Raw genomic sequence first — 109,435 nt, 5'->3', positions numbered from 1 at the left:
CCTGCTGGCACAGGGCAACTCTGAATAAACACAACATAATAATTTAAATGAAGTTGCAAAAATGTTCTTTATTAATCATTAAAAGCAACACAAATGGTCAAAGAGTGGATATAAACATAGAAGTTAAATAATGAAAATGTAATTGGTGTAGGTTTGCATCCTCGTTGATAACTTTCAGCAAATGTACCTTTAGGTTCTGACTAAGATTTGTACTAACTGAAGAAAAATAAAATTAGTTTTACTTTTTTGCACAGAAACATCTGTGGATTTTTTCTTACTGTATCCATCTGTGTTACTCCTACAGCACAACCAGTTGTGTCATAAGCATTGTGAAATAAAAGTGACAAATGGCAAACAAATCTCACTTACTGTCATGAAATCTTATCTTAGTAACTTTATGCAATGATTGTGTTGATGGTTCATGTGTATTTTTACAATAAATACAAATATATCAACTTGTGTATATGTAGTTCAGACTATAGCAGATTTAAGATACAATGTTTGTATTTAGATAATAATCCACTTATTAACATTAAGAAGTCCTTAAAGTCGTGTCCCTTAACCAAAGTGCAGCAGCTGTAGCCAGTCTTTCCATGGCCCACGTCAACAGGAATCCCTGAGTTGTCTACTGTTGGTAAGAACAGGAAATGTCCAAAGAAAATGGGTATAAATGACAGTTGGGACGAGGACCATTTCAGCTGAGTCAGAATACGAACTGGCTACACTACGTGGAGTCTGAAGCCAGTTAAAAAGCTTTGGTAAAACTAAACTCCTTAGAGCTAAACCCTGTTCAACATCACTCAAGCAAGATTTGAGGCATTATTTAAGGTCTGAAGGCCTTAATTTATGTGGTTGTTAATTACTTTTGGTAACATAAAAAGCAAGTGAACAGAGAAGGGAAAAGTGTCAGAATATGACTTTTGAGTCAAACATACTGATTTGTTCATTTTGGACGGAAAATAGTTTTCACCAGACCACAGATTGTGAATGGTGACAATTTAATACTGACTAGTGCTTAAAAGTATGTGTGCTTCGAAAGTACAACAGTAAAAGCTTGGTTAGGTACATTTTTAAAAAAGTTAAAGCTAAAGTTTCTACACATCTTTGTTTTTTTAGTGGACCATGCTGGACAACACAGAAGAAGAGGCTGCTGCCCATCAATACATCTCCGTGTACCTGTTTACCTAAGTGCACTTGAGACCCCACAACACAGCCAGGAAGATGGTTTGCAGCGTAGTGAAATTAAGGTTAAATTGTTCTAAATATTTCTAATCTGACTGAGGGGGGGTCTCTGAGGCCTTTGTGTTTTGTTACCAATTGCAATCAGTTTTCTAATATGACATCTTCCTGACTGGTGAATAGTTTGAGATGAGTAATGTAATAAGAAAATTTGTGACTGTCACACTAAGTCATTTATTTGTTTGGCAGGATGCAAAACGTCTATAGTCCTGCTGCCACATGCACACAAACATATAGTTTTATTGTCATTGCACAGCTGATGGTGAGATTGAACGCAGCAGCAATCAGAAAACACTTGATGAGGTGAGACTGATTTCAAAAATATTAACAGGATTATTCATACAGTTATGACCAAATATTTTTTTCTAACCCAATCACTACAGTCCGAATGTAGTTTGTTAACTATAGGTCTAAAGAACATAAGACTTTTATATGTAAGTAAGATGTTGAATGTGTCTATAGTTTGAGACTTTTGGGAACGAATAAAACAGCCTGCCCACTGCTGGATGGACCATATGATCCTTCCCTGCACTGACTTGGATGGTTCCTGGGCTGTATGTTATAGGGGAATAACTTGGATGTAGGAGATGCAATAGGTGTCAATGGGAATGTTCTTGTTTTATAAATGTTTTCTAAGACAAAGTGACCTGTTTTCCTGAATTAAGGTTCAGTCCAAACAGAAGTTCAAACGTCTGCAGACACTGTATGGATTCAGCTTGATTTTAACACTGATCCTGTTGTTGTTTGTGCAGTGTGAGCAGGATCCTGGGACCTAATCAATCACCTTAACAACAAATTAATCTCCTCCCTAATAAGTGCTTGGACTTCTTGCATGTCAGAAAGTTTGGTTGTGTGTCTGTTGTCAAGTAGGCAGCAGTTACTACCTTGACAATAGAGTGTCCATTAAATTGCCATAAGGTTGGTTCGCACCCATCTCTGTGCAAAACGTTCAACCCCCAAAATCGCAGTACTCCAGTCACGCAGTGTCCCGTGTCTTGTAAAAATTGGGGAGCGTTGGGTCTGGAAAAGCATTCAGTGAAAAAATGTGTGGTGCAATAATCCGCTATGGTGACTCTGAGATTATGGGATAGTCTGTTAAATATATGATGTACAGAAGAGGTGGTTTTAACTTTTTTGAAGAAGTATTTTACTCCTCATCATTGCTGACTGACTGACCCGTATAGTGCAACCAGAGAAGTAGGAGGTTCAGGCTTTACAGAAATGCCATTTAAAATGTAAATTGTGAGTTAGAACTTCATCCAAGTGTTGCACAGTATCTGACCAGCTTAAGGTGCTATTACCTGTAGGCTCATTGTCTGCATTGGTCCAAAGCAGCTTTTTCATAAACATTGTTTCAACCAATGCTAACATTGCACTAGCAAGAAACAAACCAGAGTCTGATATTACGTGGAGGTCTTACTCACACAAGGCCGTGCCCAGGCACGATGATCCTCTATTGTCTCCCACATAGTCATAGAATTCAAGTTCTGTGCTCAGTCACATTTAGTGATACCTCTGATGTGTACCATCCTGATTCCAACTGACCAGTAGCCGAGCCCACCTCTTTACCCACTCCAGGGCACAGTGCAGATTAACTGGTGTGAGTATGCCCTCAGTTAAAGAGCCAACAAAGGCAAGATGAGAATGATTGATATATTTGATACATGTATTTTTCAGACTCATAACTTTTATTATTATTGTTCTCTCTCTACACCTACTTGTTTACCTCAGCTCCACTCCCTCTGTCATCCTCCTCCATCATCTTCAGACTTTTAGTTCAAACATGTCTGTCAACTCCTCCATCCGTCTATTCATCACTGACTGCCTCGAATCCAGAACGGCGACTTTGATCCTTACATCTGTGCTCATCACCAACATCCTTCTTCTCTTCCCACTATTGTTTTCTATCTTTTACTTGGGCCTTCAGCGATGGACGAAACAGCGCTCGGGTTCGGCTACATCAGTGATGAGCCACTCTGACTTCTTCACCTACAACATGGCTGTCCTGGAGCTGATCACTATTTTTGGGTGTTGCCTTTACTGTTTTGGCTCTTTTGTGGATGGTCTACAGCAATTTGGAAAGTGTTTTTTCTACATCACTTCACCTGCGCAGAGTCTGTTTCACCTCTTCACCTGTGTGGAGCGTTACTTAGCCGTTTTTCACCCCATCACCTACCTTGGTCTGAAGCAGGCGGGTGGGGTCAAGATCAGAAATATAAGCACTGTTTGTGCTTGGATGCTGTGTCTTGTAATTCTGTGTCTAAGCAAATTTCTCAGCTCTACTTACTTAACTCTCACACATTCATGCGTCATGGTTTTCTCACTAATAGCTATTTGCTTCTGCAGCTTTTCTGTTCTCCATGTTCTGAATCACCCAGGGCCAGGGGAGGTTAGCAGGGACAGGGAGCGGGTTGACCAGTCAAAGCAGAGGGCTTTTCACACCATTGTGGCCATAATGGCAGCACAGTTGTTCAGGTTAGCAGGAATCTTGGTTTGCTCTGTGATGTTTGATTCATCTGTCCTGAGTGAAATAAACTGTGTGGTTGGGTTGTCATCAATTTGGCTGACTGTGCCCTGTACTCTAGTGTTACCTCTGCTGTTTCTTCAAAGAGCAGGAAAACTAACAGGCTGCAAACACAAGACATACTCTGGATAAAGAATGGATGAGTTCACCATGTAGCACTTTCATTGAAATTATATTGAATACCTATAATTACATAATACATATAACTACAACATAGTTACATATAATTACAACATAATAATTAAAGCATCTTTTAGTGAAATCTAAGTTTCAAAGAAACATTTAACAAAATTATAAAGAAATGTAAAAAATAATTAGGTGATGACATAATCTGTGAAGGGAATTAATGAAAGTGGAATTTGATTTGTAAAATGTGATTCCTGACATTTCTTTAATGGAAAACCATAAGTACCAAGAGAGTTAGATTACTGTAGGTAAATATATACAGAAATGCACGCTGCAATTTTCCTAGTTTGTTTCTGAATTTAATGTATGTTTTTTTCCCTGTTTTTTGTTTTTGTACATATGTTCAATTACTTTTGACAAATACATTGTGCACCTCTGCCATAGTTACAGAGTACATATAACATCTGTAGAAATCCTGCACAATCCTGTCTATCTATCAGTTTTAGAACAGCATCGTAAAGACCCTGAGAAGCTCAACTGTTACAGAAACAGACTTTTTCAGGACAAACTAAAATCAATGCTAAAGCCTACAGTGAAAATAATACAATAAAATAAATGTACAGTGCACTGCTTCTGTTAATTTTCATTTATTTATTCCTGTTTGTGGACTAATGTATTTATACATTGATTGGTGTGAGGTTCCATACATGTTATTAATATCCAGCAAAATGTGTGTTTTCACAAATGTATATATCTTTAAATATATTCTGAAATTAAATTGAACAATGTATTGTATCTTGTTAATTTAGTTTGAAGTGATTCTTTAAATGAATGTGTGACATAACGAGCTATGTTGCCACAGAGCAGCCCTGACTAAATGTAAATCAAGGTTCCCAGAATTGTCCGCTATTGACTTGTCATTCTTTAGAGCTATTGAGAGTATTAATGCAATACGAAAATTCACCTGATGTGATTGTGACACTAAATCATGTATTTGTTTGGCAGTATGCAAAAATGCAATTATCCTGCTGCCTCCTGTCGCACTGTTTTATTGTCACAGAAACATCAGAGGCTGAAAACACAGTAGGCTAATCAGAAAACACTGTTGACGAGGTGAGAGCTATTTAATATGTTTAATGTTTAATGTGCAAAATTAATTTCGATTTTTATAATGCTAATACTTATAATTATGACCAAATATCTACTCCTGGATCAGTCACTTTGCTCCATATACTTAGCAACTGTAATTATGCAAAAAAGACCAAAGACTTTCTATGAAAAATGTCACTATACATGTATTTATAATATACAACATTTCTATGGACTACTGTGACAATCTTTAAGACATGTATGATCCTCCACAGCATAAACCCTGTCTTGGTGGTAGGGGAGGACATTTATGCCCTAAGAGATGTGACATGCTCTTAAGTCATTGTATAAATGTTTTTAACATGGAGATAAAGGTGCACTGCACCCTAATTTCTTTGAATAGGGTGCAGTGCAAATCAAAGCAGAGGGCTTTTTACACCATCATGGCCATAATGGTAGCACAGTTGTTTAGGCTTGCTGGGGTCCTGATTTGCAATGTGATGTTTGATTCATCAGTCGTGAGTGAAGTCAATTGTTTGGTGGGGTCATCCATAGTTTGTTTGGCTATGCCCTGTGGTCTAGTGCTTCCCCTGTTGTTTCTGCAAAGAGCAGGAAAACTACCTGGTTGCAAACACACGAGTGAATCAAGATAAAGAACATGTCAGAGCAGCGTGTAACGCATTTTACTGTACTTGGGCTACAGATCTCAGCTGTTGTTAGCTCAGGTGTCAGATTTCACTGCAGTACAAGTATCATTAAATGAGTACAGGATATTTTAGTAGCCTTTTGGGTTATTTTAGAAAGTGGCTGTCAACAAGGTTGCAAATTCTGTTTTGCTTTGTTCGTTTTTAATTGTGTCGATCGTGAGCAGGTAGATTGACTCTGGCATTTATGACACTGCTGGTATGGAAAACAATAAGTACTAGGACAGTTGGGCCACTGGACGTAAAGTCCTACATAAGTTCATGTTGCATTTCTATCCTGTTTTCTAGAAGTTTAATGGAGGTTTGTTTCATTTTATCTATTTTCTATACGCTTAATTATGTTTTTGCTGTTAATAAATATTTCAGGCAAACTACTTTTTGCGTCTTCTGTTGACTGGAAATACATTTTAAAAAACAAATAACAATTAAAACAATTACTGATAATATTGTATGCAGAATAATGGACACCCCAGGGGCCACCCCTTGCCTGATTGAGAAGACCTGATTGTGGTACTGTAGGTACATGCTATATAACGTTTAGCACAAGCAGCACTGGCCAAATGATATAATATTCATTTTAAAATGAACACCTGCAAACATATATAGAAAACTATTTACTCTAGATACAATGCAAAAAACATCTTTTTTTTAAGAAAATATCATCATAATCCAACCATACCGGGAGGCATTACCCAGTCAAATAGCGTGTTATGTTTCTTGTTTTCCTTTGGTCTGCTCCCTTTCAGGAGTCACCAGAGGGAATCATGTGCCTCCATCTAACTCTATCCTCTGCATCCTCTTCACTCACACCAACTAACTTCATGTCCTCTCTCACTACATCCATAAATCTCCTCGTTGATCTTCCTCTAGACCTCCTGCCTGGCAGCTCCAACCTCAGCATCCTTCTACCGATATATTCAAAAAAATTTTCTTAACATGTCCAAATCACCTTAATCTGGCCTCTCTGACTTTAATAGCGTGTTATGTTTACACCCTGTTTTTTCCCAGCAGCACTGGAGCTCACGGAATACACAGCTCTGCAGACAGTGCAACTATGCCCTCGTCTGTTCAAAATCTACACCTGCATCAGGACACAGATTGTTTACAGGGTTTATTCAAAAGATATTAAGGTTACAGGTTACACTTTTTTCTACAACAACATAGAAGAACGCTGAAGAGTGCAGCTTTTTCAGAGCAGGGAGAGGGGGGATTTATCAGTGTGATTCAGAGTCTAAGTTAGATTAACTAAGTCTAACTTAAGTTGGACACTGTAGTTTTAAGATAAATCTAAAGTAGCACTGATCAATAAATTGTGAGTTATGACAGATTTAACTCTAAAGTTTTGAGGCTTTCAGGCTCCCACGTTTGCTTTACAGTGCTGCCTCTAACATAATGATGTCAGGACACATGCTGTTTAGTTTTTACACCCAGTGAGCTGAGCTGTCACTTTGTGCAGAATGATCAATGAGGTAAAAAAGAACCTCATGCTTGAAGGATTAATTGGAGCTGATTTACATCCCTGTTCATGAGTCAACCATACTCTAAACATTAAACAGATCTTAATCCATGGAGGAACCCATTGTTTTTCAAAAATAACATTGCAGCGTGTACAAAGTTTATCTTAAGGTCCACCTTGACACTTCCCAGCCCTACTGGCAAAATGTCTGGTGGACTGATGAAACATAGGTGGAAGCACGATGACTGTTTGTGTTTTTCATCTTGGTTGGTTTATTCCACATGGTTTGACTTTAGTGACGATCAAACCAGATTTAATTACCAAATAATGGAGTAAACCAGGAAGTTGCAAGTGCATTACTTGAAAAGAGTTATGTTCTACACTTGTTCGGTCACTATATAAGCACCATCTGTAAGAGTTGTGGCAACATAGAAAAACTCTTTTGGTTGGAGAAGTATCTTAAACTCAGATGGCAAGATACAGTAAGATCACATCAGGAACATCTTTTCACTCAACAACTAATATTTGTGGGACTGAAGTGTGACATGTCAAACAGCTGATGGGATACTTCTCTGTACCTTTAACTCATGATGGTAGTTGATGGAGATTTCATCTCTTTTTGTGAAAAGTGGATCTGTCATTTGCCTTTGCGTTACAGGGTTCAGGTCAGGTTCAGGTCATTAGTGCTTGAGAAAGGCAAAGAGCTCATAGTCTTATCTCTTTTGTGTTTCAAAGAAATGTGCAAAACCCAGTCGAAAGTATATATAAAAACAAATGCATTAACATTAGTTATAATCCTGTATTTAAATTTATGGTATAGTGATATCTTTGTCCCACGTGTGAGCTGTGACTGGGTGTTGGTTGTGGTACACAGCTTCCCATGGGCACGGGTTTATTGTGCTGAAGAATGGTTGAGATAGCACCACCCGTTATACAAGTCTCCATAACACATGTCACCATGTTTAAAGTTCTATCGGCTAAAAAATGCTTCTGTATCTGAATTGATCAGCCCATTAAATTTCATTGCAAGAGTGGATGCCAGCAGCTGTGGTACCGGACTTCAGAAATTACACAATAGGCCCTGACTAAATGTAACCTGAGTTTTCCAAAATTGTCAAAGATAAACATTTTACTTATGGAGAGAAGGTTGGAATGAATAATGCAGTGACAAAATTTGCCTGATGTGACTATTACATTAAATCATTTATTTGTTCGGCATTATGCAAAAAGTCCCCAGTCCAGCTGCCAAGCTGTCACATTAATACAAGAAACAAAGTGCTCACGTACACACATATATTGTTTGATAATCAGAGCAGAACATCAGATGGTGAGGTTGAAAACACAGCAAGACACTCAGAAAAGACAGTTGATAAGGTGAGAATTATTTTAGATATTTAATGTTTTGTCAATTTGGATTTTTAAAAATTACCACTCCTGTAGTTGTGAACAGATATTCTACCATGGGTTAATTATCTAACTAAAAGACTTCTATATAAGTAAGATTTCTTTTGCTACCTATGTATGTATCTTAGCAACTGTAGGTTGGACTCGTGGCAATTTAAAGACGATCTTCCACAGCATCAACTCTGCTTTGGCGACGTGTGCATGGGAAAATAAGTGCAATTACAATGAGTCTTGAGCAGATGCTTTTATCCAAAGCAACTTTAAAGTAAGTAGCAGGCACCAGGGACAACTGTGGGGTCAGAGTCTTGCCCAGGGACACTTGGAGGCAGATGGACTGGGATTTGAATCATTGAGCCAGATGTCTGACTGCTCAACCAACTGAGCTACAGCTCAGCCTAAATGCTAGTTAGGCCTCTGATTCATTTATATATTGTCCTGATTTATCATGATTGTCATTATTATTCTCTCTTTACAGCTACTTCTTTACTTCACCACCCCTTGTTCTGTCATCCTCCTTCAACTCTTCACGCTTTCAGTTCAGACATGTCTGTCAACTCCTCCAACTCGTCCCTCCATCACTTACTGACCAGTTGCTTCAAATACACAACCAGCATTTTCATCTCTACAGCTGTGCTCTTCACCAACATTCTCATCCTCTTCCCACTGTTGTTCTACATCTTCTACTTGGGCTTCAAACGATGGAGGAAACACTGCTTCGGTTCTGCTACGTCAGTGATGAGCCACTCTGACTTCTTCACCTACAACGTGGCTGCTCTGGAGCTGATCAGTATTTTGGGGACTTTTTTTTATTGTTTTGGTATGAATGGCCAAAACCTGCAGTGGTTGGGGAACTCTATCTTCTACATTGCCTCGCCTGGACAGACTCTGTTTCACCTATTCACCTGTGTGGAGCGCTACCTGGCTGTTGTTCACCCGATCGCCTACCTAGGCCTGAAACAGGCAGGTGGAGTCAAGATCAGAAATATCAGTGCTGGCTTTGTTTGGTTGCTGGGTCTTTTAATAACCAGTCTGTCCATGTTTATCAGCAGTATTTTCTTAACCATCACTAATTCTTGCATCATGGTTTTTTCCTTAACTGTTGTCTCCTTCTGCAGCTTTTCTGTCCTCCGTGTTCTGAATCACCCAGGGCCAGGGGAGGTTAGCAGAGACAAAGAGAGGGTTGACCAATCAAAGCAGAGGGCTTTTCACACCATTCTTATCATAATGGCAGCACAGTTGTTCAGGCTTGCTGGGATGCTGGTTTGCAATGTAATGCTTGATTCATCAGTCGTGAGTGAAGTAAATTGTTTAGTGGGGTTGTCATCGGTTTGGTTGGCAGTGCCCTGTGGTCTAGTGCTTCCTCTGCTGTTTCTGCAAAGAGCAGGAAAACTACGATGCTGCAAACACAAGAGTGAATCAGGATAAAGAGCACGTCAGAGCAGCGTGTAACACATTTACTGAAAACAGTGAAGTAAAGCAAGGTTGTCAGGTTTTCATGCACGACAGTAGCATTTAGAAATATTATACATGATTTAGAGCATGGCTGTCGACAGGGTTGCAATTTGTCTGCTTAGTTTTGTCAAACTGTGTCTGCACAAAAGAGAAGACATGTAAAATGATTTTAATTGTAAGCAGGTGGATGGGGATTTTTGACATTTCTGTTATGTAAAACAGAAAGCAATACTTGGATTATATAATATAATTACCTTTAACAAATTAATGCATTTTTAAGTTAGGTCCCAAGCTTCTGTGTTGTGCTTACAAATACATAAGCATTAGTAATGAAGTAGTAGTAAGCAAACTGATTTGATTTATTGTCTTTCCTGTTGATGAAACAACCCCCAAAAATCCCCCCAGGTCAATCATAAGGTTGTAGTAACTTGGCATCTCATATAATAAAACATTGCAATAAAACTTTTACAGATTATTTTCTTTTATTACAAATATGCTTTGAAGCTTATCGCAGTGTAGTCACACAGTTGCAAGCACTGGTGCTTTTCTTTTCTAAATGTTTCTCTATGCGAGGTTTGTCCTTCTAACCAATCACAGAATTCATATTTTTCTTTTTTCTAGCAAATGTATTACTTTACAAGACGTCTACCTGAGGTGCTGGTCAGAGTGTGGCAGGGTGTAGCAGATAGTAGCAGAGCTGTCGAAGTAGAGCTGGCTACTTTTTGCATATGGCAGTAAAATAAATTTCTAAAGGATCCACTGTTCACTCTTTATTAAGTAGGACTGATTATTTTGGTGATGTTGGTTCCTCAGTTCTCTTCATTTTGGCAGGTTCCACTGTTCAGATCTGCCATATGCTTCAACATATATGTTTCAACACTACGCTCACTGTTGGGGGCTATGCCTTTGACATCCCTCAGTAAATATTCTTTTGCAAATTCATGTTTTACCTGCACAGCAGCGGTTTGCACCTGAAAACACAGATGACAAGGTGAGTTGATTTCATTTAATATTTCTTCGATATGAATAAATATTTACTCCTGAATGTCTCCCAAGTTTGCTATTGTAACATGTACCTACCTATTGTATAACTTTCTGTCTGAGGCCATCTTTAGTTTATTTCTTGAAGTCTTTCAATGTAAGTGCAATGTGTGATGTTGGAACATTGTAGCTAAAAAAATTTTCTATGGAAGCCAAAGTTTGCGTGTTAGTCATTATTGTTGTTATAATTCTGTGAAAACGTGTGAAGTTTCAGTGTTCCCCAGAAAACGGGGGCATGTTAGGAAAAGGCCCTAATGATCTCAGAGAATGAAGACAGTGGAATAGGAAAATGATAGAACTTTAGAAGACATGATAGGTGACAAGGGGCAAGTTATTTTAATTTTAATTGTCTATGATTTAACATGAAGTCAGGTCTTAGATATTTAGAAAGCCAGTACAGACTAGATAAGATTGATTGAGTTATACAAACATTTTAAAGACTTATGACCATTGTCTTTCCTATTGTCTCCCGCTTCTTTACGGCAGCCTCTCTCTTTCTCTCATCCCCCTTTACAACCTCCTTTTCAGACTTCTAATTCAAATGGACATGTCGGACAACTCTTCCTCCAACTCCTCCATCCGGTTTTTACTTACCAGTTGTTTAGAATCCAGAACGACCATTTTCATCTTTACATCTATGCTCATCATTGACCTCCTCCTCCTCCCTCTGTTGTTATTTGTCCTCTACTTGGGCCTCCGACAACTGAGGCAACATTGCTCTGGTTCTGCTACATCACAGATGAGCCACTCTGACTTCTTCACCTACAACAAGGCCGCCCTGGATCTGATTATTAGTTTGGGGTCTTGTCTTTTCTGTTTTGGTGCTTACATGGATGTCCAAAGTTTGCAGTGGTTGGGGAGCAACGTCTATTACCTCACCACTCCTGTGCAGACTCTATTTCATGTCCTCACCTGTGTGGAGCGTTACCTGGCTGTTGTTCATCCTACCTGAGTCTGAGAAAGAACGGTGGGGTCAAAATCAGAAATATCAGTTCTGGCTGCATTTGGCTGCTGTGTTTTGGATTGCTGTGTCTGATGTATGTCAATGTAGTCACCACCTTGTTAACCATCACATGTTTCTGCATTATGGTTTTCTCCCTAACTGTCATCGTATTCTGCAGCTTTTCTGTTCTCCGTGTTCTGAATCACCAAGGGCCAGGGGAGGTTAGTGGGGACAGGGAGCGTGTTGACCAATCAAAGAAGAAGGCTTTTCACACCATTGTGTCCATAACAGTAGCATTGTTTTTGAGGTTTGTTGGACTCCTGGTTTGCACTATGACATTTTCTGCATCTTTGCGGACACACACGAAGTGCACAGTGGGGTCAGCTGCTTTGTGCCCTGTGACTGTGCCCTGCACTCTGGTGTTACCTCTGCTGTTCCTGCAAAGAGCAAGAAAATTATCAGTCTGCAAACACAAGACCGACTCTGGATAAACACCAGATCAGAGGAACATGCAAAAACCTGAGCCATCTGATTACACAGTTGTGATGCAACACTATGCGTGTGCATCTATTAAGGCTCTGCTCAATAGAGTTAAACATGTGACCAGTGGTTCCCTTCAACTGGAGTTGTTATTGTTGAACCACATCCGTAAAAAGCACAATGTCCATAAGGTCATGTTATAAAAACCACAAGGTATTTTAAACTTCCAAAACAGTTTGTGTTTGCTATTCCTGATACGAACCTTGCTTCACAACAAACAGTTAGATAGATACTTTATTCATCCCAACGTGAAATTCACAATATACTTAGTAGTGGTGCCTTGACTGTGAAAAGTCAGCTGGGCAGCTAAGTTCTGATTTGGAAAAGTTGTACTAGCTGAATAGGCATTAAATATAATTACTGGTAGTCCTCCAGTTTTTTCTGTTCTTTCTTCTTTTAATTAGAGGCTGGCAACATGGCGTCAAAGTTGTTTTTAAAAAAGGATGCATTTTACATTAGCTTAATTGTAATGAGACATATGCACTCTTGTGAAAATTTCAATTTAAATAATAATTAATTTAAATATTTTGGGATCTGTACACTTTAATTATAAAATAAAATGAGTTAAAGAAACCGTGGTTACTATAGACAAATATATACATTATATAGAGATGCTGTAGATGGTTGCAGAAAGGTAGAAATTTGTTTTTATCCATTTTGTTTAAAATCTTTTTCGCAAATTAATAACAGTTTCACTTATATCCTAGCTGCAATGTAGCATACAAATGTATTCATGGTGGTAACATCTGTAGTCTTCTCATACTCTCTGTAGCTGTATTATTCCACAAGCACAACTAACTGCATCATAATTAATATATTTAAAAAAGAAAACAAAAAATATTTTGTTTATTGTCTCCTGTTGACTGAAAGGAGAAACATGTGTATGGATTTGAATAGTTTTATCATTTACAATAACTTTTATTCAGTTTAACAAATATTTAGCTGAATTTAAATAATACTGTTTTTTTTATATATATATATGTTATATATATGTTGTTTATGTTCTATAGTGGATAAAATATGGGCTGATGAGATTTGCAAATCATTGTATTCTGATTTTATTTATCACATCTTCCCCACTTTTTTGGAATTGGGGTCGTAAATGTCTGATTTTATTTCCCCTCATTGTCCCTAATTGTTTTTGAATTATTATGATTTAAACCCATTTGCACTGCTGGTGATTTTAAAATATTACACCAAATCGCTTTCTCATCTGATCCAAATATCACAACATTTGCACACACAACCTGCATGTCTCTACTTCATTTAAATAAACACCTGTCTTTGTTTGCAGCTCATTTGAATCCTATAATGTGGCTATGAAAATATCTGGAAACCTCTGATGTTTTACTAAAAGTATTAGCTCAATCACACTATTTTGCTCTGTATGAAAACAACTAGAACCAAGGGGAAACTGTCAAAAAGAAGACTGAATATCCATCAATCCGTACACTTATCATGGAGCTTGGTGTCTGTGGCTGTGCTCAAATAAACCTTGACAAACAACAAAACTATTGGAAAAACTTTGTAAAAATGTTATAGCCTGATGAAACTAAGATCAGTATGTGACGGCTATCAGTTTGTGAGAAAGTTGCCTTTTCATTAAATTACAGCAAAAGACATTTTATGCAGAGAGCTAAATATTTTTGTTCCAGGGACACTCAGGCTGCGCTCTCCTGCATATTTATGCATTGAACGTATTGAATGTATGTAACCTGACATTTCCAGACACCTCCTATAATGGAGCTTTATGTCTAAGCAGCGGGTTGAGACGAATATGACTATTTGCCTGCTGTGAGGATTTTTGTCACATAAAATCACCTATGTGTTGTACAGTGGGTTTCTACAGTGCAAAAAACTGCAGAAAGAAAAAATTTGCCTGCTATGATGGTCAGATTAAGTCATTTGTTTGTTTTACGGTATGCAAAACCTCCACAGTCCTTCCAAAAAGGCAAAACACACACACACACATTTATTTTTACCTGCCCAGCAGCAGTTTCTGGGATTGAAGAAACAGCGAGGCCTCTGAAAACACACCTCACCAGGTGAGTTTCTTTTATTTAACATGTATCCTATATGATTAAATATTTTCTCGTGAATGTCTCCCAACTGCTGCTTATTAGTATTGTACCATATACTTAGCTTTATCTATACCTTGGTTTTTTGTTTTTTCTAAGGTTTTAGACTCTCTGCAGTTTATTTCTTGCAGTCTTTTGTTGTAAGTGCAGTGTGTGGTGTTGGGACATAGTAGCTTTTATTGTTTTTCTATGGAAGCCAGGGTTTGAGCATTGGTCATTACTGTAGTTCACACTGAAATATCTTAACAACTATTGGATGTACTGCCATGATCATTTTGTGAAGACGTGTGAGGTTTCCCCAGAAAACAGGGGCATGTTAGAAAAAAGCCCTAATGATCTCAGAGAATGAAGACAGTGGAATAGGAAAATGATAGAACTTTAGAAGACATGATAGGTGACAAGGGGCAAATTCTTATTTTATTTGTCTATGATTTAACATGAAGTCAGGTCTTAGATATTCAGAAAGCCAATAAAGACTAGATAAAATTAATTGAGTTATACAAACATTTTAAAGACCTATCACCATTGTCCTTCTTATTGTCTCTCTACTCTTCTCTCTTTCTCTCTTTTCAGACTTCTAATTCAAATGGACATGTCGGACAACTCTTCCTTCAATTCCTCCATCCGGTTTTCACTTACCAGTTGTTTAGAATCCAGAACGACCATTTTCATCTTTATGTCTTTGCTCATCATTGACCTCCTCCTCCTCCTCCCTCTGTTGTTATTTGTCCTGTACTTAGGCCTCCAACAATGGAGGCATCATTGCTCCGGTTCTGCTACATCACCAATGAGCCACTCTGACTTCTTCACCTACAACATGGCCGCCCTGGATCTGATTACTATTTTGGGGCTTGTCTTTACTGTTTTGCTGGCCAAGGTTTGATGCTGTTGGGGAACTCTATCTTTTACCTCACCATTCCTGGGCAGACTCTGTTTCACGTACTCACCTGTGTGGAGCGTTACCTGGCTGTTGTTCACCCCATCACCTACCTGAGTCTGAGAAAGAACGGTGGGGTCAAATTCAGAAATATCAGTTCTGGCTGCATTTGGTTGCTGTGTTTTGGATTGCTGTGTCTGATCAATGTATTCAGCACCTTGTTAACCATCACATGTTTCTCTCTCATGATTTTCTTCATAATTGTCATCGTATTCTGCAGCATTTCTCTTCTCCGTGTTCTGAATAACCCAGGGCCAGGGGAGGCTAGTGGGAACAGGGAGCGTGTTGACCAATCAAAGAAGAAGGCTTTTCACACCATTGTGGCCATAACAGTAGCATTGTTTTTGAGGTTTGTTGGACTCCTGATTTGCAGTATGACATTTTATTCATCTGAGCTGACCCGCGCGAAGTGCACAGTGGGGTCGGCTGCTTTGTGGTTGACTGTGCCCTGCACTCTGGTGTTACCTCTGCTGTTCCTGCAAAGAGCAGGAAAACTACCAGTTTATAAACACAAGACTGACTCTGGATGAAGACCAGATCAGAGCAACATGAGAAAACCTGAGTCATATGGTTACTTAAATGCATGTAAACACAGTCGTGGTGCGACACGTTGAGTTTGAGAGAGACGACAGAGATACTGACTCGTTCAAAAGGCGAACAAAAGATTTGGGATCTGTGGACATTTTCAATGATTCTTCAATTTTCAAAAGACTTTATATCGTGAACTGGATGTTAAATTTTAACTTAACTAAACTAGCAAGCCTGAGCTTGGCCCAAATCAAAGAGCAGGGACACTGTAATTATAAAACCACTTTACATTTGTGTCCTATATGGTTACAATACCAATTGAACAAAACTTTTGATCTGTCTTAAGTAAAACACCTCAAGTAGAAATTAACTAATTCGTACTTTCAAGTGACCCTTTTTCAATGAGTTAACCCATCTATTTCTGCACATATATTTAGGATTATATTTAAGTTGGAGTTGTATGCAGTGTTACTGTATATGTTTTATAAAATGAAAGTTAAATTACTATGTTTTGGTTGTGTCAACCTTTGCTGGAGTCGTAGTTGTTGGAACACATCCTTACAGAAAATCACATGTCCTTAAGGTTAAGTCATAAAAACCCTGATGGGTGTCATCAACAACGCTCACCTAAGTCTGACATAGAAAACATGGAGCTCAAATAATCAGTGAGTCTAAATTGGAGGAATGGGTTAGAGGTAGAGGTAAACAGTTTGGGTTTGCTATGCACGAGAAGCATGTGCTAAAGGGTTATGCATTGCATTGCAGTGACATGAGGTCAGCTAAGCTGTAAAAGGTCAGCTAGGCTAATCAATTTCTGATTAGGAACATTTGTATTAGTGGAATAGGCATTAAATATAATGTTTAAAACAAAATACATTTGACTTTTTTTGCCACATCATGACACAAGCTGTAGTTAGAGGAAAATAAGATATCAAAATGGTACACTTTTTTTTTTTTTGGAAGCTTTAGAAAATGTAGAAACATTACTATAAACTTTGTGTTTTACAGTGAAAAATTATAAATGATAATTACTGGTAGTCTTCCATTTTTTTATTTTTCAAATTAGAGGGTAACAACATGACATTTCACAGTTTTCAGAGACAAGACGAAAGTTGTGCACTCACTGTAAATTTTGAAAAATTGTATAATTTTTGTCCATTTCTGTAAAATAAAACAAGAAACCTTCGCTACTGTAGGCTAATACATACATTATATATAGATACTGTAGATGGATGCAGATGTTTTTTAAGATGTTTAAAATTTTCTTCGTTTTTTGTCCATTTTGCGTATCCCGTGAGTTCAGGGTCGCCACCGCAGATCATTGTCCACATCTTGATTTGGCACAGTTTTTACACTGGATGCCCTTCCTGCCGCTATGATGCTTGGACCAGCTCTGTGCAGCTGGGGAGGGGAATGGGCTGTTCGGGGTTCAGAGTCTTGATGTAAAGATGTTTTAAGTACTTCTTCTTGATTCTTCTTGTCATCTTTTTGTAGCTATTTTATTATTTTGCATACCGTAATTGTGCTACTTGTTAATGCATTTTGTAAGTCTGTAACTTTATATTGTTCCATATCTTCTGTACTCAAAATGACAAAAATCACCAACACTGAAATAAATGTCTGATTTAACTTCCCCTCATTGTAAAGTTACTTGACCTGCCCCCGATTATGTGTGAATCATTATGACTGAAACGTGTTTCCACTGTCTGCGATTTTAAATATTCAACCAAATCGCTGTCTCATCTGATCCATTTGCACACACAACCTGCATGTCTCTAGTTACTTTGAATAAAGACCTGTCTTTGTTTGCAGCTCATTTGAATTCTATAATGAGGCTATGAAAATATCTGAAAACCTCTGATGTTTTACTAAAAGCAATCAAACCATTTTTCTCTGTATGAAAACAGCTAAAACCAAGGAGAAACTGAAAAGAAAAGGAACCTAAATATCCATGAATCCTTACACTACTCATGGTGATTAAGGATACAACAAGTGTGCAAAAAGCAACAGAAACAAAAGGAAAGTAGAAAACAGCTGTGCGTCCTCCCAAACATAGTTCATTAACTATTGTTGTTACAGGCACAAAACATTAGAAACATGTAACAAAAGCAAAGTTTCCCCTCGAACAGACAACTTGTCATCAAATTGTTACACTCGTTCAGTCACTACGCATTTCTGTGCTTATCTGGAACTTGAGTCATGTCAGCTGGACTTTTTCTTCCTGGTTTTGCTACTCATCTGAATCGATTCTTCAGACCAAAGAAATGTACACACATGTGAATACACATCACAAACAGTTTACTCGGGGAAAATCTTTAACACAAGCATCAATGGATTTGTGCGTTGAAATGTATTGTTCAGTATGGTCGGTTTATTCTATGTTTTTCAAAATAGACAATGTAACATTTCATTTGCAAAGCTGAAGCTGTTCCTGATGTCTAAGGAAAGATGGTATAAACCTAAATATTGTTTGATAAAGAGATCCTTTTTTCTTTTTCAGCGATCCTCCTTCAGGTTCATTACCATTAGCTGTAGAAAAAGGAACAGTTAATGGGCTGTCTGAGGAGAAAAGACTTCACTTGCTAATTTAGTTGAGATTAAAATGTTTTATTTATCTATTTTTTAGATTTGTTGACAGTCTTTACTCGTATATATTCTCTACATCTTCTTTGCAATATTCTCTCTTTTGGCGGTGTTAGAAGAAGATATGGGATGGAAGTTTTAAATAAACTGAACACTGACCATTCAACCACCAACTGGTTTTAATAAACAATTAATTAATAGTAGAATCGATTGGTTATTACATGGTAGATGTTATTCTACTCTAAAGGTTTAAAACTAAGCAGCAGCTCATCATATTTTGACATGATTGCTATCATTAATTTGAATTTACCTCTTAAATTAGATCCCTCTCTCCTTTTTAAAGCTCCTTTCAATGATGTTGCAAATAGTACTATTCAAATATAGTTTGGAATATTAATATTACTTTGATTTAAAATTGTTTGCTGCCTTGTTCATTTTGAAGCACATAAAAGAAAATATTACAGCGACCTGCTGCCTAGCGTGACAAACATACAGTAGAACACCTATGTCAGTATTTGTCTGCTTCATTTGAATAAACACCTGTCTCTGTTTGCAGGTCATTTGACTCTAGTCAAATTTAATGGACTGAAAAAATAAACTGCAGTTACTTGTACGGAAATACTTCAAATGACACTTTGACAATAGCATTCAGTCATCAATTTTTTACTCTTACACTCTTATTCTCTGTCATATGTCAGAAAACAGAACAAAAAGAAAGGGAACTTGTAACGACAATAACACAATTTTCCTGTAAGATTTGTCAAGCAGTGAAGGCAAACTTTCAAAACTATTTTTTTAAAATAATCCACCTTTTTTGCTTTTATTTGGCAGTGAAGTGTATGCAGCATTATTTTTAATGCAGATAAGTTTGTTCAGGAAGTAACACATCATGTATCTTCAACATTATATGTTACACAATGGGTTAATATTATTAGTTAACAGTGGAGAAAATGACTGAACTCAACAGATTCTCCCAAACACGAGCTAAACCCCCTTTATCTATACCACACTTGGTGCATCCCCCCCCCCCAGGGACTTGACCATAAAAGGAGTCCACATGGTCTGCCCTTGGCTTGGCACTTCCTGAGTCCAACAACCATGGCCAAGCAAAGTCCAGAGCGGAGTTGAGAAACACATTTATTAATGGCCCAAACAATGTAGCAGTATAAAAATCTATGGGCGGCTTTTCTAATAAGTGCAGATGAGCTGATGAAACCTAATAGAACTTTGAGACTTCAAACAAGAATAGTACAGCGACCTCTGGTGACTCGTAAAGGTTACAGCACCCCATGAAGCCTGAGGTTTAAGCACCACAACCGATGATTTCGTAGTTTTATCTAATGCCTGTTTCCACCACTGGGGGTAAAAAACCATGATCCTGTATCTCAAAATAATGAGATACTATCTTAATATTATGAGTTATTAAGTGAAAATATTTAGATACGTTCTCAATATTTGGACTTGGTCGGTGCCAGCTTTTGTTATAGGCCATATAGGTGGTAACCTATGGCGCCACCTGCTAAAGGGAGCTCTGCTGCAAGCCCCTATTAATAAATAAGAGTAATAATTTGCAGGCCTAACTGGCTCCCTTTCCTTGTGTTCCGTGTTGAAAATAAAAAATGAACAAATACAGAAAGAATGAACAAGAAAAACCCCCTTTTTGTTGTTGCTCATTATTTGAATGATGGGAATAGGACAAGTTATTGGTGCGTATCTCAGGTAGCGGTTCCTGTTGACAGACCTCAACAACAAGTTACATTGCTGGGGTTCGGGCAGCATTGACCGGTACCAGAAGAGACTGAATAGGCTTGTAAGGAGGGTCAGTTCTGTCCTGGACTGTAGGTGGGTGAGAGGAGGATGTTTGCCAAGGTGACGATACCTGTAGAAGAATGGAAAATACCTTTCACCCGGATCAGACAGTGGAGACTCTGCAGCCCATCAGTGGCAGGCTGATAACCACTCAGTGTAGCAAGGAGCGTTCAGCTGAATATTTCTTATCATGCTTGAATACTGTAAATTCTCTTGGCTGTGTGTTAGTTTATACTTGCTTTTGGATATGCATTATATATTCTACTTGTCAATTTTTGTAAATACTTTTAAAATGCTTTTTGCACTTTATACCGTTCCTGTGAGCTTTTTAAAGAGTGCATTTCCCCGCTGTGGGATCAATAAAGATTGACCTCATCTCTGATATTTGATATCTGATATTTGTCATATTGATATTGTCATCATAAAAAGGCCCTCACGTGCGGTTTTCGTGAGGTTTCAGGTATCATCATGACACCATAGATGCCTTTACAGCAAGTAAGTCCAGACATGTACAATTTTAAATGAATGCTATCACAGACTTTGGATAAAGTTTTAGTGCTACACTAGTTTTATGTTGTCTTATATGCACATTCTGCTTCTATAAGGCCCATTGTTACCAAATACGAGTACAAAGTATTCACTGACCATAGCACCATTTCTATTTATGTTGTTGAAAAAAAAAAAGGAATAAATATTTGCTGTCACTGGGACTGAGTTTGAATTAAACCCGCACTGCAACTTTTGTATTCCGCACCTTTTTAGTGTTCATATTGTGGGAGCTTTCAGGACTTTCTACATAATTGCACAAAACCTGAACAGGAACTCAGGTTTTACTTATGTTTTTTCATTCAAACCATGATCCCGCCTAGTGCACCAAAATGGCTTGAGCCGGGTTTGGACTTGGAAACTCAAAAGAGCAAGAATCATTTTTGAAATTTGGTGTGTTTTCCTCATATGCCACACAAGCAAATGGGTGAGACAAAGCTTAACGGACGTCCATACAAATGGATAACATTATAGAGTCCTACATTAACTGTCCCATAACAGGAAAATGTGCACAGTACTTCCTGGTGGTATCTCATTACTTTGATTTAGTCAATATTTTGAGATACAAGATCATGCTTTTTTTCCCCTAGTGGGGGAAACAGGCTTTCATAAGTATGTGTGTAATAAACATCCATGAAAGTTATGTGTTATAATTTAATCTTTAAAAATTAGGTTAGATATCTTTGTTAATATAGCAGTGTCACTTAATTAATTCATTTAATCTTCACGGTTGATGTACACAGCAATTTGTCATTGACTGGAGAGTGATATTTATTCCCTTAATGCTATAAATTGATCACATTATTATTATTTGATACCTGGTGGAAATATTATATATTTGTGTCTTTCAGGTATACTGTTGTCCTATTAATGTTGCTAATTTAATTTGAAAGTTTTGGATGTCATCAGTCACACATCAGATGATCACATAGTTGACTTTTACACATATTTTGTGACCTTTGTGATGACAAAAGGGCGAGATGCACAGATGTTTTTAACATAAAATTTTACATGATATATTTTGTTACTTGCGTGTAGCAATGAGGGGATGTAAAAGAACAACAACACTGTCCTGTTGCTCTCAGTGTCATCAGGAAAGATGGGAAGAGAATATTTGCCTGCTTGCTAATTTACCGTGAAAGTATCCAAAAATCTGCATCGGTTTTGCAACATGCAAAAGACCCCACAGTCCTATTCCCACCTGTCTCACACACACACAAACACTGGTATAAATTAGAAACCAAATACCACTGAGTGTCAGTCTGGGAATTTGGAGATACAGGACATCAGAAAACAAATTGCTGGCAAGGTGAGTTTCTTTAGTAACAACGTGGCATATTTAGTTACGTTTATTCATGCATTTACACACTAATGTGGATGACGAAAAACACCAAAACAAATATTGCTTCACTTCTCAATAAGTTTTTTCTAAGATTCTAGAATCACTATGAAAACTACATTAATATTAATGTATTGTGATCTTATAATGTTTCTGTCATGGTTATTTGTTTTGCTTTGTTCTGGCAAATTTGGTCGTATGTGAAAAGTTACAGTCACAGAATTTTCTTATACTTACAGTACTTGGATCTACTACAAAATCTGTTACAGGAACTGTAGGTTTTACTGCGTAGAGTTCTGGAAATCCAAGTAGTATCAGAATGGGACTCGGGAGGATATGAACCCAGTCCTCCTGCTACTTCATGTGCCATCCGTCCCACCTTGTAGTGTGGGCTTCTTCTGATTGGTTAGAAGAGTGAGGCTCGCTCAAAGCCTTAAGAAGGGAGCAGCTCTGTCTTGCTCTCAGAGAATCTTTAACAGAGCTGCTCACATTGAGATTCTTGGTGCATGTTTCAACTAAAAAATACACAGATTTCTCACATTTTCACCTACATTCACTTTCCTTCAGGTCTCAAATTGGTTTTTATGTTGTGTCTCTGCAATCACTTTGTCTCCCCTTTTTTAACCCTGTGCGTCTTGTCCTCCTCTTCAGGCCTCCATGGATATAAACATCCCAGTCAACTGTTCTTCCTTTGTCGATCTGCCTTCTTCCTTCGACATGTCCTTCGCCAACTTATCATTTGATATTCTGTTGGACAGATGTTCCAGGTCCACAACAGGTGTCTCCATCTTTACAGCCTTCTCCATCACCAACATCGTTGTCATCTTCCCGATGTCTTTTGTTGTCCTTTACCTGGGATTTCGACAATGGAGACAACAGTGCTCCATACCCACAGCAGTAACAACGAGCAATTCAGACATTTTCACGTACAACATGGTTACCATGCTGCTGATTGAAGTCTTAGCATCTAGTCTTTATTGTGTCGGTGGTTACGCCAATATTGTAGAGATTATCACCTTTTTGTATGACTTTTTCTGCACCATGTGGTCCGTGAAAATGCAGTTTCATATGTTGACCTGTGTGGAGCGCTACCTGGCGGTTGTTCACCCAGTCACCTACCATGGTCTGAAGAACAAGGGTGGTGTCAGGATCAGAAGACTTAGCATTGTGTGTGTTTGGCTACAGCTGTTTTTATGGGTGGGTTTAATTCCTGTAACTAGTGCAAATGTAAATCTGATTGTATTTATCTGTTACTTAGTCACTGCCTTCATTGTCATCTCTTCTTGCAGCCTTTCTGTGCTTTGTGCTCTCAGGCGCCCTGGGCCAGGGGAGGTGGGTGGGGACAAGGAACAGGTGAATCAGTTGAAGCTGAGGGCTTTCCACACCATCACTGCTATAATGGGAACGCTGTTGCTGAGCGTAGCAGGGGTGCTGGTTTGCGCTGCAATTTACGCGTCAGCACTGCTGAAGTACAATGATTCGTGTGTAGTGATGATGTCTTTCGTCTTGTTCTCGGTTCCGAGCAGTTTGGTTTTACCTCTGCTGTATCTACACCGGGCCGGGAAACTGCCAGGTGGCACACACAAAAATGAATCCAACTGAGGACTGGTTTTGATGTTATTAAATAATAATGATATTACCAGAAGACAACTTTCTGTCTATTGTTTCTACTCATTATAAAAGCCAATAAAACATTTTATTGAACTTCTGAAATTGCGTTATTATTGTTGTTGTAGTAGTTGTTGTAGTTGTTGTTTTTTATCAAGGATGGAAAGATTATTTGTTCCTTATCATTGTAGAACTTCCTGGTGGAAATGCACCTGTACAAAATAATCTCAGCTGTTACACAAAGACTATTTGTGGAAAACACACATTGATGGTGACTGTAAATGGCCTGCTTATTTAGCATTTTACTAAGTTGCTTTACATTCACCCATAAGCACATACAATGATAACATGCTTAACTGCTTAACTAGAAACAACTATAGTTTCTTGTAGCCAGGAGTTGAACCATGGACCCTATAGTTGGGGCACAATTGCCCTATCGACTGAGCTACAGCCAGCCTGTGGGTCTATATATAATAGAACTTAGTGTATAATGGACTGTTAATTTTCATTTCTATAGGCCTATATACACTTTTGTGTAGGCTTATAGATGTCGAAAATATACAAATTCAAGTTCCAGTAAACCATGTAGTTTATTTTCATCCATTTCTGGTCAACCCCAAGTCTGCACAAGTTCACTCCTGAAGTATCCTTCATAAAATAGACCATATTTAAACTTTGAATTGGAACAACGAGAACACAGAAATAAATACACATGAATCCACCTATGTCTTATCAGGATGTTATTAGGTGGTTTGCTGTGTTTTGTTGCCATAAGGTTGTATGGTGGTTTCAAGAATGCTGCCAGATACTTTTTCTTTCACTTCCTTAACTAAATAACTGTACAAAGTCGATTAAACTGTTTTTTCCCATTTTTTTATTATATAAATGTCTTGCTGAGCTTTGGGTGGCATTATAAAAGTTACATTACACCAGCAAACAGTGAATACGTAACCAAATTCTGAACATAATACAAGGTTTAAGAAGGATGCTTCTGGCTGAACCTAATTCATTAACCCGAACTCTATTGCACCTCTTTCAAATATGAAGCCAGACATGAGGGAATATACAAAACAGAAGTAATGTTGCATTTCCCACAGATGGGGAAGTCATGTGTAGTAGCCACTGGCCATGCAAATGGAACAATCAATCATCTTTACTTTCTGTAAAATGCATGCACATGTGTCTATGTCTGGGATTTACTGTGCCCTGCAAATGTATTCGTACCCCTTGAACTTTTTTAGGTTTTGTCATGTTACAACCACAAATGTAAATTAATTTTTTTAGGATTTTAAGTGAAAGGAGAATGATAAATGGCTTTAAAAATTGATGACAAATAAATATCTGAAAAGTGTGGCCTGCATTTGTATTCAGCCCCTTTTACGTAAATCCAGTGGAACCAATTGCCTTCAGAAGTCACTTAAATAGTAAATATAATCCACTTGTGTGTAATTTAATCTCATTATAAATGCAGCTCTTCTGTGAAGGTCTCAGGTTTGTTAGAGAACATTAGTGAACAAACAGCATCATGAAGTCCAAAGACAGACAGGTCAGGGATACAGTTGTGGAGAAGTTTAAAGCAGAGTTAGGTTATAAAAAAATATCCCAAGCTTTGAACATATCACGCAGCACTGTACAATCATCTTAAAGTGGAAAGAGTGTGGCACAACTGCAAACCTACCAAGGCAGAGCCGTCCACCTAAACTGACAGGCTGGCCAAGGACAGCATTAATCAGAGAAGCAGCACCATGGTAACTCTGGAGGAGCTGCAGAGAGCCACAGCTCAGGTGGGAGAATCTGTCCACAGGACAACTATTAGTCGTGCACTTCACAAATCTGGTCTTTATGGAAGTGTGGCAAGAAGAAAGCCATGTCCCCAAAGCCATGTGGGGGACACAGCAAACATGTGGAAAAAGGTGCTCTGGTCAGATGAGACCAAAACTGCAAGCCACACTTTTCCGATATTTATTTGTAAAAAACATTTAAAAACATTTATTATTTTCCTTCCACTTCACAATTATGTACCACTTTGTGTTGGTCTCTCAAATCAAATCCCTTTAAAATACACTTACATGTCAGGTTGTAACGAGACAAAATGTAGACAATTTCAAGGGGTATGAATACAGTTTTTTTTTTAAATGTAATTTTTAAAAGGAAGAAGAAAAACCTAAATAAAAAAAGTGAAAACAAAGTAGCAAATGCACAGATTTGATAGCCTTTCAGAGTTAAACTACGTAAAAAAATACAGCTATTCAGAAAATAATGTTATGAATGTGCATTACAGGATCTACTGTATAATCAAGAATTACAAAGAATTACAAAAATTACATTTTTGTGTAATGTTTGTGTCATTTATGGTTCAATCTTCAAACACAAGCCAAACAATCTGAGACTTAAAATAAAGCAAATAACACAAATTTAAATAAATGAGTACAAATTTATATCCAATATTTCAAATACACCCATTTTATTAGGTACACCTGTACAATATAATACAATGCAATGCAGCAGCTTAATAAATTCTACTTTTACAATGTTACAATTTCTCAGTTTTTAAGTTACAACTGTCAGAAAAATAATTGATAATTCTACTCTCTGTCTATTATTGAGGTCACAGTGGGTGGCGGAGTTGTCCTGGAGTGGAATATATCATGAGATGGTTCTAATGATTTGGCCACTCTATTTTAAATGAAGGAGGGGGCCAAAACAGATTGTTAGTATAATAAGATATCTGATCTCATATGGACTCAAGTCAGGGTCAAGGCCTAAATAAATCGACTGACACTTTCCTGGTTGTCATAACATTCACTATCGTTTAACATTTGTGTCCCAATATAACATTCTGTTGTTGCCATTAATGCTACTGTTGCTCCATCTGTTACTATTTCAACACAAGAACATGTCAGGAATATCTGTTCCTGTGAGATTTACAGATTTGTATACGTCCAGTTAACTCCCGGTCCAGACAGACTACTCGTTGCCAGCTATCGACAGACCAAAACTCGTCACTAGACTCTTCTGTTGTCACTTGGTCACTAATGAAGGAAGGTATTTAACACTAATCTCCTCATCCTGACTCAGTACTTCGTCTACAACACGGTAGTTTTCCTGCTTTGTGCAGAAACAGCAGAGGCAGAATTAGGCTGCTAGGGAGACTCAACCAGATTCCAGAATTTATCAGCACACACAGATTTCCAACCACAAATACCAAGTCTGACAAGCCAAAGCAAACAAAAAATCCCACAAACCTCAATAACAGTGCTCCCATTATGGCCAAGATGATGCGAAAGGCTCTGTGCTTTGATTGGTCCGACCCATCCCGGTCTCTGGCCGTGTCACCTGGCCCTGGGCGAATCAGAATGCGAAGAACAGAGAGGCTGCAGTAAAATACCACGATCAACGAAAAGCACAGGAGGCAAAGAAATGGGTCGGTGGGAAAATGTGGGTGGTGCAAACCAGCTTCAACTAGCCCTTCAAAGCAGATCAGCCAAACACAACCAATGCTGATGTTCCTGAGCCTGACTGAACCTTTTTCTCTCTGGCGCAGGTAGATTGTGGGGTGAACAACTGCCACATAGCGCTCCACACATGTCAGGCAGTGAAACAAAGTCTCTCCAGGAAAGAAGAGGCAGAATAAATATATTGACACCGTAATAATCCTTTCACTGTTTGTACAGATGCCATAACTGAGGAAGACTAAGCCCAAAATACCAATACACTCCACTGCGGCCATGTGGCAGGTGAAGAGATCAGAGTGGTTTATTTGTTTCACCCCATGAACAGAGCGTTGATTTCTCCATCTTTGGACACCCATGACCAGAACAAGGATGTGAATGGGGAAGATGAAGAGGATGTTGGTGAAGGCGAACAAAGAAAAGATAATGGCACCTGAAATGGATCGGTGGCAGCTGATGTGGATAGGGTAGAGGGAAGAGTTGGAGACGTTGGAGGACCAGAAGGTGTAAGAGGCAGGGGTAACACTGTGCAAAGACAAGGACATGGCCTATGGAAAAGGACATAAAGCGAGTAAAATAGAATGGGAGAAGTTTTACTTTGGGAAATTATTTAACATTTATTAAAATGGAACATTAAAATTGAATTTTCGCTTTAAAAACAGAAACCATGAAGTCCATGTTCATCATGGAATCATTATGTGCTATTTTGCTGATGATGATGATGGTGTTTTTTCATACTGTTCTCCAAAGTTGTTGTATAGCTGGAATGATTGTAAAATGCCTGGTATTTGTCATTTATTATTTAATCCCGGTGGTGAGTACTTCTCACAGCAGGAAACTGTTATAATTCAGAAGTGTTTCTTATTATATTTCATTATTATTATTATATTTCATAATATATACAATTAAATGTTGGTTTTCACAGTGTTTTATGTAATTTTTCCTGTGGCGTCAAAAGTTGACACTCCTGCAGGGTCCAATACCGATGACAAAGTGCACCTGCACTGTCGCTCTCGAAGTGTCCAATAATTCAATTCAATTCAATTCAACTTTATTTATATAGCGCCAATTCACAACAAAGTCATCTCAAAGCACTTTACAGAATAAAGTCAAAGACTGTAAAGATGTATAGAGAGAAGTCAACAATTCCCCCTTGAACAAGTCATAGGCAACAGTGGAGAGGAAAAACTCCCTTTACCGGAAGAAACCTCCAGCAGAACCAGGCTCAGGGTGGGCGGCCATGTGCTTTGACTGGTTGGGGTGAGTGGAAAGTGGAGAGAGAAAAGAAAAGAGCAACAAAAGCAACAACAAAAACAATAGCATCCGTTAATAAGGATGTACAAAGCAGCACAATTTGAAACCTGAGGAGCATCAATATCTGACGCTGTGGGATGAGAACATGTTGAACATTTTTCTTAGTTTTACTTTTTTTTTTTCTCATTCCACTTATGCCATTTTTGAAGTCTGGATTATTTTAATTTTTATTTTCATTTACATTTTTATTTTTAAGTGTATATATTCTATAAATGTTTGGTAGCATTTTTGTTTTAAAGTGTAAAAATTTGTTCTTAGTTTTTTATTTCTATTCAGCCTTGAAACAAGATACATGTTTATTATTATTTTAGTTTTAATATTGAGTATAGTTTTGATTTTAATTTCATTTTCTAAATGTATATTTAGAAATTTTCTTGTAGTATTATAGTATAATTACAACTTTGCAACATCCAATATAAAACAATCTTTAAAAATGAATCAGTGCCATCAGTTTACAGACTTGCTCTCTTCCTTTTAGCTATGTTCAAAATCTTAATTGCCATTTGATTACATTCAACCGTCATCTAATCACTATCACTGACTGTTACATTTCTACAATATCATCAATACTCGAAATACATGTGTGTTATGAAATACATTTGAGTGCATTAAAGGACACCAACCTTGTCAGTAGTATTTTCTGATCATTTCCTCTGAATTGACTGAGCTGTGTCCTTTGCATGCTTCACCACAGACCGTCATACGCAGGTGTTGCGTCAGAACAAATTGATTGTTGATATAGGTGTGTCCTGTGAATTTGGGTTGTTTGCATGTAACAAACCACTGATGATCATGTGATTAAATTTGCTCTGCTTTATTGGATTGTATTAGATTGTACAAGTGTACCTAATAAAAGTGGCTAGTAAGTATAAGTGTAGTGAGTGTGTTTCTATTTGCTTGCAATGGTGAGCTCAGAAACAGCAAAGTAAATACATGTTGTCAATACATAGGATCCTTCTTGGTTAATAAGCAGAAGGAAACAAAAAACACGATATAACAAAAAAAAGTACAGTATATTGTGGATTATCTCTATTCATTCCCAACCACTCATGCATGTCTGTCATTTGCAACGAGTTGTAGTCTTATCAAATTCTCAATGTGAGAAACAATAATAATTAAATTGTAATCAATCTACATGAAATCAGTTCCTGTCTTCCCCATAGAAAGACACCTAGCCAACATTCAAGTAAAATTGCACTGTTGTGGAGCATGATGATTACCAGTAATGATTTGCTTAGAGGTGATTGCTGTCTAGAGATTTCTTGTGGTTTTGTTGCATGAATATAAACAGCATCACAGAATTTGCTTACCCCATAATGGAAAAAAGACCCTTTTATAATATTGCTTTGATATGCACATTTATAGAAAGATTGACATCTACTGTGGTGCCTTGGTACTAGTATATGTAGTCTCCTTTTTGAATAAAAAAGTTTTGAATAAAAATCAATACCTCTCTGCATTTGTTCAGTGGCCAAGCTTATACTTTGAACATTTCAATATAACATTGTTATCGACGTAGAGAGTAAGAGTGGTAAGAAGCTCAGTTCTTGACTCGCGGAGCATAACTCGCCAAGCTTCATCAGTCATGTATGTTTTGCATCAAATGTCAACTTTTTTTTAGGCATTGAAAACAGCATCCACTGATGCAAATGTAAACAGGCAAAAAAAAAGTCCCATCTATGTCTCTGTATGGGAAACCATGAGTGCCAGCTATGTAAAGTAGTTAGTAAATAGGCATAATTAAAATATGCATGAATGAACATTCTTAAGAAGCCTTTTCTTAATATTTTAAAATGGGTTTTAATCTAACAACACATATGTCTTAAAAAGCTCAAACACTGGCCATCAAACACTGTGTAGACTCTGCTATTTAGAAAGTAGTACAGGTTTTAAATTGTTTTTTACTCTCATGAAGGCACATGGCTGTGTGTTCCCATGTGGAGTTACTGTTTTGGAACGTAAGTGTCCTCAAAATCTTCATTATATCAAATCCAAGGGGGATTTGTGGGTTAATGAGTTTTAACAAAACCAAAGCACAAACAATCGCAGCCATTTTGGGAATCAATGCTTTATTTCAGTGTTGAGTGTAAGTGAATATTGAGGAGACAGTCCATTACAGTGAACAGACACAACAGATAGTAAATACACAGAGAGAAAAAGGCAGGCAAGTGACACTGTTGGAAACATATCTGTACTTGAGCATCGTATTCCAAGACACTAAATCCCCTTTTGATTAAAAAATAAAATGGTACAAACTGATAATCATAAGCATCCAAGCTGCACTGGTAATGATGAATCGAGCATGTTTGTGTTGTATTGATTAATGAACTTCATTTGTTATAGATTTCCAATTAGTACAGAAGGTCCCTCAAATGGATGTCTCATCCACAGAACAACTTTTTGAATGGTTATTAGTGGACTTTTTATTTTTACAATACATATTAAATCAAGAAAGGCATTTTTTTTCCATCCCAACTTTGAAACAACATTCATGTATATTACTGACATTAAGGCTGAATGTCCAGCAAACAAAGCCCAGATTACATAAGGAGATGTGGGCTGATTTTGTTGAAACAATCAATAGTGCCAACAAATCCAAGAGTCATCGCTCATTTCATTGTCGATAATCAAAATGTGAAAGTTAGCAACACTGGACACCTACACAAAGTTACATACTTTCAAACAGACGGACTGGTTTGGCTTAATTATGGAGATGTTTCTAATATGTAATAATTGCTGTATTTCATTTGTGTAAAAAGAAAATTTTGTCTTAGCTCATGTAAAGGCAGAAACTCCGTATCTAAGCCATGGAACATCCATTACGGTGATCTTTAGTAAAGTAACTCGTTAGCTTGGTAGCCACTGGATTCTATCCGAAATGCAATGCTAATAAGCCATTTTTGCTAACTGGCTAGCTTGGTGACCTTTAGCTCCAACTTTCATTTAAAAACAAAAAATTTGTACAGTAACATTATTCACAACAGCCTCTATGAAATATCAACAATCAGAATTAGCATTTAGCGTAACAAGAAGTTTACAAAAAGGAATAAATTTAAATGGGCACTTAAGAACTGTAATGCACGTGGTGGAAATTCATCAAATGGACAGTTAAAATGAATAAAATAGGCAAATAATAACTTACACTAGCTTTCCTAAAAACATTTGATCAGTTGTGAACATTGTTTTCCTCCTGCTTTAATAAAGACCGATAGACATTTTTAAACAACTAACAACCACTTCCACTAGTACAAGCATCTTTTAGCCAACAAGATGTTTTCTGTATACTGATGATGCAGGTTTAAACAGTTCACCTGAATGTCAATGTAAGAAAAGTAAATGTTTTTTTTTTCCTATTCAAGATTTTAATAAATGCTTTATATTGTTGTCATTACTACTATCACCTTGCACTTTCTGAACGTAATTTGTAAATGCTTTGCAATTTTACATTTGCGTTTTGTCCTTTACTATACTTAACATAACTGTAAGTCTGCTTAGGTGCAGTTTAACGATTTGTAAAATGAGAGCTTGCACTTAAAACAAATACGTTTGATACTACCAATCACATAACATAAGCATGCTTGAAGTAACGTTTAATGTGTGACGACAGAACACGTTGGAATGTACAAGTGAGCGACAGGATTTGGGGGAATCCTTCAAGCATTCTAGACTCTATTGCAACGATGAAGAATGAATCAAAACGTCGTAGAATTTCCTCCCCTGGCCATTTTGTTACAGAGGTTGCGAGCAGAAACAAGTGTGGGAAAATGCTGATTCCAAATATGTTGATTACTTTGAACATTTTATATGGCATTATTAAAGGTATTCTCATAAATATATAGGATAGATTTATTGACTTTTTTTTTTTTTTTTTGTCCTTGCAACAGATTTCTCAGGAAAAATATATTAACATCCAAACCAAGATAATGCTGCTTTGTCAAAGCTGTCAATCAACCAAACAAGCAAATCAATCATTCAGACATCATCAGAATCACAGTCAAGCAACTATATTTCTAATGATTAATCTGTTGTCTAAGAGTTGTAAAGAGCATATGCAAAAGAAATTAAACATTCCATATTCAGACAATCTTATTGTACAAATAATGACCAATGCGCTGAAAGTGGCCGGTGTCTTTGTCTAACAACTCCTTCAGGACCATCCCTATGAAATATTTTTACATTTATACATTTACTATGTACTTTGGATTTTATATGGATTTAAGCTTTACCGTCAGGAGTTTCCGTCAACAACTGCATTATTTTACTGTCGGACTAATGTAAAGTTGAAAAGCGTTGATCAAGAGCAGTTTGACGAGCTCTAAGAGATGGTAGCTAATTTAATCTTCCAAATTCTACAGTTGATGTTGCTACAAAATGTGTAAGGGAAATTGTTGGTACCGGCAAGGAATAAAAAGTCATGTCAAACCAAGATACAGATCTCTTTCAGCTTGATGGCCATTATTTTGTCTGCATACACACAACACGAAAAGGCAGAAAATTTGCAAACTTTCAGTCTTCTGATTCATTTGCTCCAGAATCCATCTTCTGTACATAACTTTCATGCATTTGAAGCGTTTGTAGTTCCTCCATCCATCAATCACAAAAGGAAGAAGAGGTTTCCAAAGACGGCTTCATCGTCAAACTTGCACTTCTCCATTTCTGCACCAATGCCAAACTTGGAGAAAGAACAATTTGACATCATGAATTTCTTTCTTTTATATTTCTAGAATGTCCATGGACTTGCATCTTAAACTTTTTTTGTCTTTAGACCCCAACAGGATTTTGTTCCAACACTCAAGACCAAGATCTAAAAATCCAGATCATATTTCCCTATGGCCACTCAAAGGCTTTCATTTTTGCTTCCTCATTTCTGTCCATCCCTCCTTCCATCAGTACAGGCAGCAAAAGAGGTTCGTGCAAGAATTGTTGACTTTGACATTTCATCTCTGCAGCCCAACAACTGCTCACTTCATTTCTCCACCCAAGCCGCCATCATTGTAGGTACCGGTAGACTTTGAAGCAGTGATTGCCAGAGTCAGCCACTACCACATGTCCATCTGAAGTAAGAGCCAGACCTTGAGGTCCGTACAGAGGGTCTGCCGATGTGTTAATGTATGAGAGGAAGGAGCCGCTGCCGTCGAACACCTGAAAATGTTTGGAGAGAAAGAGAGAAAAAGGGTTTTTATAATTACAATCATTTCTCATGAAGGAGCCTCTGGCCATCATAGGTTGAGAAGCACTGCACAGCACTGTACCTGTATTCTACTGTTACCCCAGTCGGCTACAATGATGTTCCCATTGACGTCTACAGCTACACCAGTGGGAGCATTAAACTGGCCATTTCCTTCACCATTGGAGCCGAATTTCAACACCAGCTCCCCCTCAGGGTTGAAAACCTGACCAGGACAGCAAAAGAAAATTTTCACGTGTTCTATTTGTGTATTTGAGCAGCAAATGAAATATCTACCTGTATAACTCTGGACTTTAAGTGTCTTTTCATTCCAGATGGATTAACAAAATAAGCTAATGTTTAGTACCTTGACAGAGTGGTTATGAAAGTCAGTCACGATGATCTCATTGTTCTTATTCACTGCTGCGAAGTGTGGACCTTGGAGACAGGGAGACAAAAAAGCAACAATCCATTTTCTGAGTTTTCAAATACAGCCCACAGTGTAAATGTTCACATATACTGTACATTTTCTTCTAAAGTCTTTGCCTTTTGTCCTTAAGAAATACTTGTGAAGACAGCAGTATTTATCATGATACGTAAGTACAGTGCATTAGTACTTGTCCATCAGACACTAGTGTTGGTGATATGTAGATTTGTAATAATTGAAAGATTACACGATGGTCTATAAAACATCTTGTCTCCTTTTTTATTAATTTGTTCTCTGCTACTACCTGCAAACTGCTTGTCACCATTGCCTCGACTACCAAACTTGGTGATGAGCTTGCCCGTCAGCTGGAAGATGAAGACAGTGCACGCCTTGTTGTCGACCACAATTACATGACCGTTCTGGTCCACAGATACACCTTTGGGGCCCATAAGTCTACCGGAGCCCAGTTTTGCCTGACGCACAGCAAATACAGTCAGAGAGGACAAAGAGTCTTTTAACAAAATCCTCCATTTACTTATATTTACAAATATAATGTGCCACCAGCAGACCCACCTTGAACTTTCCCTCAGACGAGAAGATGCTGACCCATTTATTGTCATAGTCTGCAATGATAACGTCACCACTGGGGTGCACAGCCACACCAGTGGGGCGCTGCAGTTGCCCTGGCGACCGTCCCCGTACCCCAAAACGGCTCTTGAATTCCCCCTCGTTGGAGAAAATCTAAGAAGGGGACACACTTGTGAGGACCATTTGGAGACATATTGCATTTCTTAGCCTATACCCTTTATTCGATTTTAACCTAAACCTTACCACCAAGTCTGAACACGGCTTTGAACACCCCTTTGACACAAGTACATAACAAATGTTTCACCTGGACACACTGATTGTTGCTGTCAGCAATCAGAATCCTGCCACTGGTGGAGGCAGCTACTCCTTGAAGATTGGTGAACTCTCCTTTGTTTCTCCCCTTTGTCCCTGAAGAGAAGGTAATTTGGACTCATGATAAAATCATTGATTTCATCTGCATCTTGGGTAGACCAATAAACAGTTCTTGTTTCTATGGTGTCCGTTGCAATAGAAAGCAATTATAGCTGCAGAAATTGGGATTTGTTAAACGTGGTAGCTAGCTTTAAACCCAAACCCGCATTTAAAAACCCACATTTTTTGGTGCATCCACATTGATGTCTCACCGATCCTGAAGATCAGGTCATCTTCGATGGGGTTTTGTGTTTTGCGTCTTGGGGTGCCCAGGGCGCTGCTGGCCCTCTTGGAGCCCTTCTTCTTCTGGCCAGGGGACTTTCCTCGTCTCTTTGCCCCTTCAGAGGAGCCCGTGGACGGGGTGGCGTTGGCTAATGAGTTGGTGGCTGTAGTGGTGGAGGGAGACACCTGGGGAGATGACAATGGAGGGAATATACTTTGCATACACAACTCATTGGAGTGCTTTACTAAACATAGCAAAAAATATATGCTAAAAGCTCCTGGTATGACAAATTCATAAATAGCTCCAGTGTATTAAGGTGCATGCACACGGGCCACCCACCTCTACTTCAGTCTCTAAGGTCCTGGTCACAGTCAGTTTGAAGGGACTTCCTTTGATATGCTGATCGTAGAGACGGAGAGCCAACGAAAAGTTGCCTTCCTTCGGCACCGTGTAAACAAATTCATACGTTCCGTTCTTGTGGTCCACTATTTCACCGTCCACTATACTGCCATCTGGGGTGAACACCTGGATTTACATGATGATAAGCTTTAGTAAATTTGTGGAAACCCACACAGTAGCACGCCTTTATTTTGATTTGGGAGTAAAACAAACCTCAGCTGACAGGATTGCGTTACCACTTTTACAGGCTCCCCCTGTCTTGTCTCTTGTCACTATTGTGACAGAGGCAGGGTGTCCCACAACGCACTGTTCCAGTCCAGCACCCATAGCCTCGCTCTGGCTTGCCACCGCACTGAGAAGGAGGATGGAGGCGACAATAAAGAGCATTAAATGCAGAAATGTTTTCATGGCACAGTGCTGAATATTTTTGTGTTAGCTGTGTGTCACCTGGTCGTGACGATCGTCCCCAAGTTGTGTATGGACCTCCTCAGCCCGTCGGTCTCCATTATCAGGTCCAATTGGTCGTTTTCCTCTGGCTGACATGGAAATCGGAGTCTGGACAGCTCCACCAGCCTCTCTTCCAGCTCCCTCTCCGCTTGCAGGCTTGCCACACATGCCTCTCCAGCCATAACTTCCTCCACCTGGGTAAAGGTGGCAGTGATGTCCCCTTCCCCCCGGGCGAGGCCGTCGACCTGGGCCTGCAGGACCTGCCGTCAGTGACACACAACATTTGCGAGGTGTTTTCATGTGGCAGTAGAGGTTGTACTTTTACTACCATAAAAATAAGAGCTCTGCAAAGTAATAATTTCTCAATAATGCTTGAACGTTGCCAGCATTTCCTCTAATATCTTGCAGCTGGACATGTGCACCTTCTGTTTGAGTCCAAATGTGACCTCCAGCTCCATCAGCAGAACACTTTTCCGGACATCCAGCTGCTTGTGCAGGTCCTCAAAGCTTGACTGTATGTCCTCTTCAATGGAAGTTTTCTGATTGGTCAGCTGTTGGAGGATCTCCTTAACAAAGGATAGGGCATCTGAGATCTGTGGGAGTCTAGAGAGAAAACATGTAGAGGAAAGGAAGTGAAAGTTAAAACCTTTTTTTTTTTAGAACATACAGTAGTGGTTATTCTCAAACTACACAAACACTACATGGAAGGCTTCGTTTTCAAGTTATTCTCTTTTTATCATTTTAAATACTGTTGTGTTCAACACAGGGCACTTAATTCATCGTCTTTATTGAAAATTAAAAACTAAAACATTCCATCTGTCTACCTGATAAATTGTTCAATGGGTGCACAGGCAAAACCCAGTGTCACAAATCCAAAAACAAATTGCTGATGTGAAAGGTTGCATTATCAGTCCTGCATTTCCCTTCCTGTCCACCAGATGTCCACCTCTCCTCACTCCATGAACTGTGTTTCCTTGATTAACATGTCCATGTATTTTCTGTCTAAGTACAATTTTGAGGCACTTGTCCATCATTTGAATACATTAATTTTATACTACTTTATATTGTATTTACTTAAAGTTAATATTTTACTCCTCACTCCACTGCATTTATTTTACGTAGTGTTACTTTTCAGATTTTAGATTTTTATTAGTTAGTTTACCTGCTGAAAAATGCTGACATTGATGCAAATATAATAATCATGGTTATGTAAATTAAAACCTGTACCACTAGTGACAATAGTAGTTTAACTTTTGATTTAGTACGTTTCTTTTATTTTCCTTAATTAAGGTTTTACAGGAAAATATTACTTGTTTTATTTAAGAATCTGAAACTATACTCTTTTTGTGTCATCTTCACATCAGTTATTATTATTTTTATTTCTAAAGACAAGGCAAACATAAAACCACCTACAACAACAATTTGCACTAGATCAGATGTTAATCTCCATTCAAATGTAAAATCTAACACTTTTAACTTGTTTTTATAGTATATAACACATTTTATGAAATAAAACAAACAATTCTGTTTAATAGTTTAATCTCGTGTATTAGCGTGTATTACAAATGTAGCAGTTGCTAGTGTGATCCTCACCTGTTCTGGACAGTCTCCATTCTCCCCTGCAGGCTGCTGCGATGCTGCTCCAGGGCCTGGCCGAGGGGAACCTTAGGGTGCTCCTCATGGTCCGACACACAGTCCTCACACAGTGCACACTCGCAGGCCGAGCAGTAGAGATCAGCCACCTGCAGGGAAAGAGAAAAAAAAAAGAAATGAAGAGAGGTTTTATTTCTGAAAACGATTCCCTGTGTTTCATTTAGTGTCAGTGTGCTGAAATCTGCCCATTGTGAAACAGTTTGGGACAAATGGTCACGTTTAAAACTGTCTCAAATTCACCTCATATTTGGTTTTATTTTGGTAATTTGTTCTGAAAAACTAAATTACAGACATGCTTGCTTGTAATATGTAGCCACATATGTTCTCTAGATAATGTTCAGTCATAGACAAAACAAAGCTATATTAAATTTTGTGTGATGACTCAATATGGAAAATATGAAGTTTGTAACCATAGACACCACAAAAAAAGTAATGCAAACTTGAACCCAAAATCACTTCTATGTGGCATTCGTACCTTCCCTGCATGCTGTGGGCAGGTGTTTTTGCCGGGCGGTGCCTCCAGGACTGTGCACTCTTCACTGCTGCTATCTGGGGAGTGCTGGTGGGCCTCCATCTGCGAGCGGCAGCCTGGTGGGGGTGAACCTCCGAACACACCCCTTATCCCACACCGCAGCCAGGGGAAGCTGTCTGACAAGGATTCCCACTGCGATTTAATGCTGTTTGTATTTGCCTTGTGTCACACTTTATTCCATTGTGTCTTCAAGAGAGAAAGGTGGAAAACGATCAAACATACTCCTGATAGGTGGATCTAATGAGAAACATGTCAAAGGAGGGGCAACACATTTGGAAACGGCTCTTTCTGACTGACAGCACCCAGAACAGGGTGCTGAGTATTCAGACGTTGGTCTAATTATAGTCTACAATCATCACTTTTGTCAGAGTTATGTTTTGATCTCCGCGCTGCTAAAAGAAGCAGTCACATGTGCACGTTTCTCGAGCCCAAAGTCAATAAAACGTTATTCCGCTACATTCCTGTTGAGTTAGAAAGAGGGTCCAGACACCCAAGAATCGCCAGATTGTCCATTCAAAATATAATCAGATTGAAGTGTAGTAATCCTTTGGGTCTGAGTTGAGGGAAAACAACAAATTTTGCTGTTCAAACGGAGGATAAACTCAGCTGTGTCCTGCAGGAGAAAAGAGAGAGAGATTAGGGAAAAAGCAATTTAAAAAAAAAATACTTCAGCTCTTAACTCTTGGTTACGTACTGAATTTTCATGATTTGTCGTGTGCAATCAATGTTAGGATAATGGTGAGTATTCACTAATAGGATATGTTCAATCAAGTAAGTGGAATTTCTTTTGATATGTAGGCACACGGTTCCTTATAGAGTTCTGTGGATTTAGCCAAACTTTGAATAGTTTGTATGTATGAAACTGTTTGTGAATGTGTTTGTGAGATTACTGTTGTACAATTTGTTGTTTATCGGCTAAATTAAGAAGCAAATACAATAAATGTTCGAAGTTCGTCATACAACAATCTCCGGAGTGAAGTATTTGCTGGACCATCAGATTTAAGTAAGATCGCCTCTACCCTATATCTTTATTTTCGTTAGAGGAAATAAAAGGAAAACTATGGTTGATTTTCAGTGAGTGTCTTTTAGATTTTCTTATAAAATGTTGACTGGATTGAAGTGATTTGGCAAAACCCAAACTTGCCTGAAGGGTATTTTACCTTTTGGTATCGATGCTGAGGTCATATTACATATTTCTGGCACTTAGTCGGCTTGATGAGCCTTACGGGACAGAAGAAGTATGTTGTTCTCATTATAGATTGTTCGGAATTATAAAATAGCAATAGAAATCAAATGATGACATCATTTAATCATTTTAATGGAACCATGTATATCTCTCAATAGTGATGGACCTGTGCAAAAAGTCTATGGACAGTTGGTACGACCCACACGTGGTGGTGGGGAGGGGGGCAAGTACGGTGCAGCATGTGGGAGAAGACACTGTACAGTGCAGAAAAAGAGCTTCCAGGAGCGGTAATGTAGGTCACTGATGTGTCTTCAAAGTGAAAAAGAGAGGGAGAGGAAGCTGAGTGGGTGAGGCTGTGGTTTCCGTGGTAACCAACTGCATAGGGAAGGATGAGGGTGCGATACAACAAAAAGTGAAGCTTCGTGGGCCTTTTAATCCCCGAATCCTAAATTTAGGTGGCCTGTGATTTCACAGAGCAGAAATGATCATGAGTGGCCCAGTTCACTCCTGACTGACTCCGAGATTTATAACCATGATGTTGGACACATATGAAATTAACACTTGTTTTTGCATACTGTATTTCATGATCCAAATATTTTCCCATCACATTTACAAACTTTTTTTGCATTGCAGTAGGTGTAGCTATAGTTTCCAAAAGTGGCCACTTGATGCTGTAGTTTAAATTTTGTGAACTCTTTACTGTTTCTTCCAGCTAGTTACGTGATTTCACTAAAAGACATGGAAAAAGTTGCAAGCATAATAACTAAAAACATGTCCAATCAGTAAAAAAGGGGGAAAACAAGCTTTAATGTTTGCCACATGGATTACTGTGCGAGACAAAAGGGGCCCAAGGGATCGGGGGTCTCATGGACCAAAGTCTCTAAAGTCCCTGGCCATAAGAGCTGCGTAAGAGCACAGTTAAAATACACAAACTAACCACAAAGAGATGCACAACTACAAAAAGATGCAAAATGACAAAAAAAACAACAACATCCAAATATAGGCCTAAAATGACCAAATACGGACACAAAACCTCAATAAACAAACATAACCTACAAATCTTTTACCTGAGACTGCTTGGACTGCTGAAAGTAATCAAAGTAAATAACAAGCAACAAGTTAGAGTAAATGTCTGCACCTTTTCTTTTCTTATTTCAGTTTGACTGCTGTCTCCATTCCTTCACACGGCCTTTGTGTCTGCTTTTGTGGGGTGTTTTTTAAAGTCTTGTCTGTATTTTACTGCCCCATGTCTGTGTGGAAAATATGAAATGAATATTCTTATAAATAATTCATTAAGGGGACGGATTATGTATATGAGTAGCCTGTGATCTTGTACATAATCCTGTTTCTGTACCACCACCTCCCCCAAATATCCTCAGAACACACAACCTCCCTGACATGAAAGTAGTCTTACAAAGACTAGTACACAATTTATGTCAGTCTCACACACCAAAGATAACCTTTTTCTTTCCTGCCAAACACATTTCTCTGCACCCCCACCCTCCTGCAAAACAATGCAGCAAAGGATTATGGGCCAACAGTGAGGCTGTTGTGTGTGTGTTTGTGTGTGTGTGTCTTGTGACACAGTTGTGGCTCTGTAACTGTCACTTACAGAACGAGAGACAAATGAACCCTTTCTTCATTTTTTTCTTTCTGTCTCTGCAGTTTCTCATTGAATAGATTCTCAAACGCTTTAATCTCTTTCCAATAAATCCTTTCATTTCGTTGTGAACGTATGGATTCACAGAGTTATTTGTTGGCAATTTTCTTTGTTGTTGTTTGAGTTTATGTACACTGGACCAAATTGAGTTTACAATTTTAAAGACATCATCCTTTAAATTCTTAGGAAATAAGAACAACTTTTTCAGCAATGTATTTATCTTCTGTCCTCTCTACATTATAGTTTTTATTATTCAATGGCAGGTTGCACCATACCTGCGTTGGATATGAATTGACAGGAAATGGTTCTGCTACTGCTAATTCTAACCCAACTCTTCCTGCTGCTTCCCAATAAAAACACTCAACTGGTGAAATACAGAATTATTCTGAAGCACTCACAGCAAAAAACTATGTATTAGTTGAAGGCTCGACAAAATACACATACTTTGTCCTGGTGTTATGTGTAAAACTAATGATACCATGGGCAGCAGGTTGCTAATGCCAAGATTAAAAAAGCCTGATTAGTGACTTGAGGATTGTAAACACACACACGTTTTTCACAAAGTACAGTTTTTATCAAATTGTCAATTCAAATTCCAATGAATTGAATTCTCTCAAACGTCGATTAATTAGTGGATCACCACTTTGAAATGAATGACTCAAAGCTAAGCTACATATTTTCAGACACTTATGGCCAAGCATACAGTAAATATTTTAATTTCATGGCAGGTTTATTTCCAAACGTTATTATTAAACTTATTTTAAAAATCATAAAATCCAATGTAATTTAAATAGATAAAATGAAATGAACTTTTAATTTGTTGCAACTGAATGTCTTAGTTTACCAGAAAGACAAACAAATACAAACTTTGATGGACATAAACACAAAGAAGCGTACACAAAGTAAACAAACTCATTCATAAATATAACCTATAATATAAATATAACAAATGCACCAGAGTTAGAGCAGAGCTATCTACAGCTCTATCTCCTTAATGTACTTTGTACTTTCTGTTTATACAACTTAAGGCATCACGTAAACTAAAACTTATTTATTTGATGGGAAACTTATTACGTCATCTTTATTCGATAGACTTCATTACATTATTGGGAGATTTAAAAAAAAAGTAAATAGTACAAGTTAATTTCAAACAAGCAGCAGCTGCAGATTGAAAACGAAATAAAACATTGAAACTTGTTTCTAAGAAGCCCCTGTAAATCAGCTATGTGATGTCACACTGGTAGAAAAAAATACAGCTGACATAGACTGTACACACACATGATGGTAATCTGATCCATTTCTCTAAATATTCCCATGGGAAAGTTCATGGTCACTCTCTTTCTCCATTTAATCACTCAGCCTTTCTTCGTGTCTCTCACCGGTGTCTCTTCTTAGTCGCTGGCTGAGCAGTATTTAAAGGTTTTACACTTCTGTTAAAATGTTAGCTTTTTCATATGCAGAACAATTTTTAAAAACTGTACGGTTGGGTTCTATAATTATGGTTAAAATAAATGTACATAATTGCAAAAGCAATAACTCACGGGGGTTGGACGGAGGTGCTGGGGGTAGCACTGTTGCCTCATAGCAAGAAGGTCCTGGGTACTGAGTTTGCATATTCTCCCTGCTCTCTAACTTCCCTGTAGGTGTGAATGCAAGTCTGAATGTCTGTCTCTATGTGTGGCCCTGTGGCAGGCTGGCAACCTGTTCCAGCTGGGAGCTGGGAGTGGCTCAAGCTGTGACACACCGAGCTGATGTCGAAGAGTAAGGAAAGAAATCAGAGTGGTCTCTCTCACAGAAAGGACTGACACTGATTCAACTTCCAGAATTGGGTGAAAACATAGACAGGACACAAAAAAACTATTCTCACTTAAACGGAAGTCAAGGAAGTAAGGTCAAAAAAACCTAAGGTCAGTGTTCCAAAAGCATCCGATAATGTTTGGTGTCCCACAGGAATGTGTGTCAGGTCCTCTGGTGTTATACATTTCAACCGCCTGTTTTTCAGCGGCAATAGGCAGCTGTTTTAAGAAATATTCAACTATGAGACTGACTGAACATTATCGGTTTAGAAAGACAGCATATAAAAAACATATTTGCTGTAGTTTTTTTAAAAGCTAAAGAAAAAGTTACCACTCAGGCCATGTAGCATCTGTTCTCTATCCTATTAGCATGACAAACAATTTCCTTGATAGCAGAGACCTCGACAGATTTCCACCCAAAATATTCATCTTTTACCATAATTTGTTTTTTTTATTTCTGCAAGAAAACCAGAAATTTTGCAGATGAAATGGACCACTTGAATTTTTGGGAGGAATTGCTCCCTTTCTGATGTGGCCTTCTAAAATATCGTATGTTACACATATCGTAAATCCCCTTGCAAATGTAAATGCAAATGTAGCATTTTACAGCAGTCTGTGCAATGTAAATAAAATTTAATTTGAATCAATTGATAATTTTTTTTAATTCTATCATGATTTAGCATCTTGTTTGACACCTCTTCATGTTCATTTAATATTTTTGGGGGGGGATATTTTCCATCTCTTCGAGGTCATTTTGTAATTTTTTTGTGTTTATGCCTCATTGTAGTCTTTTGACTGACTTTTTTGGCCCACTAGCTGCTGGAATTGGGCCTGTGTCTGCTATATAGCTCCAAAAATCAGCTCAGTTTCAGTTCACAGCTGTGACGTACCTCCTCTTACTGCCCACAGAATGCTAGCGTGTAGTACATACAGGCCTGATAGAGTGCACACACATACACACACAAACACACACACTTGTATTTGCTCGGATGCTGAGGTGGATCAGTCTCTGCCTGCGTTCATTAATTCATCCTCCACCCTCTTTGCTGCTGCAATCTGTCCATCCTCATTTCCTCCATCCCTCCTCAGTCTATTTCCTCCCATACCTCCCTCTCCCATCTCTCACACACACACCATGCTGTAGATGCTGCTGTCATCTCTAAACATTCCTCCATCCACCCATCTTTTCATCCTCTTGTTCTTTCATCATGATAAAAATAAAGACAGAACTCACCATGTTTTCCTAAGGCGCAGGCAGTGAGTATGTGTTGCTTCTAAAGCCTGAAGCCCTCGCGTCATATAGCATCTTGTTTGCTCCCTCTTTTCTCCTGTGTGTGTGTTTGTGTGTGTGTGTGTGTGTGTGTGTGGGAAGGAGGGGGGGAGGATATTATCATCGTCACAGCAACACCAGCAGCTTGCAGCAGTAGCAGCAGCACCAGACTGAGGACAGTGTGGATGAGGGGGGAGACGGAGGATGGCGAGAGGGGCACAGCCATTGAGCCTTGCTGCACCATCCACCAATCAGGACCAAGACAGTATAAAAACGAGAGAAATGATTGGTTTATCAGTCTGTCACTTAACCAATAGTGTGGACGTATCATTCTCTCTCTGTCTCTCTCCTTTGATCTTATTTTTATCCAGTCAGAACAATTCCCATTTAAATAAACCAATATTTGTTCAGTCAATGACAAAATTGTTTCTATTCATTGTTCATTTACTACAGCAAATATTTTCTTTAGATAGTGCATTTATTTTCCCCTCTTAACATTTTTACATTTATAAGTCATTGTTTAAAATTTGCCTCTCATTACTATAATGTTTTTTTTAGTTATAGCTTATTTTGTGTGATGCACATTGTGCAGCATTTATGAACTGTAATATATTTAATTCAATTCAACTTTATTTATATGGCGCCAATTCACAACAAAGTCATCTCAAGGAGCTTTACAGAATAAAGTCAAGACTATAAAGATCTATTGAGAAAACCCCATAAAACCCCCTTGAACAATCCCTAGGCAACAGTGGAGAGTTAAATCTCCCTTTAATGGAAGAAACCTCCAGCAGAACCAGGCTCAGGGTGGGCAGCCATCTGCCTCAACTGGTTGGGGTGAGTGGAAAGTGAAGAGAGAAAAGAAAAAGAGCAACAAAAAGCAACAACAAAACATCTGGCAGGTTGGTAGGACCAGTAGCTGCACGCTGGAAGACACACAGCTCCAAAGCCGGGACACCTGCAGAAAGGGACAGCGAGAGGGAGACAGAGAAGGACAAAGGCAACTACGGGAGAAAGAAGACACAAAATTAATGACATACAGTGGTGACAATTGCAGTGTGAGAGGAGAGGAGAGAGGGACAAGAGGAGGAAAGGAGCTCAGTGCATTGGGGGGTGGTTCCCCCAGCAGTCTAAGACTATAGCAGCATGACTATAAATAAGTATAAGCTTTATCAAAGAGGAAGGTTTTAAGTCAACGCTTAAAAGTAGAGAGGGTGTCTGCTTCCCGAATCTGAACTGGGAGCTGGTTCCACTGGAGAGGAGCTTGATAGCTAAAGGCTCTACCTCCCATTCTACCTTTGGAACCACAACTAGGCCTGCATTCTGAGATCGAACTGGTCTAATGATATGGTGCTATGAGATCTTTTATATATGATGGAGCTTGACTGTTTAGAGCTTTATACTATGTAAGAAACAGGGTTTTAAATTCTATTCTAAATTTTGTGGGAAGCCCATAATTGCAGGTTCTTTATGGAGTTACTGGGGCATCCTGAAGGTAGGGAATTACAGTAGTCCAGCCTAGAAGTAACAAATGCATGGACTAGTTTATTATTATATTAAATGCCCTTTGTATATTGTTTATTTTTATAACAAATTAACTATAAACAGCATGTGCAATTATTTACATTTTTATGACTTACAAGTATCCTTTGAAATGTTTATTATATGATATATGATATATAATACACAGTATTTGTCATTATTAACGCTTAGTAGGTATATTAACAAAGTATTTATTCATTATCGCAATAGCATTATACCAGTAACATTTAATGGAACTTTCAATCAACAATTAATATTTCCCATTTTTACTTATAACTTATAATAGATTTACTAACCCCCCCCCCCCAAGCTGATATTATCTGAACTCCTAATGATGTAAAACTCCTCCATATTTTAAAATAGGGAAGTCAGAGAGAAGCTTGAAAGCATTATTGTATATTTACCACCTAAAGCCATGGGGAGTAAGTCTGACATTTCACCCGAAAGTCGAATAATCTTAACGTTTTGTGAATAGTGTATGTAAAAATATGAAGAGAGCCTACGGAGCAGGGCGATCCCGGTTCCCCCTCCGGTCCAGCAGGCGGCGGTAACGCTTCGTAAAGCGCTTCAAAGGGCGACAGGACGGAACAAAAAGAAGCGAGGACGCGAGCTAAGTCATTTGTTCCTGCGGAGAGGCGACGGAAAAGTCTGCTCCTTCTTTAAAGGTGAATATGTTTTTTTTTATCTGCCTATTAATTCTCTAATATAACGTTTTACTTGCTCAATACAGTGTGTGGGATTATTAGCTGCTGATTTCTATCTCGTGTAATACGTTTAATTTAGCGGATGGTCGCAGATTGAACCAGTGTCTGACTCCATTTAACACGTCCGTACGTTTAACTCGACACGCAAATTTGCCTGAAAGCGGGTTCATTTAATATATTTAAGGGTATTTTAAGTTTATGTGTGTTTACTACTGTAACAATTAAACGCAGATTCAGAAAAACTAAGCTCTTGTTAAACAGTAAGAAACTTTTATAAATATGCTGTAATATTGGTAGAAAAGCAGTGTTGAGCTGTGTTGAGGATTTAACGTCAGAAAACTTTATAATAAACTGTTAAATGTGCGGGAAGAAACGAGGGGTTTTTTTTCCCCGTGTTCCGGTAGCAACACGTGGTTTGCAGACGCGGAACTGTGTCCAAGTCACTTCTTCAAACATTGGCACTTTTTTTTAATTATTATTTTTTTTTAATAGACAGTGAGTGTAAATATTACTAAATAAAATAAGGTGCCTTATTATTTTGTTGTTGTGAGGCTGGTTGGATTTTTGTGTAATTTGACTTATCACATGAAGGGTAATATAGTCAGAATACATGAACTTATAGATACTAGGTGATATATAAATGAGTCTGAAATGATGTTACACCAACCAGCGTTTTACTGAATTCATAAACTTTTATTTTTTCCCTCTTCAGATTTCACAGCGTGTTTGAGCGGCTGTGAGCTTGGTCTTTCAACCGTGTCCCCTGGTACATTGTAGGTAAGACATTAGTGTATTGTTTAATATTTACCATTAACAGATTAAATTCACTGCAGCGCTGTGATGACGTCTTTTCCTGCCATTCGTAGTTTCCACCAGAGGTCCAAAGACCAAAGATGGTTCAAACCTTCCTTGGATGTCTGAGCGTTTATTTTGATTTCTTCTTAAACCTTAAAAAAAAAATAGCGATGAGTTACTAGTTGGTGGTGTAAATTCTAAATCTGCCTCTGCGTGACTTCAGTTACAAGGAAAAACTGATTTTTATTTTAAAAGGTTTAAGGATGGAGCCGTGTTTACTGATCAATGTATTTTAATTTTGCTCAGTTGAATGACAAGTTTCTAACGCTGCAACCTTCACAAACAGACTCGAGATGGATGATGCCAGCAGTTCCTCAAGGGAAAGAAGCAGAAAAGCATCAGCTCTACCGACTCTGGCCACAGGTGAGTTGTCAGATGATTTACGTTGAGCTTTTAACGTTAAAGACCAGTATGAAGTGAACGTCCATAGCAGACACACTTATTTAATCTTGAACCAGGAAAACTCTTACCTTTCCTACATTTATCAACTAAAACATTAAAAAAAAAAAAATTGCTTTCTCTGAAATTTTAAAGCATCAGATGAACAATTTGGGTTTTTTTGTACCCATGACACCACAGTGAAGCTTATGTCAATAATTATATAAGGATTATTTTGCTTCATTAGAAAAACAAACATGTATATATTTGATTCATCTTGTTTTAAAGATGCACCATAATAAAGTTACCAAATTATATTTGATACAGAAAACTACATCTAAATATTACTCCTTGTCTCACCAAAGTACATGGGATAAACTAAACAATTGAGTTGGTGTTGATTACTTTTGGAATTGCATTTGTTAAAGTTCTCCTGTCTGTAAGTTATGGTTAATATGGTTGCCATCGTTCGCTGTGATGATGCTTTTTCCTGCCATTCGTAGTTTCCACCAGAGGTCTAAAGACCAAAGACGGTCCAAACCTTCCTTGGATGTCTGAGCGAACAACAGTATTCTGTAACTGTTTTGTAACACCTCTACACATTGAGACTGAACTATCTCCACCTCATTTCAGGGTGAAAGTCTCGGTTGCTGCCTTCGTGTGTCTAACATTGAGTCGCCATCAACCGCACTAATCAAAGCTCATGGCACTGGTATGTAGACTTTACAATAAATGTATTTAAGCCTCTTATTGTGGTGGTGGGGGTGGTTGTCGCTGTGATGATGCTTTTTCCTGCCATTCGTAGTTTCCACCAGAGGTCTAAAGACCAAAGATGGTACAAACCTTCCTTGGATGTCTGAGCGAACAACAGTATTCTGTAAATTGTGTTGTAGATCTCTACACATTGAGACTGAACTATCTCCACCTCATTTCAGGGTGAACGTCTCGGTTGCCGCCTTGGTGTGTCCAACATTGAGTCGCCATCAACAGCACTAATCAAAGCTCATGGCACTGGTATGTAGACTTTACAATAAATGTATTTAGGCCTCTTTTTTGGGGGGGGGGGTTGTCGCTGTGATGATGCTTTTTCCTGCCATTCGTAGTTTCCACCAGAGGTCTAAAGACCAAAGATGGTACAAACCTTCCTTGGATGTCTGAGCGACTGAATGGCAATAAAGATCCTTTTGTATATTTTGTCACTATAATTAAAAAATATCATCTCTCATTTCAGGTTGGCTGTAAAGTCATTGAAGATCTGGTGGAGGAGGTTATGCCATGACAGTCCACAGAAGGTGGGTGTGTTATCTGTTAAATGAAAATTCAGCTTGTCTAAGTGGTACTTAATGTATTTTTCTGTAAGGCCAAGTGTCTCGCCAAGACACGGGCATATTTTAGAAGCAGAATTTAAAACTCAGCTGGCACATATTGGGAAAATTCAGAACATGGAGACAACTCAACTAACATCTGATAGTCTTAGATTAGTCTTAGAGTCCTCATAACACTAATTTTCTGATATGGTAGGATATTGCGCACAATAAATGTGAACATAATTCGCCGTGATGATGCTTTTTCCTGCCATTCGTAGTTTCCACCGGAGGTCTAACGACCGAAGACGGTCCAAACCTTCCTTGGATGTCTGAGCGAATTACAAGAAATGATGATCAGTTTTGTCCTGTTACAATTTAAAGATAACTTGTTTGATGTCACTTTCAGGGTGAAACTCTGCTGGCAGTGATTTCAGAGTGCAGACAAGGGAAACGCCAACAGATATTGCGTGGTATGTATTTGCTTTTTAAAATTCATCCGCTATGTCGGTTCGCTGTGATGATGCTTTCTCCTGCCATTCGTAGTTTCCACCAGAGGTCTAAAGACCAAAGATGGTCCAAACCTTCCTTGGATGTCTGAGCGAAACAAAATAAGATAAAATAGCCTTGTTTCTTTGGGCTTGATAACTAACTTTTGTGTCACTTCCAGGGCGAACATCTGCTGGAACATCTTTCAATGTTTATCCAGTCCAGTGAAGCTTTTGGCAGAAGAATTTTTCCAGGTATGTATTTTAGCTGTAAGATACAGACAGCCTACAGTTCGCTGTGATGATGCTTTTTCCTGCCATTCGTAGTTTCCACCAGAGGTCTAAAGACCAAAGATGGTACAAACCTTCCTTGGATGTCTGAGCGAATTCAGTTCTAGTTGCAAACCTCCATTGTAATAGTTTAATTTGTTAATTCACGTTTGTTTCATCCTACAGGTTGACTGTAAACGAGAAGCTGCACTTTCCCACAGTATCCTGTCATTGTCTCTAAGATTCTTCAAGAAAAAGATCTAACAACTGCCAACTGAAGATGAATTCTGGTTTCTATGGTCATAAATCAAATAATGTAACATGCTACTGTGAAATGATATAAATCAAGTAAACTTTATTGAACCAAACCTTTATTGAAATAAAAACATAAACACAAATTTCGTGTCTGTGATGGTTGTATTAGATCAGTTATGTGCTGTAATTTAATGTGGGTTTTAACTGATGTGGTCAGTAAATTGTAAGAATGTGTCCGGCTGGAATGATCCACACATAATCTAAAGAATAGCTATGGGCGTCTATGCACTGTTTTAGGATTCACCAGTAAATTAATGAACATGTTTTCAAAAGCCTTGACAAAATTTAAAGTTGCAATAAAACTGAATTATAAATTTTTTTTTTTTATTAAAAAAAAAAAAAAAACCTTTCCCATATGTGAATCCAGTGAACGCCGTAGTTATTACACGCGCTCTGTGAAGTTTGGCCCTCTTCACTCCCCGTAACCGCTCCGTGGAGCAGCGGTCTGGGCTAACCTAGCGTTAGCGGTACCGGTTAGCGTACACGGGGACAAAATAAGCCCGACAATGGCAGGCGTGCACCCCCAGGTGAGTAAACTGGTTAATAATTCCACTGTTCAAACACGAAGATTGGATACTTTTGCCGTGTTTATTGGTGAACTAGCGGTTAATGTTGGCTAACGTTACCACGAGCTGTGGACGAGCCGTCAAACCTCAGGCACCTGCTGTTTCTACGTGGCGTTACCAAAAACAAGCAATGCCCTTTTTTTTTTAACTACAACACTACGTTATTGTATTTGTAACCACACAGATCGCATTTCTGCGGTGAAATTTGTATTAACCCACATAAACCTGTCCAGTGAGACCCACTAACCTCCCAGCTGCTATTTCTGCCTCTGACCCTCTTTACTGCAGGATGACCTGCTGAAAATGACACACAGAGAAAACTGGAAGTGAGTCCTGGCCTGGCCCATTACCACCTCTCAGGCCAAATATACAAGTTTTAACTCCTTAACGCATTATATGACGTAATTAGATGCTGAATTTCTCTCCCCCCACCCCTTACTTGATGTATGTGGTCTCTCTCCTTGGCAGGGTGCAGCATGAACGCCTGCATGTGAAGCACAGGGGTCATGAGGCCATGCATGCAGAGATGGTGCTCATTCTCATCGCCACGCTGGTGGTGGCTCAGATAGTCCTGGTGCAGTGGAAGCAGCGGCACCACCGCTCATACAATGTGAGGATGGATGAGGAACATACTGGAACTTATGCCACTCACCCGGACTGGACGTAGATAATTAAGTGTTTAGCTGCTCATCTTGACTGCAGATCATTAGTGAACATAGGCTATAAACATATAGTTTGCAGCGTTTTCTTTCTTTATATACACAACATATATGTATATATATAACATCTATAGAAACAGTTTCTGATGGCATGCGTCTACATCATGTTTCATGCATGGAATGGTGATATATAAAGTATGAATCCTTATAACCACATGTGTTAGTACAGTACATTTGTGTTTATCACCATGTCTTAACTGATAAAGTGTTTCATTAAAAAATATTTGATTTGTATCCAAATGTTTCCTCCTCAGCTGGTGACTCTGGTCCAGATGTGGGTGGTTCCTCTGTACTTCACCATTAAACTGTACTGGTGGAGATTCCTCTCCATGTGGGGAATGTTCTCAGTGGTCACCAGTTACGTCATCTTCAGAGCCACTCGCAAACCGCTGTCCTGCAGGACGCCAAGGTAAGTAGAGGACACAGAGCAATGCTGGAACACCACGATGTGACTGGATTATCTGGACAGTTTATATAGACAGTGTTTTTTTTTTTTTTTATTGAGTTCTAGAAAATGGGACAAATAGACCTTAGCTCAGCCTTGACATAAGCATGTTTTCTTAATTAATATTAATAAACGCATTATAACCTTTATAGGTGAGCTTAATTTGACCATCTCTTAACTTTTAAATGCACATGTCCAATTGTTTGATGTTTCAGTACTTATTTCATAACATGCTGTTCTAACAAGGTGATTAACCACAAGAATCACAAGTGTCTGATCCATGAATCAACCACAGAATGTTCTGGTTCAGTGAATTCAATTTGTATTTAAACAGTCCTCTTCATCATGCTGGTCACATTTTGACATCATGAGACCTTTGACCAACGCTACCTGGCCATTGCAAGGCTTCAAACGGGATGTTCACTGAGCTTAGAGTGTCACAGACTGTCATCAACAGAGACACAGAGAGACTGGAAGCGTCACAGAAAGGCATAGAACTGGACTTCCTTTGGTCACATCCCATGCTGATGACCACTTCCTTGTGGCCAGTGCCCCACGGAACCGGATGATAAATGCCTCTCAACTCCACGGTCTGCCTGCTAGACGAGGGTACTGTGACAAGCTAATACTACCTGAATGACATCATTATTCCAGTTGTCATGCCTCTGCCTGAACAACACACGCCTTATTTCATCCTCGTGGACAACAATGCCCCAGCTCATCGAGGCTGCCTCATAAAGGAACGGCTGCTGGAGGCTGGGGTACCTCAAATGGAGTGGCCTGCACTTTCTCCAGAATCTGAATCCCATTGAAAATCGATGAGATCAGCTGAGTCATCGTGTAGAGGGTCTTAATCCTGCACCCCAGAACCTCGATGACCTGAGGGCAGCCCTTCAAGAACAGTCATGCCACAATCCTTTTTTTTGTTGTTGTTCTTGTATCTTTTCTGTTGTTTATATATTTCATGTTTGTTGTGTGTAACACGTTTGCAATCTAACTTTATATTTTAGATTCTGTGTTTCCACAAATCATCAAGACAAATTCCTAGTACTTATAAGTGTTCTTAACACTTAAGTCAATAAGTTTTTCTTAACAATAAGTCAACTTGTGAACAGCATGAGACGTTGTTGTCAAAATGTAATTGATGCTCAAGGACACATGACCAGTTATTGAGACATTGACATTTTTTGCTGTGGTATACCCACTACTGTTGTTAGCTTTTGTTTCAATAAATAGTTTGAGATAAAGAAATTACCATTGCATGCTTCTACTTAAATGACCTACTTTCGTGATATAATAGCACTGTAGCATGAACTTTTTACATATTCCATAAATTACACCCAAAAGTCAAATATCCCTAACTGCTTTTGTAATTCATAAATATTTCTTGGCAAAAAATCAGTGCAGTCACTTCAGCACCACTGATGTGATTATTTCACCATCATTAGGTTGATAATGTACTTATATTCCTGTTTTGTCAGGATGGTATACAAGTGGTTCCTGCTGATCTACAAGCTCAGTTATGCAGTGGGCGTCCTGGGTTACCTGGCCATCATGCTCACTATGATCGGCTTCAACGTCTTTTTCAGGTGAGTCACTGCTGACCGTAGCATCGGATGCAGTTGTGTCATAGCTGAATATACATTGAAAGTTTACTTCACAGTGTATGTGTATCATAAGTATGAAAGTATGAAGAAAAGCATTTTATGTAATGGAAAGATATTTTAAAAACCATTCAATGTCATAAATCCTATTATAGTTGGCTTTTTTTGCTGTTGATTCTCTTATTCTGATCATAGTGTTTTAGCTGTATTTAATGAGGGAATGCCTGATTTCTGCCTGTTTTGCTTTATTAGTTTGAGTGATTTTAGTTTTCATTTTAAATATAGGGACAGCAAAAATTGATAAATGCAGAGAAAGGGATAGAAGATATCAACCGTACAACAGCATAATTCCAAATAAAATCAAAAACAAAAACAAACTAAACCTCAAAACACAATATGAGAATAGAGAGGGTGCACAAATAAGAGATATTCAAAATGTAGCAAAGAGATCAAAAAGAAAAATGTTTACATACAGACAGATGAACTAGGGGGGCCTGCAGGCTCATTGGGTAGAGCATTGGGGATGGGATTCAGAAGGCAGCGGAATCGAATCCCACCTCACCAGGTGTGGGATTTGCACGGCACTGAGGCGACGCCTGAAGAGACAAGCCAAGACCCATTGATCTTTGACATACTTAAAGATAAACTCAATTATGTATTAGACGTGGAAAACCTGTGTGTGCTCACTAGAGGGCAGCGATGTATCACATTTCTTTGGTTATTGGACTCTTGGCCTCAGCATTTTACCAGCTTTTTGTTTTGCTAAGCTATTAAACAGTAGATATTCTGTAAAGTGCCTTGAGATCATTTTGTTGTGAATTTGCGCTTAATAAATAAAGTTGAATTGAATTGAATCTGTCCTTACTTTGAAATCTAATAGAACATAAAGCCTGGATATATTAATGGCCTTGTCAATAATTATATCTCAGTTCAGTTAGCCACAGTTTATATGAGCTTTATGGGCAACACATTAATTGATTCAGTGGAGCAAGAGACAACTGACCTTTTTTTTCTCTCTGGGTAGGATCAAGGCAGAGGACTCTATGGACGTAGGTGTGATCATGCTGTTTTACGGACTCTACTATGGCGTCATGGGCAGAGACTTTGCCGAAATCTGCTCCGATTATATGGCTTCTACAATTGGGGTAACTTTAAATTTAACTCCCTTATAATGAAAAATGACTTGATTCATCAATACTAGTTAGCAGCCTTTAGTGACTATATGAGTAAAACCCTAGACACTCAATCGTTGCAATTTTGAATGAAAATTTGGACTCAAATCATCTATTGACATAAAACACAAATTTTTAGTTTCACTTTGAATCTGACATCTTGAGGATATTATTTTCAAGATCATTGTAAAGAAACATCTTCAAGTTTGCTTAATAATTACAGGAAAGTAGTGGCTCAGTGTACTGCCATGTTTGTGGTCATCACATCACAGTAATCAGCGTTAGCTGTCTGTCAGCCAATTGAAACAGGAACTGCTAATAGACAGTACTTTTGCTACTTTCACTGGTGCCAATCTGCCGATTGTAAAAATTTAGAGCCAAGAAATGGGCCCAAGTTGTAGCTCAAAGAGAATTGCAGCTTTCAAATTATATGAACTGTGATTCCAAGAGTAAGATTAAGATAATGAATAATATCATTATGCTACAGAAAAACCATTAATAACTGATCCATGTTGGACTTAGCTGTTTTTGACATTATTAATTGCATTAATGATATTTGCTTTGAGTTAGAAATGTATTGTCCATATATGTGTGTTTTCAGTACTACAACAAGGGAGGCATGCCCAGCAGGAGCCTGACCAATGACATCTGTGCAGTATGTGGTCAGAAGATTCTGGTGGATGTAGAGGAGGAAGGATTTATAGAAGACACCTATCAGCTTTCCTGTGGACACATGTATCCCAAATCTCAGTGGTTTGATGTTATTTAGGTGTACTGGTCTTTAGTGTTTTTGTTTCACAACATAACTCCCTCTCAAAACCATGAACTGGCCTTTTGAAATGTAGTTTTGTATGGATCAGAAAAACAGTATACACTTTAAGAAAGGTATGGAGTAGTTTTTAACCTTTGTGTATAACCAGGCTAGCTTCATAGAATGAAAACAGAAACAATTTCCCCAAATGTCGAGTCTTTCCTTTTTCAGAATTTAGGGCTAACTTTGTCTTTGCAGGTAAAAGGATTAAGACAGAGCAGCAGAGGTGTAACATGGAGATAAAAGAGTCAATTCAGGTTGTTGTGCTAAGAGACGATGCTCTAGTTACAGAGATGGAGCCTTGTGTTTATGAGAAGCATTGTTTTTAGAGGACCAGCAACTGGGATTCAATAGTTTAATCATCATTAAACCTGAGATGCTTCTGATTACCGTGTGATGTATTTAATTGTCAAGTTGTTACTGTATTAATATGTTGCAGTGATTTATTACACAATGGCTTTATAAACTATTTTTAATTTCATTTTTTTAATATATATATATTTTAATCAATTTTCAGTTTTTTTCTTAACTTGCCCTGTTTCAGATTCCACGAGTTCTGCATCCGTGGCTGGTGTATTGTGGGTAAGAAGCAGACATGTCCCTACTGCAACGAGAAGGTTGACTTGAAGAGGTTAATGAACAACCCGTATCCTTTTTTGACCCTGTGTGGCTGAGTGATGGGAGACAGAGGCAACACTCTCCATGATGTCGTGGATTTTTTAGACTTTGAAATTCCAAAATCTTCTGGCTGTGTGAAAATATGCATTTATTGCAGAAGAGACATAATTACATTGTTATATGAGCCAATCCACCATGGTTAAGTATCCAGTCCTGATAGGGATGGGTACCTAAGCCAGCACAGTCAGGATCTACCGGAACCGATGCTCTGAAATTGATGCTACAGGCAACAGAAACATCGCAGCATGTCACGTGCTAATGCTAAGCAGCACAAACTTGCTCCGATGGCTGATCGCAGCTGGCTTAAACACAGTTACAATGGCGTAAGCTAAATGGGTGCCTGTATTTCACAGTTGTAACAAGCTTGTGTGTAATATATTGCAATGAAACTGACGACATGTTCAGTTTGTGTCAAAATTTATAGACACGCATCATTTGAGAGCTTTAATTTAAACTTGACAGATAAAATTAAAATTTTGATAAGTATTTTTTTGTTTTTGTTTTTTATCTTAAAATAAACCTTTGAAGTTAACAAATAAGCATATCTATATGTAGTGATTATTGTTGCAAGGTGTATTCTTGTCATGTCATGACCTTGTCAATACTGCATGAAGCTTTCACTAATAACACTGACTCAAATTGGATTTCTAATACAAGTCTGCACAGATTTGTAAACCTGTGAATTCAGTCAACATACTTTACTCCTTTTGCAAATAATGTAAAAATACAACATTTCATTTAACAAACTTTAAATTCTGGCCCTGGTTGTTATCTCACTAAGACCAGAATGTCCAAATTACAGCAACTATTAACAGTAATAACAATTGAACTATTAATGTACCACATATTAATATATAAAGAAGTATTAAAGAGTTTAATCAAAATGTATTTGTTTCTAATATAATTTGTATTTAATATACTCAGTGCCATGAAGTGAATCCTATAATGCCACAGTCCTATAGGATTATACATTACAGTCCAACAAACTTTTACATAGACAACCTCATGTCTGCCTGTGCTTTCTCCTTAATTCTTTCATCTCCTGACAGCTGGGAAAAGACACATGTCCTCTATGGGCAGCTCCTTGACTGGCTCAGATACCTGGTTGCCTGGCAACCCATCATCATCGGTATTGTTCACGGGATTAACTTCTCACTGGGCCTTGAATAGAACCCTGAGCGACATCAATGTACTGTAAGTGCGTCTGGAGTTGTGCCAAGGGCATAAATTAATGGCGACAAACTGCGAATGTCAGTGCAACGAGGAGCTGAATGAGGCTGCTTTTGATGTCTATTGTTTCTTCAGTGTGTCTTTTGACTGAACACTCACACAGCTCCCTGCAGTGATGCCAGGTGATCTGGGTCTCTGTGTGCAGAGGACACTGATCCCAAAACTGTTGCCAACTTGAACAAAAACATAAAAGCACCATCTAGTATTTGATCTTTTTAAAGACAGACCTGTCTAGTTTGAAACATATGGAAACTGTATTTTTATGGTTTATTGTTTACTTTGTCCTGTACACTGTTTTATAGTGTATTTGCACAATCCTCACTGTTGGTTCTGTTTACACCACTAACGTATTTCTGCTTAAACTGACCTGAGCAGCTTTGAAAAGGCTGTAGCTTTTGCACAGTGATTTAAAACAAAACAAAACAAAAAATTGTCTGTTCAAACTGTGGAAGAGTTGTCTTACATGTCACCTGTTTACATTTTATGTAACGTATCACCGAAGTTTGTTTGGAACATCTGTTGTATTATGGTTTGATTTGTCTGGAGCTTAAGTTTCTGATAAATGTATTGTAGCAGTAATAGTCAGTGTGTCACTACTGTTTCTGAACAATAGATCAATTTAAGTATCATGTCAAAGAAAAGCAGTAAAGGACTTGACTTTTTTACTTTCCTTTTCTCCCCTCAGTAAAAGCTATTTAAATGGGGTTAATCAAGTTCTCTACAACTTTTCCATCCATCATGAAAACATTTCTTTTGCCAAATCAAATAGATTCTGCTTTTTCCTCCAGACTGCTGTTCATGTTACCTTTGTATTTAATAAATAAAAACATTTAGATATTTTATTGGCCAAGAGTTACACTAGAATGTTAGACTGCTACCATGTTTTATTACTGCTAGACCTCAGAATCCTCACCCTCGCTGGTCTGGCATTAGTCTTGGAATAGTGATGCTGGGAAACAAACAAGCCAATCAGAGATGTTGTAGGAAAAAAGGGTGGACACCAAAAGTATTTCAGACAGTTAAGGAAACAAGCTCCTTCATGTAAAATACAGTACAGGAATAAATGGTCAGCTACATTCATCTACATCCAAAGTGAAGATAATTGACTTTCTTTTATTCTCCTCGTGCCGCTAACCTGACAGGCCACTAACCACAAAGGATCTTCAATAAACAGGTATAGTTACCCTGAGGTATCAAGATCTTATTTGCACCCTGAAATTGTACCACAATTGTTTCTGAAGATTAATTTGTATATTGCAACTTTGCTGCATCAAAAGTTAGAGATAAAATCAATTATTTCCTCTTGTAAAGTCTAAGAATGCAGAGTGGTTGTTTTTTTTAGCGACTGGGTAGAGAATGTTCCAGCAGAGCCCCACCCAGTTTGCAAGTTACAACTTGAATGGAACAGAATAGATTTGTTTGTTTTTTTACAAAAACTCTTATGAATAAAAAAGACTGACAGTTTTTAACAAATAGTAAAGATAATAGTCCATATGAGAACATGGTTTTGTGGATTATCCTCGTCAACAATGGCAATGTTTCTGCAAAGGCCAGTTGGTTTTTGATGTAGCGTTTTTAATGCTGTAATCTATTGGTGGCAGCAGAAATGTCCAACACATCTCACATAACTTAAAAACTATCAGCACTGGAAGACATCACGACGTTTAGAAAGTTCCACCACACAGTAACCTTCCGTGTGGCTGTTAAGTGCAGGGGAATTCCATAAGTTTCGGTTCTGTACACAAGCTGTAATGAAGCAGTAGAATGAACACAGAATGACACATAGGGAAATTTTGCTGCTGACAAGCACTGTCTACGCAGGAAGCAAAGTGTAGTGCACAGACGTAGTAGTAGTATGCAACTCAATACAAGTAATAAGTAATGGTCAGTGGTGGAAAGCAACAAAGTACTTCCTAACTGTACTTGAGTACATTTTTAACGTGTACTTTATTTAAGTAGATTTCATTAAGGTTACTTAAGGCTATATCTGAGGGCAAATATTATTTAACTATATATATCTATACTTCTTAAACCACTAAATTTCTTCTTAAAGTTGCATTACACATTACAATCACATTATTTTACACATTTCATAATTTCAGTTTTTAATTAAATCATGTCACAAGCGACAATTATTAAACCAGGTGCAGGTATGCTGTTAGTCTCTCCATCCATAGACTTAATTATAATTATTTAGGTGTCAGAGTTCAGCTCAGTTCTGCAATTGGACCCTCTTGGGAAATTTGGAGGTCATGTTGCAGTAAAGTGCTGTGCTTTGAAAAACAAAATCCATTCTGGGCAATTTGATCAATACATCTTTAAGATCTCTTGTATATATTTGACACATCTTGTTTTTTACAGGTGCAAGTCATCTCTAAATCATCCAAATATGGCAGAGGAACGCTATGGGGAATTCAAGGTGAATCCTTGCGTAGACCTTAAAGAATTCATATGCTTGTCGTTTGGGTAGGAGTGTCAAGAAAGATGTATTTGAAATTTATTTGTGATTAGAAAAATAACATTAATCAAGCAGTGAATTATTTTGCAGACAAATTGCCACGAGAAAGTGAGAGTGAAGAAGGAGGAGGATGACAGTTCTTTACAGGTCAGTATTCACAAGACACACAGCATGTGCAAAACAGGTATTTCTGTTACATAAATAATTAAATCTATTTTTTTTTCCTCAATCTGGTTTCCTGCAGGCTGGACATTCACATATGTTCAAAGTGAAATTCGACAACAATAGACAAACGGAGTACACTATTTCATGCAATCAGCCTCGCACAGTACTGGAGGCAGTAAAATCAAAGCGAAAGTACAGTGAGCTAAAGTGGGCAGATGAAAACATTATAATTCAGTTGGGTGAAGGAGATAAGGAATTTATTGTTGCAACACATTTCCCCTGTTCTTGTATTAAGGATGGTGAGACTCTTATTATATCAGCTGAAAAGCTTGGAGTTGAAAACCCCGGAGGCCAGAAACCTGAAATTATACATCCAAGAAACAGATACTCAGTTTTTAACATAGATAGAGAGGGAGGGAAAAACACCAAAAAAAAGGTGCTTTTTAGAAACAGTGCTGTCAAACAGTACAAGTATCTGTGTGTCTATGGAGAGAATGGGATGACAGTGGAAGAAGCTCTGAAAAGAGACGGACGCTTCATTGATGATCTCGGCGACTTCACTTTGAGTCACAACGACAATCCAATTGTCCACACTGACCATACAGACACGGTTGACATCTTAGATCAAAAGAAATTCAAGTTGTGTCTTCCACTGCAAAAGAGAGTAGAAAGAAAAACATCACATAAGAGAAGCCCACAAGCAACAAAGAAGTCACAATGTAAGACAGACCGAGTGCCGAGTTTGGGTGAAGCCCAGCAGAGTGGAGAGAGTGTGATAACAGCAGTGGAAAAAGGAGGCAGTGACAACACTGCAGAGATTTATAAACTACTGCGGGAGCAGTGTCCAGCTCTGAAAAAATGGATGGAGAGTAGATTCCCAGGTGATTCCTTTCAGGAACAAATGAAGCTGAGTAAGGAAAACTTTGGAAAGATCCAAGCTTCATTCAGTGAAGTGCACAGAGTCAGGAAGCTGCTAGAACTGGGTGAATCAGTTTGTACAGTTATTGGTTCAGGTATTTGTCAGGGAACAGGCTTTGTACTGTTTGATAATGTTGTTTTGACAAATGCTCACTTGTTCACACTGTGTGGATTTCCATCAGACATGTGGATGGAACAGTTGAATGATACCGTTACTGCCGTGTTTAACTGTGAAGATCCTGGAGATCATGAAAACTGGAAAAGCTTTAAAGTTGTAAAAATACTCTATTTGACTCATGGTGAACTAGACTACGCCATACTTGAGCTTGACCTCGATCCCACATCCCAAAACAAAAAGATACCACCAGGGATCCTGAACAGATTTGCTCCAATGCCTCAGAATGGGGAAGCCTGTCTCATTGGTCACCCAAATGGAGAAGTGAAAAAAATGGATCCTACATGTATCATTGGGAAACAGAATAGAGAGCAGAATGTCGAGGATCAATTACATCCCTTCATCACCCATAAAATCATTAACACGCTCAAAGAGCAAGACATTGAAGGCATCCTGATCGGTGGAAACAAAGCAGACAAACTTACAACCTACAACACCTTCATGCTTCATGGCTCCTCTGGCTCCCCGGTGTTTGATGGTTATGGCAAAGTTTTTGGTTTGCACACTGGGGGATTTGTTTACGAGTATGAAAAGAGTGTGATTGAGTATGCCCAACCTCTGCTTACCATCTTTAATAACTTTGTGAGCAAGCTGAAGGAAAGAGGACATGAGGATCTGTTGAAGAGAGTTAAGGAGGAAGCAAATGGAAACAAACACCTACAAAACAATCTGTGGACTGGGAGAGGACAGGAGTGTTGAGCCAGCAGACAATGTTGAGCCAATGCAGATTGATGTACTCTCTTAGTTTGTTCATGAGGAAGCACAGCAAAGTACAGACACATTAGTGGAGTTTAGTCAGAAATGCTGAGGCTGTTTGTCTGTGTCAAATCTACATTTTAACAGTACATTTTCTGTGGATCTTTTAAGTGCATCTTTTTTTCATTAACTTTAATTTCACCCATCGTTGTTTTTAAAGCAACATAATTGTATTTTAGGATCTGTTAGAAATATCAACAAACTTTTGAAAATGTCAAATAAACACTCTTAAATGAAACTGTATCCATATGCTGTAATTACAAATGAGTTTAATTTCCCTGCCTTCCCTTTCTCATCATTCATAAATGAATCAAATGATAAATGATCAATTTTCTGAGAAAATCAATAAATTGAAAACAGCTATTTTTTGCAGTTGTACGTAAAACAACTCATTTCAACAAACTGAAACTTTAAATTAGAAAATTCTTAAAAATGTTAAATATCACCTCATCAACCCTAATAACTTGTGCTGGTGCATTCTGTGACTTCTGGAAGTCTTGATGAATCAAAATTTTCTTCTTTAATAGGGCAACAAGTCTGTGGGTGGATGGGCCTTCTCCTTTTAAAATTCAAAAAATGTTATGCAATTAGATATATTTCATTGCATAATTATATATAAGACCGTAGCTTTTAGCTTGTCCCTTCAGGGGTCACCACATTGATTTATGGTTGGGTTCTTTACGCCAGATACCCTTCCTGCATTCTCCCATTTTATCTGGGCTAAGGACTTGTGCCTAGGTGACTCTTGTTGGATGAGCGGAGCGACACCTGGTAGAGTGGGATTCAAACCCTCGGCCTTCTACATCCCAACCCAGTGCTCTACCACTACAACTTGTTCATTCTCTCCTCGATACTGCCCAGTGGTCCCACGAGGGCCCAGCTGCAGACCTCAAATCAGCCCCTTAAAGTCTGTGAGCTAATCACAAAAAACTAGGGTCCCAGTCATGAGGTGTCAATTTTTAATGCTTATTTTACTTACACACACTTATTAAAATGTATTATAAATAAATACAAATGTGACCTTCTGTTTTTGCACAGGTTGGTTCTCCCACATCTGCCTCTTCATTAAATCAATGTATAGGAAACACTTCCTGAATCTGCTTCACAGCTATTGAAAGCTGTCTATCATACAGTTGCTTAAGATCAGAAGTTCAGAAAGAAGCAACTGTCGAATGAAACTTGCACGTAGAAAAAGCCTTACACCGGGTCCACCCCATAATCCTAGAATAAGCAGCAACTGCACCTGCACCTATTCTGGGTGTGTCTCGTGACATCCCTGCATGTTTGAATTACTTTTTAAAATAAAGTGCAGAGCTGTGCCTACAGGAGCATATTGGATAAGAGAAAACTACAGTTCTAAAACATCGGATAAAACAATAGGGTCACCACTGAAATTATGTATAGATATTTTAGTTTGATGTGTTTGACTATGAAAACCTTAAATTAACTTTTAAATGGCACACAGTGCTCTAAAAATACAAAATAATATAATTGTTAGTATATATTTTGGTTAGTCCCGGTGTGTAAGTGTCTGCCTGCAGAAGTAAAACACTTACACAAAGTATCATACACTTTACCTGTTTCTGATGGGTCATAGATTAGGCCTTTGGTCACAGTGTGACTTTAAAGGGTTAATATGTAACAATAGTAATGTATCGTTCACAAACGAGGCGGCTGTAAGAGCTGATTCTTTGTACCGAACGAGAAGAGCCGACTTCCTTCAAGGAGAGTAGATACTTGAGCTACTCTTGCTCAGCTCTGCTGAGAATCCATGCAGACATGGGTGCGACTTTATTTTGATGGGCACATCCTTCCGGCCAAATACATGCAGTGACAGAAACCATTATGTGAAAGAAGGAAAGGGGACAGACTTGTCATAATGTGACGAGGGACTTCGGCCTTTATTTATTTGATTTGTTTGCTGTGGATCTGTGTTCAGTTGTTCATTTAAAGGTTTGATAAAAATGTTAAACAATAGTAACTGTTTTTAAAAATGAAACACTGTATTCATAATTACTAAACTAGGCTAAAATATAAGTCTCCCAGTGATACTAAACTAAAAGTCGTTTTGGAGCCATAAGAGCCAGCTCATTTAAGGGATCTGAAACAAAAGAGCCGAATCTCTGACCAGAGCCGGTCCTCCCATCACTAGAGAACATCAGCTGAGAGGAAACATCTGCCAAGTGCAGAGACACCACCCACGCCAGTCCGACCTAATCGGAGCTGACAGTCGGCAGAGACGATCGTTAACTGTGTGCCGTCTAAAGATTCCAGTCTTTAGTCTTAAGACCCAGTCGCTGCCAGTAGTTCAAATATGTTTAACGTTTAAGACCGGTATCGCCGACCGATGACGTCACAACGGAGGCAGCCCTACGGTAACCGCAGGTTTACCTGAACGTAGCGGAGTTTTCTAAAGTTACTTTACCTTTTTTACTCTCTATAGACTCTGTAGTCCGCGTTGTCGTCGCTTTTACTTCCGTGACTTTGTGGGTTTTTCGTCGTTCCACAAATTAAGTTTAAAAGTTTGGCGGGAATTGGGGTGTAGAACGTCCAGTCGTTCCAGACTAATAATAAGTATGAATTTCATTTTGATTGTAATTATCCAGTTACATTTGCTTGCTGTTAACCCATAAAATGTGTTGACAGTAAGTTTATCACAGATCTAACACAGCTGTGTCCTGAACTTTGATATTTACTGTTCCATGTCTGTTGCAGAATGTCAACATCTGGGTTTTTATAGCGGGCTCGATCTTGTACAGCCTCCAGTCATTTCCTGGAATTCTGAGTAAAGGAAACGGCAAAGCATTTGTGAGTCAGCAAAGTAAGTGCAGCTTCCTCAAAGCAGGCTTTTTTTTTTTTTTTATACTCCAAGAATAAACACATTACAATCCAAATTAACATACTCTTATAGAAATATACTCAAGAATTATTTTAGAAATGTAAATAGTAACTGCAGTAAATACACAATATACTGCATATTTTATAGATTGATTTACAGAGATAATACTTCACTGCATAAAACTGGCATCAATTCTTTGTTTACATATTATTTCATTTTAGGCTTGAGTTGGCCAGATTTTGTTCATTGCCTAAAGATGTCATTTCCTGAAGTTTACATTGTTATTGTGATGATAGGGTGAAAATGCCTCCACCAAAGCGAAGCATTGACGGGATAAAGGACATAAGGGATTTTTTTGAGAAGAAAAGTGTAAGTAAAAACTGGATGCTCGATTATCAATACTTATCTTCTGTGACATTTGTAACTTGTGTAACCCTAAGCCTGATCCCAGTTCTGACTTTTGCCAAATCACTTCACCCTAATCCTTCATTTTGTGTTGTTATATGTAGAAGTAGGGTTGTCCCGATTCTCTTTTGCCACAGAGGGGGAAGACAAATATGTAGACAGAGTGGTGAGAAAATACCAAGAATGACTTAAGAATCATTGGCAGCAAGGAATAGAAACCTATTAATGTCCTTAGTAACTTTGAATTAAAGAGCAAATTGAAAATGAGTGGGCACTCGAAAACAATAAGTGGGATTAAACTCAAAGGTTCTGTTCTGTTCGGGACGAGCTTAAGGTCCAGCAGAAATCCAACAAGGTCAGTTGCCCCTGAATGGTATCTTTGGGTTAATCATGACTGAGGATCTTCACAGATAAGGTAAAACTGTGAACTAGGATTGGGCCCTAACGTTTACTTAACTAAGGGCATCACTATTATAGAGTCATTTCAGTGATTTAGCCACAGCGTGTCAAACTAATTTGTTTGTAAATGTAAACATCTTTTTATCATCAGGACCATCCTGGTAGCAGCAGTGAAACCAAAACAGAGAATTTGCAGCCAGGTGGTGCTGCAGCTTCTAAGGTAAGTTTTTACATCACTGTGAAATGACAGGATGGGCAACACGTGGCCCAGTGGCTGCAATTTGAACACCTGTGATGCAAATGCTTAAGAATAAAGCAAATTGCAGTGGCTTGTAATGTTTAATTCCATTGATAGATGATGTGTGTAATTACAGCTCTCAACAAACAAAATTCCGTCCTTATCAGTTTTGCAGTGGCCCAGAATAACACAGCATTGTTCTTACCCTGTGCAGTGTATCTTAAATCAAGTTATAGTTTATATTTCTGATTTTTCCAACTTCCTTGGCAGATGCCTTCATTCATTAGCACATTAGCACCACCAATAGTTGATTGGAGGAAGTGGCAGGACTACATGTGCACAAATGCATGCAGATACAAACATAAAGCTAATATTACACCTACAGGTCTCTACTTTTCACATTTTCTTAACAAGATTTTGCAAATTGTATTTTGTTCTCATTTTGCAGACTGCAGGCTGTGATGTGAAAGTGAAGAAAGAAGACGACTGTGCTATGGTGAGTAAACACGCACAAAACTGTTGCATTTTTATGACAAAAGTAGCATATAACTCGTATTTTCTCACTCTTGGTTCTTGCAGGAAGGACATTTACATGGTTTCAAAGTGAAATTCAGTCACAATGACCATAATGTGCACAACATTTACTGTGATCACCCTCGCACAGTGCTTAAGGTCATACAATCAACAGATATACCTGTCATTAGGAAGCTGAGTGCAAAGCATTCAGATGAAACCATTGTAATTCAGCTGGGTAAAGGGGACAAGGAAAAGATTGTTCCAACACATTTCCCTTGTTCTTGTATCGAGGATGGTGAGTCTCTGATTGTATTATGTAATTCAGAAAAGGTAGAAGATGCCAAAGACCAAAATTACAATATTGTCCATCCAAGAAACAGATACTCTGTCTTTTACATTGATACAGTGGGAGGGGTCCATTCCAAAACAAAGGAGATTTTTAGAAGCAAAGCATTTAAAAAGTACAAGTATCTGTGTGTCTATGGAGAAAAGGGGATGACAGTGAAAGAAGCTCTGAAAAGAGACGGACGCTTCATTGATGATCTCGGCGACTTCAATCTGACTGACAATGAGGATCCAAAATTTAATACTCACTGTACACAGAGAGTTGACATGCTAGATCATAAAGTGTTCAAGATACGTCTGAATAAGAGAGAAAATTATGAAAAACAGCAGGAAAACACATGTGCATCAAACGAACCAGAGCATAAGTATGACATTGAAGTAATCGCAGCTGCAGCCGAGAAGAGGGGAGTCAGTGTAAAAACTGAAATAGAAAAAAGAGGCAGTGACAACACTGCAGAGATTTATAAACTACTGCAGGACCAGTTTCCAGGTCTGAAAGAATGGATGGAGAGTAGATTCCCAGGTGATTCTTATCAGGAACAACTGAAGCTGAGGAAGGAAAACTTTGGAAAGATCCAACAGTCATTCAGTGAAGTGCACAGAGTCAGGAAGCTGCTGCAACTGGGCAGTTCAGTGTGTAAACTGATTGTTAAAGATGTTTGTCAGGGAACAGGCTTTGTACTGTTTGACAACTTTATCCTGACTAACGCACATTTGTTTAAAAGTTGTCTTGAAGGACTAAACCTGCAGGAGGATATTGATGTGTTTGCTCTGTTTAACTATGACGAGCCAGAGCCAGACACAAACTTCACCACCTTTAGTGCTAAAAAAACCTTCATTGCCTTTGATCTGGAACTAGATTATGCCGTACTTGAACTCAACCCTCAGGGCCAGAAGTGCAAACCAAAAACAAAGACACCAAAAATAACTGTGCCACCAGGGCTGCTGAAAAAATTTGGTCCAATGCCTGAGACTGGTGAAGCCTGTATTATCGGTCACCCAAAAGGGAAAGTGAAAAAAATGGATCCTACATGTATCATTGAGAAAGAGAAGAGGGGGCAGGCTGTGAATGATCATTTACATCAATACAAAGACACCATTTTCACTGTACACTCTATCAGTCAAGTAATTAAATATAAAGGGATTGAAGACATAATGATGGGTGGAAAAAATGCAGAAAAAGTAGGGACTTACAACACTTTCATGTATCATGGCTCTTCTGGATCCCCGGTGTTTGATGCTCATTGCAGGGTTTTTGGTTTGCACACGGCAGGATACACATACGGGTTTCGAAACCATGAGGAGAGCGTGATTGAGTTTGCCCATCCTCTGCTTTCTATATTTGAAAGATTTGTGGGTAAGCTGAAGGAAATGGGAAATGAGGAGCTTTTGAAGAAAGTTAAGGAGGAAGCACAGGGAAACCCACACCTGAAAGAGGTACTCGGTGCTGAGTCAGTTGATTCTGATGAGCTAATGGAGGTAGATGTAGAGAATGATTGATTGTTCAGAGGCTCGCCAGCCAAGTGCCTTAACAGATCTGGCTGCATATCTTCTAGTTCAAAAAAATAATAGAAATGTGGAAGTTAATATAATCTTTGTTATATAAGCTTATATAATCGCAATTTATCATTTTATCCATTTATCATTTTATCCATTTATCATTTATCATTTATCACATTTAATCACATCCATTCTCTTCCTGTAACAGGTCACATTTAGTACAAAATACTGTTTCCTATAAGGCCACTCAAAACCCCACCCCTTTATACCTTGCCGACCTCCATATCACCACACTCAGATCCTCTTCATGTATTTGCCTCACTGTTCCTTCTGCTCGCCTCGGCGGGGGTTACAAATGACTTTGATGGCTGATGCTGGAACAGTTGTAATTCTTTTATCTGTCCTGTGTTCTTTTGGGTTTATTTGACTTCAATCATATTTTATTCCTCTGTTTTGGTTTTATCTGTACGGTGACCCTAAGCGTCATGAAAGGTGCCTATGAAACCGTTATGCAGTTATTATTCTACTGTGGAGCTACTTGGTTTCCTGTTTCACAATTACAACCATCATCTGTTAACTTGTAACAGATGTAAGACTGTGTGACTTCCACTGTTCTGTTGATCTATTCGATTTCTGTTGAAGCTTCTGAATAAAATTCACTTATGTTGAATTATGAATTAGTGTATGAGATTTTTGGCTCCTTGTTGTAGAAAAAATATATAAATCAGGACACTGTAACGAATGTCAGGAATGTTGCTTTACTATTTACTGTTGCCAGAATCAGTCTTTAGACATCCTCTTAATTGTTTAGTGGAAATGATAAAACAACAGTTCCCCGAGGTGGCCATTGTATCACACTACCAGCAAAATACTACCAGCTGTATTACATTTTAATAGTTTAAAGTAAACTTTGATTCAGAGTGATTATGTTAAGTTTTTCTTGTCAGTCAACATGAAAACTGACATGACAGTTTAGATTAAGTAGGACACACTTTCTCTGGACATCAAGTCAAGTTTTATTGTCAGTTCTTCCATATGTACAGTACATACATACAGAGAATTTCAATTGTGTTACTCTCTGACCCATGGTGCATACAGATAACACTAACAGTGGAGCCTAAAAATCTAGATCAAATATAAATATAAAATACAACTATACAATAAGGGCATGTAAAGAGTAATAATAATAAAAATAAAGTAAAGTAAAATAAAGCAGTGCAAGGCAGATGGAGTGCAAACCAGTGAAGTGTACAACAGTGCAGGTAACAAGATTTAGTGCAAGAAAAAAAGCTTATTCAGTCTGATTCAAGAGCAGTTCTATTATATATGAGGTAGTAGGGGGTTATAGTTCTGTGCCTGAGGCAGAAGAGGGAAGGGAGGCAAGTTCGGGAGGGAGTTCAGCTTCCTGACAGCCTGATGAATGAAGCTGTCCTTCAGTCTGCTGGTCCTGCCCTGTAGACTCCGCAGTCTCCTCCCTGATGGCAGCAGGCTGAAGAAGCTGTGTGATGGGTGAGTGGGATCACCTGCAATGCAGAGGGCTTTGCGGGTGAGGCGGGTTCCATAAATGTCCTGGAGGGAGGGGAGAGAGACACCAATGATCTTCTCAGCTGTTCTCACTATTCGATGTAGAGTCTTCCGGCAGGAGGCGTTGCAGCCCCCCATACCACAGTGATGCAGCTCGTTAGAATGCTCTTGATGGTGCCTCTGTAGAAGGTGTACATGATGGGGGGCGGAGCTCTGGCTCTTCTTAATTTGCGGAGGAAGTAGAGACGCTGCTGTGATTTCTTGGCCAGTGCTGCAGCCGTTAGGCTAGCCCGGATACCTCTGCGCTTACCCTAACCCTAACCCTAACCCTTCAAGCCACAGAGTTATTGAAATATGACAATATTTCAATTTAACTCGTCATATTTTTAAAAATCAAACCTTAATCAAACGTTAATTTTAGTTTATTATACTGTAAATGGACACCTGAGTTCTGCTGGAGTGACCCTGGAGGTGTGGAGGAGTCTCTGCAAAGCTTTGAGATAAAAATAAAAGCATAATACAGAGAAAAAAAGACAGTATTAGCAGTAGTGATGAAAAAAAAAGCCAATAGCTAACGGAAATGACTTTGTCCCAAAAAGATGAACTTAATAAAAATAGCCTATGGATACCTGATTCTCCACTATCAATAATACTGTATTCTGCTATGCCTTGTGTACTATATTCACATATTTAGTTTTCAGGATCTTCTCTATGGTGGCCCTGAAACCTCAAAGCATTGCAATTTAAGAAAACACATGCAAATATACAACAACTTCCCCAATTTGACACTAGGTGCAGCATTAAGAAATGAGCTCTAAAAGCCACAACATAACAGAAATGGCTGCAGGAGCAACTAAAAATGCATTTACAAATTAAATGCATTTACAACTGGAGGAACCAGCAGAGCCTGCTTTTGTGGCAAGTCATCGAGTAAGATCAGTGATCAGTGCATGATAAACAACTGTACAGACAGTGAGCGAAGACACAATCAGCCCATCACAACACCTGAATTTACCCCATTTAATGTGACTTGCATGTGACCCCAGATTGAGGACATCTTGACTTTTTAAAAATATCACTGTCAACATGTCAAAATATTCATGTTTTTGTGGAGAGATAGGGGAAATATGTTATTGCCAGTTAAAGGGGATTTGCAATTGTCTGTTTGGAATAAATTGCAACAAATTCTTGGACCGGTCAGTTGTTAAAATTATTGTTCCAAATATTTGTCAGGGGACAGGATTTTTCTTATGGAGCACATATATCCTGACTAATGCACATTTGTTTGACTCCTGCATGCAAGGAAAATATCTAAAACTGGATATATGTTGGTCTGATGGGCCATACACAAATATCACATTTAGTGTTTAACTGTAAATATGATTTTTCTTTACTCAAGCTCATCCCTGATGATCGGATTTCCAATACTTTACCACCAGGTCTCCTTAATACATTTTCTCCTGTGCCTTCAAACAGCAGAAACCATAAAATTCTGGGTTAGGAAAAATATTGGACTCTACTAATATTGTAGCAACCCACGGTTTATGGGAGCTGACTGTGGGAGGCGGTGAAGCTAAAGCTAAGGCTAATCCTAACTGAATTCACTAACCTAATCGGCTAGCTTGGGTGCTAGCAAGCTAACGTCAACAAACAGTTCAAAATGGCAGGCGGAAGGGAGAACACTTGCGCCCCATTCACAGCACGACCCCAAGTGTCTCAAGCTGTTTGACAAAAGCAGTCACAACACAGCTCTTGCCTTTTTACAGTTACCTCTCACAGCAGAGATAGCTGAGCTTTATTTTGAACACACCCACAAGTAGCCGATCACCGTGAGCCCCATTCATACACCCATCACCTTCCCTCACGGTGCCGGCTAACACATACACTTTACATGACAAACCTAAACATGTGAACACACCTAATAACGCTAACTGTAATGTAATCATTTAACAACATTTAACATTTAAGCAATTAAAGCACAGAACTATTCAGAGCACATTTACCCATAATTCCCTCGGGGCAGATTGCATCCGCCCCCACACTAACCCACTTGCTGGGCCGTTACAATATCATTCAGAAACAGGAGAGAGAGCAGGTTAAAAATGATTTAATGACTCAACAAGACATACAAGATTTTAAGGCATGGATAGATAAAATTAACCAAAAGGTGTTAGTCACCTACGAAACTTGCATGGGTCCTGGCTCCTCTGGCTCCCCAGTGTTTAATGATCAAGGAGTGATTGGCTTACATACAGGTGGATATTGGTATCAAACTGGAAACTCAAATGACAAAATGATTGTCTTAGGGTATTGCCATCCTGTCCTTACTATATTTAAAATGCTTGTCATTATGCTAAAGCAAAGCAACATGTGTGACCTGCTGCAAGAAATTCAAGAGGAAGCAAAAGGAAACATCTACTTAGAAGAGATACTCAGGAATGAACTAGCAGATGATTCTGGTGAACCAATGGAGATTGACTTTTAGAATAAAAACTCAAGCTGACTAAATTTTTTAGGTTATATCTCATAGATTACATTTTTCTGTTCTGCAAGTTTTTTTGACTTTAGTAGTAAACCCTGGTAAGATAGGCAGCGAGTGAGCCAGCTGATCTGAATCCTCAGTTCTTCCATCGGCTCACTACTTTGTTATTTTGCCTTTTTTGTTTGGAGGTAATCCTGGGTGGGGGTGTGCTGTACAGTACTGCTGGCCTATAGTGGCTGAAGGTGCTGTGCAGTGCTTTTGCCTCGAGCCCGGCACACCTCACAGAAGACGGTTAGGCACAAGACAAGTTTCTTAGGGACCAGGGATTTACTGTTGATAAAAGCTGTCATCAGACTTCACATGGATAATTGTCTGTCTATCAATAAAACACTTGCTTCTCTATAAAGTCCCTGTGATTATTTTTTATTTTATCATTGCATATTCTGGTTCCCAAAACTTTCATTACAGTCTAAATATGGTGTTGGAATATAGCTTCAGGGTAAGGTTAACTTATGTGACATGTCTGATTGTGGGAGACTTTAAACACTATATCAAAATTAGAGATTATTTACCTGTGGAAGTCTTGGCAGACAACACCTCAGGGTATTTAAATCCCTACTTTTACCACATACATTGAAATGCAATGCACAAAAAAAAAACACAAAGTTACTAAAACCACCTGCAGACATATTTCAGTACAGACAATGAGCAGCAACCAGCCTCACGCACCTGCTGCACATTGCACATCAGTGTGATGTTTCTCCCATTAGCTGCTGCTCCTCTCTTGCCACCATCACTACATGAGTCCTAGTGTCTCCCTGCCACATTACATAAAAACTAAACGCTACATACAGTGACAACGTCACACACCTGCTTCCTTACTACAGTAACCATGTGTGTCACGTGTAATGGTCATCAAAGGTCCTGTTAGTAGAACACAACACAACGGCATCAATCACTTCTAAAATCATCATACAGATGAATTAGCACATTCTCTAAGCTTCATGAAGTGAAGCACTTTATCAGATTCGTGTTGCTGCTCTACAAATGTTTTCAACTCTAAGTCAACTCTAATCTAGTTCAGAATTCATTTAGTTTTCTCAAATTTAATGTTTTGTTATCAATTATTATTTGAAATTATTTATATATTCATCAACGTTAATTCAAGTTGAGCATATTTGTTACTTAATAATAAACTGAATTTTTATGCTGCAAAAAGACAAAGGGGAAAACTTAGCACCATTGTAAATCAGAAATCCATTCAAATCTTAATTTGAAAATGTGATAAACCGCATAAAAGGTAAAGTAAAAAACTAGTGGAAACTTAATTTTAAGCACAGAAAGAATTAAAAACAATGTTATGTTCAAACTGTTACATGAAGTTGCAGAAATAATAACAAAACTTTGATTCCAATCTTCATCATGTGTAGGGAAATAGAGTTTCAGACACTGTTCAAGAATCCAATGATTAGATTGTGATTATGATTTAATCTGAAACATACTGAAGATTCACATATGCAGTAACACTACAGTGTTTGCCTAATTTGTCTTCATCATCTTACAGCATTTATCTGTATGACACTGCTTTGACTTATTAAACCTATTATATTCATCTGTCTCCTCATTGAAGAACAAATTTCACTTGTGAGATGCTTCCTTGTTGTTCGGTTGTTACATAAATGTCAAACCAACAGCGTACTCACGTGTCTGTTTTAGCACACTACCAGAAATAAATAATCTTCCCTTGTAATGCAATTTAAAGTCTGCTATTACTTTGGCTATGTAATAATAATAATTATTATTATTAAGGATTATTACAAGGCAAGTTTTACTTTGTTGTCTTGTTACTTTGGGCTATTTTATTGACGAGATGAACAACTTAAATTGATGTTAATACATGTTATGTTCCCCAGGCACATTCATGTGACAGTTAATTTCTTTCTCCGCATTTAACTCATCCCCCTGGGGGGAGCATTGGGGGGCACCCAGGGAGCTAGCGCTGAGTGTCTCCTCGAGAACACTGAGGATGGGTAGGTGAGTACGCTGGGATTTGATCCCGCAGACCTCTGCATCCCATCTACCCATTGAGCTAGGATCCAGCCCCCTTGCAACTCTGAAAAGAATAAATGGGTAAAATAATAGATGGATGGATTCTCATATTTTCTCTTTCTCTTTCCTTTGAATCTGTTCATTCTTCCCTTGTACTCATTTGTTCATTTCTTGCCCTTTCCTCAAAGTAATATTTCATTACTATTTTCCTAAGCTGTTTTGGCCCTTCAGTCTTGTCTTTCATTTACTTCTGAGCCCACTCTCTGTCTTCATCACTTTGTATTTCCCTCTCAGTCATCATCCTCTCCTCTCAAAGCCTGGCGGAGACACCTCCAGAACTCCCCCCTCCTCTCCTCCTCCTGAGGCCACTCCAGGTAGGTGGTGGAGTTCATGAGTTTGCGCAGTTTGCAGAAGCGTTTGGGGACATCGTCCTTGGACAGTGGCTCCAGCAAGATCAAAATGGCTGCATCTCTGCCAACATTCCCATCAAACATCCAAAAGTGCGAGAAGTCCAGCTCGTAGCGGCACCAGTCGGACTGAACAAAATTCTCTGAGAGGATGAAGACAGTTCTCCGGCTACGCTCCATGGCACTCATGATGTTGTCCACAATCCAGTGTCCAGGAAGGAAGTCTCGCTTGTGGAGGCAAAGATTCAGTGGGCGGGAGCTTCTGGAATCCCCATCAGTCTCTCTGTAGAACAACAAACCAGAAAAGGGGGTGGATCAGTTGGCAAACAGCTGCTTAGGATCAACACAAAGACTTGTGTCCAGTGAAAAACCACCAGGTCAATTTATATTTTATCACCAGATAAATAAGCAGCATCTTCAATAAAACAATGTGGAAAACAGTTACCAGAAAATGGTGTGTAGCACTAGGTTTTGTTCATATCCATAGTCATTAAATCTCAGATATTCTGAACAACCCCAATTCTTTTCTGAACAACCCCCTTGATGTCCACTAGTCAGGCTTTAGGAGTGTCTTTCCAGACTGGAAATGCAGAATACAGTCCTCTAGTCTAATTTTTGTTTGTTTGTTCTGCAGCGTTTGGCATCGTAAACCACCAGTCTGCAGTTTCTGAGCTCTAGACAGACTCGTTCCTACCAGTCAGGGTGTATAATCAAGGTGTTCTGCAGGAACTAATATGCAGTTCTCATTGCCTTTGCAAAGGTGTGCCCCAGGCCTGTATGTACTCATCTTCTACATTATTCTGATAAGTTTCTAAGAAGTTTGTGGCTTGTGTGATTCAGCAATATATACTGACCATGTTTGTTCCAGAAAATTCATTAGTTCTAGTGAATTAAGACATATTTGATCTCATTAGGTATCTGCAAGAATTAAAGGGAAGATTTACAAGATGGTAGAAAGAGGAAGGCCAAGAAGGAGGTTCATGGACATTGAAAGAGGACATGAAAGAAGCTGGTGTGACAGAGGAAGACACAGAAGGTGGAGTGAGATGGAAATGAATGATGTGGCAAAAGGAAAAGAAGAAGTCATTTTATAGTTAGTGTACAATGGGGAGCAAGATTTGGGAAAAATATTCTTAAATATTGTTCAGGAGTTATGAGCTATAATTAGCATTATGGGAATATCACAAAGTGGCACCATCTATGCCAAAATTCTTGAAACCTTGAAACTCCCAGTTGAGTGGCAGACAGATTAATGGTACTGAAAACATGGCTGCACTTACCCTGGCTCCTCTAACTCAGGAACCAAGAAGTTTTCCACCCAGGTAGCGTCTCTGTCACTGTATGAAACAAAGGCGTCAAATGACAGCAGTCCTTCTGAATTGTCTTCAGCTAGGAGTTGCTGTCGTTGTCGTCGTCGCCGGGAGCTTTGCTTGGCCTTGAGCCATGCCCATGTCATTTTGAGGTACCAGAAGGCATGGAGGCGCAACAGCAAGATCCACACTAGGACCCCAACAAGTAGGGTAACCACACAGCACACAGAGACAAATAAAACCTGGTGGCACACAACAACGGAGAGAAAGACCTCAACCACTGGTTGCCCCTGCAGGTCAAAAGGAGAGTCGCAAACATAGTTCTCCTCTCTGTCTGTTAAGTGTACGTCTCCACCTCCTTTAAGGGTCTGTTGGAGGAAGGGAACGAATTCACAGGAACAGACAAACTTGTTTTGACCAGCCTGGAGGTTCTGGAGTCGTTTGTATTCTTGAAGGTCTGAATGTCCAAAGAAGCCCAAGGTGTTGGACTGTTGAAGAATAAAGCGGGGTAAGAATGGAGAATGCAAAGGGGTTTGGAAGCTGAAACATAAAATGTGATTGTTTCATACCTGTATAGTCATTGTTTGTAGATTGGGGAACAAGCTTCCTGAGGGCAGCCTCAGAAACTTATTCCCTGAGAGTTGGAGCTCTTGCAGGGATGGCAGAGCCAGAGTGAAGTCTTTGAGATTGTTGTTGCTCAGATCCAACACCTATATATGATAAAGTATGAAACACAATTGCTTTGTTATGGAGTGTTTTTCTTGTAATGATGGCAGGCCTGTCAGGATTGCTGCCAGATAGTCCATTCTTAGTACCTCCAGAGTGGCTGGGAGACAGGGAGTTATTTTGGTAAGTTTAGCCCCAGAGATGTTGAGGAATCGCAGTGTGGATGGCCACGAGCAATGCTGTGGCATGGAGCTGTAGCCAGTCCTGCTAATGTCCAGGTGGGTCAGTTTGTAGAGCTTCTTTACCAGTTGGCTCATTGTGGACAAAGACTGGACAGAATTGAAACAGAATTGAGGCAGACAAGTCTTCACTAGGGCTTTGTTTTTTGTAAATAGTTTTGGGGTTATACTTGAAAGGGTGATACAGATTTTAACACACAATGGTCAGATAAGCAATAATTAGCTATTGCTGCAAAAATGTTGGTAAAACCAAAATCATGTTACACTGACACTGAAAATCATTACTCATAATAGTACAAGTAATATTGGCACCTTAAGAGCATTTCCACTGATGTTTAAAACTCGAAGGTCCTTCAGCTTCCCGGCTCCATCACACAGTGTTTCCGCAAGAGTCAGGTCAGTCAGCAGGTTGTCGGACAGGTCCAGGTACTGCAGGTTCACTAGCAGTCCAGATGTGGCACAGGGCATCACAAACACCTGAGGATAAAGGTCACGCTTTGCTCATAAAGCTCAGACCTATATAAAGAATAAAATGTAATAAACTACTGTGATTTATTCAGTGATTAATTAACCTCTTTGGATAGAAAAGCACGCTAGCTGATAATATTGCCAGCAACAGTAAACGGCCAAAGTCACAACATTAACATAACTCTTTCTCAAGAAAAGCATGTGTCTAAAGTTTAAGCTGCCAGTACACGCAAAACTACTTATTAGTCGGTGGTCAGTTAGTCAGTTACTTCTTACTCCAGACATGGTTGGTTTTGAGTCATTCAACCATCTACCTGATCCACTCTTGTTGAGGTCTCAGAAACAACTTGAGGATGAACTGATTAGATTTTGGTGATAAAAAGTGAAAGAAAAAATAACGTGGTCTCTTGGATGAACAGATTAGAGACTGGTTTTGGTAATTCTAGTTAAATTTTTTAGATGACTATCTACGGCATGCTGTTATCCCCATATTTAAACAATATTCAAGGCCACCAGTTTTTCATCCAGCCTTGTAACATCCACATTAAACATTTAGGGTTTTAATGTAGTTAAATGATTGCATCCTTAGTACTTACGCCAATAAAGCTCAGTTTCTCCATATCTGTAATATTCATTACTGCTGTCTAAAAACAATTAAAGAGGGCTGGTGGTAGTGGTCTGATGTAATATACTGTATGTACTTCTGTAAAGCTGAGTGTCAATACTAAACAAAGGCAAAGGCCCAAAGTCTGCGGAGAGGTTTGTCTGTCCTACTGGCTTAGATGTCATCTTTTTTTGTACATATGGCAAACAACTATCATGGAAATCTATAAAAAGACCTCAGTTTGGGTTCCCATGCCCACTAAGTGTGCCAATGGTAACACCCAAAGCTGGCCAATCAGAACAGAGTGAGCTTAGTTGGTGGGGGAGGGGTTTGAGGACGCAGGATCTACAAAAAGCTATTACATAAAAGACCATTATAAGATAATAAGCTGTTTTTTGAACTGAAAACTAAACAAAGCTTAATTCAACAGAGCCCGTGAATAAAATTTTGAAAGAAATCTAAGGCCTGTGAGAGTCTTTGTTAAAAGCCGACGAAAGCAGCAACAAATGATGAATAATTCTAGAACAAATACATTTCAGAATATTGCAAAACGTTTCGCAATTTAAAACAGAATGCAACAAAATGCAACGGATGAATCCCAACACTTATGAAGTTTAACTCCCACGGAAAAAGAAAACAAAGACGAAAACATCTGACCAGTGGAGAAAACGTATGCTCCTAAAATTATTAATAGCAACAGGAATCACAGTAGAGCGCCGGACTAAATCAAATGCATGAAGGGAATCAGCTTTTTGACTTAGTTTCTTTGCATTCACCTAACATGTAACCCTTTGTTAGACTAAAGTTTACCTTGGCGTTTATGACTGACACCTTCCTGGGGTACTTCAGCAGGAACGACAGTTGGAGAAACGACACAAACTGAAAAAGAGGCAGCACCTCAATGTTTTTTACCAGGAACTCATCGATGCCTTTATGATCGGTCCAGCTGGCTTTCTCCCACCTACAGTAACACCAACCGAGACAACGAGTATTAGTACCTTTGTCTTGTAGGTTGTTTCTAACAATAAAGACAGTTAAAGACAGTTTATATCGACAGCATTTTAATAATAATATACAATAACACTAGTTCTAATCTTACTTTCCGCGACCCATCAGTGTGACACCTTCCACAGAAATGGAGGTGACTGGGACACCATCTAAAACCACCAGGATGTCCACAATGGCCTCATCAGAGATCCAAACATTACGGAAGGTCAAGTACCTGAAGAGTGACAACCAGAGAGGATTGAACAGCTACTTTGGCTGCAACTTTTTGCCACATGGCTCATTAAATTATTAGGACTCTGCATGACCACAAAAACAAAAGAGAGACAGACCTGACCCTCCTCTTCGCTGCCTCTCTAAGGGGCTGAACAGACTGATTTCCATCTAGCCGGAGGTCTTCCAGGATAAGCGGTGTCTCAGGATACGACACGTCAGCCAGCACAGCCGAGGCTAAGGTCGTGTTTGTTAAAAATGGTTCGTAGAGGCTCAGGCTGACCCGACCTAGAGGCCAGATACTTGCTAGAGCGCCGGATTCATACCTGCAGAGATAGAGAAGGTAAAAAGTAAAAGATTGATACTTGAATCTTTGATTTGATATTATGTGTTTTACATGATTTACTTTAAACAAATGAGGACACTTGTCTCTCGTAACAAACAAACATAATTTCTGTGTCTGACCCTGTCAGGTTGTTAGCATGCACAATGAGCTCCTCCAGCTCAGTGACTCCAGACAGATCTCCTCTCTTTAGCATCTTCAGATGAGGACCTCCAAATGCAAGCCTCCTCAGATTGACCAGCCCCTGAAACACTGGAGGAGAACCCACGCAGCTGGAACAGAGCAGAGAAGGGACAAAGTAGGCGAACACCTAAACATTATATATAATGTCGACATTTGTTTCTTTGGAGTTTGAGTACCTCTGACCACTTTACCTGTATGGGTTAGCAAGCAAGTTGAGCTTTTGCAGAGCTGCTAGCTGACTGAACCATTTGTGGTTGAGAACGTTTAGCTCATTGTCAGACAGGTCAAGCTCCTCCAGATTGAACAAATGGTCAAACGCTGACGGACGGATCACAGCTAATCTGTTACCTGGGGGACAGTCAAATCAACATATAACAATGTTCTTACAAAAATGTATCTGGGGTTCCTCAGTCATCCACCCTTTGGTCCACCAATTAACAGACTACACAATGACGCCTTAGGAAGAATCAGTACCTGACACTGTGGGATGAGAACATGTTGGCCTCTCACACAATTTAAATGAATCAACCCTTGAATTTTCTCTGAATAAAATAGAACTTCCCATTATGGTTTTTAATAATAAAAATAATAATGAATGCAATAAAAATGCCCAGAGCTGTATCATCATTGTTAAAATCATTATGATGGTTAATACTGTTTAATACTATCCTAATATTGTTGTTATTATTTTTCAATTGATTTCGTGTTTAGTGTTTAAGACTAAAAGTTCACGGCACAAAGTCAATGACTTGAGGAACATTTGCTAATTTCCCCTTTTATGTCACCTGCTGATGAAGCACATGTGATATGACTAAAAGCTCCAGTGCAGCCACTAAATGGAGCTTTGAGGAAAAACTGTTTTTACCCAGTCCTCCACAACAATAACACAACCTATAATTGCACCAATAAATTAGTTGCAATATAAGTATACGTTACAATTTGAGTTTTAAACTACTTCCTGTTTTCCTGTGTTATATCTTATCTCTCATGTAATTGCAGTATCCCTACAAAAAGTCCAAATAATCCGATCATAGTTACCTTGGAGACTCAGAACCTTCAGCTGCGTATGACCAGTCAGGTCATCGTCGTTAACCACGTTAATGTTGTTAAAGGAGAGATCAAAAGCCAAGGCACGTTCTGTTACTGTGGGAACAACTGTGAATCCCTCATGGGAGCAGTTGCACAAGAGGTGAAGGTCACACTGATCGCAGGATGGCCTCCCCTTGTCTGGGCGTGATGGCTGAGCCCAGCACAGGATGACGAAGAAGAAGAGGAGGAGGATGGTGGAGGTCTGCTGTCTCATTCTGTATTTGATGGAAACACGAAAGGCAAGAAAAAAAGTGTATGAGTGGACGACTTAGTGAGCTGAGCAGTTAATAAGAATCAAAAAGCAGAAGTGGACAGTCTGAACAAAAGTAAAAAGAACCCAGAGAGGAAGTGTCATCTGATGAAAGAGGAACTTTTCCCAAAACACATTTCTCCCAAATTACACGAATCATCAAGCAGGGGAGGATTTAAATGTCCCTTTATCAACCAAACATTGAATATTATTATCATTCTGCTAAAACAGTCTCCAGGTTTTAGGTTTTCCACACAATGTTGGAATCTGTCTGCAGGCAATTTACTCCCATTAAACCACATCAGAGCCCGGGGCCCTCTCACACCAGAGAGTGGAGCAGTTAAATTTATCGTCAAACCTCAAAATATGCAGTTTAATGAAGCTTTGTTATGCAGTGGCATCTACTGTGGGATTCAAGCTAAAACACGAGACAGAAAAGATCAGCTGCAAACTCAGTTCTCAACCAGCCTGACTCATAAAAAAAAAAAAAAAAAATTCCTACAGGATGCCACTAAACTGCAAACGCAAATCCCAAATTCACTTTGGCTAAGATAAGGAAACTGTTGAACCACAAACTTTCTCTGAGGCTAACCAACTATAACACCCTCCCAGAGGCCTTCTGAGCAGGGCCTCACAGGATTGTTGGACTGACTAAACCAGAACAGTAGCTGACAAAGGACAACACACAGACAGTCTATGCTGCTAACACTTTATTATCTTTAGCATGAAATATTTCAAATGGTTAAGCGTCTGGGGAATTAGGTAATCAAGTACTACGAGAACCACATTAAGCAGAAACAAAGGACTAATCCATGTACTTTGTCACAGTACAAATTCAATCCAAATGTTACAATCGAATACAGTCCAATACAGCAGCTCTGCTGTTAGAACACGGTTCTAATTTGAATTACATCCACTCCACCATAGACAATGTCACAACTCGAAGCAGATCACCACATACCCAAGCCCTGGATGAACAAGGAGGTGCGCCTCCTGTTGAAGGCACGCAATACTGCCTCCAGATCAGCGGATGCACATCCAGAGCTAACCTGAAGAGGGGCATCAAAAAGGCCAAGCACTGCTACAAGCTAAAGATAGAGGAGCTTTTCCAACTGCGACCCTCAACGTATGTGGCAGGGCATCCAGGCCATCATTGACTACAAAACCACCCGCTCCACCCACACAGCCACTGATGTCCTCTTCTTAAACAAGCTTAATGACTTTTATGTGCGCTTTGAGAGAGACAGCACAGTAACCGCTACCAAGCTCAAACCCTCACCTGACCACCCACCAATCCTCCCCACAACAGATGTCTGCAGCACACTGAGCCGGATCAGTGCGCACAAAGCCGCTGGACCAGACAACATCCCTGGTCGTGTACTCAAGGCATGTGCTGAGCAGCTCGCTGGGGTTTTCACAGACATTTTCAACCTGTCTCTTGCCCAAGCAGCTTGCTCGATCCGGCTCCATCTGCTCCACCACCACAATCAACACTGGTGTATCACAGGGATGTGTACTGAGCCCCTTCGTCTACTCCCTCTTCACCTCTGACAGCAAGCCTTTGAACAGATCTAACACCATAATCAAGTTCGCAGATGACAATACGGTGATTGGTCTCATCAGCAACAACGATGAGACTGCCTACAGAGAGGAGATTCAGCACCTGGCCACATGGTGCAATGACAATAACCTGTTCCTTAACACCTCCAAGATGAAGGAGCTCATTGTGGACTTCAGAAAAGAGTCAAGAAATACACATGACACCATCCACATTAATGGAACGGCTGTTGAGCGTGTCTCCAGTTACAAGTTCCAAGGGATCCACATCTCTGAGGACGTGTCTTGGACTATAAACACCTCCAGTCTAGTTAAGAAGGCCCACCAGCACCTCTTCTTCTTGAGGACACTAAAGAATCAGCTGTCCTCAGATATTCTGGTGAACTTCTATCGCTGTGCAATAGAAAGCATCCTGACCAACTGTGTCACAGTCTGGTATGGGAGCTGCTCTGTTGCAGAGTGCAAGGCACTGCAGCGGGTGGTGAAAACCACCCAGCGCATCACAGGGACCACCCTTCCAGCCATGGAGGACGTCCAGAGGAATCGCTGCCTGCGTCGAGCGTGCAGCATCTATAAGGACTCCTCTCCTCCTGCCCATAGACTGCTCTCGCTCTTGCCCTCCGGCAGGCGCTTCAGGCGCCTCAAAACAAGGACGAACAGACTGAAGAACGCTTTATACTGCTCCCCCACCCCCCATTTCACAAACACCCCTTCCCGATGTTATTTGCACTACACATAACTTTTATGTTACTGAACCACAAAACTGTTCATTTACAGTCACTACTGCACCTTACAAAACATGCAATAACTTACACTGCACTACTATCACTTTAAAGCCTCTGTTCATAATTTATTTGCACTATATCCATTGCACTACTGCCCACCATAGCCTTATTTGCCACAGCCTTGTATGTCATTGTATATATCCATTTTTTTTTTAAATTTCTGTTTATGTACATATCCATCTGCAAAATACTGTACAATACTAACTTTTTTATTTATGCAAAACTAGATATCCTGCTTTTGCTGCTATTGCACTTCTGGTTAAACCTAAAGTGCATTTCGTTGCTTTGTACTTGTAAATGTGTAATGACAATACAGTTGAATCTAATCTAATTCCTCAGTTCTCTAATGGTGCTGGTTCTATGTTTTGACTCCACTACCTACTTTGACCTCAATAAGAAACAAATAGTAGAATTATCACCTTTCCGACAAAACATTTTTTAATTCTGGTTGACACTCACAGTGTTATTACCATACCAGAGGTGTAGACCTGTCAATAATATTGTTTTATATAGCAATAAACGCAGAAAAAGAAAGTTTTGTATCTATAACCAGGATCAGACAACATGAATCTACTCTGCTCAGTTCTTCTAGTGCTTTTGCTCAAAACAATCATCATGAGACACAATTCATACTATAGAAGCCACCGCTGTATTCAATCTGTTTTATATGTCTCCTACCGAAGTGTTTCCCTTTTATATTTACAGCACAGACAATAAATATTAAAGCTGTAACTGCTCTTAAAAATGGAAAATAACTGAAACACCCCTGTAACTCATTAGGTCACAATGGTAAAACTAAGGAATTCTCTTAGAAGTTGTTGCCTTACCTGGTGTGAGCGGACTTCTGATGATAAGAGAAAACCTTTACAACGATTCACATAACGAAAAGAAAAGACACTGAGTTAAGAAGGTTTTTATGAGGAAGTGAGAACTCAGGAGTTATAGCTCCAACCAAGTGTGGAAAAAAAGGGTAGTGAGTATGAAAATTAACTTTCGGGTAGAAACAAGGGAGTGGGTGACTTAAAGTGTGCAACTCATTGTCTGTGCATCTTAAGACTCATAAAACTTGTTTCACTCCACTGACAATAACAATTGAACAAGTTTTTAAAAAAAGTTTGTTATTTGAAATAAAAAAGTGATTTGTTGAATTTGATCAACTCCTCTATTCATTATGCATCTTGTCTGTGGTTTGTGTTACATAATACAGTAACCTCTGCATGCACAGGACCGAGACCACAATGACTTCCTCTCAGGCTTCCTGTTTTAAGAGTCCTCTGCTTATAATACCTAGTTACAAATATACAACCCTCTTTCCGAAAGATGACGTTGCTATACAACTAAGCTTTGTTGCACATTGATACCGAACACATCAAAAATATTCCCAGACAACACTTTTCTTTCCACCAAACTGTCCAGATGACTTCAGTCATTTCCTAGACTGATTGTATTGCCCACCAGCTGCATTACAGGGAAATGCTAAAAATTTGCTAAAAATAGAACAGTCACTGTATGTTAAATGGAGGCATCCGTTTTGTGTTTGGCTGATGTGATTTTAATACTTCTTAGACAAAAAGTGAGAAACATACTACAGCAGACAAATCAGTGAATCCACGTCGCTGGATAACAACCCACCAAATGTGAATAGAGAAGAGTAAAAGCTGTCGAAAACAGTCGATCAATTTTGGAAATGACTGAAAGTATTCTTTGATAAATATGTGGCTTCAGTAATTTAAACAAATGTGTTGCATCAGAACATAATTCACTTGTCTACTAAAATGTAATCCTCTTTGCAGTTTTGTTGCAAACAAATGTAATTTCAAAAGACAAGGTTATAAAAATAAAAAAAACAAATAGCTTAATAAAAAAACTTAGCACAGTGATTAAGAGATAAGACCAATAACATCTAAATTGTAAATGCATCTAATTGTCTACATTTTCACAAAATGCTCCTTTAGAAAACAATTCTATAAAATAACATACCAAAAGGTTCTCATATGTCCAAAACCTGTTCTCAGTTTCCTAAAATGTCTTCACTTTTTAAATTGCTCTCCACATAAAGCTGATGAAATAATAAAGCAATATGCCTCAATTTACAGAACAACCTGGTGGAAAGATTTGACTTATTGGGGTTGTAACTGGTTGAGGTGCACATTAAATTTAATGTTTCAAAGTAATCTAATTACAACCAGATTTCATCAATAGCATGAGGATGTGTTGACCTTTGAGGTGCAAATACCTTGATACTAAACATGTCTCTAAAATGTTACCGGACAACGTATTTTTCTCAACCTAAAAATCAAAGTACAGTACGTGATCATGCAGTACAACATCCAGTTGTATGATTACAGGCTTAATCTCGTATTTTATAGTTGCGTTTAGGCCGTTACAGCCGCTGGTTAAGGTCAAAGGAAGCTCAAGAGCTGGTTTAATAAAGCAAAATAGAAATTAAATATTTGAAGTATTTGTTTGGAATATTTGTTTAGGAACATCATTTTTAGCAGATGGGGTTAACTCAATCTATGGACATTCTCCACATTTCCCACTCCACAGAAAGAAATCCATTGTGAATTGGGCTTTAAACTGCATGTGACATTGTCTTGTGGACTTATTTATATTGATTTAATTGCTTTTTAAGATGCAACAAAAAAGCAGGAAACTCTGGTAAAAGGTTGATTAAAATTAGAATCTAATTGTACTGTCACTGTTGAGCACAATGAGTGCTTTTCATTATAACCTGTAAATGTCATCGAGTTAAAGATAAAACTGAACAAACTCTGCAATCAACACAATAAAAGACCTTAAAATAACCTCAGTTGTAATGAGATGGGTTTTTTTAAGTATTCTCTCTCAAACAATTATAACCCATCTAGTTTTGTAGTTGCATTTCATGGCATTGTTCAGTGTTTCTTTGTGTTATGACTTTCCAAATGTCAGAAATATTATCAGGCTGTGCCCTCTGGTTTTCAGGTTACTAGTGGTTCAAAAGGAACATTTATAAACAGAGGGTGTTATTTAAAACTGCTGTAATCTTACAATACTCTATTGTGCAAATCTGGGTTAAAAGTCTATTTTAAGACTGTTTAACACTATAGCTGGACTATGAAGATATATGTTAAGAATGGAAATGAACATTAATAAAATAGTAACCTACATATAATTAGATGTTACAGCAGTAGAAATGCAACGTTATCGTTTGCACGATAACTTTGCACCAAAGATCATGGTTTAAATCTAATATCTGTGACGTATGTGATGATGTTTTGTCCACTTAACCTCTTTCAAAATGTACATTTCCAACGTTTAGAAAAGAGAAGTAAACTATGTGAAATAATAATAACTGCAACATTTTACTTGTATTTACTGTAGCCAGCAGTTACAATTGTAAATCGGGACATAAACTCACAAATGGAATAAGAATGGGTCGGCTGCAAGAGATCAAACAAGCACTACAACAAAATCCGCGATATTAATACATCATATAATAAACGCAACCCAGATTTTCATGATAAAAGGTTGTAAAATAAGCAGCTTTAAGATGAGATAAGAACACATTTTACAAACAGACAAGACAATCTGGGATTCAGTGAGACAGCGAGAAACTTAAATAAAAGGTCAAAATGAACGTGACGTAACTTAAAACTCATCATTACAATAGTCTGAGTAAGTGTATACAGAGCTCATCTGCTGTAGTACAATAAGGTAAAGCACAAATAGTGTCTGCTGATCGGAGTAATTGTTAGAGCAACGTTTGACGTCAAAGCTCCAGTCGTGGGAAATGAAAATGACACAGTCGATCTGCACAATATAAGGTGGAGAAACAACAGTCTCTGTCATTTGTGGCCCAACACATCAGCTGATCCTGAAATAAGTAAGTCAACTTTGAATGTTTTATAAAAATTACAAATATTATATTGATGATGACAATATTTGTCATTCCAAGGTGTGTGATCAGATATGTCAAATTTTTGCAGGCAATGTTTTTATAATCTAGTATATAATAAAAAATATAAATAGTATAAAATATTGTAAATATGAAAAAGCAAAAAAGATTGCTTGACCGACTAATTTCAAGAAGTGGCAATAATTTCTACAATTACAAGAATTATACACTATGTGCATAATTTTACTTTTTGGCTATTATATGCTTTGAATTTAATTAGGTAACAGGGGTTTTCATGCTGCCTTCTTGTACCGATATGTCTTAAAATAGATTTTAATCTTGCTAGAAGTTCTTACCTGCTTAAGGAAATTGAAAAGCACAATAGAATAAAAATGTTAACTTCAGGAGCTGAATATCTGGCTCTGGCATTAAAGACATTAGCACTAATATAACATAGCAATTATAAATGGAGCAATTGAAACAGAAAAAATGAAAAGATTTGCATAATTTCATGTACCCACACTAGATATTTGTAAGGAGGAACAGTCAGAATCAAATAATGCAAAGATACACTTCTTTCTTAAAGCACAACCTATGAAAGCATTTTTTGATATCTTTGTGTTTTGACAGGTCTATATCTCCAGGTTAATCATCATCATCACCATGAAGGTGATCTGTGTGTTCCTCTCACTCTGCACCTTTCTGACATTAAGCCTAGCCGTCCCACTCAACACCACTTACCCGTGGGGCCAGTGTGAGGATGACAGACAGAATTGCTCCAAATTAATTGGAGCCTTCTGCCCACAGTGTGACTCCAAAGGCAATTTCCTCCCGAAGCAGTGCTGGGCATCAACCGGGTACTGCTGGTGTGTTAACATCTTCAGTGGAAATGAGATACCAAACACACGGATACGTCCAGGAACTAAACTTAACTGTGGTGAGTGATAATGTGTGTCCTATTTTATTATGTTTATTCTATTGTGACTGAACTGAAATAGTTGTGTATCTACATAGTAATTGCAGTTATTAAATTACTAGCTGGGCAGAATTACTCGCAGTTCAGTCAAATATGTAAAATTAATTTTTTTACAGAGAAGCGCTGCCCTGATGGCTGGAAAAACTATGGAGACAAGTGTTTCATCTTCATTGACACTCCGAAAAGATGGACGGAAGCTGAGGTGAGGACCAATGGAACGACAAAGAGTAAAGCGTTACCCAGTCATGTTGCAATGAATTCAACTCTTTCTCCTCGTGTTCCCTCCAGGTTTATTGCCGCTTTGATGGGGCCAACCTGGCGTCAATCCACAGTGAAGAGGAGAATTACTTCATCACATCTTTGACAAGAGGAGACACCCACAACTTCCCGCAAAGCTGGCTCGGTGGTTTTGATGTTATAGAAGTATGAGCACTTTGCAATTGAGTTCATATTATTAGTTTTTGTTTTTTGGCAACATTCCCCTAAATTTGGTAAACAAATAAAAAGAGCTAAACAGTAACTTTGACTACTTTATTACTACTAGTAAACATAAGACAACAGAATATTTGAACTCGAAAATATATGTCTACAGTATTAAAAAACATTATAATTGGATGCTACAACAAAAGCTCAGTGCATGTAAAATATAAATATTATTGGCTCTAATCAATAGGTTAATTATTTGCATAAAATCAAATGAAGCTTTACAATGTGTATATGTATATAAATTTTTTTATGAATGTGTGTGTCTGTCTATACACAGCCTGGATTTTGGTTGTGGAGTGATGGTTCTGAGTTCTCCTATAAAAACTGGCATAACAACGAACCATACGATGACAACGATGATGAGGAAGAAGAGGATGACAAAGATGAGAAAAATGAAGATGATGAGAAAGACGATGACAGTAAAGAGGAAGATGATAGTGATGAAAAACATAAGAAACACTACAAACATAAGAAACACAGTGATGAGGATGATGATGAGGATGATGATGACAGTGATGAAAAACAAGAGAAACACTACAAACACAAAAAACACAGTGATGATGATGATGATGATGATGAAGAAGATGATGACAGTGATGAAAAACACAAGAAACACTACAAACACAAGAAACACAGTGATGATGATGATAATGAAGATGATGATGATGATGAAGACAGTGATGAAAAACACAAGAAACACTACAAACACAAGAAACACAATGAGCATGATGATGATGATGATGATGACAGTGATGAAGAACACAAGAAACACAGTGATGATGATGATGATGAAGACAGTGATGAAAAACATAAGAAACACTACAAACACAAGAAACACAATGAGGATGATGATGATGATGATGATGACAGTGACGAAAAACACAAGAAACACAGTGATGATGATGAGGACGATGATGAAGATGATGAGGATGATGATGACAGTGACGAAAAACACAAGAAACACTACAAACATAAGAAACACAGTGATGAGGATGACGATGATGAGGATAGTGACGAAAAACACAAGAAACACAGTGATGATGATGATGAGGAAGATGATGATGATGATGACGACAATGAGGATGAGGATGACAAGAAAAAGAAAGACAAGAATTGTTTGAGGATCAACTATGATTGTAAGAAACGTCTCACACACACACACACACACACACACACACAAGCACACAGTTTATTTTTATCCCGTGAGTTCAGTGTCACCACAGCGGATCATTGTCCACATGTTGATTTGGCACAGTTTTTACACAGGACATCCTTCCTGACACAACCCTCCCCAATTTCTACCGGGCTTTGACCGGCACTGCACAGCTGGGGAGGGGAATGGGCTGTTAGGGGTTCAGTGTCCTGCTCAGAGACAGTTCGACATATAGCAACATATAGACTTCGGACACAGTCGACTAAACGGACCTGTGTTTTTGGGCTTCTGGTGGACTTGAGGTGGATGAGGCCTTAAAGAGACAGGAGCTAAAATAAAACTCTTTCACACAGAACTGAAGATTGAAAATATAAACCCCAAATTACGCATAACAACCTCTGTTTAAATGTCGTTAGCCTAAAACCTGTGGAGCGTATGAGGCAATCAGACTAACGACAGTGGAAATGATCTTTGTTTTTACAGCTTGAAATCCTGAAAGTCAACTTCCTTTGTATGTCTTTTATCTTGTAGATGACTTGAAGTGGTTTTACACCTCCTGCACCGACTCTCTTCCTTTCATTTGTGCCAAAAAGGCAGATGATGACAACTGATGAGTTCCTCCGCCGTCCATGTTGTACCCGATAGCTGGAGTGAAGCTTTCTCACAGAAATATTTCCCGTTTTCCTTGTTTTTCAGATCATTAGAAATTATGCACATAGCTTTTAGATGTTAGTGTCGTATCTACCCAGATACTGTTGAGTTCTCTCTACTGATATCACTGTAAGCCTGTTATTCTGTGCCAAACAGTCTAAAATCATCTGGGTGAGCATACGATCTCCTTTGTCATCAAATGAGCACACTGCATCAATTATAATTATGATTGTACATATCAATAAATGTGTTACAAAAAGAATAAAAAATATTTGCACCTAACTGTGACATACTGAAGGTTTTTTTGTGCATAAGGAAAATCAGAAGATAATCAATATATTACGCTTTGCTCACTAACACACACAAAAAGATCCAGTTTCACTTTTAGCAGTTAGTTTGTGTGATCTCAGAATTTGGGCTCCAGGCTGACGGACAGAAAGGCACCTGCTGTAATTTTCCATAAACCCACCCACTCAGTCGCAGCCACAAAGATCATCACATATGGCAATTAGTCATGTGCTCTTCTGAGTGAAAGCCTGAATCCTCTCTTCAAAGTTAGCAACAAGGCCAACAAATACTCTGAACAAGCTGGATTGGGTCAAAAGTTGAATGGTTTCATACAAAAAAAACTTCTTTGCAAAATGTCGTTTTTAAATGAGACAGCAAGTCTGACTTTTTCAAATGTTGTTTACTGTTATCTGTTCCTAGATACATCAGAGCAGTTATCATGTAATAGAAATTCCGTATAAATATGTTTTTCACATGTTTTCTTAACTTAAAACCCTCTGTGTTTAAATACTGTGCATCGAAAGTATTCACAATACTTTACTTTTTCCACATTTTGTTATGTTACAGCCTTATTCCAAAGTGAATTAAATCCAATATTTTCCTCAATTTTCTACAAACAATACCCCATACTGACAATGTGAAAGAAGTTTGTTTAAAATCTTTTCAAATTTATTAAATTAAAAAAACTATAGTATTAGTATAATAATAGTCTTCCCCTCCTTTGCCATGACAATCAAACTTGAGCTCTGGTGCAACCTGTTTCCACTGATCATCCTTGAGATGTTTCTACAACTTGATTGGAGTCCACTCGTGGGAAATTTGAATGGACATGAAAAAAGAAACGGAAAAGCCTACACCTGTCTATATCAGGTCACAAGGTTAACAATGCATGTCAGAGCACAAACCAAGCCATGAAGTCCAAGTCTCTGGATCAGGAGGAAGGGTACAGAAACATTTCTGCAGAACTGAAGGTCCCAATAAGCACAGTGGTCTCCATCATCTGTAAATGGAAGAAGTTCGGAACCACAAGGACCACGAGGACTTTGGAACCAGAGCGTCCGCCCGGCCAAACTGAGCGATTGAGAGAGGAGAACCTTAGTCATGTAGATGAACAAAAACCAAATGGTCATCCATGGTCTCCAGCATTTCTCTGTGGAGACAGGAGAGCCTTCCAGAAAAACCATAATCTCTGCAGACTAGTCAGGATCAAAGGAAAGACGAATACAGCAATGTACAGACACAATATCCTTGATAAAAACCTGTTCCAGTCCGCTCTGGACCTTAGACCGGGTGACGGTTCATCTTTCAACAGCTACAACGACCCTAAGGACAAACATCTTTCAAGTTGTCAATATGGGGTATTGTTTGTAGAATTTCAAGGAAAATAATGAATTTCAGCCATTTTCGAGTAACATAACAAAATTTGGAAAAGGTTAAGCAATCGGAAAACTTTCAGGATGCACTGTAATTAAAAAACAATCTTGTTTAAATCCCTTGGGAATATTTAACCCTATTTCATTCCACTGCTATGAACCTTCTGCAACCCATCAATAATACACTGTATTGTTGTAGATGTGTCTCTCCCCTCTCACCCTGCACCCCCCCCCCCCTCCCGTCTGTGAGGATTTCAACAGAGGAGGTGGCCGACAACACCACTTAGAAAATGAACAATGCAGTTTTTTTCATCCCTCCTGAGGGGGATCCACAGCTGTTCAAACCATAACTCATGTGACTCTAACAAGACACATGAAAGCCAGGTGGGCTCTTGTACCTTATGCATCATGCCCCATCAGATTTCATATTTTATGTTACGTTAGACACAAACCAGGCCAGACCTTATTTTATAACTATATTCATGAAATCAGCTTTAGTCTGAATTCACAAGAGCAGTTATTTTCACATTTCTGTCTTTGTAAGATGCAGACAGGAAACCTAAGGGAGATAGAGTGTGTATGACGTGCAACAAAGGTCCTAAACCTGATTCAAACCCCCGTGACCTTGTCTTCACCATGAAGACTTGGACTAGGAAAACACACATAGGCAAAACCCAAGCCATTGGTGCATATGGAAGAAAGGAACAACGACAAGCAAGGGGAGAGACAGGGCAGCAAGAAACTACAGAAAGACAAAAGGAATAGTCTGATACAAAGGTCCCGATAAAAATCCATTGGTGCAATAATGAGCAGTATAGGGAACAAGCTACTTTCTGAGGTTTTTAAATACTATGTGCTGAAGGATATAATATCCAGCCAGTCTTTGGTGTTAACTTACAAAACATTAACCCAGATTTGCACAATAAACTATTATCAAATAGGATAAGATGAGATTTGATGTATCGCATCGTGTGTTTTACAGGTTTCCTTTAAACTAAGGTTACAAAGAAGCTGAAAATCAAAAGCTGCAAACAAACAACGGAATCTGGGAAAGTGAGACACAGCAAGACGCTGTGAACCCTCAGACGAAAGACAGATAAAAAAGCAAAGTAACCCAAAACTCACCATCATTATAATAGACTGAGCCACTGTGTATGCAGTGGCTTATCTGGAGTTATGGAGTAGATGAATATGATAAAATAAAATGTACGGTACTGATCAGAGTCATTGTCAGTGTAACATCTGACCTCAAATCCAGGGTGTAGTCGTGGGAAATGAAAGAATGACACAGCAAAAGTCTCGACGATCTGCAGAATAAAAGGCGGAGAAGCAGCAGAGTTTGCCACACGTGGCTCAAGAGACCAACTGATCCTGAAAACAAGTGAGTCCACTTAGATTTTTCTTAATGGAAGTTAATGAGAATGATTTAACTGTTGTACTACAGGACTTATGAATGGAACAATATTTCAGATATTCTGAACACGATTGATATTTGTAAACATCAAACAGATATTTTGAGAATATATATATTTATTCAAGCAAATGTTTAGAGCTTCGTAAACATTATTCACTTTGAGTGTTTGATCATTAGCCCTGTCAGTCTTCATTTATGTGAAAATTATTCGTTATGTGTAAGCAAAATAAAAAACACAAGTGTTAAATTGATCACTCTCACATGAGCATAATAGAGAAGAATCTGCAATTTCATATAACTCTAAGCACAAAGAGGAATTATCGACACAAAGAAATTCATTTTACTTTAGTGTCTTTATGCAGTAGCTCATTTTAATTAGATTAGTTATTTTTGGATAGTTTATTCTACAATATTGTATCACATTTTCCCTGAAGACTCTTTGTGTGCAAAGCTTTAAATCAGCCAAGTAACACTAACAGCTTGTTTGCATAGTTATGTAGAAATCCAATCATGTTCTTACCAAGTTCTAAAAATGTGTGTTCTCATGTTCCCACGTGTTTATGAAATTTCCTGAAAGTAACAAACGTTTGCCGAATGACATACAAATGACAAGCAGTTTAGACGTCCATATTTTCAGGGAATACAAAATGTGTCAAACACTTGTTGTCTTCCTTGGTTTTTTGATCGGCCCAACAGCCTCATCATCATCACCATGAAGACACTGAGTGTGTTACTCACACTCTGCACCATTCTGACCCTGAGCCAAGCTGTCCCACTCAACTCCACCGTCCTCAAGTTTGGGGGACTCTGCCAATACAAGAGGCAGCAATGTTACAGCTTTTATTTAACGTTCTGCCCAGAGTGCGACATCAATGGCAATTTCCTCCCACAGCAGTGCTCGTGGACTGATCTTGATCATCGACATTCCGGGGAATGCTGGTGTGTCGATGTCATCACCGGAGAGAAGATACCAAACACAAACACACCCCCGGGGACCTTGTCTGCTCACTGTGGTGAGTGATGTCACATGTTTACACTTTTTTTTTTTTGTAGCGTTCAAGCATTGTGCTAAATGTGAAATTGAAAATTCCTGTATTTTACTGTCATGTGACATTGGTCTCCACATAGTGCTGACTTTAGTGCATCACATAAATTATCAGCTCATCCATAATTGAATGAATGATTAATCAAATGATGCTTTCTGTTTAATGATAAACTCCACAGCCGTGTTTGGATGTCAGTAAAATATAGAGAATATATTTTTTTGTAGACAACTCATGGCCCTGCCCTAAAGGATGGTTCAACTTTGGAGAAAGGTGTTACACCTTCATCAACACCCCGAAGAAGTGGCTTGAAGCTGAGGTGAGGACAGACACAAGGGCAAGATATTAAATAAGATATTTGATATATTAGCTTTTAAAAGCTGGATTTGATCAAATTTGGGATTATTTATATGTGAAATTTTACACTGAACTCTCTCTTTTACACCTACTTTATTCATTTTCATCCAGATCAAATTTCACGGTCTTCATTCAAAATGCAAAATTTGGTATGTGTCTTTAAATGGCAAACCACTTAAGGTACACTAATAGTAGGTTGGACTTTAAATGCCAGGACTTCACATTGTATGTAAACATACATGTACGACACAGAATACACAGATAAGGAATGAAGAGGGAACAAGTAATAAAAGCATAAATGAATAACAATTATACCAATCAACTGTTTCTCCAGTGCTGAGTTGATTGTATGTTTTTAATCTGTAATCACCTGCATGAACCTTTAGTTACTCTGAATTGACTCACTTGATAATACTGTGCCAAAAAATTTGATTTAGTGTATCCTAAATTACAGAATCATTGACTTCAACACTATGATTCTGTGCTTCATGCCAGTAAATTACTGTGACTATAGCATTTAATTTTACTCTACTCGGGTGTTACTTAATTTTACTATTAATTTTACTGTGACATGGAATACAGTCACTACTGGATAATTGTTGGAAGTAAGTTACCGTAAATTGGACACCAAAGATCTAATGGAGTGCATTATTGTAAAGTGAGTCACAAAATCACCAGCTTAGCTCAGTGCGACTGCTGAAACTCAATGTAAGTCTCAGTTGAAGTTTTGCGTCCATTTTGCATGGTGGCTGTGTATTTCAAGAGAGATTTCAAACAGGGTACTCCTGTTCTTGGTGGTACACGTCACAGCCACCGTATAGAGAAGGGACACATAAAGTGACAAGAACCTAATGGGATGTACTCACAAAGTTTCCACCTTTTGTTTTGAGATGGGCTGTAAAAAAAAAAAAAAGACCCATTCCTTTAAGCCATGTTAAGCCCTGCACAGTGATGACTTGTCTTTTGATACAGTCACACTTAGATCTGATTACAATGCTGCAAAATGGCCAAAAATGGAAAGGGTGACTGTAAATGAATAAATAAATAAAACTTATTCTAACAATTTCTTTTCTTTTTCCCTACAGATTTACTGCCAGTTTGATGACGCCAACTTGGCATCAGTCCACAGCGAAGAGGAGAACCGCTTCATCATGTCTTTGACAAGAGGGGACACCCAAACCTTCCCACAAACCTGGCTGGGTGGCTTCGATGTCATACACGTATGAAAATATTTAGCTACTATTATTTAAGACTTTACATTTCCAGAGTGATTAAACGTCTATATTACTTTCATGTTATTACTTCCCTACACACCTAAATTAATACGTGAAATTTTCATTTATGGATTCATACATGGTTGAAAAAACATTTTCTACAACTGACCTACACACTTGACAATATTAGGTAATATAAAAAAATGAAAAGGGAAAATTTGGCTGGAATTAAAATACATAAATATATATTTCAAATTAAAAACTTCTGTATGCAGTACATTTAACAATGTGTGTGTCTATCTGTTGATAGCCTGGATATTGGATATGGAGTGATGGTACAATATTTAACTATAAAAACTGGTATGACCGCCAACCCTATGGAAAAGACAACAATGACAAGGACCACGAAAGCCACCACGAGGATGACGACCACGACCATCACCACTATGAAAACCACCACGAGGATGACGACCACGACGATCACCACTATGAAAGCCATCATGAGGATGATGATCACCACAACCACGAAAGCCACCACGAGGATGACGAACACGACAATCACCACCATGAAAACCACCACGAGGATGACGACCACCACGATCACCACTATGAAAGCCATCATGAGGATGATGATCACCACAACCACGACAGCCACCACGAGGATGATGACAAGGACGATCACCACGAAAAGCACCATGAAGATGATGACGACCACTACAATCAACACCACAACTACGACAACCACCATGAGGATGATGACAAGGACGATCACCACGAAAAGCACTATGAGGATGATGATGACCACTACAATCAACACCACAACTACGACAACCACCATGAGGATGATGACAAGGACGATCACCACGAAAAGCACAATGAGGATGATGACGACCACTACAATCACCACCACGACAACCAGCATGAGGATGACAATGACCATGATCATAACAGCTACCATGATGATGATGACAACCATAAAGATGAGAAAAAGAACTGTCTGCGGATCAATTATGATTGTAAGAAACAATGCACAATCATGCGCACACACACTCTTCCATAAATACATTTGCTATATAATTTGACCTCTTTTTATGTAATTCTTTTAACCCTAGTGAATCCTATCACCGTGCTGAAAAATATTTTTGGATTGGGTTTTACTAATATTTTCTATAAATGTAGTCTACATTTTTTTTAATTGAAGACATACATATTCTCTGTGGCCGGGACAAGGGCTGGAGAAATCACACCAACCAATGAGGACTCATTGATGTATTTACACTAAAAACATATATATGAATATTCAATTCAATTCAATTCAACTTTATTTATATAGCGCCAATTTACAACAAAGTCATCTCAAGGCACTTTACAGAATAAAGTCCAGACTACACAAGTATGTATAAGCAACCCAACAAATCCCCCTTGAGCAAGCCCTAGGCAACAGTGGAGAGGAAAAACTCCCTTTAATGGGAGAAACCTCCAGCAGAACCAGGCTCAGGGTGGGCGGCCATCTGCCTTGACCGGTTGGGGTGAGTGGAAAGTGGAGAAAGAAAAGAAAAGAGCAACGAAAAGCAACAACGAAAAGCAACAACAAAACAACAAAAAAGCAACAACAAAACAACAAAAAGCAACAACAAAAAGCAACAACAAAACAACAAGAAAAGCAACAACAAAACAACAAAAAAGCAACAACAAAGCATCGTGCAGGTTGTAGGATATAGAATTAATGGTATACAGTAGTGACAAGTAAATGTATAGAGAAAAGCTAGTTCAGGTTGAGTGAGCAGTTTAACTATAAGCTTTATCAAAAAGGAAGGTTTTAAGCCTAGTCTTAAAAGTAGAGAGGGTGTCTGCTCCCCGAATTTGGATTGGAAGCTGGTTCCACAGGAGAGGAGCTTGATAGCTAAAGGCTCTGCCTCCCATTCTACTTTTGCAAACTCTGGGAACCACAAGTAGGCCTGTATTTTGGGATCGAAGTGGTCTAATCGGGCGATACAGAACTATGAGATCTTTTAAATATGATGGAGCTTGACCATTAAGAGCTTTGTATGTAAGGAGGAGGGTTTTGAACTCTATTCTAGATTTTATGGGAAGCCAATGAAGAGAAGCTAGTGAAGGTGAAATATGATCTCTCTTTCCTAATCCAGTCAGCACTCTTGCTGCAGCATTTTGGATTAATTGAAGGCTTTTTAGAGAGTTATTAGGACACCCCAGAAGTAGGGAATTACAGTAGTCCAACCTAGAAGTAACAAATGCATGGACCAGTTTTTCGGCATCACTTTGAGACAGGATGCTTCTAATTTTAGCAATGTTCCGTAGGTGGAAGAAGGCTGTTCTAGAGATTTGTCTTATATGTGACGTAAATGCCAAATCCTGGTCAAAAATAACTCCAAGGTTCCTCACCGCAGTACTGGAGGCCAAAGTTATGTCATCTAAAGTAACTATATTGTTAGACAGCATATTTCTCATGTTTTTAGGCCCAAAGAGGATGATTTCAGTTTTGTCTGAATTTAGAAGTAGGAAATTGTAGGACATCCAGGTCTTTATGTCTTTTAGACATGCTTCAAGTTTGACTAATTGGTTAGTATCTTCTGGTTTCACAGATAAATAGAGCTGGGTATCATCTGCATAGCAGTGGAAGTTTATGGAATGTTTCCTAATAATTTTGCCTAAAGGTGACATGTACAGATTAAAAAGTATTGGTCCTAACACAGAGCCCTGTGGAACTCCATAGCTAACTTTGGTGCATAAAGAAGAGTCATCATTAACATGAACAAGTTGGAATCTGTCTGACAGATAAGATTTAAACCAATGTAATGTGGTTCCTTTAATCCCAAATCTATGTTCTAGTCTCTGTAATAAAATGTTGTGGTCAATGGTGTCAAATGCGGCACTAAGGTCTAGTAAGACGAGTACGGACACAAGTCCATTATCTGAAGCGAGGAGAAGATCATTGGAGACTTTTACTAGTGCTGTTTCTGTACTGTGATGAACTCTAAATCCTGACTGAAAGTCTTCATACAAATTATTCCTGTAAAGGTGATCACATAATTTTTTTGCAACTACTTTTTCCAGGATTTTAGAAATAAACGGGAGATTTGATATTGGTCTATAGTTGGCTAAATCACCTGGATCAAGACAGGGTTTTTTAAGTAATGGTTTGATTACAGCAACTTTATAAGCCTTTGGTACATAGCCAGTTTCTAAAGATAAGTTAATCAAATCTAATATGAATGTGTCTATTAAAGGTAGAACATCTTTAAGCAATTTGGTTGGAACAGGGTCTAAAAGACATGTTGTTAGTTTTGAGGAGGCGATAGTTGAACTTAGCTCAGTGAGATCTATGGGTGAAAAACAGTCTAAGATGGATTGGGGCCTTATTGAGGATTCTAGAGCTGTTGTACATGAAGATCTATCTGTAATATTTGTAGGGAGGATCTGGTGAACCTTTTCCCTAATGGCTGCAATTTTATCAGTAAAGAAAGTCATAAAGTCATTGCTGCTCAAAGTTAAGGGTATACTAGGCTCAACAGAACTATGGCTCTTAGTCAGCCTGGCTACAGTGCTGAACAGAAACCGGGGGTTGTTCTTGTTTTCCTCTATTAGTGCGGAATAATATGCTGTTCTGGCATCACGGAGAGCTTTTTTGTACACTTTTAAACTGTTTTTCCAGGCTAACCGGGATTCTTCTAAATTAGTGGAACGCCACTTCCTCTCTAATTTTCGTGACGCCTGCTTTAAGCTGTGCATTTGTGAATTGTACCATGGAGGTCGCCTCCTCTGATTCACTGCCTTCTTTTTCAGAGGGGCAACTGTATCTAGTATCATACGCAATGAGGCTGCAGAATCGTCAACTAAGTAATCAATTTGTACAGGAGTAAGATGGCTACTCACCATAGCATTGACACATGGTGGTGAAAAAGATGAAGAAATAATTTCTTTAAATGTATTCACAGCATTTTCAGATAAACATCTGCTGTAGTGGAATTTTTTCCTAACTGCTGTATAGTCCGTTATTGTAAATTCAAATGTTATTAGAAAATGGTCAGACAAAAGAGAGTTATGAGGAAATACTATTAAATTATCAGTTTCAATGCCATATGTAAGTACAAGGTCTAATGTGTGACTAAAACAGTGAGTGGGTTTATTTACATTTTGGGAAAAACCAATTGAATCTAGTAATGAATTAAACGCAGTGCTCAGGCAGTTACTGTCAGCATCTACATGAATGTTAAAGTCACCCACTATAATGACTTTATCTGTACTAAGCACTAAATCAGATAGAAAATCAGAAAATTCAATCAAAAACTCTGAATAAGGGACTGGAGGACGGTACACGATAACAAATAATAGTGGTTTTTGAGTTTTCCAGTTTGCGTGTGAAAGGCTAAGAGTAAGACTCTCAAATGAGTTATAACTATGTTTAGGTCTAGGAATTATTGATAAGCTAGAGTGAAATATTGCTGCTACTCCTCCACCTCGGCCTGTGCATCTAGGAACATGATAATTAATATGACTTGGGGGGGTTGACTCATTTAAACTGACATATTCTTCCTGCTGCAACCAGGTTTCAGTGAGACAAAGTAAATCAATTTGATGATCATTTATTAAGTCATTTACTAACAGAGATTTAGAAGAGAGAGATCTAATATTTAATAATCCACATTTAATAGTTTTGGGTTTTGGTTCAGTATGAGCATTAGTCTTAACTTGTATTAGATTTTTATGATTAACTCCCCTTGTGTTCATTTTTGGTTTAAAAAGTTTAATTGGTCGTGGAGCAGACATAGTCTCTATAGGGCAAATAGCAGTGTGGTTAAGATCATAACATTCAGCAAAATAATAATATTCCCTGTGTGAAAAATTAGAGTCCATAACTCTATGGAGTCCATAACAGCTACATATATATGTTTTTTTTTTTTTTTAAGTATTGGTTTCCTTAATTCATTCTTACAACTGAAGGTCATTCTTACAAAAATCAAGTCCACAACAAACACCGTAAAGTACCATAAAGAGGGCACAAGAGGGGTCTCACAGTCTGAATATTAGGCTCGAGTACCTTTTCTAAAACCTGAACAGGACATGATAGAACAAACTACAGTAAACATTTTCTTTTTATTTACAGCTTGAAATCCACAAAGTCATGTTGATGTCTGTGTTTTATTCTTCAGATGACTTGAAGTGGTTCTACACCTCCTGCGATGACTCTCTCCCTTTCGTTTGTTCCAAGAGGGCAGAAGCTAACATCTGACAAGTTCTTTGGTTACACGTTCTGTACCCAACAGCTGGAGTGATGCTGCTGCTTGAAAAGTTTTCCAATGCTATTAGATATTAGACGCTGCTGTTAGTGGATAAAAATACGCCTACCCAGATGTGCTTAAAGTTCTTTCTAACTGCAAAGATGAAGCCATCTGATGAATTTCTGAGGGCTTCTAAATTCGGTGCCAAGCCATCTGGGTCAGCATTTGATCTTGTTTTGTACAACAAGCATGTCACAAGGATGTAATTATATGACTAACATTAACATAACATAACATAACTAACATAAACATCAATAAAAACAAGTGCACCAAACTATAATTTGTAAGGTTTTGTTTCACAAAGTAAGGAATCTTTGGGTTTTCTATATTTGTGAGAAAAGTGACAATTTTCACTCTGTATGTCACCACAACAGATGTTAAACAATCACGATGTGCTTACAGCGTAGAATGTCAGCTTGTATTTAAAGGTTGGGGTAATATAAGCCTCGGATAATCCAACTGACCATCCAATTCCATTACTGAAGGCGACAGCACCAAGAATCCGCCAGAAGTGAAGACAGATTCCAATAAAGGCCTTGCATGAGGGAAGAAACCCAACGTCTGGAAATGACTATAAGTTCCTGCCCCTACGAAGTCTTTGATTGTAGAAAATTAGAGAAAAACAACTTGCAACTATTAAATCTGAGAATTTAAGTTATGTTGCAGTGTTAGTTGTTAAAATATTTTAAGCCCCTAAAACTGGGGGAAATGGTTTTAATTCATGCACAATTCATTCTGTATTTTTGTATGAGGCAGCCATAAAGTATGTGGCACCAATAGAATTAGAATCAGATTTATTGGCCAAGTATGCGAACACATACAAGCAATTTCCTTCGTTCATTGGTTACAGTCATGTAACCAATGTATTAATGGAGTAACAATACAGACAATATGAAAATGGTAAATAACATGAAAGGGGGGAAAAAAGAACTACAGACACATAAGAATGGCCTAAAGAAGGCAGACCCAGGTATGCTGTGTGTGTCAGTTCCAACATAATTACATGTATATTTAAAGTATGAGTACAGCTGTTGATGAGTTTGATGGCCTGAGGAAAGTCTGGTGATTTTAGGAGAAAGAGCTCTGCAGCGCCTGCCAGAGGGGAGAAGCTGAAAGAGGTTGTGTCCAGCATGAGAGGGGTCAATAGTTTCTTTTTCTTTTCTAGTTTCTTTTATTACTCCCTGATTCTTGATGTGTACAATTACTGGAGAGTGACCAGGGGAGCACCAATGATTCTTTCTGCAGGTCTCACACCCTAAGGTTATACTGGTTTTCCGTATCCTCGACATTATTGCTGGATATTATTTTCCCATTCTTACCTGCGGCTCTCCGTTGGTGAGGAAGCTGGTGATCCACGGACAGATGAAGGGGGATACAAAGAGCAGATTCTGATACATTCTAAGATGCAGACAGGAAACATAAGGGAGATAGAGTGTGTATGACATGCAACAAAGGTCCTATACCTGATTCAAACCCCCATGACCTCATTTCCACCATGAAGACTTGGACTACGAGCAAACTAATAGGCAAAACCCAAGCCATTCATGACGGAAGAAAGGGAACAACGACAAACAACGGAAGAGACAGGGCAGCAAGAGAAAGAGATAAGAGATATATGGATAATAGTCTGATACAAAGAATACAAAAATCCATTGGTACAATAATGAGCACTATAGGGAATAAGGTACTTTCTTAGGTTTTTAGATACTATGTGCTGAAGGATATAATATCCAGCCAGTCTTTGGTGTTAACTTCCAAAACATTAACCCAGATTTGCACAATAAACTATTATCAAATAGGATAAAATGAGCTTTGATGTATCGCATCCTGTGTTTTACAAGTTTCTTTTAAACTAAGGTTACAAAGAAGCTGAAAATCAAAAGCTGCAAACAAACAACGGAATCTGGGAAGGTGAGACACAGCAAGACGCTGTGAACCCTCAGACGAAAGGCCGATAAAAAAGCAAAGTAACCCAAAACTCACCATCATTATAATAGACTGAGCCACTGTGTATGCAGTGGCTTATCTGGCGATATGGAGTAGATGAATATGATAAAATAAAATGTACGGTACTGATCAGAGTCATTGTCAGTGTAACATCTGACCTCAAATCCAGGGTGTAGTCGTGGGAAATGAAAGAATGACACAGCAAAAGCCTCAGCGATCTGCAGAATAAAAGGCGGCGAAGCAGCAGAGTTTGCCACACGTGGCTCAAGAGACCAACTGATCCTGAAAACAAGTGAGTCCACTTAGATTTTTCTTAATGGAAGTTAATGAGAATGATTTAACTGTAGTACTACAGGACTTATGAATGGAATAATACTTGTGTCAGTATTGTGAACATTATTCAAAATTATTCATATTTGCATAATTGCAAACAGAAAATATTTTAAAATATATATATAATAATGCAAGCAAATGTGTAGAGTTTTGTAAACTACTGACAGCTTGTTTGCATATATATGTAGAAATCAAATCCAGTTTCTACAGGAGAGTAGGGGTTTTTAATTTATTATGACCCAGGGAGGAACATTCTGATCAAAAACTGTTGTGAGCTGTGAGAAAAGGGGTTGAGATTAGTTTTGTTTTATTTTCTTACCTGTTAGAGCAACAAAAATTTTCCAAAAAGGATTTTTTATTGACAGAATCAATGACCTTTTTAATCAAGGAACGTTTTTTAGATGGCGGTCAGTAAACTAACGTCTGTATTTTGCATATCCGTGATGCTTTAGGGATCCATTCCAACATTACCACATCAGGCTACACAGGTTTAAATAAATAAATGAAATAATTGAAATTCGCATAATAAAATTATTTTATAAGTCATGGTGACGGAGCTCTTAATAATACTGTCAGACACCACCAGTCTTTAACAATAAGGCCAGTGGCTTTTTATTTTTGGTGTTATTACTCGACAAAGAGTCAAACTAATTTGTCATATAAAATTTGTCTACACACATAACAAAAGCGAATCCAAAAATTCTCTTTGCTTAAAACACTAATGAATAAGCTATTTTGGTTCAGAAACTATTTAAACCACAGCGGCTAAAATCCATTTCAGAGACTAATATCTCTTTGGCATTAGCCTGAGCACATTTAACTGTGTGTTGATAAACTGCTTTTATTAGTTTTAGTCTTTTCATGAGATTTCCTGACAGGAACAAACTGCCTTTGATGCTAAAGTTATGAGAAGCAGTCCTCAACGCTAATCGACATTTACACGTCCATATTTTCAGGAAATACAAAATTTGTCAAACACTTGTTGTCTTGGTTTTTTGACCGGCCCAACAGCCTCATCATCATCACCATGAAGACACTGAGTGTGTTTCTCACACTCTGCACCATTCTGAGCCTGAGCCAAGCTGTCCCACTCAACTCCACCGTCCTCAAGTTTGGGGGACTCTGTGAACACAAGAGGCAGCAATGTTACAGCTTTTATCTATCGTTCTGCCCAGAGTGTGACATCAATGGCAATTTCCTCCCACAGCAGTGCTCGTGGTCATGGTCGCACAGGCACTGCTGGTGTGTCGATGTCATCTCCGGAGAGAAGATACCAAACACAGACACACCCCTGGGGACCCCGTCTGCTCACTGTGGTGAGTGATCATGTCACATGTCGACACATTTTTTTTTTTTTTTGTAGCGGCCTGTGTTGGAATGGAACTACATTCAAGGGTTGTGCTAAATGTGAATTTTAAAGTTCTTGTATTTTACTTTAATGTGACATTGGTCTCCACACTGTTTATGTGGTGCGCTAAAATCAGCAGCATCAGCTGATTGAATGACTAATCAAATGATGCTTTCTGTTTAATGATAAACTCCACAGCCGTGTTTGGATGTCAGTAAAATATAGAGAATATATTTTTTGTAGACAACTCTTGGTACTGCCCTAAAGGATGGTTCAACTTTGGAGAAAGGTGTTACACCTTCATCAACACCACGAAGAAGTGGCTTGAAGCTGAGGTGAGGACAGACACAAGGGCAACATATTAAATAAGATATTTGTTTGTTTTAAAAGCTGATCTTGATCAAATTTTGGATTATTCATTTATGAAATTTTACACTGAACCATCTGTTTTACACCTACTACCCACCCAATTCATTTTTATCCAGATCATAAGTAGGACTGAATTTAAGGTCAAATTGCAAAGTCCTCATTCCATGCAAAATTATATTTAGGTGTTAAGCGTATTTAAGAGCCGATCAGAACGTTAAATGGTTTGTCACAAGCAAGTAGCATGTTGGACTTTACATTGTATTTCACATTGTATGGCGAAGCATACATTCAAATTATTAAAAACAGAAACACCTAAAAATTATCCCAGTCAATTGCTTCAACAACACTGAAGTATTTCTGCTACTTTAAATTGTAGCCTACATAAGCTTTTAGCAACAATTTCTTAATTAACCGCATGGGCTTTGTGATTGATAAAAAAATCGAAGACATTCCTTTCCACCCTCCCTCTGGTCAGCTGACAGCGTCGATCTTCACATTTTTTCTCACAGAAAATCCTTTAGCAAAGAGCTCCAGATAAACACTGTCCCTGCATAAGATTTACTGTATTTAGGTCCATTTTGAAAGCTGTTATTCACGGCCTGGCTTTTTTACGAATTTGTCATTTGTCAAACTCTGAGCACATGCAAATTTGCTTCCATGTCCAAACTCCAAACTCCACAAATGAAGAAGTAGATGTTACAGAAGTAGAAGGCAACTAACCACAACAAACCTTGTCACAAACTGCTAGACTGTACACCTACACTGGGACTAATTTCTGGAGAAGGAAGCATTGCACAATGTCTTTTGATTCAGCCATGTCAGACGTTGCACATTTGACTATGCAATGAATGTATTTTGGTGCATTAAGCTGAATTGACAATGAATCAAAATGTGCAAAAACAGAAAGGGACCGAATACTTTCCAATGTGACTGCACACCCATTGAGGTTTCAATAAATAAAACGTGCTAATACTTTCTTTCCATGTTCCCTACAGATTTACTGTCAGTTTGATGACGCCAACTTGGCGTCAGTCCACAGTGAAGAAGAGAATCGCTTCATCATGTCTTTGACAAGAGGGGACACCCACACCTTCCCACATACCTGGCTGGGTGGCTTCGATGTCATACAAGTACGAAAATATTTAGATGTTATGGGAAATTTCCAGGGTGATTAAATTCCAATTTGAGAAAAAATTTAATATTTAATATTTATATTTTAATACATTTCTAAATAAACACCTATATTATCAATTGTATTTTTAATTTAACATTTTGTACAACTGACCTATACACGTGACAATATTAGTGAATATAATATAGTAGAAAATGTGGCTGAAATTATAAATATATAAATAAATGAAACATGAAAGGTTTTTGTGTTCAGTATATTTTATAATGTGTGTGTCTTTCTGTTTAAAGTCTGGAATTTGGATATGGACTGACGGTACCACATTTAACTATAAAAACTGGTACGAGCAGCAACCCTATAGCAAGGATGACAACGACCACGACCTCGATCACGACAGCCACTATGGCAACGATGGTGACCACGATAGCCACCATGATTACAATGACGGCCATGACAGCTACCACCATGAGGATGACGATGATCACGACAGCCATCTTAATGCCGATGATGACCATGAAGATGAGGAAAAGAACTGTCTGCGGATCAATTATGAATGTAAGTAACAACACACAATTACACACACTTGCATAAAATTGGACCTAATTTATTTCATTATTTTAACTCAATTGAGTTAATTCCACATCGTCGGTCGTGTGTTGAATAAATACTTTTGGATAAGCTTTTACATTACTGTGCACAAATACTTTCTGTAAGTGTACTACACCGTTTTTTGACTCGAAGCATCAGACACATTCTCCGTGGCCGGGACTACAGCTGGAGAAATCCCACCAATCAGTGAGGACACCTTGGTGTTTGTTTACACTAAAAACATTTATATTAATATACAACAACTCATCTCTGCTGATAGATCAGTCTAAATGCTCTAAACTGCACCTGAACAGGACATGCTAGGACGAACTACAGTAAACATTTTCTTTTTATTTACAGCGTGAAATCCACATAGTCATTTTGATGTCTGTGTTTTATTCTTCAGATGACTTGAAGTGGTTCTACACCTCCTGTGCTGACTCTCTCCCTTTCGTTTGTTCCAAGAGGGCAGAAGCTAACATCTGACAAGTTCTTTGGTTACACGTTCTGTACCAACAGCTGGAGTGATGCTGCTGCTTGAAAAGTTTTTTAACGCTCTTAGATATTAGACGCCACTTTTAGAGGATAGGTTTATTCATCTGATGAGCCTTATTTGGTAGAATCAAGCATGCCACAAAGACTGTAATTATATCGAATATAAAGATCAATAACATCAATAAAAAGAAGTGCACCAAACTGTAATCTGTAAGGTTTTGTTTGATAAAGTGGAAAAGAAAAAGGAATCTTTGGCTTTGTATGTCACCACAACAGATTTTAAACAAACACGATGTGCTCACAGTGTAAAATGTCAGCTTAAATATAAAGGTTGGGGTAATATAAACCTGACCATGCAATTCCATTACTGAAGGCGACAGCATCAAGACCTGGCAAGAAGTGAACTAGGGATGGGCGTATCGATTCTCTAAAATCAATGATATTTTGGAGTTGATGCTTTTTTAAATTTCGGGCGAGAGAGAGAGAGAAAGAGAAGCGTGGTGTGGTGCTATCATTCACCCAAAGTAATGCAATCTGCTCCACTTGCAATGAAGTGGTGCCTTTTCCTTTACAGTCAAGAGGCTCTGCCTCTCTGAAATGTTATTGACCTATTGCCAATTAACCTAGTTAGTTGGCAAATTCTCCTCCATTTGTGTTTTTATTTGCAGCCATCATTTTTCCAGCCTCTTGTTCCAAGTTTTTTTGAGACATGTTGCTGCCATCAAATTTAAATTGAGCTAATATTTTCCAGAAAATAGTAAAATGTTGTTAAAATGTATGTTTTAAGGTGAATAAAATATTGGGTTGATGAGATTTTTAAATCATTGCATTCTGTTTTTAATTTAGGTTTTACACATCATCCCAACTTTTTTGTTTGGGGTTGTACATTAATTAAGTACGTGTGTGCTGTTCTCACTGTTTGTACCATTTTTTTTAATGTAATTTTTCTTTCTAACTTAACTTTACCCTGACGCCAAAGGACGTACCAAGCGGCACAATTTGACACCTTGTCAACATCTGTTGAATATTTTACGCCCCTAAAACTGGGGATCTATGAATGAAAATGTGTTTAATTCTTGCACTGGTCATTCAGACATAAAGTGTTTAACCAATAAAAGATAAATACATCAAGTTTTGGTTGCTGAGTGACTGAATAGCAACTTCATAACAGGAACAGAGTTTAATATTTGAGAAAGACAAGACAGCAATCAGCAAAGGTAAAGTCAAATAAGGTCTCAAGGCCTGAGTATAGTGGTCTATAAAAGTCCAATCCAAGCCCTTGGCCTTCTTTGTTAGAATTGTTTTAGAGACTGCTACTGATCCTCTGGGGACAACTAATTGACATTTCCTGAGACCTCTGGGGCTGAAACCATTAGGACATTCAGCCTTGATCTAGTTAGATATCTAAAACTGCTTTTTCAATTGGCTGGTGGAAACAGACAAGCAGGTGGGGAAGTGGGCAGAGGGAGCCTCCTTTTTTTTCTGAGGTAGCTGTGTCCATGATAGGCTTTGCGTGGTGCAGGTAGGGACACACCCCTTTGCATTAAAACAGTGCAGGTTGCTGGGTCTGCAGTTTGGTGCTGATCTGCGATCCAGTGAATGGGATAAGCACTTATAGATGTTGGATGGATATATCTTTACTTTTTTTCAG

General features: G+C 38.5%; 9 protein-coding genes, 1 long non-coding RNA gene and 7 other non-coding genes across 23 annotated transcripts; 15 read left to right on the top strand and 2 right to left on the bottom strand.

The window, feature by feature from the left end:
* The first annotated feature begins 22,238 nt into the window (after window positions 1-22,238).
* Window positions 22,239-24,015, top strand: LOC137137711 (uncharacterized). Its single transcript, XM_067524329.1, has 2 exons — window positions 22,239-22,308; window positions 22,990-24,015. The coding sequence occupies exon 2, from the start codon at window positions 22,996-22,998 to the stop codon at window positions 23,938-23,940; it is 945 nt and encodes a 314-aa protein (XP_067380430.1). The 5' UTR covers window positions 22,239-22,308; window positions 22,990-22,995; the 3' UTR covers window positions 23,941-24,015.
* Window positions 24,016-30,760: 6,745 nt separating this feature from the next.
* On the bottom strand, window positions 30,761-44,660 carry LOC137138140 (tripartite motif-containing protein 2-like). 2 transcript variants are annotated; one of them, XM_067525101.1, is made up of 14 exons: window positions 44,436-44,660; window positions 38,503-39,172; window positions 37,968-38,116; window positions 36,797-36,977; window positions 36,375-36,634; window positions 36,141-36,279; window positions 35,868-36,053; window positions 35,518-35,713; window positions 35,199-35,302; window positions 34,880-35,047; window positions 34,611-34,779; window positions 34,247-34,317; window positions 33,965-34,105; window positions 30,761-33,854 (listed from the first exon to the last, which is right to left on the bottom strand). In XM_067525101.1, exons 2-14 carry the CDS (start codon window positions 38,599-38,601, stop codon window positions 33,702-33,704), a joined length of 2,016 nt encoding a protein of 671 aa, XP_067381202.1. In that variant the 5' UTR covers window positions 38,602-39,172; window positions 44,436-44,660; the 3' UTR covers window positions 30,761-33,701. The 2 variants fall into 2 exon arrangements, with proteins under 2 accessions (XP_067381202.1, XP_067381203.1); XM_067525102.1 differs by lacking the exon at window positions 44,436-44,660 and adding an exon at window positions 42,947-43,153.
* Window positions 44,661-46,575: 1,915 nt separating this feature from the next.
* LOC137138287 (uncharacterized) lies at window positions 46,576-50,410 on the top strand. Of its 2 annotated transcripts, none has more exons than XR_010915929.1 (9): window positions 46,576-46,678; window positions 47,430-47,494; window positions 47,859-47,935; window positions 48,584-48,662; window positions 48,886-48,964; window positions 49,182-49,242; window positions 49,664-49,727; window positions 49,925-49,997; window positions 50,199-50,410. It is a non-coding gene; the product is annotated as an uncharacterized lncRNA (long non-coding RNA). The 2 variants fall into 2 exon arrangements; XR_010915930.1 differs by lacking the exon at window positions 46,576-46,678 and adding an exon at window positions 46,769-46,843.
* On the top strand, window positions 47,550-47,642 carry LOC137138692 (small nucleolar RNA SNORD14). Its single transcript, XR_010916219.1, has one exon. It is a non-coding gene; the product is annotated as a small nucleolar RNA SNORD14 (small nucleolar RNA).
* LOC137138689 (small nucleolar RNA SNORD14) lies at window positions 48,420-48,512 on the top strand. The gene has a single exon (XR_010916216.1). It is a non-coding gene; the product is annotated as a small nucleolar RNA SNORD14 (small nucleolar RNA).
* On the top strand, window positions 48,722-48,814 carry LOC137138688 (small nucleolar RNA SNORD14). The gene has a single exon (XR_010916215.1). It is a non-coding gene; the product is annotated as a small nucleolar RNA SNORD14 (small nucleolar RNA).
* On the top strand, window positions 49,020-49,112 carry LOC137138687 (small nucleolar RNA SNORD14). Its single transcript, XR_010916214.1, has one exon. It is a non-coding gene; the product is annotated as a small nucleolar RNA SNORD14 (small nucleolar RNA).
* LOC137138691 (small nucleolar RNA SNORD14) lies at window positions 49,502-49,594 on the top strand. The gene has a single exon (XR_010916218.1). It is a non-coding gene; the product is annotated as a small nucleolar RNA SNORD14 (small nucleolar RNA).
* On the top strand, window positions 49,767-49,859 carry LOC137138690 (small nucleolar RNA SNORD14). The gene has a single exon (XR_010916217.1). It is a non-coding gene; the product is annotated as a small nucleolar RNA SNORD14 (small nucleolar RNA).
* On the top strand, window positions 50,036-50,128 carry LOC137138686 (small nucleolar RNA SNORD14). Its single transcript, XR_010916213.1, has one exon. It is a non-coding gene; the product is annotated as a small nucleolar RNA SNORD14 (small nucleolar RNA).
* A 289-nt stretch (window positions 50,411-50,699) lies between the features above and the next one.
* Window positions 50,700-58,369, top strand: rnf175 (ring finger protein 175). Of its 3 annotated transcripts, none has more exons than XM_067525200.1 (9): window positions 50,700-50,854; window positions 51,182-51,219; window positions 51,362-51,503; window positions 51,867-52,021; window positions 53,539-53,646; window positions 54,686-54,806; window positions 55,435-55,568; window positions 56,189-56,290; window positions 57,372-58,369. In XM_067525200.1, exons 1-9 carry the CDS (start codon window positions 50,834-50,836, stop codon window positions 57,490-57,492), a joined length of 942 nt encoding a protein of 313 aa, XP_067381301.1. In that variant the 5' UTR covers window positions 50,700-50,833; the 3' UTR covers window positions 57,493-58,369. The 3 variants fall into 3 exon arrangements, with proteins under 3 accessions (XP_067381301.1, XP_067381302.1, XP_067381303.1); XM_067525201.1 differs by having other exon boundaries at window positions 50,739-50,854; window positions 51,078-51,219; XM_067525202.1 differs by lacking the exons at window positions 50,700-50,854; window positions 51,182-51,219; window positions 51,362-51,503 and adding an exon at window positions 51,541-51,747.
* A 189-nt stretch (window positions 58,370-58,558) lies between these two features.
* On the top strand, window positions 58,559-62,387 carry LOC137137511 (serine protease FAM111A-like). Its single transcript, XM_067523862.1, has 4 exons — window positions 58,559-58,726; window positions 59,914-59,971; window positions 60,101-60,157; window positions 60,255-62,387. Exons 2-4 carry the CDS (start codon window positions 59,942-59,944, stop codon window positions 61,965-61,967), a joined length of 1,800 nt encoding a protein of 599 aa, XP_067379963.1. The 5' UTR covers window positions 58,559-58,726; window positions 59,914-59,941; the 3' UTR covers window positions 61,968-62,387.
* A 1,779-nt stretch (window positions 62,388-64,166) lies between these two features.
* LOC137137510 (serine protease FAM111A-like) lies at window positions 64,167-68,943 on the top strand. Of its 3 annotated transcripts, none has more exons than XM_067523859.1 (6): window positions 64,167-64,399; window positions 64,740-64,845; window positions 65,160-65,232; window positions 65,819-65,887; window positions 66,354-66,401; window positions 66,485-68,943. In XM_067523859.1, the coding sequence occupies exons 3-6, from the start codon at window positions 65,167-65,169 to the stop codon at window positions 68,264-68,266; spliced, it is 1,965 nt and encodes a 654-aa protein (XP_067379960.1). In that variant the 5' UTR covers window positions 64,167-64,399; window positions 64,740-64,845; window positions 65,160-65,166; the 3' UTR covers window positions 68,267-68,943. The 3 variants fall into 3 exon arrangements, with proteins under 3 accessions (XP_067379960.1, XP_067379961.1, XP_067379962.1); XM_067523860.1 differs by having other exon boundaries at window positions 64,167-64,598; XM_067523861.1 differs by having other exon boundaries at window positions 64,168-64,399; window positions 65,160-65,683.
* Window positions 68,944-74,538: 5,595 nt separating this feature from the next.
* tlr2 (toll-like receptor 2) lies at window positions 74,539-84,391 on the bottom strand. The gene is made up of 12 exons (XM_067523858.1): window positions 84,268-84,391; window positions 80,798-81,063; window positions 79,951-80,107; window positions 79,699-79,848; window positions 79,353-79,559; window positions 79,115-79,237; window positions 78,826-78,976; window positions 77,256-77,420; window positions 76,854-77,033; window positions 76,608-76,748; window positions 76,009-76,526; window positions 74,539-75,011 (listed from the first exon to the last, which is right to left on the bottom strand). Exons 2-12 carry the CDS (start codon window positions 81,060-81,062, stop codon window positions 74,612-74,614), a joined length of 2,457 nt encoding a protein of 818 aa, XP_067379959.1. The 5' UTR covers window position 81,063; window positions 84,268-84,391; the 3' UTR covers window positions 74,539-74,611.
* A 2,824-nt stretch (window positions 84,392-87,215) lies between these two features.
* LOC137138365 (sarcoplasmic reticulum histidine-rich calcium-binding protein-like) lies at window positions 87,216-90,862 on the top strand. Its single transcript, XM_067525487.1, has 6 exons — window positions 87,216-87,308; window positions 87,951-88,257; window positions 88,413-88,498; window positions 88,585-88,719; window positions 89,060-89,918; window positions 90,467-90,862. Exons 2-6 carry the CDS (start codon window positions 87,984-87,986, stop codon window positions 90,544-90,546), a joined length of 1,434 nt encoding a protein of 477 aa, XP_067381588.1. The 5' UTR covers window positions 87,216-87,308; window positions 87,951-87,983; the 3' UTR covers window positions 90,547-90,862.
* Window positions 90,863-93,523: 2,661 nt separating this feature from the next.
* On the top strand, window positions 93,524-101,842 carry LOC137137643 (uncharacterized). The gene is made up of 6 exons (XM_067524166.1): window positions 93,524-93,628; window positions 94,358-94,674; window positions 94,932-95,023; window positions 96,147-96,281; window positions 96,586-97,291; window positions 101,447-101,842. Exons 2-6 carry the CDS (start codon window positions 94,374-94,376, stop codon window positions 101,524-101,526), a joined length of 1,314 nt encoding a protein of 437 aa, XP_067380267.1. The 5' UTR covers window positions 93,524-93,628; window positions 94,358-94,373; the 3' UTR covers window positions 101,527-101,842.
* A 1,885-nt stretch (window positions 101,843-103,727) lies between these two features.
* On the top strand, window positions 103,728-108,845 carry LOC137138385 (uncharacterized). Its single transcript, XM_067525520.1, has 6 exons — window positions 103,728-103,814; window positions 104,812-105,171; window positions 105,447-105,538; window positions 106,568-106,702; window positions 106,992-107,256; window positions 107,696-108,845. The coding sequence occupies exons 2-6, from the start codon at window positions 104,883-104,885 to the stop codon at window positions 107,773-107,775; spliced, it is 861 nt and encodes a 286-aa protein (XP_067381621.1). The 5' UTR covers window positions 103,728-103,814; window positions 104,812-104,882; the 3' UTR covers window positions 107,776-108,845.
* The last annotated feature ends 590 nt before the right edge of the window (window positions 108,846-109,435 follow it).

Source organism: Channa argus, chromosome 12 (assembly GCF_033026475.1).
Source record: "Channa argus isolate prfri chromosome 12, Channa argus male v1.0, whole genome shotgun sequence".
Classification (NCBI taxonomy): Eukaryota; Metazoa; Chordata; class Actinopteri; order Anabantiformes; family Channidae; genus Channa; species Channa argus.
This window is presented reverse-complemented; position numbering and strand designations above follow the sequence as displayed.

Coding starts and splice junctions, on each gene's coding strand:
- LOC137138385 (XM_067525520.1), top strand. CDS start 104,883: ATGAAGACACTGAGTGTGTTTCTCACACTCTGCACCATTCTGAGCCTG. Junction 105,172..105,446: donor GACCCCGTCTGCTCACTGTG/GTGAGTGATCAT, acceptor TATTTTTTGTAG/ACAACTCTTGGTACTGCCCT. Junction 105,539..106,567: donor AGAAGTGGCTTGAAGCTGAG/GTGAGGACAGAC, acceptor TGTTCCCTACAG/ATTTACTGTCAGTTTGATGA.
- rnf175 (XM_067525200.1), top strand. CDS start 50,834: ATGGCAGGCGTGCACCCCCAG. Junction 51,504..51,866: donor GGCACCACCGCTCATACAAT/GTGAGGATGGAT, acceptor TTTCCTCCTCAG/CTGGTGACTCTGGTCCAGAT. Junction 54,807..55,434: donor ATATGGCTTCTACAATTGGG/GTAACTTTAAAT, acceptor GTGTGTTTTCAG/TACTACAACAAGGGAGGCAT.
- LOC137137711 (XM_067524329.1), top strand. CDS start 22,996: ATGGATATAAACATCCCAGTCAACTGTTCTTCCTTTGTCGATCTGCCT.
- tlr2 (XM_067523858.1), bottom strand. CDS start 81,062: ATGAGACAGCAGACCTCCACCATCCTCCTCCTCTTCTTCTTCGTCATC. Junction 77,421..78,825: donor TGTCAGTCATAAACGCCAAG/GTAAACTTTAGT, acceptor CTTTATCCTCAG/GTGTTTGTGATGCCCTGTGC. Junction 76,527..76,607: donor TACAAACAATGACTATACAG/GTATGAAACAAT, acceptor ATTCTTCAACAG/TCCAACACCTTGGGCTTCTT.
- LOC137137643 (XM_067524166.1), top strand. CDS start 94,374: ATGAAGACACTGAGTGTGTTACTCACACTCTGCACCATTCTGACCCTG. Junction 94,675..94,931: donor GACCTTGTCTGCTCACTGTG/GTGAGTGATGTC, acceptor ATTTTTTTGTAG/ACAACTCATGGCCCTGCCCT. Junction 95,024..96,146: donor AGAAGTGGCTTGAAGCTGAG/GTGAGGACAGAC, acceptor TTTTCCCTACAG/ATTTACTGCCAGTTTGATGA.
- LOC137137511 (XM_067523862.1), top strand. CDS start 59,942: ATGGCAGAGGAACGCTATGGGGAATTCAAG. Junction 59,972..60,100: donor AACGCTATGGGGAATTCAAG/GTGAATCCTTGC, acceptor ATTATTTTGCAG/ACAAATTGCCACGAGAAAGT. Junction 60,158..60,254: donor AGGATGACAGTTCTTTACAG/GTCAGTATTCAC, acceptor GGTTTCCTGCAG/GCTGGACATTCACATATGTT.
- LOC137138365 (XM_067525487.1), top strand. CDS start 87,984: ATGAAGGTGATCTGTGTGTTCCTCTCACTCTGCACCTTTCTGACATTA. Junction 88,258..88,412: donor AGGAACTAAACTTAACTGTG/GTGAGTGATAAT, acceptor ATTTTTTTACAG/AGAAGCGCTGCCCTGATGGC. Junction 88,499..88,584: donor AAAGATGGACGGAAGCTGAG/GTGAGGACCAAT, acceptor TGTTCCCTCCAG/GTTTATTGCCGCTTTGATGG.
- LOC137137510 (XM_067523859.1), top strand. CDS start 65,167: ATGCCTCCACCAAAGCGAAGCATTGACGGGATAAAGGACATAAGGGAT. Junction 65,888..66,353: donor GTGGTGCTGCAGCTTCTAAG/GTAAGTTTTTAC, acceptor CTCATTTTGCAG/ACTGCAGGCTGTGATGTGAA. Junction 66,402..66,484: donor AAGAAGACGACTGTGCTATG/GTGAGTAAACAC, acceptor TGGTTCTTGCAG/GAAGGACATTTACATGGTTT.
- LOC137138140 (XM_067525101.1), bottom strand. CDS start 38,601: ATGGAGGCCCACCAGCACTCCCCAGATAGCAGCAGTGAAGAGTGCACA. Junction 36,978..37,967: donor ATGGAGACTGTCCAGAACAG/GTGAGGATCACA, acceptor TTTTCTCTCTAG/ACTCCCACAGATCTCAGATG. Junction 35,048..35,198: donor GCAACAATCAGTGTGTCCAG/GTGAAACATTTG, acceptor TCCCCTTCTTAG/ATTTTCTCCAACGAGGGGGA.